At 38.3% G+C, this 144,179-nt stretch overlaps 1 protein-coding gene and 2 pseudogenes across 1 annotated transcript; all 3 read left to right on the top strand.

Annotated features, from left to right (window-relative positions):
• Nucleotides 1-23,218: 23,218 nt before the first annotated feature.
• LOC116637433 lies at nucleotides 23,219-24,819 on the top strand (annotated as a pseudogene).
• Nucleotides 24,820-66,710: 41,891 nt separating this feature from the next.
• Nucleotides 66,711-99,488, top strand: LOC116637367 (glycophorin-A-like). The gene is made up of 7 exons (XM_032412720.1): nucleotides 66,711-66,787; nucleotides 70,502-70,552; nucleotides 90,500-90,595; nucleotides 93,074-93,112; nucleotides 94,778-94,863; nucleotides 96,310-96,384; nucleotides 99,431-99,488. The coding sequence occupies exons 1-6, from the start codon at nucleotides 66,751-66,753 to the stop codon at nucleotides 96,367-96,369; spliced, it is 369 nt and encodes a 122-aa protein (XP_032268611.1). The 5' UTR covers nucleotides 66,711-66,750; the 3' UTR covers nucleotides 96,370-96,384; nucleotides 99,431-99,488.
• Nucleotides 99,489-118,792: 19,304 nt separating this feature from the next.
• LOC116637289 lies at nucleotides 118,793-119,764 on the top strand (annotated as a pseudogene).
• The last annotated feature ends 24,415 nt before the right edge of the window (nucleotides 119,765-144,179 follow it).

Below are 144,179 nucleotides of genomic sequence, written 5' to 3'. Positions count from 1 at the left end.
AAAAAATCTTTAAATTTAGAATTTTTACTTTATAAGATGTTTTTATGCATTATCTCTTGGAAATAAATGATTAATCCATGTTCATTAACATGGTATTATATAATATTTATTTATACATAAATAAATATAAAGCAATTTTTATATGCCAAACATTTATTATAATATCCTGATTTCCTCCAAGTTATATTATACTTCAATCAATTTACATTCATATCTTAGAAGTGTGCATGGAACTAAATTATTGTTTGTTAAATTTTTTGCCACAAAATATAAAGGCCTTTGATGTTTTTGTCTTTGTTTTTGTTTTTTTGGATGACCCCTAAGTCTCTGACTTAGGTACAATTTAGAGAGTTCAGGAGTGGTCTTTTGGTTTCAAGATGATATAAAGAACACAGTGCCATCTCCTTCCTTATAGAAAAGTCAAGATACGATAGGAAACATTTCTCAAGTGACTACAGAGTCACCTTAAAGAAAAAGGATAAATCTTAAAGAACTGGGAACATTGAGGAGACCATAGGCCAAGCCTCTACTACAGAATGGCAACATCAGGGGAAATTTGTCCAGAACATGGCAGAAGAAGAGTTAAAAAGAGGCTGAGGAGCAATTAAAAGGGGATGGGTTGGAGAACCACAGTGGTATCAGCCAAGCCATTTTGCCCTTAAGGGTACTGACACCCCCGTAGAGTGAGAAACTGCAACAGGAATATCTGTCTTCCAGTGGTCGAAGTGCATAAGGCAAGTTGCAGAGCAGTGGCCTGGCGGTTGATAACACTACAAAGGAACAGTTGCAGTTTAGCGCAGAAGAACACCCACAAAGCTCTTCATTATGCAGCATATCTCTCATCAGGTCCTCTCCTGCATCAAAAAATAGCAAAGAACCAAAGCTCTTGCAGGTAGTTTCTTTTACCACTCCTCCCAGAGAGGCTGGTTAAGGAGAAGGAGCTGCCTATGTAGCAGAAAACTTCAGTCACAAAGTTGAGGAGTCAAGAATAAACATATACTTTTCACTGATTTCAAGGAGAAAGCCATTTTTAATGTGTATGTGGTTTATCATTTATGACCAATACTGTAAAAGAAAGAAACAAACAGGAGAATTTACACCTCAGTTAATAGAGAATCCAAAATTGGACTTTAAATAAATATAAGTAATATTTTGGGGTAGGAAAAGGAAGATATTACCTTGATCCAAGAAGGAAGAATTAACAGTTACAAAAGTGAAAATGTAATTGTTAAATTTGTAATTTAAAAACATGACAGACCAGATGAATAGCATCATGGATGTATCTGAATAACAAATTGCCAACTAGAATATCAAGCTGAAGAAGAAAAATAAATCAAGAAGCAATGATAATCAAATAAATTATTTGAACTAAGTGTTGTCTAAATAAGAATTGATAGCATAAAAAGGGAAAACCAACGGGGTTTGAAAAAGGGAGTAGGAAATAAAAGAAAATGGTAAACATGTTAGGAATGTTTAATTTATTGTCTCATGGTTATGGAGGCCAGAAGTCCATAATCAAAGTGGCCTGTAGGGCCATGCTTCCCTTGAAATCTGCAGGGAGAATCTTTTCTTGCCTCTTCCTAACTTCTGATGGTTGGCCAACAATCATTGGAATTCTTTGACTTGCAGCTGCAGGGCTTTAATTTTTTCCTGTTGTCACACAGAGCCTCATGTGTCTGTTTCCTCTTCTTACAAGGATATCAGTTACAGCTTGGATTAAAGGCTCTCTCTACTCCAATGTGATCTCATCTTAAGTGTTTACACCTGCAATGGCCCTATTTCCAAATAAGGTACTGTAGTTAGGAGTTCAACACATCTTGTTGGGGGACACAATTTAATCCATAACATACATATACCATGTTCATGGAATAGAAGAGTCAATATTGTTCAGATCAATTTTCCCTAAATTGATCTATAGATCTAATGCAATTCCAATAAAAATCAAAGTAGCTTTTTTTTTTAAAAAAAAGAAAGTAACAACTTGAATCTAATACAGAAATGCAAAGGAACTAGAATTTACAAACAATATTGAAAAAGAATAGTCAGAAGACCTATACTGCATGGTTTCTAGACCTAGGATAAAGCTGCAGTAATCAAGACAGTATGGTTTTGGTGAAAGGGCAAACAAGTAGATCAATAGAACAGAATACAGAACACAGTATTTATTTATTTATCCAATAAATACTGGGTGAAATTATTTTTGACAAGGCTACCAAAGCAAGTCAATGAAAAAAGGTAAATTTCAACAAATGGTACTGGAACACCTGGATATTTATGTGGAAAAGTAACTTTATGCTTTCCTCATACCATACACAAAATGAAGGTAAATTTCAACAAATGGTACTGGAACACCTGGATATTTACATGGAAAAGTAACTTTATCCTTTCCTCATACCATACACAAAATTAATTCTAAAAGGATCACAAACTTAAATGTAAGAGCTAGAACTGTAATGACCTTGGGAATCAGTGAAAATTTCTTTAAAAAAATACAGAAAGCACTACATATACAAGATATTACTTTCATGGCATTGGGAATCAGTGAAAACTTCCTAAAAAAATACAGAAAACACTAAATATACAAGATAAAATTGTTAAATTTAAGTTCATCAAAATTTAAAACTTTTGGTTATTAAAAGAAACCACAAAAACCACTGAGTGGGAGAAAATATTTACAACACATGTCTGACAGAAGACTTGTAGCCAGAACATATAAAGAACTAAACTTGACAATAAAAAGGCAGAAAAAAACAAACACATTTTTTTTTTAAAATGGGATAAAACAAAGTATTTTATTTATTTATTTTTTTAATTTATTTTTTATTTGAGTATAGTTGACACACAACATTACATTACTTTCAGGTACACAACATAGTGGTTCTACAAGTTTAAACATTATGCTATGCTTACCACAGGTGTAGCTAACATCTGTCACCATACAGCACTATTACAATGTCATTGGCCTTATTCCTTATGCTGTGCCTTTTATTCCCATGACTTATTCATTCCATAACTGGAAGTCTGTATATCTGCCATTTCCCTTCACTCATAATACAGTCTTTTTTAAAAAGCAAAAAAAGGCAAAAGAAGAGACACTAACAAAAAAGATGCACAAATATCTAATAAGTGTGTGAAAATGGGATCAACATCATTACTTGTCAGAAAACTAAATGCAAATGACAAGATAGCATTTTACATCAAGTAATAGCAAGTTGAGAAAGACTGGCAATACTAAATTTTACTGAATATGCAGACCATCTGGAACTCTTACATGTTGCTGGTTTGGGGGTAAAATGTTAAAACTGCTTTGTAAAACTCTTTGCCAGTTTCTTGAGCAGTGAAACATACATCTATCCTATGCCCCAGCATTCTACTCCTAGCTGTTTATCAAGAAAAATGAAGGGGTGCTTGGTGGCTCAGTCAGTTAAGCGTCTACCTTCAGCTCAGGTCATGATCTCGGGGTCCTGGGATCGAGCTCCGCATTGGGCTCCCTGCTCAGTGAGGAGCCTGCTTCTCCCTCTCCCTCTGCCTCTACCCCCAGGTGTGCTCTCATTCTTTCTCAAATAAATAAATAAAATCTTTAAAAAAAAGAAAGAAAAATGAAAACATATGTTCATAGAAAACCTTCTAAATAAATTTTCATAACTGCTTTATTCATAACTGAAAAACTGTATGCTCAGGTGTCTATCAACAGGAGAATTAATAAACTGTGGAATGTTCATATTATGGAATATTACTTAGCAACAAAAGGAATGAACTACTGAGTATTCAATTAATATTAAATCTCAAAACACAAAATACTGAGTAAAAGAAGCCAGGCACAAGAAATATATGTGGTGTATGATTCTGTTTATATGAAGTTCTAAAATAAGTAATAGAGAACAATTGATGATGATAAAAACCAGAACCATGGTTGCTTCTGCAAGGGAGATTGACTGAGGGGGGCACAATGGAACTTTCTGAAATGATAGAACCATTCTATATCTTGATAGGATATAAGTTACCTTTGTACGTGTCAAATTTCATCCAACTCTTTATGTAAGTTCTGTATACTTCACTGTAGGTAAATTATACCTTAGTTTAAAAAAAAATAAAGTAGGGCTAGAAAAAGTAACATAAAAGAATTCTGATATTAAGAAAGATCATTGGTGACCTTAGGCAGAATAGTTTCTGGAACACATTAACAAAGCATTCTTTACTAGACTGTGGCTTAAGTGAAAGCAATACAAAGAGCTCTGAGATAACAGGATGGATATTGTTCAAATGCTGATGGGCAGGAGAGAAGATAAGGAGATTCTTTGGCATGAGATCTTACCAAATTTGTCAAACAGCATCACGGTATGGAAATGAAAGAGGGTGACATTCCCTCCAAAATTAACTACGTGCTGAACAATTTTGATCTGGAGGAGAATTTATCGGCAGCAGAAGCTTCATGATGGTCACCATCACCATCATAGCAGTTCTTATAATCTCAGGGTCAATCTTACATGTCTTGAGTACGTCTGGGTTTTTCAAAGTCCAGCCTCCAGGAACAACAGGATTTCTCTGAACAAATGGGATCGTAACTCCAACCGAGGACTTCAGAGAAAACCTACCCTGACAGCAATCCCACAGTGTGGTCTGGCACTCTTGGTAGGCAGGTAAAATAAGCACTTAGGTACTTCAAGTCTTGGTTCATTCATCTGTTTGTTCACTTATTCAACAAGCAATCATGTGCCAGGCACTCTGTCTGGATGCAGCAATAAATGAGTATCTAGGAACATGTTATTCAGAAGAAGAGCAACGTAGCTGGTTTGCAAACTGTGAGCCAAGGACTGGTGATCTCTGTAGGCCTAGAGAAGAGTAGAGGTTGGGTCTGAAGGGAATGAGATGAAATACATGCATTGAAATGAATTCCAGGAGTTTATGAAAGAAGTAGCTTTCCCTTCTATTTGTTTTCCTTTCTTGTCTCCATCAATTCCCAGATCCTATCACCAGTCGGAGTCAGCATTATCCACCACTGCCCGTTCCACCGACAACTAACGTTACATTATGATACGACTCAGTCTTGGAGCTCTGATGGGAGCCTTGGGGTGCAGATTTAGGTTAGATATTCTGATAGAGAAGAGGACTGCTACGGGGCAGGACTCACGCACTGAGAAGTGGGGTAAGGAGAGAAAATTATGATAACAACAGGTAGTAGCTTGAGATTTTCCCTTTCCTCCCCTTCTCCTTTTCTACAGTTATTTCCCGTACAATTCCATTACTTCCCCCAAGCTTTCTAGGGTGAAGCACAACAGGAGCAAGAACTGGACAAAAAGGAGCAGGAGTCTGAGTCTGGGGCAGAAACGTGAGAGTAACATTAGTGGGGCCAGCTCTGGCCATGGGCCTATATCATGGGCAGGGCTAGCAGTCATCAACAGGGTTGGTGGCAGGATTGATAGGCCAAGAGAAAGGCATGAGGTAAAGGAGTGGCAGATAGAAAAGAGGTGTCCCAGAAGACACCACTGGGATACCATTGGAAAAGTGAGCCCTTACCTGGGGTATGGACATGACAGTATATACATGTGTATGGCATGTTTGTGCATGGTGATTCTAACATAATGTTCATAAGATGGGGTATTCTTGTACAGGCAGGCAGCAATGAAGGTTTTGATTATTTTTGCTTTTCTCTTTTTACACAAAATAGAACAGCTCTCACAGTCTGATTGGCATTAGATCACATAGCTTGGACATGGCTTGATAGCTTTTAAAATCAGTCTATTTCTTTTGGGCTTAAGACTAAGCCAATTTTAATGGTTGAGGTTTCATATTCAATAGAGTTTTACCTAAAACTATTTGCAAATAATTTTTTAACTTAATGAAAATATAGTTTCCAAGTGTTTTTTAAACTTATGCAAGCTCTCTCTCTCTTTTTCCCTCCCTCCCTCTCTCCCCTTCTGTCTCCCCTTCCCCTCATAACTCCTTTCTTTACCATCTGTAAACAACAATAATTACACATATATATGTTAATGGACAACAGAGAGAAGGATCCATATTTTTTTAACTCTATAGGAAAAATCTTACAATTATTCAGTCATCTTTTCATAAATTTGTTCTTAATTTACATTGTGTACAAATCTGTGTCTATCTATCATGATCTATCATGATCAGAATTCGTACCTACCACCATATTGTGAGTTTCCTGGGGGCAGGAACTCTGCCTTCATCCTCAAATTCATCCCTCTATGAACAGCACCTCACCCATTCTTGAGTGGTATTCCTGAAATGGACAATGCAAGATTTGCAAGGGAAGATATATTCAAAAGAAGAAAAGAATGGTATCTGTAGCCACTAGGGAAATGATGCAGATCAAAATGATGATGAGATATCACTAATATACCCCTAGCTCTCAGGCAATTCTCATGCTGCATAAATTCTGAGATTTTTATCCTCAAGGTGAAAGTGAGTGGGTAGGTGGACATTTGGCCACCTCTTTCCCCTTCTCTTCTTCCTTATTCTTTCTCTTCTTCCTCTTCCTCTTTCTTCTCTTCCCCGCCTTCCTTTTTCTCCCCCTCCTCATTCTTAGCATAATTATTTATTACCATCATTATCTTTACCAGAGGAATGAGAGGGTGGGGATTTTTCTACAACAGGCTAATTTACCTATGAGCCAAAGATTCAAAAAGAACTATAAAAAGTGGTATTATCTAGGTCTCTCCCTTTACCCTAATTAGGGATGAAAAGTTGCTGTATTACATGCTCCCAAAAGAGAATACCATTTCTATAATTAGGGATGCTGCCTCCTGTGAGCTGCCATGGTGGAAGAATCATTTTATACAAAGTCTTGGAGAAAATCTCTCGCCTGGTGAAGAAGTTCCACATTAGATATGTGAATCCAGTAAATGTATCTGTCAGCAAGAAGAGCAGTAAGAATTCTGTTTACATGTATTTTTATGTGCAGTCATTTTCAAAAATTAAGTTTTGCGCCCTAAGTATATTGTCCTAATACATGAATATTTCACAATCTGGAATATTTTCCAAATATTTTCGATTGGTGATACCCCTTTTTTTTAACATTGTAAAACCCATCTTCATTCTTCTCTGAGTGACCCAGGTTATAAACTTCAACAGTATTCAGGGTAGTTCTACTACATTTTTAAGTTTAATGTTTTATACTTTTTAATGGTTAAAATGTACCCTTGGTCTTGACAGGGAAAAAGTAATAAAAATATGAAACAGTTGAACTCAGGGAGGAAAAGTGCATCTCTTCTAAATGCGCAGGAGTTCCCTAAGTCAAGTTCAAAATTGCTCATTATTATATGCTTTGTCCATAAGAATATGATTTATCTATTGTGTTCAGTTCTCTTAGAAACCTTGTGCATTAGAGGAAACTTTTCAAAATCACTTTGGGAGAGATTCCTTTTGCTTTAAAATAATATCTTCAGGGACGCCTGGGTGGCTCAGATGGTTAAGCATCTGCCTTCGGCTCAGGTCATGATCCCAGGGTCCTGGGATCGAGCCCCACATCAGGCTCTGTGCTCAGCAGGGAGCCTGCTTCTCCCTCTCCCTCTGCCTGCCTGTCTGCCTACTTGTGATCTCTCTCTCTCTCTGTCAAGTAAATAAAATCTTTAAAAATAAAATAAAATAATATCTTCATAGGTTTAAAACCTATTGGGTTAGAGAATATTAGTTTAGAGACATTTGTTTTATTTTAAAATTACATCTGGACATCTTGTAACTTTGACATATTTATTGACGGCCTCCTATGTGCTCCACAAAATATATTCAGTGAATGAATGATATTTTTTAGATAATTAAAAACACCTGCATATATTGAATGCCAGGCACTTGACATAAAATAACTCTTTATCATTACATCCTAACATTCTATTTATTCCCATTTTACAGACAGAAATACTGACAGTCAAAGAAGTTAAACAACTTGCCCAAGCTCCCATACCCAGGGTGTGAAGCAACTGGGTCTCAGGCTCAGGTCTGCACGACCCCAAAGACTTAATCCAAATTCGTCCAACCGCAAAGCCTGTGTGTTTTAGGGATTGTCTGATTTTGTGATTACTCTCAATCCTTGTATGCTATGATTTTACTAAGCCCAGGGCGTATTTTTAATTTGTGGGGGTTTTTTTCTAATAAATTCCTGACATCAGCTTGTTGTCTTTGACTTGCCTCTTTCTCTAAAATATCAAGTAATTGAAAATAATCAGTTAATTAAATGTTCCAGACTCATTAATCCACTTTTTAAGCATACTAAATAATAAAATAATTCACATGGGCTGGGGGTAGGGAGTGGGGAAAAGCGGAAACAAATAAAATTTGTTTAAAGACCAATTGCTTTTATTTCAACTCAGCGATGTTGGATTTTAAACCACAATATAGCTTTTTTGTCTGTTTAGGTGTTTCCTGGTTAGTTTTTTTTTTTTTCAAAATTTTTATTCTATTGTTTTTTGTTTTATTTTGTTTTATGTTTTTTGTTTTATAAAACATAGGATTCATTAGTTCTTCCAGAGGTAGGCTTTTGCCATAATACCATGTGAAAATAATTTACTTACTGTTATTTTTTAAATTGGTTTTATGTCTGTTCAGGCCTTTAGATTGTAAGGTTTAGGAGATCTAAAAAAGTTACTTATTTTTGCATGAAGGATGAATTCTTGCAATAGGAAAAAGAATGTATCGCATTGGGATAAGGAATATAGGAAAGACAGACGTTCTGGGGAAAACTCAGACTGAATCAGTAAGCTGCTCCAAGATGATGAACAACTCCAAATTGGTGTCACCAAATCAGGTTGTTCCTGGCTGAGGCCATTTAACATTTCTTTTTAACTAGAAAAGTCTAGTAATCCCAAACAATATGTCTCAATAGATCTATGAATGTCACCAGTTTCATAATTAAAAAAAAAAAAACAACAATGTGTTCTGGTGTTCATTTCTTTTTTTACTATCTGTGTTTATGTCTCATTAGGCCATACAGGAAATCCGCTACTTGTTTATATTGCTGTGCCTTGGGAAAAGACAAAGAGACAACATTTTTCTCTAAAGCTATTTCACATTTTTCAGCCTCTTATTATAACTCCCCCAAAATTATCTTTGCGAAGATTTTTTAAAAGTTCTGTCACTTCAAAAGAGTTGTCATTGACTCAATTTGAATCTCTTGTTAAAAATTGAATGGAAGGAACCGGACCCATATTGGAGAGCTTCACTTAATTTTGTAATCATTTTGGAAAATATTTTCCCTCTACACTTTATTCAGGAGAAAACCTACAGCTGGATCTCAGCAGAAATAAAGGAAAACCAAGAACAAATACTTTTGTGATTAATTAGATGCTTATTAAGCATCTTTCATCTAAGACATTGCCCTTCTTTTTCTGTTGTGCAGACTTCTCTTCTTTTCTCACTGCTTGAAAACTGCCACTTCCTGTCTCCTCCCTAATTTGCCTCTACTTGGCTGTAGTCATGTTAGCCTTTCACCAAACATAATACACAGCCATATTCAGCACATGTATCCGTGTTTTCATGGGTTTCAGCATTTGCGCATTTTTTTTTCAATTTTTCTTTATTTACTTTTGCATTTGACCCCCTTTACTGTATTTTAAACTTGGTGAAGAGAGAAACTTTGTCTTTTCTCGACCTTAAAAACTTGTCTATATATGGTATTCTCTTCATCCATTACTGATTGATTAAAAAAGAAAGAAAAATACTCCATATTCCTCAATTAACAGAAGTCAAGCAAGGAAAAGAACACCCACCTTATCACAAAAGACTTTATAGTCACCTTTAATCACTTGATCAAATCTTTATTTTTTATCATGTTCGAGAAGTGTTAGGGTAGTCTTTCAAGTGAGAAGTTGTATTAACTATCATAGGCCCATGTCATTTAGAGCAAATATAAAATTAAAATATAGAATTACATTAGAAATCCATAAAAATTCTAATTTCACACACACACACACACACACACACACACACACACACACAATGTGTAGTCAGTCATGGGAGCTTATGTAATATAAATCCTGCTAAAACTTAGCCAGTTTGTTCATTTCAAGATGGATAATGTGTTAGCAATATAATAGAGGGATTTTGTGCCACATAAACCAAAAATTCAGAATGCAAACCATTGCACCCACAAGATAGGTTTGTTTTATCTGAGCTTGGAAGAAAAGGACCTATGAAAACAAACCAATTTGCTTCCAATCCAAATTATCAACTGGAGATATTCTTCAACAAATACCAGAAACAGATGTGAATGCCTTTTCTCCATGACTGCAAGCCAGTAAATGATTTCTTGCCATTTTATCCCTTTATGATAAAACCTCAACCTCCCATCCACACCAGGAGAGAGGAAAACCCCAGAAGAAACATAATACTATTTGGCTCAATTTTTTTCATCTTCCCTGTAGATACTGGATGAGTTACCAGGTCTCCCAACTGTGGATTCTATACTGACAGTGTTTTTAAGATATTTCCTCATGAGAACATATTTTCTTCAATTTGCAAAACAAACTTGCTTTCTGAGTTTTGGAGAGATGACATTAAGCATCTTTCCACTTTTAAAAGGGAGGGGGGCTCCTGTAGGAATGAGTTGAAGTTTCAAAATGACTGAATTTTCTTTTGTGAATGATTTATTGTTCTGGAGTTTGTATTTTCCAAGAGAAGCTAGTGTACTAGCTTTTGAACCTTTGGAAGCATGAGTTCAAATTTGGCCCATAGTAGGCAACGAGCAACAACGTTTGGCCTGGTCTCAAACTATTCTCCGGGTTTCTACATCATCATACCCCACGCACAACTCAACACCATTAACACAACTGAAAACATCTGCTGGACAAAGATCCCAGATTTGGGAAGAAAGGATAGCCAAATACTTTTAATACCTCACTATTAGAAAACCAAAACTTACCACTGATGCTCAAAAGCAAAGTCAGGAAACTATTTGAGATTCACAAAGATTACGGGACCCTAGCCAAGGGGTTCTAGAATTATTTATACAAATCTGGATTTTTTTTTATGGTACCATTCACTTATGCTTACAACTATTTGCCCACTTGGGTGGGCCCTCTCTGAAGCTAAATTTGTGGAGCCGTACCTCTTCAAAAAGCACATAGGTGGTAGGTTTCAAACTGGTGCAAAATGTCTTAGGCCCTTATGAACATGGACACAACCACAGATGTTCTGGAATGTGGAAAAGAGTTGTGTTTGAAAACACCAGAGGATAGAATGATCATAGTTTAAAACTACATGAAATCATTCTCAACAACTTTCTTGTCTTGTTTTTAGAACCCTTTTCCTCCACATTCCCCATCCTTAAAAAAAAAGACAGAAAAAGATGAAAATCTTTGGGCACTTAAATATCAAATCTAAAGTTATTTCCTGAGAGAGTATATTTTTGAAGTTTGACATTTGCCTTAAGTATGCAGTCAATTATCATATGGCAGACTATGAGGGCACCTCAACTCTCAGCTAAGCTGCTCATAATTATGCCCATTTTACAGACTATTTCACTTTATATTGTCTTAAAATCCTATAACAGATATATATTCTAGTTTATGTGAAAGAAAACAATGGTCATTTTTCCCAGGAAAATGTTCTTACATGAATGCATAAGAACAAGGGTACATGGATGTATGTTTAGGACCAAGGGTAAAGTAGAAAAGAGGAGAGTTCAAACTTGTCAAGCAGTTTCACCTGAAGGAATATACCAGAAACCCCTGTGTCAGGACATTAAAGTTATGGGCTGTTGTGTTTGAGAAACAAGCTGTGAGCAGAGGTGCAGAGGTCAGAGTGGGAAATGGTGGAAAGATGCCTCATACTACACCTGTGTACCCCATTCCTCCTGGTTGGGGTAACTGCAGAGTCCGACAGCCATACCTTCTTTTTCACAGACACAATTCAGTCAGGAATCTGATCGGGAGCACAGAGCAAAAGTCATGCTGTATCAACATCCGTCCCTTGGTGCAAACAAAGTAGGGAGAAACAGAGATAATGGAGGAACTGCGGCAAGTCAGCCCATCATCAAAGGGCCTCTGGACAAATTCCCACAGCTCCTCAGCAAGCCCGTGGATGACACTGAGCCAGGCCCCAAATTGTCTGCTGCTGAGTCTTGGGATGCCAAAAGAAGGGCAAAGCAGTCAGGTGATCACAGACTATAATCGAATAGTGGGCACATCCTGGCATCTTGGCAAAACTCTAATCATAAAATCCAAGGAATTTTAGAGCCAAGGGGATAGAAATTACCTATTCTTATCTTCTAACTTTTTCCTCTAGGACACACAGTGGAGAAGGGACAAAACCAGCTGCAGAATCTGGTCCCCAGCTCCCAGTTCAGTGCTATTTCCCCTGCGTTATGGTGCTTGTGTGATTTAGTGGATACTGAATGGGTCAAGCCACTGGCAGGCCTGGCAAAGCCAATGGCTAGTGCAGGGTTGGCCTGACATAGCTCTGGGCCTTGAAGTTTCAAGTAAATGAAAGGCCCACAGCCCTAAATGTGTCATCTGCTTATTTCGGTTTCCTTTGTGTGGTGTTGGAATGTGCCTGATTTCCATAGCTTTAGGGAGCTGATAAAAACTATAGTTTAAAAAAGAAAAATATAGGGGCGCCTGGGTGGCTCAGTCATTAAGCGTCTGCCTTCAGCTCGCGTCATGAACCCAGGGTCCTGGGATCGAGCCCCACGTCGGGCTCCCTGCTCCGCGGGAAGTCTGCTTCTCCCTCTCCCACTCCCCCTGCTTGCGTTCCCTCTCTCGCTATGTCTCTCTCTGTCAAATAAATAAATAAAATCTTTAAAAAAAAGAAAAAAGAAAAAAAATATATAGTGAAAGCTGAGTAAAGAAAAAGCCATTTTACAAAAATGGCTTCTCAAAAATTAATTTGCCAATTATGAGTTTTCTAAATAATCTTTACAGACTTTCAGTTGGGCCTGAGTCAGCTTCAGACAGTTTTCAGCTCCTTGTTATAAAGTAATGATGTCATGTAACATTTCTCTGAGTACTCTATAATAATTCCTATTTACTCCACACTGGTGGTCAGGGCAACAACCAGTAGATGTATACCCCCCAAGATGCAAGAAAAGTGAAAAGAAAGAAATGTAAGAAAATAGTTTTGCAAAAAGCTAAATTTTCCCTGATTGCCAGCATCTTAACTCCCAGACAGCAAAATGTTGTTTCATCTAAGAAATGTAGAAAATAGTAGATAGTAGACTTGTTTTTAATGTTACATTTGGCAAAATTGAGTACTAATATTTCCATTTATTAGTAATTCCACTTACCTGATCTTCCATTTCCTTATTAATAATTTCCTTGTCAATCTCATAGAGGTGTTGTGAGGTTCAATTAAAATAATGAACATAAGAATAATGTAAATGAATTTAAGTTTTTAATATATGGTTGTCTATTATCGTTATGGCAACCAATTAATTGTGTACTATTAGGGGAAGGCAGAACGATAGAAATGTTCTAGTTGAGATGAATAGAAATATATTCTAGAATAGATTTAATTCCATTGGTAAGATAAATGCTGTTGGAATTTTTAATGGGGGGGGGCATTTCAGTTAAAGTTCATCTGGAAAAGCTTCATGGAGGCTATGCAATCTGGGAATGTTTTGGCTTTGTCTCTAGAGGGAAGAGGGGGGTATGCTTCTCCATTGAGCAGAAACTCAAGTGTAACGACAAAGAGATAGAAATAAGCAAACTTACTCCGAAGAACGGTGAGGGACTGCCCAGCTGAAGGAGGAAATTTAATATCAGGAGAAGTGGGAGATAAATTTCAATACATTAGGTGAAACCAATTGCTGATGGGCAATGAAAGCCAAACTCAGGCATTGGCATTCACCCTGAAGAACATGAGTCATTGACAATTCCTCTGTCGGAGGGGAAAGGAGAGGCAAACGGAAGTGATGCTTATGCACATAATTATCACATAGGACATAAGGGCGGTCTCCTACAACATGAGTGTAAGTGAGGAAACCGTGGAGGTCTCCTGGGGTCTCACCTTTAGGAGACTGGATGAGAAACATATACAGCAAAAGTGTGAAGAGGAAGCAGATCTAAGAATTAACAGACTCGGGAATATAAAGGGAGGAGAGAACTTCAAAAAGAGCTTAAAACTATAGTTTAATGTGTGAGGATTTTTTAGAAGGTCACTAGAACTCCCATAGCTTTCTCAATATATGAATTCTCTGTCATACACAAGTCAAACTAACCAACTCTTAATATTCAACAATTTCTGTGTATTTGGCAATAAATGTATTCTCCAAAATACCATGTATTTACTCAGGTGAACAAACACAAAAACATTGCTAGTATCTTTCTCTCCAAAAGAATATTTAGAAAAGATACATAAATGAAAGACTAAATTGTAATTATCCCAAGTCTTTTCATCTCATTTAATCCTTTTTGTTTCAAGTAATGAGAAATAGCATGTACACTGGCAGAAACACTAAGTTGGGAAGCAGAAGACCTGAATTCCTGCCTTAATTCTACACTAAGTAGCTGAGAGGGAATATCATTTAATCTTTCCATGTTAGTTTCCTCCTTTTTAAAATTATGAGGTTAAAATATGTTAATCTCTAAGGTTTATTTTTAAATTATGGGGTTAAACAAGTTAACCTCCAAGATTTTTTTTTCAGCCCTAACATGTCCCGACTATAATTTCTTAGTCCTGTGACACTGTAGTGAGTTTTTGACTTCCTGGTTGAGGCTGTCATAGATAAAAGTATTTTGGGAAAAAAGAAATGAAGCAGTCTATAAAACTTTGAAAAATGGGGACTTTTTTTTTAGTTTTGTATAAAGCTGTTTTTACAGATTGGTTTCAACATTATTCAGGAGTTGAAACCAATGGAATTCACTCTGCTAAATAAAATAAAATGCTAAATCTCATTTGAATCTGTGGAGACAGATGATAAAGGGAAGAAAGAATATTTGAAATGAAATAAAGTACAGTTTGTAAAACCTAATCATTACAAGAGTTCTTGCTGCCACAAATTCTGTTTACAGAATATTTTCCATTAGGGATATATACATATAAGCATGTGTATACACACATATATACACACAAATGTGCAGAAACTGAACAGAGTCAAAGTGTGTGTGTGTGTGTGTGAGAGAGAGTGTGTGATATGTGTGTATCACAGAAAATAAAGTCGAGCAGAGTACCTTTCATTCCCGGAGATATGAAGCCTATCAAACTTCTGGATAAAGAGAGAATTATGTTCACTAAAGGTTTCATTTTACTCAGAAAAATAAAGTCAGTTGTTTGCATATTGAAGGTATCAGAGTTTGGGGGTCCAATTTCAAACTGATGGTTTACCTTGTTTTTAAAGAGAACTTAATATATTTCCCAAATTTAGACTCTTAAGAACGTTTTGAATGCTTCTTAGCCCGTGGGAAATTGTTCCAGGAGTATGACCTAATCAAAAGATGAGAGATTATAGTTGGTAATAAACTAAATTAGAAGATGTGTTTCTGTTATTATTTGTTTGGCTGTTGTGGTAGTTAATTAAAGAAAGACAGAGCACCTTGAAATGCTTAACCTGGAGCCATAGTTTGTGGGAGCTAAAAAAAAAAAAAGTTAAATATCTAAATAAATTTATCACATTACTTTCATGACATTGGATGCCGTGAAACTTAAACTTGGGCTGTGCAACTTACACAGGTGAATTCGATTGGATTTAGAGGAAATGGCTGCAGGCATCTGTGAGAAATATAGAAAAACAGATTTTTTTTTTTTTTTTAGCGGAAGTCTTGCATTCTTCAGCTCTGGCACGGTGAGTGCCAAAGGTCATAGATGTTCCAGGCTACTGATGACCCCCCGTGATCCCGGCTGTGGGTTGGACCTAGGGCCCTCAGTAGGTCAGACGCAGCCTCAAACAAACCTATCTACCCATCCCAATGTGCAGAACAAATATTATCATTCTCTATGTTCTATCCACAGAGGATTGGGAAGTATGGGTTTAGCCTCTACTTGAGAAATACACAGGACACCCTACAGGCCCATGTTCAGAAGATAAGCATAAATTATCATAGTCAAATAAACATTTGTTCTACCTCTTTCTTAACACCTGAACATCTATTGGCATCAGGTAAATGTACATTTGGATTAGCTCCGAGGTCCCCACAGACACTAAGTGTCACCTAGTAATGGGACCAGCTGCTTTCATCACTTCACAGTACAGAAACAATAAACCCATCTCCCGAATGCCTTTTGCAAATCTACACAAAGACAGCACATTGAGCAGGGTCTTGCAGCATCGAGCATAAAGTCTCCTATGAAATAGGAGTTGAGATGTACACGAAATCTTGCCTCATGTGCCACACGTGCTCCCGGAAAGCCATGACTCAGAATCCATGCCTGCTTGCTCTTTGTGAGGGCCTCACACCTCAGTCAGCTAATTGGAACTCTGATAGGGACTTGTTGGAGTAGCAGCTAGAAGGGTGAAGATCTGAGTTGTTTTCTAGTTGCGAGCTAGTATTCTGAGCATGTAGAACACTTATTAATAATGATTACATTACAAGAGCACATTTTCCATTTCTACATCAGAAAGATTTATGAAGCTGTGTGGTCATGCCTCGTAACTGATGTTTCCAATACAGAATAATCTAATTTCCTAATGCAAATCACACTGATGTGACCTAGAGACATTTCTGTTGTGTCACAACAGCATTTAATTTGAACTGAAATTAGCCAGAATTACACCATGTTCCTGGCAAACAGTCTGATCCAAAAATATCACCATAGTAACATGTGTATTCTATCAACAAGTCCCCTTTCATAATGTTTAAGGTCTCATTCTATCAATAATTCTGAAATGCATGAAAAAAATCATCTTGGAACACCAACCTGTTGCTAGAAGGTATCTGTAACTCAATTTAAATGACATATAGGGTTTTTAAAAAATGTATTTCCCTTTACTTAAAGAAACATTTAAGTGCTCATTAGGCCAGATCAACTTTGCAGATGTAGTGAGAGCTTCCAGAGATGTTTTATATGACCAAGTGCTGAAATTCATTTTCTTTTTACTGTTTCTTTCATCACCTTCTAAGAAATTATATGTTCATTCCAAGGAGTTAGGTCTCAACTGACCATGGAAAGGTAATTTTTAAAAGTTTGCTTCTTTAAGCTAAGAGAAATCATAGAGGAAACACCGAAAGTTCATATTCTCAAAGAGGCTTTAGTTTCCACTTCAGCAATTGAAAGAGAAATCCCTTTTGATTATATATCTATGAAACCGTTAGAAACGGCCCTTCATAGGTTTAAGGCAGTTCCTTTCCACCCTTCATCAGCTAGGTTTGTTAAATGTTGATAGACGTAGCAATTTGGACAGGGACGTATCTGAAAAATGGTAATTAAATTTATTTCAGTGTCCCAGGTTGATGTGTATGTGGTTAGAGAAGGGAACTAGGGGTGAAGAGATGAGGGAGCAGATAGAAAAAGAGAGAGGGGAAAACATTTCAATGCCATTGATTGCAACCAATAAGCATTGTATAACAACTGAATTTTAAAGAAAAGAAAAGCTTTTTCTTCTGATTTTCCTGAAAAAAAAAAAAAAAGGAGTAAGAGTTATATAATGCCAAACACCAGTGCTTGTGCGTGAAAGATAAATAATGATGCTAGAGGACAGGAGAGCATTTCAAAAAAAGTTTCAAACATAATTTCAAGAAACTGGGAAAGGAACGGTTGCAAATTACCTTGGTAAAGGTTTGAAAGGCTCTCATCTGCAATAGTGGCCTATCGTGTGCAGATCATGTGTGAACACTTCAGTTTTTCTGTGTATAATAAGCTTCAGCTTGATACCATTAAAAATGAAAAAATGATTGTTTTGTATAAAAAAGATTGCATTTGATTAATCATGCTCAGGGGGCAGCATAGGAACAATGAACTTTTCAAGGATGTTGGCTTTATCTTTATGTTTTGTCACTGTCAGGAGATTAATGATCTAGAAAGCAAAGCAGTACGTGTAAAGTCATTTGTTTTTCAGTTTGACTTGAACTCCTTGACTGTATTGCAACTCTATGTTGGCATTTTCACTTATAACAACATACTTTGTGAGCTCAATGGCCTCATTTGAAATAACTTTTTGTTTGTTTCTCTCTGTGTTTGTTATCTTTCTGGTTGCTTGTATCTCATTCCATTAAGTTCATAGCAATGAGGACAGTGACCCATATTTTATTTCCTTTAGTAGAATTATTTTTTATTCTATGATAAACAGTCATTCATAACTTGTGGGAAATTTTGACATAGAGAGACAGGACCGTTTTTTGTTTAAACTATGACAACAGAAAGACTTTCTTGGGTATAATGTTTAATTAATAACTATGCTGTACTAAGTATTATGCACATCAGTGGGTAGACATGTATGAGCAAAACAGACATGGTCCCTCCCCACTGAGACAGATGCCAGATAAATGCACAGCAACACTTCTAATGATAAATATCAGTGTCATAAACAGGGGTGGGGCTCAAGGATAAAAGGATGGGACATAAGTGGGGATCTAGGAAATCGCCTAACCCTTAATCCAATCATTGAAGATGAGTCAAAGGTAGTCAGAGAAAGACAGTGGGTGCAATGGTAGCTGGGGAGGGGGAGATAGGGATGTGTACCGTAAAGACTTAGAGGAGAGCAGTGAGAGATGAGGTCAAAGAGAGGGGCAGGAGTCAGAACCAGAAGGGCCCTGCAGGCATTGATAAGAGGTTTGAATTTTATTCTAAGAGGGGCATGGCATTATTGGGGAATAGCGAGAGTGACATCATGTGATATGTTTTCAAAAAACTCACACTGGCTATCCTGAAAAATGGATTAGAAAGAAGCTTGAGTAAAGACAAGAAACCCAGCAAGAAGACTTCAGTCCAAGCAAGATATTAGGGTGACCTTGATTGGAGACATGGCAGTGAAGATAGGGTGAGGTCAAATTATTTGAAATATATTTTGAGGTAAATCAACAGGATTTGATGAGACAATGAATCTTGGAAGAAAGAAGATCAAAGATTACCCTGAGATTGCTTGCAGTGGGAGGCAGCCTCCATGATGGCCAGTGATTTTCCCTACCTCCTGGTATCCACACTCTTGTGGGATTCCCTCCCATGTTGTAAGGGTCGGTCTGTGTGATCAGTAGAATAAAGCAGAAATGATGGCATGTGGCTTCCAAGGCAAGGTCATAAAAGACATTGTAGTTTCTGCCTTTTCTCAGATCTCCTGATTTAGTAGAAGCAGCCCCATGAAGAGGCCCATGTAGCAAGAAACTGAGGCTTCTTGCCAACAGCCATCAAGGGATTAAGGCTTCTTGCTAAAACCCATGTGAGGGGAATAGCTCAGGAGGGAGTCTTCCCGGTCTAGTAGAATCTTCAAATGACTGTAGCCCCAGCCAATATCTTAACTGCAGTTTCATGACAGACCCAGAACCAGCCAGTTGAGCCACTTCTGCACTCTTTACCAACAGAAACCGTGAGATAACAAATTGTTTTTCTAAACCACTAAATTTTGTGGTAATTGGTTACACAGAAAAAGGTAAATAATGAATTTGTTTAAGTAATGGGTGCTACTATTTACTAAGCTGCTAAAGACCAGGAAAGGAATAGATTTGTAGGGAAAGATGAAGAGTTTTACACATGTGGAACTGTGTATGCCTTGAAATAGTCTATAGTTAATGCTATGTAGAGAACAGAATAAATGAATACGGAATTCAGAAATGTCATCTGAGCGAATGATATAAGTGTGGGAATAATAAGCTTATAGATGATAATTATTACCATAAGAATAGATGTGATCACCTAGGAAGAGTAAGACTTATTAAAAAAGTGTAGATTCCGGGGCGCCTGGGTGGCTCAGTTGGTTAAAAAAGTGTAGATTCCAGGAACCCCAATATTCAGATGTCTGTATATTTGCACCTCTTTTGTACCACTTTAGTCCATTTGACCTCCCTCTTATTCTGGCCACTGTCATGGTGGACTGGTTCCATGTGCTCTTCCATAATCCTTCCATGGGTACAAACGGATAAGGCCTCTCATCAGCCCACACTGGAGTGTCTCTGCTGTGCTGCCGAAGGAGACTCTCAGGAATCCTTCAGTACTCACGCAAGTTCACTCGGGAAGTCAACAGTTCCAAGTGTACTCTGGAAGTCCCTCCGATGGGAGATCAAGAGATAATAGACAAATGCTTCCCCTTTTTGTCCCCCAGTAGACAGTTCTGAGATGCATTTCATGAGGCTCCTCAAAAGTTCCTGTAGGATTTCTGACTAATTTCCCAAAGTGGTAGACAACTCACTTTTGAATTGGTCCTCCTTCTTTATCTATTGTCCTCTCCTGTCTCTCAATCTTGCTTCCTGGGATCGCTGCCCAAATGAATTATCTGCCTGCAAGCTTGTATCTCCTTTCTGGGAAACCCAGTCTGGTCTGGGAGAAAAGGACCAGCTGAGCCAGTTCAGGAGATGTTAAAGAAGAGGTCCAAATGGCAGAGGAAAACCAGAAGATGAGTGCCATGAGGTATCAGCTGTATTGAATGGCACTTGGAGGACTAGTCCAATGAAGACAATTGCACAACACTTTATTTTCCTCAAATGTTCACATCATCTGGCCTTTGTGGCAGTCTCATGAGGTAGGTAAGATACATGTTATTTTTCTCAAGGTCCGGGTGAGATGAAAAGCTCAGTAATGTATCTAAGCTCCTGTGTTAAGGGCCCACATGTTCTGTCTCTAGGACGTTTACTTCACAAACCATTGCTTATACCATTGTTGCCGGAAACCAACTTCACTGAGTATTGAGTAAACTCCATCATTTATAAGAATTTAATTGCAGACACATGTTGGCAATCTATAAATAGTTCAAATTCTAGAAGTTCTCTGAGAAATTTTATATTGTAGAAAATTGGAGACTGTTTTAAAGGACTTAATTCTGACAAAATAATCATAAGGTGTTATAAACTGCAACTATTTTACAGCTACTAAAAAGTCCCCTATAAAAATTGTAGGAAAGCAAAAGGAAACACTTTTCAGATTCTTACTGAAGACTGAGGCACATCGACCTGAGATTTACTTCAATACTCCATTATTTGAGAAAATCTTTAAGCTAAGTAAATGAGGGGCTAATTTGAAAATTTGGACTATAGTTGCTCACATAATTGTTGGGATTTGAGGATGCACAGTAAAAGATACCCCTTTTCCCTGTCTGAGTTCTGATCAATTGCCTAAATTCTGAATATTTGAAAGAGCAGTTAGAGATGAAAACACCAACTTTATGTAATAGCTAGATTAGAGGACATGGCTTAGATATGCAGCCCTGGGGTTTTTTTTTTGCCATTCAAAACTCCCACCACCCTGAATGATGGGTCTTGTGAAAATATGTTAACACAATATCCAGAATTGCTACATTGGATTGTTTAGGTAGGGGAGAAAAGAGGAAATCCCCTGTATGTACAGGCTTTTAATCGATTTGCCTTCCCCATGAAGAAATGTTGGCTAATACACCAATCAGAGGGAGGAATGGCCAAGGAAGAACAGTGTGTAAGGGGTGAGGCTAGGAACCAGGCATGCTACTCTATTGAGTAGCATTCCTTCCAGACTAACTTAATGACATCTAAGTATCCCAAGCTGGTCCTGGTCACCTAGAGCTCCATCTTGCAGTGAGAGGATTGGGTTAGAAGGGAACATGGGGCAGGATAGAGGTAAGGTGGCATGAAAAATACTATCTAGCCTCTAAGGGAAGTACAATTTGGATGCACACAATTGCAGATGTAGAAACACATACAAGATGATCTGGAAGCCTCCTGGGAAGTACATATTTCATCTCCTACCAGCTGGCTAACCAGCAAGCCGAGTGTCCCAGGCTTTGCTTCCTTCATGTCAATAAACATTGCCTGAACATGCTTACATCCAATACTTTTCGATACCACAAAACACATCAGCTTTAAAAAAACTATGTTTGTAAAGCTCATCTTTCAGGCAATCATTTCTGATATTCCAAAACAGGCACTGATTTAATCCCTGCTCAACTTTTGATTTTCAGTACAAGAACTTTTGTTTTTTAAAAAGAAGTTAAGTCTTTTACCTGATTCTGGAACCTACAGTGTTCCTTGCAACAAATGCAGTGTAAAATTACCATAAAAGGGGGTTAGAGATAAATACAAATACCTGAGAAATATTGGAACAAATAGTTGAAATGAAGAAAATCATGGGAAAAAATCCAGTCTTCACTTTTTATAGTTAACAGTAAAGCCCATGATGAGTGAAGATAGTGTTGTTTTATCCATGCAATAAAACACAAGCAAGCAAAATATTTCTTCCCATAGAATTTACAGGGTTGTCCCTTAAATATCATGAGCAAAATTTCAATATAATAATGATGGTCATCTTTGAGGCTAATAACATATTCAAGCTCCCCAAATTACCAATAATATTTAGTATATGCATCATAGTTTTACCTTTCCTTTCTCTGGCTACATTCCAAGACAACTGATGTAGATTGTGAAGATGATTTTAGTTAAAAGACTAGAAGGAAATACATACTTGGATGCCTAAAGGCGATCGACGAAAAATGGCAGGATAAATCTCTAAACCAGTAAAAATTGTGATTATTGTTGAGAATCTATTCCTGGGACTTTTTCCTGCCTTTTGAATTTCAGTACTCTGAAATATAATCCGTGTATCTCAAGTCTGCTATAGCTCATCGATGAAAGAAAGGATTTCATAAATCTGTGTTAATTAACTACATTGTATTGAAACAAAAAACTTTCCATACACGTAAACACCCAAAGAGTTGTTTTTTAACTAGTGGTGGTTGAGGTGTGCTGCTCTCACTGCGCCTTTATATCCATTTTTATCCCCCCCCTTTTTTTCTCATCAGGGTTACACCCTGACAGCTGTTTTCTTGTGAGTATCTGACAGAGAAAAGCTATGCCTGTTGGGGTCTTACAATTGCTAGATAGTCTAATTAATAATCAGGAGTCAATAATGATGAGCAAGATTGTTTTATTTACAGCAGTTTGAAGAATACTTTGTGTATAAACTAAGCAATTCTTTCTGAATGTTTTATCTGACAGCTTGCATGCAATTTCAATGCAGGGTCCTACAGAGTGTTTAGTGACTGAGGACCAGCTGAAGACCTAGCTCTATCCTTCGTAGTTGGCATGCCCTGGGATCAAGAGAGGATGTAGGTAGCACCGTCTTTGGGGTGATCTGTGGTGGACGTTTTGAGGGCAGCTGTCCCACAGCCTGCACGCCCCAGACTGCCTCCTGTGGAAGCCTGAACCGGCTGACTTTCTCCCTTTGTCTCATAACCATGTCCACCAACGAGAATGCTAATTCACCAGCTGCCCGCCTTAACAGATTCAAGAACAAGGGGAAAGACAGTACAGAAATGAGGCGGCGCCAAATAGAAGTTAATGTGGAGCTGAGGAAAGCTAAGAAGGATGACCAGATGCTGAAAAGGAGAAACGTAAGCTCGTTTCCTGATGATGCTACCTCTCCACTACAGGAAAACCACAACAACCAAGGCACTACATTGGTCTGTTGATGACATTGTCAAAGGCATAAATAGCAACAATTTGGAAAGCCAGCTCCAGGCTACTCAAGCTGCTAGGAAACTGCTTTCTAGGAAGAAACAGCCCCCCATAGAAACATAATCCGGGCTGGTTTGATTCCAAAATTTGTGTCCTTCTTGGGCAGAACTGATTGTAGTCCCATTCAGTTTGAATCTGCTTGGGCTCTCACTAACATTGCTTCTGGGACGTCAGAACAGACCAAGGCTGTGGTAGATGGAGGTGCTATCCCAGCATTCATTTCTCTGTTGGCATCTTCCCAAGCCCACATCAGTGAACAAGCTGTATGGGCTCTAGGAAACATTGCAGGTGATGGTTCAGTTTTTCGAGACTTGGTTATCAAGTATGGTGCAGTTGACCCACTATTGGCTCTCCTTGCAGTTCCTGATATGTCATCTTTAGCATGTGGTTACTTACGTAACCTTACTTGGACACTTTCAAACCTTTGTCGCAACAAGAATCCTGCACCCCCATTAGATGCTGTTGAGCAGATTCTTCCTACCTTAGTTTGTCTCCTGCGTCATGATGATCCAGAAGTATTGGCAGATACCTGCTGGGCCATTGCCTACCTTACTGATGGTCCAAATGAACAGATTGAAATGGATGTGAAAACAGGAGTTGTGCTCCAGCTTGTGAAGCTTCTAGGAGCTACTGAATTGCCCATTGTGACTCCTGCGCTAAGAGCCATAGGAAATATTGTCACTGGGACAGATGAACAGACTCAGGTTGTAATAGATGCAGGAGCACTTGCTGTTTTTCCCAGCCTCCTAATGAATCCCAAAACTAATATTCAGAAGGAAGCTACGTGGACAATGTCAAACATCACAGCTGGTCGCCAGGACCAGATACAGCAAGTTGTGAATCATGGATTAGTCCCATTCCTTGTTGATGTTCTCTCTAAGGCAGATTTTAAGACACAAAAGGAAGCTGTGTGAGCTGTGACCAACTATACAAGTGGTGGGACAGTTGAACAGAGTGTATACCTCATTCATTGTGGTATAATAGAACCATTGATGAACCTCTTAACTGCAAAAGACCCAAAATTATTCTGGTTATTCTGGATGCCATTTCAAACATCTTTCAGGCTGCTGAGAAACTAGGTGAAACTGAGAAACTTAGTGTAATGATTGAAGAATGTGGATGTTTGGGCAAAATTGAAGCTCTACAAAACCATGAAAATGAGTCTGTGTACAAAGCTTCATTAAACTTGATTGAGAAGTATTTCTCTGTAGAGGAAGAGAAAGATCAGAATGTTGTGCCAGAAACTACCTCTGAAGGCTATACGTTCCAAGTTCAGGACGGCACTCCCGGGACTTTTAACTTTTAGATTGTACAGCTGAGGCAGAAAGTTGTTTGTTGGGTACTCTGTTTGGTAGAAGTTTGTCTTACTGTTTTTCTACTAAGAACTCTTTTTAAATGTGTTTTGTTGTTGTAGCACTTTTTACAACGAAACTCTACTTGATCAGTTCCAAACTGTACCACCTGTATGAAGCTCCTCCTCTCAGTGGGTTTCTTATTTCTATGTGGAATCTCCTCTCTTGCAGTGTCCTGTAAATAGAGATTAAATTCCACTCTTAAAAAAAAAGAGAGAGAGAGAGAGGATGTAGGTAACAGTACTCTGCGTTGTGTGGGCTTGCAATTCCTGCTTTCCAAAAATCGACTTATCCTTTATTTTCTCAGCATGCATGTACAAGATTCCAATCTGAGCTCTAGTAATAAGGTAATATTTTTTACCTTGCTCTGGTTTCAAGTCAATCAAGAACTCTATTCATTCTTACTACATTTGGCTTAGTTCTGAAGGAGATTGGAAAACCCTTTCCAACATAACCCCTCACTTTAAAAAAATCTACAATCCAGTTTGGGGGAAAAGACCCTTATATGTAAACAGAATCACTGTACTTTTGTATATATTTTATTGATATTAGTACTAATTGCTTAAAGTTATTGAGCAGTTTTTATGGACTCTGTGCTAAGTGCTCTATATACTGTACCTTATTTAATCTTCATACTGACCTCTGAGATAGGTTTCATGATTATCCCCATTTTATAGGTGAGCAACCAAGACTTGTAAGAACAAATCTGCTTAAAGTAATTCCACTAATAAACACAAAGCAAAGGCCAGAACTTAGCATCTCTGACTCCTCTGCCCATACTCAAGAGACCGGCAGGAGCAAGACAGAAGGTGCTGAAAGAAAGAAGAGACTTCAAGTCCAATACTCAAAGTCAAAACCCATTGTTTGGCTAGAAAAGGCAAGGCCAGGACCAGACCAATGTAAAGTGGGTCACTGTGATGAGCTGTTTTGGTTAAAAAGATAACTCTTGAGGAGGCAGGACTGAGCCTGTCAGGGGGTCAGTTGGCCCTTGAAAGTGTGGAAAGGAGGGAGAGAGAGGCCAGAGGCAGGCAGGGTCTGACACACCAAAACTATCTTCTCAGGATCCCTAGGGTTTGGCCAGTGCTATCCTGACTGAGTATCTCATGAGAACCTAGTAAGCTGGGTGTTCACTCAACCAATGAAATAGAGGGTTGTCATAATCCTAGATGGCAACCACTTAAGATCATGACTATATCCAACTTTACAGGTTTTTCAAGACAGAAGATAGGCTTTTCCAGGCCCGGGTAAAGTGGACCATTTTCATAAATTGTTCTGGAGGAAATTGCAATGGAGAATCATAGGGCTGTGAGCCAGTTTCTTCTTTCTTTATCATCACTGACCTGAGTACCTCAAACACTTGCTTACTCTCTCTTACACAGTGTTAGAGGCACCCCCAAAAGGTGTAAATGTCTTTTATGTTGCAGAATATTCTCTTATCTCTAAACTTTCCTTTAGAAAGCTATAGCTGGCTTTGCAAAGGAACATTCCCATCACTCTGAGGTTTGCACTTATTATACAATGCAAAATGAGTGAGATCATTTAGACTAATGCATTTAATCCACTAATCCCAGTAATGCTCCTCTGAGCATGTTCAGGGTTTGAGAAGATATTTGTTCATTGCAAGGGATTATTCCTTATGTCCTGTGCTTATTTGTAGACTGTGCTTCAGAGATGCCAAGGCAGGTGGGGTTCATGGGGTAAGCCTACTACAATGCGAGAGATCCCTGGTAGGAGCTCCAGAGTCAAAGATGCTTATCTATGGGTGGTGCTGACAGTGGAAGCCCTTTCATTAGACGCAGCCAGATTTACTGCCAAATTCTGGAAAGCACTAGAGGAGAGAGGGAGAGAGAGAGACCCAGCCTAAGGAGTCATGGGGTATGCAAGCCATTCCTAGCCTACTGACTCAGTATTTGACTGGGGACAAGTGGCTTAACTGTACTCAGACTCTTCAACCTTAAAGTCAGAAGAAAATAGCAATTGATATGTTTCAGTGCCTTAGGCATCCCATCTAATAAGCTAGATTTTCCCACCTAGAGAAGTGAAGTGACTTGTTCAAGGTCAAGAGTTCTTTAATGCCCAAGATTCCTGTCTTACAGCCCACTGCCCTGTTTCCTGTACTGTCACCATGGCACTGCTGCCAGCCTTTGTTGAGGGAAATGTTTTGAAGCAGTGGAAGTTTGATTTTGCTGATTTCAGAATTTTAGAGTTATAGACCAATGTTTCGTTTTAAGGCAAATGTTAAAAATATATAAATAAGGAGGAGGAGGAAGATGGTGAAGGAGTAGGAGACCTAAATTTCATTTGGTCCCAGGAATTCAGCTAGATAGGGATCAAACCATTCTGAACACCTAGGAACTCAACAGGAGATTGAAGAAAAGAATAACAGCACCTCTCTGGACAGAAAAGCGACCACATTCTGGAAGAGTCATATTCTATCCCTTCATTGTAGTTAAACTTATTTTTGGTATATATATAAGTTGTTCTCTCTTTAAAATTTTGGGATACAGTTTCTTCTAACGACCAAAATATACCCTAAATCTCTAGTGTATGGCTTTGTTCTAGTCTCCTGCCTGATCACATTCCCTCCCCCCCCTTTTTTTTAATTTCTCTTCTTTCTTTTTTCAACCAACTTCTTATTTTATCAATTCCTTTTATAAAATCTTTTATAATTTTCATCTTTACAGTCATATTCCATCCCTTCATCATATTTACCCTTATTTTTGTACATATATAAGTTCTTCTTTCTTTTTTTTTTTTTAAGATTTTATTTATTTATTTGAGAGAGAGAGAATGAGAGAGATCAATGAGAGTGGGGAGGGTCAGAGGGAGAAGCAGACTCCCCACCGAGCAGGGAGCCCGATGTGGGACTCAATCCAGGGACTCCAGGATCATGACCTGAGCCGAAGGCAGTCGCTTAACCAACTGAGCCACCCAGGCGCCCTAAGTTCTTTCTTTAAAATTTTGAGAGGCAGTTTCTTCTAACAGACCAAAATACACCCAAAATCTGGTGTGTGGAACTGATCAATTCACCAGCCTGATCATATTTGATCATATTCTTTTTTTCTTTTTCTTTTTCTTTTTTCTTTTTTCTTTCTTTCCCTTTCTTTTCCCCTGGTTTCAGGTCTCTTCTGATTTGTTTAGTGTATATTTTTCTGGGGTTGTTGTTACCCTGTTAACATTTTGTTCTCTCATTCATCTATTCTCCTCTGGACAAAATGACAAGATGGAAAAACTCACCCCCCCAAAAAAGAAGGAGAGACAGTACTGACTGCCAAGGACCTAATCAATATGGACATTAGTAAGATGTTGGAACTAGAGTTCAGAATGACGATTATAAAGATACTAGCTGGGCTTGAAAAAAGCATGGAAGATACTAGAGAAAACCTTTCTGGAGAAATAAAAGGACTAAAATCTAACCAATTTGAAATCAAAAAGGCTATTAAAGAGGTGCAATCAAAAATGGAGGCTCTAACTGCTAGGATAAATGAGGCAGAAGAGAGAATTAGTGATATAGAAGACCAAATGATGGAAAATAAAGAAGCTGAGAAAAAGAGAGATAAACAACTACTGGATCACCAGGGCAGAATTCGAGAGATAAATGATACCATAAGACGAAACAATTTTAGAATAATTGGGATGCCAGAAGAAGAAGAGGGAAGACAGAGAGGGGCAGAAGGTATATTGGAGCAATTTTAGCAGAGAACTTCTGTAAATTGCGGAAGGGAACAGGCATCAAAATCCAGGAGGCATAGAGAACCCCCCTCAAAATCAATAAAAATAGGTTAACACCCCAACATCTAATAGTAAAACTTACGAGTCTCAGAGACAAAGAGAAAATCCTGAAAGCAGCTCGGGACAAGAGGTCTGTAACCTACAATGGTAGAAACATTAGATTGGCAGCAGACCTATCCACAGAGATCTGGCAGGCCAGAAAGGACTGGCAGGATATATTCAGAACACTAAATGAGAAAAATATGCAGTCAAGAATACTATATCCAGCTAGGCTGTCATTGAAAATAGGAGAGATAAAAAGCTTCCAGGACAAACAAAAACTAAAGGAATTTGCAAACACGAAACCAGCCCTACAAGAAATATTGAAAGGGGTCCTCTAAGCAAAGAGAGAGCCTAAAGCAACATAGACCAGAAAGGAACACAGACAATATACAGTAACAGTCACCTTACAGGCAATACAATGGCACTAAATTCCTATCTTTCAATAGTTACCCTGAATGTAAATGGGCTAAATGCCCCAATCAAAAGACACAGGCTATCAGATTGGATAAAAAAACAAGACCCATCGATATGCTGTCTGCAAGAGACTCATTTTAGACCCAAAGACACCCCCAGATTGAAAGTGAGGGGGTGGAAAACCATTTACCATGCTAATGGACACCAAAAGAAAGCTGGGGTGGCAATCCTTATATCAGACAAATTAGATTTTAAACCAAAGACTGTAATAAGAGATGAAGAAGGACACTATATCCTACTTAAAGGGTCTATCCAACAAGAAGATCTAACACTTGTAAATACCTATGCCCCTAACATGGGAGCAGCCAATTACATAAGCCAATTAATAACAAAATCAAAGAAACACATCAACAACAATACAATACTAGTAGGAGACTTTAACACCCTCCTCACTGAAATGGACGGATCATATAAGCAAAAGATCAACAAGGAAATAAAGACTTTAAATGACACGCTGGACCAAATGGACTTCACAGATCTATTCAGAACATTCCATCCCAAAGCAACAGAATACACATTCTTCTCTAGCACCCATGGAACATTCTCCAGAATAGATCACATCCTAGGTCACAAATCAGGTCTCAACTGGTACCAAAAGATTGGGATCATTCCCTGCATATTTTCAGACCACAATGCTTTGAAACTAGAACTCAATCACAAGAGGAAAGTCAGAAAAGACTTGAATACATGGAGGCTAAAGAGCATCCTACTAAAGAATGAATGGGTCAACCACGAAATTAAAGAAGAATTTTAAAAATTCATGGAAACAAATGAAAATGAAAACACAACTGTTCAAAATCTTTGGGGTGCAGCAAAGGCGTTCCTAAGAGGAAAGTATATAGCAATACAAGCCTTTCTCAAGAAACAAGAAAGGTCTCAAATACACTACCTAACCCTACACCTAAAGGAGCTGGAGAAAGAACAGCCAATAAGGCCTAAACCCAGCAGGAGAAGAGAAATAATAAAGATCAGAGCAGAAATCAATGAAATAGAAACCAAAAGAACATTAGAACAGATCAATGAAACTAAGAGCTGATGTATAAACTACCAAAACTGAATCAGGAAGAAATAGAAAACCTGAACAGACCCATAACCACTAAGGAAATTGAAGCAGTAATCAAAAATCTCCCAACAAACAAGAGCCCAGCACCAGATGGCTTCCCAGGGAAATTCTACCAAACATTTAAAGAAGAATTAATACCTATTCTTCTGAAACTGTTCCAAAAAATAGAAATGGAAGGAAAACTTCCAAACTCATTTTATGAGGCCAGCATTACCTTGATCCCAAAACCAGACAAAGACCCCATCAAAAAGGAGAATTACAGACCAATATCCCTGATGAACATGGATGCAAAAATTCTCACCAAAATACTAGCCAATAGAATCCAACAGTACATTAAAAAGATTATTCACCACGACCAAGTGGGATTTATTCCTGGGCTGCAAGGTTAGTTCAACATCTGCAAATCAATCAATATGATACAATACATTAATAAAAGAAAGAACAAGAACCATATGATCCCCTCAATAGATGCAGAAAATGCATTTGACAAAGTACAGCATCCTTTCTTGATTAAAACTCTTCACAGTGTAGGGATAGAGGGTATATACCTCAATATCATAAAAGCCATCTATGAAAAACACACAGCAAATATCGTTCTCAATGGGGAAAAACTGAGAGCTTTCCCCCTAAGGTCAGGAACACGGCAGGGATGTCCACTATCACCACAGCTATTCAACATAGTACTAGAAGTCCTAGCCACAGCAATCAGACAACAAAAAGAAATAAAAGGCATCTGAATCGGCAAAGAAGTCAAACTCTCACTCTTTGCAGATGATATGATACTTTATGTGGAAAACCCAAAAGACTCCACCCCAAAACTGCTAGAACTCATACAGAAATTCGGTAAAGTGGCAGGATATAAAATCAATGCACAGAAATCAGTTGTATTTATAGACACCAACAACAAGACAGAAGAAAGAGAAATTAAGGAGTTGATTCCGTTTACAATTGCACCAAAAACCATAAGATACATAGGAATAAATCTAACCAAAAAGCCAAAGAATCTGTACTCAGAAAACTATAAAATACTCATGAAAGAAATTGAGGAAGACACAAAGAAATGGAAAAATGTTCCATGCTCATGGATTAGAAGAACAAATATTGTGAAGATGTCAATGTTACCTAGAGCAATCTACACATTCAGTGCAATCCCTATCAAAATACCATCAACTTTTTCAAAGAAATGGAAAAAATAATCCTAAAATTTGTATGGAACCAGAAAAGACCCCGAATAGCCAGAGGAATGTTGAAAAAGAAAAGAAAAACTGGCGGCATCACTATTCCAGACTTCAAGCTCTATTACAAAGCTGTCATCATCAAGACAGTATGGTACTGGCACAAAAACAGACACATCGATCAATGGAACAGAATAGAGAGCCCAGAAATGGACTCTCAACTCTGGTCAACTAATCTTCGACAAAGCAGGAAAGAATATCCAATGGAAAAAAGACAGTCTTTTCAACAAATGGTGTTGGGAAAATTGGACAGCCACATGCAGAAGAATGAAACTGGACCATTTCCTGACACCACACACAAAAATAGACTCCAAATGGATGAAAGACCTAAATGTGATACAGGAGTCCATCAAAATCCTAGAGGAGAACACAGGCAGCAACCTCTTCGACCTCAGCCACAGCAACTTCTTCCTAGAAACATCGCCAAAGGCAAGGGAAGCAAGGGCAAAAATGAACTATTGGGACTTCATCAAGATAAAAAGCTTTTGCACAGCAAAGGAAACAGTCAACAAAACCAAAAGACACCCGACAGAATGGGAGAAGATATTTGCAAATGACATATCAGATACAAGGGCTAGTATCCAAAATCTATAAAGAACTTATCAAACTCTACACCCAAAGAACAAATAATCCAATCAAGAAATGGGCAGAAGACATGAACAGACATTTTTCCAAAGAAGACATCCAAATGGCCAACAGACACATGAAAAAGTGCTCAACATCACTCGGCATCAGGGAAATCCAAATCAAAACCTCAATGAGATACCACCTCACACCAGTCAGAATGGCTAAAATTAACAAGTCAGGAAACGACAGATGTTGGCGAGGATGGGTAGAAAGGGGAACCCTCATATACTGTTGGTGGGAATGCAAGCTGGTGCAGCCGCTCTGGAAAACAGTATGGAGGTTCCTTAAGAAGTTGAAAATAGAGCTGCCATATGACCAGCAATTGCACTACTGGGTATTTACCCCAAAGATACAAATGTAGGGACCCAAAGGGGTATGTGCATCCTAATGTTTATAGCACCAGTGTCCACAATAGCCAAACTATGGAAAGAGCCAAGATGTCCACCAACAGATGAATGGATAAAGAAGATGTGGTATATATAATCAATGGAATATTATGCAGCCATCAAAAAACCCCCGAAATCTTGCCATTTGCAACGACGTGGATGGAACTAGAGGGTATTACGCTAAGCGAAATAAGTCAATCAGAGAAAGACATGTATCATATGATCTCACTGATATGAGGAATTCTTAATCTCAGGAAACAAACTGAGGGTTGCTGGAGTGGTAGGGGTTGGGAGGGGTGGGGTGGCTGGGTGACAGACACTGGGGAGGGTATGTGCTATGGTGAATGCTGTGAATTGTGCAAGACTGTTGAATCACAGATCTGTACCTCTGAAACAAATAATACATTATATGTTAAAAAAAAAAAAGATAGTAGGAAGGGAAAAAGGAAGGGGGGGAAATTGGAGGGGGAGATGAACCATGAGAGACTATGGACTCTGAGAAACAAACTGAGGGTTCTAGAGAAGAGGGGGGTTGGGGGATGGGTTAGCCGGGTGATGGGTATTAAGGAGGGCACATATTGAATGGAGCACTGGGTGTTATACGCAAACAATGAATCATGGAACACTACATCAAAATAAATAAATAAATAAATAAATAAATAAATAATAAATAAATAAATAGAAAGGAAAAAATATATATATAAATAAGCTGTTTCCGGCTTGCAAGTAAGCTTTGTAAACTTGAATTTCAGTCTTTAGAAGTTGACTTGGGCTGGATTTTATGCAAACTCTTGTTCTAACTCTAAAGAAAAATGGTTTCCAAATGTTAATCTCCTGACACTCGTGCTTCACGCTGGCCAAAAGGTCCTGGGATTTCAAAGATCCCTTCAGCTCTGAAGCAGAGAACAGTGCCTTAAATATAAAAAGCTCACATTAGGTTCTCAAAGACCATTTGTCCATTTATCTATAAATCACTTTGTAAGTCAAGGTTGTCTTGATAGGTTTAGACATGTAGCTATCAGTGTATTTCCATCAAGTAGGAGTATGAATCTATCTTTTATATCCTTAAAACCAACTACACTTTTCTGTTCTTTGCTGGTATAGGATCTGGCAGGCATCATTTTCCAAGAGTCTGGTATCGTCTACATTAATGATCTGTAGAGGAAGTTTACTCCTCCTCTTGGTAATTTCCACAAGCTTGGGGGGGCAACTTCTTGTCCACTTTGCTGTGTAAACTGACTGCCTTGCCTCTGACTTGATATAGAATCCGATCAGTAGCACTCTCAACACACTTAGTCTTTCAGTCCTCAAAACAATGCCTGCCCACTTCTTCAGTTAATATTAGGCTCACAGGCACTTGCCATTGATACCAATCCTTTGGCTACAGGCTTCAAAATTTCCATCTTTTTCTCTGTAGTGAATATGATCAGTTGCTTCTTCCTTCATACAGAATCTTAACTGTCCCTCAGTAATCACCTCTATATCTTCCAGGAAGCTGATTTCTTGCCTCACCCCTGTCACCCCAGTTTAAAGAATGGGACTGAATAATATATTTAAACTTTCCAATTGATATGACTGATTCAGAAATAGGGGTGGACATAAAGCACAGAAGTATGAGCCAAGTAACTATATTATAGGGTAGCTCAAAACTCAAGTTGAACATCTGCATGACTATTAGCAGCATCTACACTGATCAATATTAACTTAACATCATCTTTCTCTAGAGAAGCTTTTGATTGAAAGGTCCTAAGAAGAGGCTGCTATATACAGTTCTTAGCCAGTCTGTGAGATTTCATGGGGAATTCAAAGGATTTTTTTTACCCTCAGGTAACTCACTTTGCTCAAATAGGTTTATATCTCTTATCTGTGGGGTAAAGAAGATGAAAAGTAAACGATTTGATGGTATGTGGTGTGAGGTTAGCAGGAGGAATTGTACTATAGATTCTGATATACCTTAAAGGGTAGGGGGTCCTATATCTTAAAATTGCTGGCATATTCCCAGATATTGTGTCCATTAGATTGAAGAAGATGCAAAAACGTTAATTGTAGAAAACAAAATAATAAGGAGAGAAAGAGAGAAAAAAACTGTATTTTTACAGCAAAATTATTAGTAGTAAAATTATCAGAGAAGAGCAATAGTATTTTTGTTTATTTGTTTTGCTTTGTTGCATGTTTGCTGGAATAGCTTTTAAATGTTAAATATATGGAATAAAAAATAAATATATAGAATAAAATATGATAATACTAAGTGGTCCTCTCCTCCCTACTTCACACACAGTATTTCCCTCATCCCTTTGGTCCTTCACCCCTTCAAGTAGTTAAGTTTATCTGTAGATATTTTTTATATGAGGGAAGGAATGTGACAACAAAAGGCAGTGTTCTTTCTGCCTCTTTCTGGCTTTGAGTTTCAAAACACTCAAGAGCTCAATGAATGGAAAGGACTCATGGTGTGGATAAAATATTTTAGATAAGACTTCATGAGTCAGAGCAGATATTCCTCATCCTTTATTTCCCACCCCACCCTGGGCCTCAGACTAATGACAAACAAAATCCTCGGGTTGAAAGGAGAAATGAACATCAGAGATAAGCTATGAGACAAGTAGGATGGTTTTAAAACATGGCTCCAAAATTCTTTGACATGCTCCTCCTATTGAGAGGTAGGGGTCTAGGTCCCCTTGCCTTGAATCTGCTTGGGCTTTTGATTTCTACAACCAAGAGAGTATGGCAGAAGTAACTAGTGTGACTTCTAAGGGTGGGCCATAAAAGGTAATGCAGCTTCTACCTTATTTTCTAGAACAAGGGCTCTTGGTGCCAGAAACTGCCATGTAAGAATCATGGCTCCCCTGAGGCCACCATGCTCTGAAGAAGCCAAGCAACATAGAGAGGTCATAGTCGGAGCTCCAGTCAGCAGTCCTTGTCTTCAAGCTCTCCCCACCCAGGCTCCAGACGAGTGAGTGAATGCATCCTCAGATGATTCCAGCCCACAGCATTGAGTGTCCCCAGCTAAGGACAAGACATCGCAGAGCAGAGCCGGCATACCTGCTGTGCCCTGTCTAAATTCTCAACCTATCAAATTCTATGAGATAATAAGAAGTTATTTAAGCTGCTAAATTTTAAGTTGATTTATTATGAAGCAATAGTAGCTGGAACAGAGATTGTTTCTCTATTTCTCATGAAAGATAAACCTCTCAGATGTGTCTATAGAATCTGGGAGCAAAAGAGACTTGTGTGCATCTCTAGGGTACAGCCCCAGGAAGACAAGTCTCCAGTGAAGAAACACTGCCGTATGTCCAGGCATAAAAGGCCAGAGATAGGCTCACAGAGTTGCCCTGGTCTCTGTGGCACAGAGGGACCTCTATCTATCCCCAAATAGCATGGAGGTAAGAGAGAGAACTGCTAGATCTTTCAGAGCCTGAGGATGTGCCCTAGAGGGGCCTGGGTACCTTTGTTAGCCCTGCAAAGCCTATACACAATTCTGAAGTAAAGAGGTAGCCCTTAAGTGACTGATCAATATTTTGTCACCCTGTAGAAAAGAGGTGTAAGACAGAAATTATGTTGAATTATTGTAAAATTAAGACAATAATCTTTCTTATACTCTCAAGTGTGTGTACTGAGATACATTCTCTCTCCTTGTGCCTGTGGTATCACCTTATTGTTCCACCAAAATTCTACTTCAGGTTCACTTCCAATGTCACCAACTGCTTGACCACCAATATTATGAGTACCCTGATCAAGTATATTCAATGATCCAACATTGTCAATTTATTCCTAACTCCTTGGCATAAACTTTTATCACCACCTGGCCCTACTTACACATGCAGCCCATTTCATAATACTGTCTACTAAAACCTCAGTACCATTAAACCCTTCTGAACTTCCATAGGCCATATTCTTTCTGACTTCCATGCTTTTTTGTGTACTATTACTCTCCCTTTCTAGACTGTCCTTCCTTCTTTTCCACAACCAGATCATGTACGCCTAATAATCCTAACAAAATCCTCTCATCTATCAACACCCAGCACCAAAATTACCTTATTTGTGTAAGCTGTGCCATTACACCCAGGCTAAGCAGAGTTAGCCATTCCCTTTTTTATTTTATTTTATTTTTTATTTTTTATTTTGTAAAGATTATTTATTTATTTTATTTGAGAGAGAGCACGCACACAGAGTGAGTGAGAACACAAGTTGGGGGGAAAGGCAGAGAGAGGGAGAGGGAGAAGCAGACTCACTGCTGAGCAGGCAGCCCAGTGTGGGACTCTATCCCAGGACCCTGAGATCATGACCTGAGCAGAAGGTAGATGCTTAACCGACTGAGCCACCCAGGCACCCCTGCCATTCCCTTTTTTAGTGCCCCTGTAGCATTTTTTTTCATGCTTTGGTTCTAACACTCCTCATAAGAGTATTGTAATTATTTATATCCCTCTCTCTTAGAATTCTGAGCTTCATAAGAGCAATGTCTTCATCAAGTGTGTTGTAGCGATTGCTAAGCTACTATCCCCCAGGGAATCACACCTCTCCATATCCATCATCTTGTGTGGTTCATCCACATTGACTCTAAGCTTGGCTATAGGATTTATTTGGGGCAATGGAACACTGCTAAATGTGATTCATGCAGAGGCTTTAAAGATGCTTAGAAAGTGAAGCTTGCCTTTCCTTTCAAAGACATCCAGGCTGCCCCCCACCACTCCATTAACATAACATAAAAAAAAAAAAAAAAGACATCCAGGCTAGCGTGCTCGAAACATGGCTCAGCAAACAGCCAGTACCAACCACCAGACTCATGAGAGAGGCCCTTTGGTACTGGCCAGCTTCCACCTGACTTGCAAACTGACCATGAACCCATGAGCGATCCTAGCAGTGCCTTGAGGAGACAGATGGGCCATCCCAGCTGACCCTTTTCAAATTGCTAACACAGAGAATGTTTTTGTCCTAAGCCACTAAATTTGGAGGGGGGTTGTTATATAGCAAACCTTATAGTTGACTAACTGCTCTAATAAGCAGTTAGAACATCTTAGTGGCCTAATGCGATGAAACTTATTTCTTGTTTAATCACATTGCAATGTCGATTGACAGGAACAGGAAGCATCTCTGTACTACACAGCCATACAGGAACCCAGGCTCCTGTGTTCTTGTGATTCCTCTCTCTCTATTCCAGGTCCTTTGAGTCCTCTTCATTTACATGGCAGATAGAAAGAGAGAGAGGTGAGAATCACACATGGGTTTTATTTATGGGGAAGGTCTAAAACAGGCACATGATACTTCCACTGGCATTCTGTTGGCATGAACATGGTAGAGGAGACTGGAAAATGCAGTCTAGCTGTGTGCCCCCAAAGAAGAGGAGAACACAAATACTGGTAAGGATGAATGGTTACTGCCACAGGCAGAAATGTTTTATTCTACTTTGTGTGTTCCTCAGCCTAACACAACACCTGGCTAATAATAAATACTTCATAAATACTTATGGAATGAAAGAATGAAATATTCAGTGATGCTGTAGTGCCTTATTTAGGATAAGATCTGAGAATTATGCATGAAGGAACATCTGTCTCATCCAGGCTCCTAAATCTTTGAAGCACTGACTTTATGATCGAGCACTCACTAATTTAAAAAACAAGCCAAGAAATAGATATTGATGTTGTTCTGTAGCTGGGTTCCTAATACTGAGATGATGATATAATAGTATTTTCTTGTCCTGGAGCTTGTAAGGATATCAAATCTAAAAAAACACATTGAAAGTATATTTAAAGTTAAGTCTCTGATTCCCCAAGTCTGTGTGTGTGTGTGTGTGTGTGTGTGCGCGCGCGCGCATGTGTGCATATAACATTAGTATACTATTTAATCAAGCTACCAGTAACTTAAGCACTTTTAATGAAATATGTTACAAGTAATACAGTTAGAAAATTCATGCAATCTAATTTTCACTACAATGTATGATCCCACATAAGTACAATGAATTGAAAAGCCAAAAGGTCTTTAGTTCTAGTCTTCATTCTGTTATTATGTCTTAAGTTCCTTTAGTTTCTTACTAGCTATAAATTCTAGAATTCTTTAAATCTTCCTTATAAAGTATATGTTGGAGGTGTCCTTCATTTCTCTCTACCCACAAGTGAAAACAAATATAGACCAAGCTTCTTTATTCAAACTCTACAGAACAGTCTCTTTCTTGTTTTATTTTACTTGATAAATGAGAATAGGAGTAAACAAACTGTAAGGTGTAATCTCTGAACACCAAGCATTCAGGTAAAGAAGATGACATGGGTTCCAGGCAGCATTTAACAGAGAGTCAGGGTTCAGCCATGGGGTAGGACATGAGGGGTAACTGGTAACCTTCCTTTTCTCCTTAATATCATCTTCGATGTTTGTTCATTATGATTGATTAATACACTTTAAGGCATGATCTTTCCAAGCATTCTATTTCGAAATACACACAAGATGGTTTGAGTTAACTATTATTATGTTGGCCTGACAGGGCATTTTTAGATTATCAAGTCCACTAGTAAGAGCTTTAGAGAAAGGGATGGCAAACAGGAAAGTTTTAGTGAGGAAGAGTGGTGAATGTCTGCCTGCCAAGTCGGGGCCCTGAAGGGCCACCAGAGAGCAGAAGGAAGATGCTGGGCACCAGACGATGGTGCCAGAAGCCCCATGCTCTTGGCTATGCCATCCCCCAGAGGAAATTAACAATAAGAACCATCGCAGCAAGTAGAAAGACCACACAGATCACAGGTAACCTAATTGGGCAAGTGGAAGGCAGAATAGGGAAGCGATGCTCTTGGTTGTGAAGAAGGCACTGTGGAATAGAGACCAGAAAAGAAACAAAGAGTGGAACAAGGATGAGTGGGAGTGGCTAAACTTAGTCATTGATTCACTTGTTTATTAGTGCATATCCCAAACTTTTTTCTTCAATATTGCCCTTCAGCTGTTGTCAGGTATACTCTCTCAGGTTAATTTCAGCCCATACCTATGACATTAACTTGTCAGTTCAGCGGGAGGAAAGTAACCCAGGTAATTCAAAGGAAAGAATAATGTACAGCGTGGATATGCAGTTTGTATAAAGTTTTTACCTTTGATGGGTTACTTTGATGCTGTTAGGGACAGTGATAACCCAGTCCTGGAAACATCTGATATTAGGAACTGTTTTGATAATACTGGTATCACTCTGAAATTAGAGCCCATCCCTCATTTCCTCCCTATTCCATTCCTTTTCAAAAGAACTCTACAGAACAGATTAATGGTACATTGTTCTTCTATAATTCTCTGGTTACTCTCAGAGAGTCAGGGTAAATTGGAAGAGAAGAAATGCAAACCAGCTTGAGGCAGCACTGCCCAATTTGATCAAAATGAAATGCAACCATCGTGGGTTCGAGTTTGGTGGTCCAAAACATTGGAATGTTTCAAAGACATCTAAAATGCAATGCCAGTGTTGTTTTATTTGGTTTGGGGTTTGCTATCCCTTTATGTTAAACAGGAGTTTGGAAAAATTGCACAAAAGACTCACTGTCTATTTTCATGGATGCCTACATACTAAGTAGCCAGTGTTACTGATAAAGGAAAACATCAAATAGATGTGGACAAAGTCTCCACTCACCTACCTCATGAGCTTAGAGGAGGCTGAGGACAAATCACATCTGATCTTTACTTAGCACACTTCTTCACAGTAGCAATCCTGTCTGAGGAACTAGATTCTGACTCTTCGAACTGCACTTAAAACAGATACTCACCTGGATCCTCCTACAGCGGCCCCACGAATACCTGTGTTGAGTCCTCTGTGCATCAGGGTGGCTCTCCTCGAGGCTGGACCAAGGGATGAATTGAACACTATCCAGATCTCCTTAAGGAAGATACAGGTACTACCAGCTCTCTCTGAACCCTGGAAAAATACTACACTATAAACCAATTTTGGAGGAGGGGAAGTTAAGTTCAGAATACAGAACGGCAAATTATATACCTTTGTGATTCACCAAAACATATTCTTCCAATATACTCATTTAAAATGTTTTATTTTGTTTGTTTAGCCCAGATAGCAAAATACAATCTTGTCAGTCAAGACTGACTTCAAACTGCCTGCGCCCGTTAGAAACGTTTCATTAATAACATGTGTTTACCATTGAGAGAAGTAGACTTCGTGTGCTAAGATTTTGTTTGTCAGTCATTCATTGGAACCCCACTGTTAATAGCATACAATGGTTTGTGGTTATGCCACAATTTAACCCAGGTTTAAAAATACAAACTAGAGCCCCGGTGGTCTAGCAGGAACAGGGAATGAGTGAAGGTATTGGCTCAACCTGCTTTGTGGGCTGGTGGCTTGGAATGCTTTACAAACTAATCAAATTTATTGACTATGATCCTGAGGAAAAAAAATATCACATGCCGGGGTGTGCATCCTGGTTTGCCTGCAGTTTGGTGAGGTTCTGAAAGTCTGAAGGGGGAAACAAGGCAACTATTTGGCATTCCTTTCCCCAAAGACAAATTAGAAACAGATATCACAAAATAGGAGATTCTTTTTTCAACAGTCTAATAAGAAAAAGAGATTTTCTTTTCGAGTTTTAATTCCACTGTATGTGGAGGATAAGTAAACAGAGTTAATATTGCACTAGGCTGAATGGGCAGCAAAAATTCTATTAATTCAGTAGTTTGAACAGCAAGTGTTCTAAATGCAACACATGAAAGAGTCGAGTTTGCCTGTAATATCAGATTACCTTCGTCGGGCCGACTGAAAGTTAGCTAGGATTAAACCCCACTAAGTACAGATGCACTCAATGCAGATATATCATCAGAGAGATCTGTGTGCAGAATGTTCGTTTAGAGCACAATGAAACATAGTTGTCTCAGCTATGGATAGAAAATGTCCTCGTATTTAATAAACCACCTCAGTTCTATGGAAGTGAGCTGAACAATAAGTAGTTGCTCTAAGATGTTTATGAAATCTCATAGTCTTGGAAATAACACCATGATCCTAAACATTTGTGAAATCTTATATCATATGTGCTTAAAACCAATTTTCCAGTTGCTTACAGTGCATGCTTTAAAAAATATTTGTATTTCAAAATAAAACAAGATCACATTTAGAGAAAATGTAACCCATAAAAAAATTGCGTTAGCCTGTCCTTAAGTTATCTCTTTACACATTCCTAGAGGAGAGATTTGATACTTTAAAATTTTTTAATGGTTTGAGGATTTTTTTTTTCCTTTCTTTTCATCATTATTTTTTAAGGAAAAGAACATACCTAGAGAGAAAAGTTTACTACTAGAAGAGCCATCTTCCAAGTTGTGAGTACTTAGAAAATGAAGACTAAGAGACAACATCTGTTAAATGTGCACTTTACGTTTTCAAAAGTTAAAGCTGACATTCACTTCGTCCACAAGTATAAATTGTGTGTGTGTCCTATGCGTGGCAATATGTCAAGGACAACGAAGGACATAAAGATGAATAAAACTGGATCTACCTCTGAGGAGCTGGTGTTTTGGCAAAGTACACAAACACCCAGTGGTTCTTAAATCCTTCAGTATCTGAAAGAGTAGGGTTTTGATCTCATTTTTACTTATATATGATTATTGGAGGTATTTCCTGTGACACTTTTGTTTATTTTTACCAGGACTTTGTGTATAACAAAATTTTCCTGTAATTGGTTTGATGGAAATATAAAAAGGGCACAAATGGTATTTAGTGTAAATGGCCCTTTCTCCAGGGAATGGGGGTAGGCAGCACACATAGACAGTAAACCTGAGGCTTGCCGAGTGATCCTTGATATCCAGAATGAAGGAAACAATTCTAGAAACTATGTCCTCTGCTTAAACTCTGACCAGACCGTAATACGGTCGGCTTTAATTCTAAATTCTAGCTGGTCCACTATAAAACAGCATTTTGAGGTTGTAAAATGTTTAATAATATGACAAGAATTTATTTTGTGTTATGAGGAAAATAATCATTTCACCAAATCGCTTAACAGCCAGGATTTTTTTTTTAAATATGCCTTATTTACAAGATTTCACATAGTAAATTCCATTTTTCCAGGGAATATGTCCATTAATTTATGTTATTGAATAGAGAGCTATAATTTGCCTTGTTTATTTGTTTTTTCCAACATGAATCTTATGTTGGATTTGAACCAATTTTAGATATTAAAATAATGCTATAATACTATTTAATGTACTGATTTTCCTTAATTAAAAATATCACTGATTACAGAATCTTCCAACTCGGGTCCTAAGAAGAGTCTTAGAGGTAAATTTTGGACTTAAAATGGTACCTTTCCCTGCCATCCTCACTGTGCTGTCAAAAATTGAAATTGATTTTCTGATTTATTATTTTCTAAAGGCTGACACTTTCCTGAAGGAGCTGTGGCTAGTATCAAGTTGACAGTGAAAACTATACAGTACCCTTACTGTTAACAATCATCTTTGCTAAGATTTTCACTGTTTAAATCTTCAGATTGGAATCCTTGGATAGTAGTATGATTTCAAAAACTTCCCCTTTATTCTCATGACCCCTACGAATAGCTACTGCTTTTCCAACATAATGATTGAAAAGAGCAAGTTGCAGAAAGATATCAAGTGACTTTCGGGACTTTGATACACAGCCTAATAGTGCTGTGAATCCTAACCCCAATTCTATGTATGGAATCAAACTGCCTCTTTTCCAGGCTTAGTATAGTATCATTCTTGCTTTATAGTTTTGTCTAATTAAAATTAAGAACTTCTGTTCATCAAAAGATAACATTAAGAGACTAAGAAGGCAACTCACAGAGTGGATAAAGATATTTACAATATATCTATCACAAAGGACTATTATTTAGAGCATATAAAGAACTCCTACAAATCAATGAGAAAAATGCAGACAACTTAATCGAGAAACGGGCTAAAAGACTTAAAGAGGTACTTCATAAAAGAGGATATCCAAATGGCCAATAAATATATGGAAAAATCCTCAAGTTCATTAGTTGTCAAGAAAACGGTGATTCAACCACAATGTAATGCCATTAAACACCCACCAGACTGGCTAAAACAATAAAGGTAAAAAATTCCAAGTATTGGCAAAGATATGAAGCCATTTGAATCTTTATCCACTGCTGGTAGTAGTGAGAAGTGGTATACCTACTTTGAAAAACTGTTTAGTGGTATTGGCTAATTCTTTTAGGAATATATATATATATTTTCAACAAAATATATATGTATATATATTCAACAAAAATACATACTTGGATTTACCAAAAGATTTAACTGGAATGTTCATAGCAGCACTATTCATAATATCTCCAAACCAAACTGTATACTATCCAGATGTCTATCGGCAGTAGAGTGTACAAATAAATTGTGGCATCTTTACTCAATGGAATTTTATACAGCAGTGAGAATGAATGGTCTGCAAGTATATGCAACAATAGGGTAAATCTTGCAAAAAAGTATTCGGCGAAAGAAGTCAGACAAAAAAAGAGTACCTACTGTATGATTCCATTTGTATAGATTACAGAAAGGCAAAACTAAGCTATGCTGTTAGAAGTCAGGATAGTGGTTAATCTTATGACTGGAAAGGAACGTCTGAGAGGTTCCACAGTGTTGGTTCTGTTGGCTTGTTTTTTATCTAGGTTCTAATTTCAGAAGTCTTTTCAGTTTGTGAAAAATTCATCAAGAATACACTTAAGATAAATACACATTTCAATATATGTATTTTATATCAATAAGAAGTTTTTAAAAATAGCTTTGTCTCTTCAGTTTACATTGCTTAGGAAAAGAGTTGTGATATATCTTCTGTAGTAATCAAAGTAATCATCATGAAAGATGAGCCTACTAGCTGACAAAATTAAACATATGGACTCCCAGTTCATTTCCTTTTTAAACATCTTCCTTCCTTCCTTCCTTCCTTCCTTCCTTCCTTCCTTCCTTCCTTTTATTTATTTACCTAGTAAAAGAACTACATTAAACAAATTTTGTCTAATTCTGGGAAGGAATATTGTGCCAACTTACCCACCTAGATTAGTATAATATTAAGTCATTCATAGACTAGCTGCCCTTTCAAACCAGGGAGGAAGTGAAGGTTAATGCTTGCGGTGAGGTATATGACAAAGAAGAAACAGAGCTGGTATGAATATTTTCTGCCTGTCTCTACAACTTTATAAGGAGACAAGGAGAACATCCCTGTCCCATAAAAAAGCCCTTAATACATTAACACAGGGAATCTACCAAATTAATGCTTTCTTTCTCAATGGACCTACTTAATCTGCACGAAGATGAGTAATAATTTGTTTTACTGAAAGGCAAGCCATGAATATTAGAAAATTAATAGACTTCTTTTCAAGGTTTATAAACAGAAGTAGCAGCAAAACAAATTAGGTAGAGCACCTACTACACTATCTTTGTTTACCTGACAACTGGGGTCCTGGGGGTATCCCAAACAGCTGAGTCCAGTGACCTCAACCACATTTCAGCGAAAGGCATTCATACATCCTTAATCCAGGAAAGTGCAAGACATAACATCAAGACAAGAGTCGGTTTGGCCTGATTAGAGAATTCCAACTACCTATAAAATCTTTATCCACAAATTCTTCTCATTTAACTCTTTTTTGGATAAACAGGGACCTGTCTGTATATATATATATATATATATATATAAAAGCAAAAGAGTTGTATTGATTGCTTTTATGAGATTACATTGAAAATTATAAAAATACGAAGTATCTCTGACATTTCCTCTAGTCCAAAATACCTGCAAAACTATTTCAAAATTTCCACAAAATCCTTGTCACCTAAAATTTTACTGAGCTATTTCTAAATATAGGTAACAGATATTTAAGCAAACCCTAAATTTGCAGTGACTTAATCTAATGGAAGTTTATTTGCAATTATTTGAATTGTCGGTGTTACCCCTAAGCATAGCAAGTGATTTTTCTCCACATGGTGAGTCAGAGACCCAGGCTCCTTCCATATTTTGGGTCTACCACACCTGGGATCTTACTACCATCATCTGCACTGAATTGGAGGAAAGGAAAAAATGTAGAAAGCATACTTGCTACTTAAAAAGCGAACTCTGAAACAACTTCCTTTCTTACTCCATCATTGAAAACTAATTGTGTGGCTGCCTCAAGATGCAAGGAGAAGGTTTGGGAAATTGTAGCCTTGCTGAGCAGCACCTCTGAGCCATGTGCCTCAGTGTGGAAGGAGAAATGTGGATTCTGCTCAACATGCGACCATCTGTGGCTAGACAGTTGAAGACAATTTTCTTCGCCTCCATTGGTAGTAAACTTTACAACTAAACAAGGTGATGAGTAAATTGAGGCTTGACATTTCAGTTTAATAATGGAAGGGGAAGTGGACTAGGGAAGGGTAGGAGTTAGAATTGGAGATTTGAGGCTGATCATGACTTTTTCCCTCTGCTTATGAAATATTCATAGCAACACACTCATTGATTCATTGACCAAACAAGTACATATAGAACACCTCTTAAATTTTAGACTTAGGCTCTATAGATACAGCAATGAACAAAACAAATTGCCTGACTCCATAAGGCATACATACATTTTAGTGTAAGAGTCAAAAAATAAGCAAATAAACAGATACATAATATCACATAGAGACGAGTGCTGTGAAGAAAAGGAGTGAGGGAAAGGTGATTGCAAATAACAGAAGTCATATATTCAATGGTGAGGTCAAGGAAGATCTCTCTAGGGAGGTGACAGTTGAGTGGAGAATAGAATGAAGTGTAGGAGTGACTCATTAGGATACCTGGGAGAAAAGTAAGGTCCTCAGGCAAAAGCAAGCCTTACCTTTCCAAAGAAGGGCAGAGTAGCTGATTCCATCTTGGCAGTGCTAGACTGGCCAATTCATGCAATTGATACAGGGCTGCTGAGGAAAGAAGCATTGGGGAGTGGAAAGAGATAGGACTTTCCAGAAAAGTCATGGAAAAAGACATGATTCAAAACTGAAGTCTGCCACTCACAGCTGGTATTAGTTTTAGGAAATCATTAACATATTTGACCTCTGATTTTCTCATTTGCAAAATGAGGAGACCTCTTTCTTTGAATGGTTATGAGGTTTACATGAGGTAATATACATAAATCACTACTGTTACATAGTACATTGCAAACATTCAATAAATATTAATTGCTCCTCCTTTATACCTAGTCCTGGGGATGGTAAATGGGAAATGATCTCTTTCCTTTTTCCATTCCTCCTCAAACTGTGCAACTTTCATGCCTTGTCTATCTCATGAGTTCTGACATCTTTTTCTGATCTCAGAGAACTGGCTTTGCTTCACAATGATGATGATGAAGAGGAGAGAGTGACCAGTCATTCTAAAAGGAGATGGACATTGATAGAGTCATCCACCCATCAGTGGTCCCTTCCTTAATCATTTATGCCATGTTTATACATTCAAGGATTTGGTTGGGAGAAGCCAGAAGTTCATGGCTATGCAGCACAGTTTGAAGGTCAAAGTTCTAAGTAGGCTTCTTCCCTATTTTATTCTGTCTGTGCTCATTATTCATTCATTTAGTTTAAGCTCTGGGGCAAGTTGCTGTCTTTTGGAAAACTGTCGAGGAAAGATGAGATCAGTTGTTTTGTTGGGTTTTTTTTCTTCTCAGACTCACCTTTATGGATTCTCCATCTGCCTTGTGACTTGACCATGGCCAAGACATTTCTGCATTCCTTGGTATACCAATTTGGTTTGGTTTAGCACAAATACATATTTAAAAGCCCTACTGAACTTCCATTGGAACAGGTCTGTATTAGCCCACAAACTAATTCTGAATTACTTTGTGTGCATTGCTTTACGTGTCATTTTAAGAGTACAGTCCTCATTCTTTCAGAATGTATTTATCATCACAGTGTATACATGTACTTCTGAATTTGTCACTTGACAGTAATATCCTCAAAGCATGCCTCCCTCTCTAGTAAGTCCTTGGCTCCCTGGGAAAAAACTCAATGCTTCCCATCTTCAGAGAAGCACCTAGTCACTCTCAGGAGTGCAAAACACCACAGGTTATTAAATATTTACTTACATGCACTTGTATTCACCTACACCCAAGAGTCCTGGTTGTAATTCCCTTTTCAGAGAGGTGGTGGCTTTATCACATGAATATCACTTTGAGAACAATTTACAGAGCTCTTTTGACTAGAGTTTATGGTCACTCATTTATTTTGCCTGCTTGGAGTCAAATCAGGTCTTCCTTTTTCCTTGGTCCTACCTGTCCTATCTCCAGGTAATTTCATTTTTTAAAACACTCACCCATTGAAACACCAAATTGCAATCTCAGGACCTCAGTGAGACAAACAGAATATCCAACAGTGTCATTGTAATTTGGATTTTGAAAATTTGAAAGAGTGCTAGAACATCTCTGGCCTCTGTAATAGCAAGAGCTCATTCTCATAAAAAAGTGAAGCTGTTTCCTAGACAACAGGTTATGCTCTCATAGCCTGGAAAACCCTGCCCAGCTGCCTTCCTCTCTCTCGCCCTGACAGCTCCCTTCAAGTTTTGCTGCTTCTCTCAGCATCTTGCTTCAAGTAAATCCTGCAAAGATGCTTTCAGGAACATCTGCACTCTCTCATGCGGGAACACAAGCAGAGCGGATATCCTGCAGAAGGAAATACCAGTAAACATTAAAACACCAGGAAAGACATTTGTTGGGGTATCTGCAGACACTTCTCAGGACTAAATAAGTCCCTAAATATGCCCTACTTCATGTAGCTGGCTATTGAAACTCTGTAAATGCTGCAGAAAACTTCTGTATTGCTTTTTATATCTCCAAATGCCAACCTCTGATGTGTTGGGGCAGGGCCTAGATTTCATGGTGCAAATAAAAAATAAACATTTGCACCAACTTTTCTTTCCAAAAACACCTTTAGAGTCCTCATGAATCTTGGACTGTAGTACAGTTGACTAAGAAAGCACTGTGCTTTGTACTTACAAGGTATTTAATAAATATCTGCTAAAATCAATGAATTTTAGAAATAGAAGTTTCCTTAGAAACTGTCTAGCCTAGGCACATAGTACCTTTGATAAAGTGGGCCACCCAAATCTTAATAGTCAGCAACCACGAAGCCTAGTTATTACATTCGAATTTCTACAAAATACTCCAGGAAATATATGGAGCTGTTCAAAAAGAACTCAAAGTATAATCTCTTGCTCTTAAGCTTAACTAATTGAACTAAAATTAGAATACTTTAGTATATTTTTTGGTAAATGACTTGAGTTTTACTGGAACATCTTTGAATCAATGTAAAAAATAATATTAAAAGCTACAATATATTTTCTGAGTTTTTGGCATTTGTAAAGAATATAATGAATGAAATACGTGCTAATTATAAAAATTGTGTGAAATATCAAAGACTATAAAGAGGACAATAAAAGTAGTCCTGCAGCAGAGACATAAATTGTTAATATTCCCATATCTTCACATTGTCTTCTTTCTCGGAATTTTTTAAAATAATTGAGGTCTCTTTATATTCTTTATTTTGCTTAGTTAATATTTTAGCATCAGTACTGTCCTACTGTGAGAGTCAGTCTCCAGTATCCCTCAATGATCTCTACCTACTGGTATTCACATTTTTGTATAGCTGCCTCTCATATTGTACTAAGGTTGGTCTGTGTGATCAATAGCATATGACAGAAGTGACAGATTAGGTTAGATATGATTTCAGCTTTCATACTGATTGTGATCAAGTGTTCTTTCCCTCTCTTGCTCTCTTTCTCTCCAACCCCCCGCACACCCCCCCCTCCAGGGAAGCTGCTGCCATATTGTGAGCACTTTTATGACAGAGCCCACTGAAGCCTCTAGCCAACAGCCAAAAAGCCTCAAATATGTGCATGAGCTTGGAAATGGCTTCTCCAGCTCCAGTCAAGCCTTAAGAAGACTACAAGCTTGGCCAAGAGCCCAACTTAAATCTTGAGCCAGAACCACCAGATAAGCCACTTCTGGATTCCTAGTCCTGAGAAACTGGATGAGATAATACATGTTTGTTGTTTTAAGATAATAATATGTTTTGATGTAATTGTTGTATAGCAAGAGAAAACTAATTTTTAGTGGTTGCCTAAGATTCTTACAGATTTATCATGATTTATTTTACGACCCTATTATTGGATTTTCAGGTTGATCTCGATTTTCTTGCACCTTTATGATTGCAGTATGTATCTTTTTACACATTATCTATATCTGTGATTAGTTTCTCAGAACAGACTCTTAGAGGTAAAATTATTAAATAAAAATATTAATACTTTCAAGGCTTTTGATATTTATATATTGCTCTCCAAATTTATTGCACTAGTGAAGAGCCCCATCAATTTAAATTTTGACTCACAAAAGGCAGGTCTGTGACATGAATGAACTGTATCTGTTACAGCACGAAATGTTCTTGATGTACATCGCTCTCTACTTGATTGCTTTTTATTTTAAGTGCTATTCCGGAGAATTAGATCTTAATATCCATTTGCTTATTGGTTATATCTGATGATTCAACCATCCAATGCAAACACATTAGCTTTTCCTCCATCCTTGTTCTCTTTCTCTTTCTGTTTTTGTTTTTGTTTTTTTTTTTTTTGGCCCTCATTCCAGGGAATAGCTCCCCCACCCTCACAGTCTGCCAATCCAGAAACCCAAGAGTCATCTTAGGACTCTTCCATCTCACCCCTCCCATGCACTCTACCTCTTATCCTTAATGGGTACATTCCTTTCCCCTTTCCAGCCCCACTGCTACTGCCTTAGTGCAAATCTTGTTCAATCTCCCAGATTGTCTCCTTGTCTTGATTTTTTAATCTTCTCTTACCCATGGCTCTCTGTTGCCATAATGGATTTGTTACTCTTGGAAACACTAATGATAATTTGATTTTATTCAGCTGTAATCACTTACTTATATCTTCTACTTCTATGACCGTATTGCTATACACTGTAATGCTAATATTTTTTGAACAAAGACTATAACTGTTTTCATGAGAAAACAAACAAACACGTGGACAAATTATACCCACCCATGGTGGCAAATCATGGCTCTCAGTGACCATGTCAATGAACCATCCAAGAGGATTTGGGTATTGCAGATGCAAATCTTGGCAGTGTCAGGAGAAAAACCTGCCCCGAGGTAAAATCATTCCTTCTTCTACCCCTCTCAGAACATTCACTCTAGTTGGGATTTTGTTTGGCCTTCCCTTAGGAAATCCCCTCACCCCTCCAGGTGGATTTCCCGACAGACTTGGCACAGGCTGCAGGACTAGAGGCAAACTCAGGCAGCTCCAGAGTAAAATGTAGACAATGAGGAATAAAAACAGAGTGAAGATGATGCATCATTTGCCCCATGTCTTTCAACAGTTACCTACTTTGGAGCATTTTGGTATTCAGAGGAAAAAAGATGGTAGTTGTTCCAAATAATAAAGTTAATTCTTTGCTAATTATTATAAAATTTTTCTTGAGAAAAAAAATGGATGCCCTCTTAAATCTGTCTTTGGATTATCTGGTAAAATTCCCATATCACTTGTGGGCCATCAATTTTGTCAGCTGAAGTAACCAAAAAGAACTAAAAGTAGATCAAGTGCAAGTTTGAATGTATTTTATAGATATTTACAGGAATATAGCATTTTTAATGTAGTTCCTCTAGCTGACCAGTATATAATAAAATAAAATATATTTTTAAATGATGCCTTATTTTAGCCAAAGCTAAAAATAAACAGTATGTTTTAAGTTCTCTGGGCACAAACACGATTTCCACAGTTCAAGGGATGCATCTCCTAAGTTGAGGCTGTTTCTACTTAGTCTAATGTCACTATTATTTGAAGAGACATTGAAAGAACATATTAGAATATGATTCTCATTTTGTTTGGTTCTCGTTATCTAAGCAGTCATTTTTCACTCTCAGTTAAAATTAGCACAGAACATTCTTCAGGACAGCCCCTGCATTCCTAACATATTTCCACAAAGGGCCCTTGGTTGGAGGCCCCTATCCTCATGATGGGAGGATTTTTGTGAGTATTTTATTAATAATATTATTCATCGTCATAGCTACTTGTTATTTGCTGGACATGGCGCTAAATTTTTTACATACACTTTCTCATTTAATCTGCAAGCCAGTGCTGCAATATATCATTATTATCTCCATCTTCTAGAGGAAGAAACTGAAGCTTGTAGTTTGAGCCAGTTGACCAAAGTCACAAAGTAAGGGGCAGGAACAGGCTAGTTTAACACCAAAGCAGGTTCTCTCAGCCTTGATACTGTTTTTGTGACTCATTGCCTAGTAATTCCATATCAGATTAACTTATGACCTTGATTTTTCTAAGATATCTTCTGAGACTTTGAACAAGTCACTGTACATTAGGACCTTGATTTATGAAGAAACATCCCCACAGAGAATTAACCTGGATTTAACGAATTCCAATCGCTTCCTGCTCAGAGGAGAGAAACCTGTATATAGTTTGTGCTCTAGTGACTTAGACCCTCAGTTTCTATTTCTAATGTCTCTTCAGGGGTACGCAATAATATTTCTCCAAGGGCACCAAATTCTCCGGGTCTAATCCTCGAGTGGCATCAGCTTTTGCCAGGATGGACTTAGGACTTAGTCCGCGCAATTTAAATGTTTCCTATACATGTGGGAACTTCCCGAAGAGCCTCCTGCTCCTCGAAAGTATACTTTCAGCCTTTTCCAGGCCTGTTTAGTGATATGTATTTACTTGTAGGTATCAAATGGATGTTTCTTTCAAAATAAACTGCATTTTAAAATGGTTTTCCATTCTTTAAAGTAATTAGGAGCACAGGACACATTCAGTCATCCACAGGGTAGATTGTCCCACTGTTCCTGTTTTCCTTCTTCTCTTTCTTTGGCCCTCCCCACCCCCACCCTATGCATTTTCTTACTTATCTTTGGAGCATTTTGGTGTTCGGAAGGAAGATGATAGTTATTCCAAATAATAGAGTTAGTTCTTTGTGACATAATTTATGATTTTTATTGGGCAGAAATGTAGACTCTCTAAAATTTGGTTTTGGATTATCTGTTAGAATTCCGATGTCAGCTCCAGGCCATATATTTATTGCCTGAAGTTGTCCAAAACAACAAAGGGCCTGTCACATTCAGCTTAAAAATAACATTAATAATGACTGATATTTGATTAGCATTTTGTAGGTTACAAAGCTCTTCTGCAAATATTAAGTTATTTAACCCTACAACTTTCTGTGGGAGGAAACAAATTTTTATTAAACATTTACTACAAGCTAGACATTATGTTAGTGCTTTACATTTAGATTCTCCTTGTCTTCAAAACAGTCTTCCAAGATATGTATTACTTCCAGTTTACAGAAGATAAATTGGTATTGAAAGAAGTCAAATAACTTGTCTAGTATCACAGAGCTTTAGGATTCAAGCTGAGAGTACTGAGACCCAAAATCCAGTTCCTGGCCCTATGCTGTTTCCAACATCCCAGCCTACTAAGGTGGTTCCCAGTGTCATCCCAAAGAACACAGTGGAAGCCATGGGAGCCTGAGCATCTACCATATATCTCATTCTATAGCAACAATTTTCATCTAGGAGAATGAGTAGAGAGGCTCACGCATTTTTATCTGCATCACCATTATATCTCTAAATTCCCTTCTTTAAAGTTTCTTCCCTAAACTTCCTAATTATAGACAAGTGAATAAATTCCTTTCTGGTTTTCTTCCAGATGTCCATGGGAAGGTAAAGAGCTGATATGGGAATGAGGCCTCTTGTCTCCAGATAAATGACGAGTTTATTCCACTCCAAAATGTTTCTCAAGCCCATGAGTAATTCAGTTATACCAAGTTCTTATGTGTATCACTGTTCACAATGCATGTCGGATAACCATACCAGGTTTGTATTTTGACAGGGTCAGACTTACCCAAAAGAGCATTTAGCTCTTCCAGATGGCCAAGATGGTAACTCACACTCTTTGCTACCTGCTGGAATAGCACCAAAATAGTAACATCAACTACCCCTAGGACACTGCTAATGACCCGGGATAACAGAAACGTGCTGGTTCTCTTTAAAAGAGGAAAGTTCCACTTTGCAGATTTAGACAAAGGAGAATGACTAGGTGAGTGAGGTATCACAGAAGAGAAAACAGTACCTGGGTGGGCTAAATTTCAATATCTCTCAAAAAAGAAATTTTCTCTCTTAATACCTGCTAAGACAAATTTTATAAACAATACGTAACTGATTCTACTTTTGTGCCAAATGATAACTTCACACATACACACACACACACACACACACACACACACGGATGTATGTATAATCATGTGATTGTATATAGGTGCTTTATTATTAAATAAAATTACCTTTATCATAATAAGAAAAAATAGTCCCATAAATCTGAAGCATAATAAGAACAAAGTAAAATTAATGACTGTTTGAGATATGGGTCTGAATCGCTTTATAAATACAAATGCAAACCTAGGTGTCTAGTAGACTTTAGAATACATAGTCTGTGAAATTCCATAAAGTGGCCAGCTTTCAGATATAAGATCTGCAATATTAGAATTCCTCTATAAATATTTCCTTTAAGTTAACAGCTATTTCTTGGTAATGGTTTTTAGGACATCATTAACTATTATCCATAGTTTTGCATTTAACTAAACTTTTCACTCGAATCCTACGAGAGGTTCCCAAAAACATGTTTTCCAATGTGTCTCTGAAGATACAGCAGAAAATGTGACTTTTATTTACAGCTTAATAAATAATGCAATAATGTGAAGTGTTTTAAGTACAGCGATGTGCTACTTTAAACAAAATGGTAAAAATATATAACTGACTGTGTCTAGTTGTTTTCACTTCTTTTAAGGTTTAGATTTCCCTTGCCTGCCTGTCTAATTTAACTTAAAAAAAAAAAAAAAAAACTTATGGAAAGTGGGAACCTTGGATACTTCAAAGTTAACCAAGATCAAAGGCAAACGAAGTCCACTGAACAAGGAACAAGCCTGAATGCAAAATGTATCACGTTAATACTGGCTTGAATTCTCTAGTTCATGGTTGTACCGAAGCCTTAACCCGGAATTTGTCAGGTATCTGAGCACTGGGAGTTCTTAGAGAAAAGAATGGTTTGCTTAGTTTCTCTGGGAGGCTGATTCAAACATAGACTCATCAACATGACCAGGTAACTATCTTATCTATTGGTAACTGAAACACTGACAATGTGAGAGGCTTCTCACCTACTGCATTTCTGTCCACTGTTTGTAACTCCTGACAAACATACACCTTCCACACACTGCATCTTGTTTAATTACAGAAACCTCATTTTCAAATATGAATTACCAGGGCACGCTAAGAATATTGAAATCAGTTGTTGTATCTTCGGCTGCTTGATGCCCCCTTTGGAATGAGACCGTTTCTTTGAATGTTTGCGAAATTCCAATCTAACTTTTAAATCTTCCCCGGTTTTCCATAATTTTAGGGTCTGGGGATTTGGGCTTATGTTGAATTCAAAAAATGCAGAATTATTAACATGCGAAAAGGTAGTGTGGTCTGTAATTCAAAAGATGCAATGGGTGTTCTTGAGTGTTCTGCTTCATTGAAGCCCTCCTCCACCACACATGTTACCAGTAAAGGTACAACGTTTTTCCTTGAAATGGTCCATGCTGTTTCGTTTGAAACGCTGTGTGCTGCCGCTGGCGTTCTGTGGTTCTGTCTCAACAACATTGCTCAGAACTCACATTCAGCAGGTATCAGCCAATAGGCCCTTTAGTATCAGAGGAGGAAATAAATCACATTCTACAGAAACACCCATCTGTTTTGAATAGTCCCATAGATAGATCACTCTCTGTTTCAGGGAATATTTAATGTTAGAAAAAACTAGTCCAAACAGTTTACTCTCCTTAAGACTAAGCAGCAAGAGGTCTTCCAGTAAATGCTTCAAAAACTGCATAGCAGGAGAGGCCAGAAACATCCCTCTGTGACTCAAAATAAAAATGGAAAAAAAAATTACTACTAATCTTTATGACTTTGGTGACCTCTAGTGATCAAAACAGAGAACAAGGTTTTTTTTTTTCTTTCTTCTAGAAAAGAGGGATCTTCCAAAATCAGAAATTATATATTTGTTTTGTAGTTTTTCTAGCCGTTCTTTAAATAAATTAACTGTAACTAATTTGTCTTATTAGTAAACAGCAGTGTATTCTCATAGTAGAATTCTCATAGTACAATAAGCAAAAGGGGGGAAATCCCATTATTTAAGAGCATATTCTTTTTGGTCCCGTTTCTGTGCATTTACATACAGGTTCCCAGCAACATACAAAGGAAGTAATTCTCCACAAAGGATCATACAGGACATTTATTTTGCGACTTATATTTTTAACAGTATATTGTGACTATCTTTCCATGCCATTAAATATCCTCCTATGACTTTTTTTACTGCCCATTTATTATTTCATAATTATTTATTTAAACATGTCTCTAATATTGGCTATTTAGGTTGTTTTCCATTTTTTTCCCTCCTATCCTTGAAGTTAATTCTTTGAACTCTACCAGCATTATAGCATCAAAATAAAGTCTCAGAAACGACATTTCTGATTCAAAAAATATGCAACACGGCATGGTTTTCAATACATATTGTCAAATTGCCAGGAAATTCTAAGAAACGGTCCCCTAGACGCGAGTGATGTGTCATCCACAGGGAACATATGGTAAACTGGGAACTCTCTGGCGGTCTACGTGCAGAGCTACCACACAAGATTCCTTGAAGGGCTTGTGGCTGAAGAGGGAACCAAGAGTAACCCAAAATGCTGTATGTGAGCTGCATAATAGCTCTTGTTCATTAATGCAAGCTTACGTCGCTTGAGAAAAGGAATATGCCTTGAGTTTTCAGGTTCTGAGGTATTCTGTTTTGTAAACACATACAGACCTATGGTTCCCATGGCAGCGAAAACCCCTAATCTCATGTAAGGTGTTTACATACTAGCTATCAACTAAAGGCTATGTATGGAAAGCTGTTGCTAAAGGCTTAATTTTTTTGAATGGTTTTTGCATTCACAGGGTAGATACACAGTTCTTTTTTTTTTTTTTTCCCCCTCTTTGTACGATATATAATGCCCAGGTAAAGTTTGCAATATGAGGGAAAGCAGGGAGAAGAGAAATTCTGGACATCTGTTTTCGCAATTATCCAAGTAAGGGTAGCACATTCTGCAATACCTTCTGAATGTATAAATTGAATTTCCTGGCTATACTGCTTTATGAGTTTACACTGTCAAAGAGATGCACTGTATCCAGCAACCACTCTACACACGCCCTCTCCCTCCCAGGAGGATGTATTAGAATCTCGCAGGACTGTGCCATTTTTAAAAACCACGTTCGTATACTCTTTGTTTCTCGAGGCCAATTACAGAAAGTGAAAATCAATAAAATCTCCTGGTTGATTAACACTGAGGAAGGATGGGAGGGATGAGTGGCATGACCCAAAAAGATTGATAGCCACCGCCTCGGACCAACATGTATAAACTGGTCTTTGCCGTAGAAGCATCATCTGGTTCAGCTGAAGGACGTGTAACAAGGTCTAACCAACTTACCCTGCTTTCAAGCCATGCTCTCAAGGTGCCGCTGACCTCCCAACAGCTACAACAAGCCATGCCGGCTTTCTCCCAAGATTGAATAACAAAAGCAGAAGCACCACCTCCACACACGTTGGGGCCTCCTGGGCTGGAAGAACCAGCTCAAGCATTGTTCTTTGTTTGAGTCCCTCTACTCAAAATACCATGCGGAATATACATAGTTACCTCCTCGACCCCGCTCACCCAAGGCAAAGACTCTAGAGAGAGCCAAAGTAATTGTTCTTTACTGAATGGTACATGTCATCAAAGTGAGACATTTATTTTGTACTTTAACGTTCTCCCCAGGTGAGCAATGATGTCAATTAGGTGTCTCATTGACAGTCTTGTGCCTTTTTAAGGAATAACTTTTAAGTTATTTCCAGGTCCTAATTTTTTATTAGCTATGGCATTTTGCAGAATCATTATCATCTATAATATTTAAACAGGGAAATCCCTAAATCGCTATGGAAGCTACTGCAGGACCCCACTACTGCGACCTTGTTTTCTTTCTTATGACATCGTATTTTCTTGCATATTCTTTTAAACTATATCGAGCATCAGTCACAATGTTTGTATTGAAGGTATTAGAAACATTACCATATGACTCATTTATTAAATCCTACCAGCTAATAGAACGTGAGTCAAGTAACATAGTAATTAACTGTGTGTTTGAAAATGACTTCTTCTATCATTTCTTGTTCCAAGAGCTTTTGTCCTATAAAGATAGACATCAAAATTTTCCAGTAATTTCTTCTCCTTCCCTCCTATGTCCAGGAGCTGAGCAGAATGTCTGAATAAAAAGGAAGGCGGCCTTCTGTACTGTCACATTCTATGAGGGAAAAAAACAGCCCTGGCTCTTCGGCTGAACCACATAAATGAGAAACAGATTTGTGCAATGTGAGTTCGCTCCAAGCCACAGAAGGCCAACACCATCCTTTGACATATTTTTAAGGCTAAAGGGTAACTGAACCCCTTCTACACTAGACAGATAGTAAAAAAAAAAAAAAAAAAAAAAAAAAAAAGGAAGAAAGAAAGAAAAAGAAAAAAAGAAAAAAATCAGCAGGGTTTGTCTGGAAGAGACAGTGCAGGCTCGCATCTCACTTACAGGAGTGTCAAGGCAGGACTAAGGGGCATATATGGATTGTGCTCCACACCGCACGTGATTAGCCATGCATACAAGGGCCCTCCAGGCATCGGAAGCCAGGTGATCTGCAGTGACTTGAGGGAGCTCGGTCACCGCAGTCTTCGCTCCCGTTGTGGGCACTGGTGAAGCTACGGCCCTTGGTCCCTGGCCAGTTCAGCTCAGCCTCAGCTTTGCCTCATTCTGGTAATGATTCCTTAATGAGGCACATCAACACTTGTCCTCATTAAGATTCTCTCGGTTACAGGTATTCCAAATCCACTTCAAAATAGCTTCCTAGAATGGGCAAATTTATCGCAAGGACCCTGGGCTACCTCACAGACTCCAGGCATCAGAGAGGGTGGGAGGACTGGCTGTTCAGTGGAACTCAGGATGTTTTTGTTGATGTTCACCTGAGCACGCCATCATTAATAGAGCTTAACCTCTAACTTCCACTCTTCTGTGTTTCTCAATAAAATATTCTCCAGGGGCGCCTGGGTGGCTCAGTCGTTAAGCGGCTGCCTTCGGCTCAGGTCATGATCCCAGGGTCCTGGGATCGAGCCCCGCATCGGGCTCCCTGCTCCGCGGGAAGCCTGCTTCTCCCTCTCCCACTCCCCCTGCTTGTGTCCCCTCTCTCGCTGTGTCTCTCTCTGTCAAATAAATAAAATCTTAAAAAAAAAAAAAATTCTCCAGAGGGGACTCGGATGGTCAGATCAGGTGTCCATGTGTGAGCTAATCAGCTATGGTCAAAATTAATAGTCACATAATAAAATATATGTCATCTTTGGGCCCACCTCTGAAGGACAGAAAGGTATCCCGAGAAAAGGGGTGAATTCTGGGCAAAAAAAAAATGTGTTTTATAAGGTTTCAGCTGGATGTTACAGAAAACTGGAACTTATTTGAGACAGTATGGCATAGGCCACCTCCATGTCTCCAGTTCCGGAGGGGAAGGCTTAGCGACATTCTGGGACCTGTCCATTCAGCCTAAAGACAGTACAAACTTCCCCTTGTCTCCTGTCCGGTATTAGCTCCCTTCTCTCCGTGTATAGGCTGACAACTCCACACCTCTGTCTCAGTCCAGATTCCTCTTCTGAGTGCCAAATTGAACCATCCATTTCCTACTTGACCTCTCCACTGGGATCTTCTAGAGAAACTCCAAACTCAACATATCCAAATGAAACTCATGATCATCCTTCACAAACCTGGTTTGCCTACAGAATCCCCTATCTCTGTAAGTGGGACCACACTTTACCCAGTCATGCATGCTGGAAAGTTCAGAAGCAATGTGTGGCCTGCCTCTCATTCCCCTTATCCAGTTAAACACAAGACCATTCAATATTGAGTTCTAAATAGTTGAATAGTTAGTTCAACTAACTCCTCAACAGCTCCCTTATTCAAACACCTGGCTTTTCTGTTCTTCAATTTCTGCTAAGGCCTTCTTACTCTTCTTGTCAGCAGAGTTAGCTCCCTAGCAGCTGTTCTCCATCCGTGGACAGTATGACCCTGAGCTGCTGCATAGTCTTCCATGGCTTACCAATTGTCCATGCTATGAAACTCCAAATCCTAACCCCAGATCTCCCTGACCACAGTCTCCAGCCATATCTCTTGCCATTCTCACCTCTTACTCTCTATTCCCCAGCCATAATGGGTCAGGTTCACTCCTCTGAACAGCATGCACCTGTCTCAGGACACAGAGAAGTCTCTATTCAAAGCCTCTTCACCTACCCCTGCATGCAACTTGGGAACGATGTCCTAATTTTAGTATTTGATCTGTCCCTGTCCTTCCAGACCATGCTAACTGACCTTTCATTGTATGGTCTAGTACAACAGGAGGGAATACAGTTTACAGAATATAAACTCGGGCCTTGGTGACAGACTGCTTGGATTCAAAACCTGACTCTACCACATGCTAGGGGAATGGTAGTTAATTCATAGATTCATGGATGAGGATTAATATATTACTCACAAGAAGTAATTAGTACAATGCCTGATCCTTGGTTAGTGTTCAATAGCTTTTCATTAATGTCATGGATTTGTCAGACAAAGCCAACAGAGGAACAGTGTAATAGGTATCCTATCGTTTTATAACCTGAAAATAAAAGCACTTTTTTGGGTTTGGCTGGCTCTGAGAGCCTACAGAACCTCACGTATATTTATTACTACAGCAAGCCCCATAGTTTCTGTCCTCTGACTCCAAGAGTGCAGCCAAGAAAGACAAAATACAAGGAATATTGGGATGAATAATCCCAGACTTTTATAAAATACCACTAGTTTCTCTGGGTTAGTTTTTAAGTTTTAAATATTTTTTTAAATTTATTTATTTGACAGAGAGAGAGACAGGAGAGAGGGAACACAAGCAGGGGGAGTGGGAGAGGGAGAAGCAGGCTTCCCACAGAGCAGGGAGCCCAATGTGGGGCTCGATCCCAGGACCCTGGGATCATGACCCGAGCCAGAGGCAGACGCTTAATGACTGAGCCACCCAGGCACCCCAGTTTTTAAGTTTTTAAAACATTGGAAGTCTAGCACTAAAAATGACTCTTGGCTATTTGCTCACTGACATTTGAAATACGTGATCCAACTACTCCTCCAAATTCGGCGTACTGGGGAAAAAGGTGAGAACATCATCAGGAACATCCTGCTGTTGGCATCATAATCCTCTGCAGATATGAGAGGTAACAGGGAGTTACATAGCCACATAGAGGGAATCTTTTCTTTCCCTGGGGGGATTCGCCTATCTGTTGATTTCTTCCATGGGAACATTAGTAGGTTGAAAGCAGAAAGACACTATAGGAAGGAAAACTGTCAGACCTTTTGGTGGTTAATCAGGGCTGGCATAACAGATTGGGAACTAGAGGAGCCCCACCACAAAGCCTGTTTCTCCCATAGGACACTTGCTGAATTCTAGAATGGCACAGTAGTCTGGGAGCTAAATTGGAAAAACAGAACAAACTCCTGCCAGAGGGCAGAGCCTCCAACAAACCATAGTGAATCTCTTCCTCAGGACATCGTCATTAAACTTATATGGATGGGAAGCTAGAAAGCTAAGGTCAATGTCCTACAGAAAAAACAAAAATGTATTAGGCATGCAAAGAGGTAGGAAAATATACTGCAAAATTATTATTTTTAAAAGCAAAAGCTGATGGCTGTACAACAATGTGAATGCATTTAAGTATGCCATTCAAATGTAAGCCTAAAAATTGTTAAAATGATAAATTTTATGTTACACGTATTTTGCCATAATAATTAATAACTAAGATAAAAGCTGAACTACCGCTGTCCCAATTCTAGAGTCAGCAGACAAGAACGTTAGAATAATTATGATTAGTTATGTTCAAGAAATCAAAGTAAAAGGTACATAGAATAAATGAAACAGGTAGAATTTTAACTGTGAATTGGGGCCTATAAAAAGAATCAAATGCGCATTCTGAATTAAAAATGCAATATCAGAATCAAAGAACTCATGCTATAGGTTATTTTTTAAAAGATTTTATTTATTTATTTCAGAGAGAGGGAGAGAAACCACAAGTGGGGAGAAGAGCAGAGGGGGCGGGAGAGAGAGAATCCCAAGCAGACTCCCCGCTGAGCATGGAGCTGGTTGTGGGGCTCGATCTCACAACCCCGAGACCATGACCTGAGCCAAAATCAAGAGTCAGATGCTCAACTGACTGAGCCACCCAGGCACCTCTCATGATATAGATTTAACAGCAGACTAGACATAGCAGATGACAGGATTATTAAAGTTCATCAGATAATATCCAAACTAAAGCACAGTAAGAAAAAAAGCAAAGGAAAAAATATGTAAAATGAGTAATAGTTAAAAAATCTAATGTATATGTATCCAAAATCCCAGAGGGGAAAGTGAGAGGCAATATTTGAAAATATTTGAAGGGATACGCAAACAATGAATCATGGAACGCTACATCAAAAACTAATGATGTAATGTATGGTGATTAACATAATAAAATAAATAAATAAATAAGTAAGTAAGTAAATAAAAAAGAAAATACTTGAAGGGATAATGGTCAAGTTCCAAAACTGTTAAAAATATCAATTCACAAATTTAAGAAGCTCAGATTCCCCTTTCCCCAATTACACGCAGACATATCATAACCACAGTCCTAAAAATCTAAGACAAAGGGAAAATCTTCAAAGCAGCCAGAAGACAAAAGCACACATTACCCTCAATGAAGGAACGTTAAGTTGGGAATAGATGATCTTTTCAATAAAGGGTGAGGAGTCAGTTGGATAATCACAGTGATAGAAAAAAAAGGTCTCCTCAGCAACCTGACCGAATCTCTTGGACTTTATGTTAAGCAGGGAAAAATCCAGACAGGAAAGAGTTCATAATATGTCATTTGATTTATATGAAGTTCGAGAATTGACAAAACCCATCAATGGTGTTAAAAGTCAGAGTCGTGTCTACCTCAGTGCAGCAGGATAGAGAGTGGGAAGGAGAAAGAGAGAAATCACTGGGAATGTTCTATATCCTCATCTGAGAGGTGGTTTCACATACACATACATGTGTATGTATGTATGTGTGTGTATATATAACTGACCCATCCAATTGCACACTTAAAATTTGTGTATGCTACATCTCAATAAAAAAATAAGAAATTACTATATATTTGTCTTTTATCTTTTGCTGATACACTTCCCCCAGTATTTCTTTATGTAGAGAACGAGGGCCAAATTCATTTACCCAAAGGTAAAGGGCAGAGTGAATTGACATCCTAGACATTGAAAAGCGCAAATGTGCACATTGTGTGTGTATAAAATAAGAAGGATAACACAGGTATCCCTCGCTTTTTGAAAGTTCGTGTTGCACCACTCTGCTTTAACGAAGGACCTACATTAAACCTGTTTCCAGTAATCAAAAGAAATCCGAAGAGGATTTTCGCTTTTAGGGAAAAAAGACGAGAAGTGAAAATAGCGTTCAGTGTGTGTTTGGCGGCTGACAGCTGTGGCGGCAGCACAAACCCGAGCTGCGAGAGCGCCCCCAAGCGCCTTCCCTGGGAACTACACTCAGCCTCTCAGCGTCAAGCCGTCACAGCCTCGAGCTTGTCTGTGAGCACCTGTGCTTTATCTCCATTTATTTTGTGCCTCCTTTAGTAAGATGTGTCCTAAGGTATCAGAAAAGCCGAAGAGGGGTTTTTTTTGGGGGGGGGGGTCTGAAAACGCTCGGATATGTTTCTATATAAATTAACAGTAATCACTTCTTTGCTTTATGCCATTTGGCTTATGAAAAGTTGCACGAGAAAGTTCTACCTTTGGGTAGCAGGGGAAACCTGTATCTGTTCTGCCTCTGTAATAGGGTTATTTTCGAGCATCAGATTTGTCAAATTTGTGTTTATTTTAATTTTGAAATGCTAAGATAACAAAAGAAGGTCAAGGCAAAGCAGGCTGCAGCTTCCTAAGGCGAAGCCGCTGTATCAGCTTCCCACATCTCCCCTCCTCTTCGGTTCTCTGCGCAAAGCAGCCGCAGTGGACTTCTCCACGGGCGGATCAGGCTAGCATGCAACCATCTGGAGGCATAGTCTGATCTTGAAACAGTTGGGACATTAGTAATTGGCAAAAAGGGACACTTCCCCATGGGGAAACAAGTTGGAACTAGGTTGGTAGATCCAAATTGACTTTCCTCCTCTGCCACATTGTAATTCATCCTTCTTATGGACTAGTGACAATCAAGAAAAAACAGCCCAAAGACATACAGTACCACGAAATTGAGATAAGGTTTCTATGTTTGATGAAATGTCTCAAAAGTACTTGTTTTACTTTAGGCATAGACCCAAAATTCTCAAAAGGTATATAAATTTGTCTGACATATGTGCACGATGTATCTCACAGGTGGGGTTTTATGGTGACCTGGAATATGTGTTTCAGTAAGAATATAAAGAAGTTTGGGGAAATGCGTGGAAGGGAGAAGTGAAATCTGATGTACATTTTTTTTCTGCTGCACTGTCAGGTCTCACATTTTTCCTTCCATTATGCAGACGTGCCACTAGAGGTCACTGCGCAGTTCTACTTCCACGCACCCCGTGTGTAACGCGGGGGCTCACCTCCAGATTCTACACTGAGAACCCTACAGGGTTTGCCTGTCCTTCATCAGGCCAGGTACGGTCAACATGTCTGCCTGAAGGAAACTACAGAGCCATACTTGACCCAAAGTCAATTCCTGCTCCCCACCTTAGTAAGAGCTAACTAGCCCTTCCCGGTAACCAAGAGCAAAGCATCCATTTCTTTCCTGTGGCCTGATGTTCTTTCCTGTGGCGGCTGCCTATGTGGTCTGGTGGCCAGCAATGACGACAATTTACTGACTGCCCCTCAGCCTCGGTAGGGTATTCTGCCAGATGCTGGAGGTAGAACAAGGGAGACAAGACTTACCAATACAACAAAATAATCATGCAGGAAAACAAATGAACTAGCTTAAGTGTTTCAGGAGTTCCAAGAATGGTTAATGAAGTGATTCGCCAGGAAAGCAGGAGGTCACATTAAGAAGAGTCTTCTCAGAGGCCAATCAGTCCAGGCTGAAGACGGTATAGATCTTAGACTGATTTTCCTTTTTTCCTTCTGCCTTAGCGAGAGACTTCCATGCAGCAGGTTAAGTAAACTGAAACTACGATATGACATGGGAGATGGGTAGATAGATAGCTAGACCCACCTCTGCTCCCCAACATCGCCTAAGAGAAATTGCTTTCCTCTGCAGTGCAATATTCATTTGTCGTTCATTGATTTGACAAATATTTATTGTCAACTGTGCCCCAAGCCCTCAGTGATAAGATAGCCCCAGGCAGGGCACGCACACTTAGAATTTGTAGTCCAGTGAGGACACAAAGATGCAATATGCAGGGCAATAGGATAAGCCCTATGATAAGAGAAGAACATGGTACAGTACAAGTACAGAACAGGAGCCCCTGATGAAGACTTAGGAAGTCAGGGAAGGCTTCCTGGAGGAAGTACTCTTAAATTGAGATCTTAAGCAGAATAGAAGTCGATCATGTAAGAAGAGAGTAAGTGTATTCCAGGCAGAGGTAACAAACACAGAAGAAAAAGAAAAAACAAAACAGGATTTTATTTTTGTATATACAGTTTTGAATCTTGCCATTTTCCATTTTTACCTTGAGTCTCCATATCTACTGTTTTTGAAAACACGATTTGATTTGATTTTTTGAAAACGTGATTTTAATAGCTGCCTAGTAATCCAGTGTGAGGATAGTGACTATTTACTTATTTTCAAAGGGAAATTGCATTTTTAAGGCTCGTGCTAATTGTTCTCACCTTAAAAATATGAAATCATGTGAAATAATCTTATTGCTCATATTAATATCCAAAATAAATCTCCTTTATTCGACTGTCTGCTAAAAACAATTTCTGCAACCCAACCTGATACCCAGCCATAGCAAATACTAAATTTAAGTGAGCTATTGGTTTCCTAAATATTGATTACTTTTAACTATGTGTAAATTTTGCTATAATTGCTTTGCATGAATTGGCAGGACCTTCAGAGGGGCTCTAGGATTCTGAGGCTTTATCGTTCTTGCACTGTCCCTCAGAGTCCCCCTCTATGTCCCTCAGTCTTAGTCCCCCTTCAAGCTTGCATCTCAGTGCCCACTGTGCCCCTCAGAGCCCCCTGTCTGGGATGTTAGCTGACATTTATCTCCATCTTTTCCCCAGTAAAAGATTTTTTTTCTCTCTGTGGCTCCATTTCCTGAAGGTGCAAACCATTAGTTTCATAAATAGTTTTTTAAATCACGTTTTGGGTAAAAATATACATATAATTTATTTGACAAATTCCTGACTTAGCAAGTCGATTTTCTGGGGCAAGCAGGAAAGATACTCACGGCTCTAACAGGAAGATTTAAGTAGAATACCCAAATCGCCTTCTTTTGAGCTGTTTCAATCTAATTCTTATTGTTTCGTTTTCTGCCTCCCTTTAAAATGGACCTTCCTCAGATGGCCATACCCGTGACTTTAACCTGCTTTCCAACAAGGTTTTGGGGTCATCTGCTTTTGTTTTTGCGTGTTTGCATGATTGTCCTGGTACGCACTTGTGCTTGCTTAGTGAGGCATATTGTGGAGAGGAACGACACCCTGACTGCCGCCATGTGGGCTCTAGCTGTTGCATTGAAACTCTGGTTTGAACTGAAATTTTCTTGTGTCTCATGTATTCTCAGATCACTGTGTGACTTGTCATGAGTGTGAGAGTTCTTTCAAACCTCAGAGCAGTCAATGGCAATGTAAGTTCTCCAATACATTCAGTTCACATGTAAGAAGTCACTTTCATCTGGGCCCACAAGGATCTCTACATGAAACCTGAGAAGGTCTCCAGCTCCCTAAGAGCGACCCCAGCCTGGCTCAGGACCCCCGCCTCAGGCCTTCAAGGCCCAGCTGGGCAGCTCCTGAAGACCACTGCCTTGCAATGCCCACTTAATTTATGCCAAGTAAATTTGACATGTAGCAGTCAGTTCCCTGCAGTGAAGATTTTACTTAACACTTTAATAATGCCAGTTAAGCAGCTATCCATGCATCTTTACTGACAGATGTTTGACAAATTTGCGTAATTTAAAATGCCTCCCAGGCCTATCAACTGGTGCCTCAAAAAGGTGTGTCTGAAAGATAAGAGCACCCGGGTGGGAGCCACAGTCCACCACACCAGTCCATCTTTGGTGGTTTCCCAGCACTGACTATTGAGAGCCAGCTCATGATCTCAGGATGTACGAAAAAATAGTAATTATATTACTACTCTCAGGTAAGTGGATTTTTTTAGCATGATGCTGTTATATTGGATATTAAATTTTATAGATTAAAATATAAACTGCCTGCTCTAAGTTCTATCTTACTTAAACGAATGAATGAATAGTATCTCAGATGGTGGGTGGATTTTTATTGGAACTGGGCTGGTAAGGCGGACGGAATTGGATTAAGGTGCTCAGGGGCTCAGTAGTTGTGGCTGGATCACAATTTTCCAGTATGAGAAGCATGCTTCAGTTCTAAGCCCAGCTACAGTGAAAAGAATTGTATCAAATATTATAAGAACTATCTCCATGTGAATAAATTTGTTGCCTTCTTTGTGTTTAACTTCTAAATTAAAGAGTCACTAATGAAGGTGGATATCCGGTCCTTAGTTTTCAAAAAAGTTTTCTGAAAAAATTCTAATTTCCTCCTTCTCCCACCAAAAGAGTACAAGCTACAGCATGAACTCTGAATTCATGGAGGAGTTGTTTCCCTCTCTGTGGTCTGTTACTGAGGTACGATGGAGGAAAAAGAAAAATTGGCTTAGGTATTATGTGGTTTGGGGAGAAATCAAAATGTCAAAATCAATTCATTAAGATAAAGAAATAACATGGAGTATTATTTATTTTTATTTATTTTATGATTTTTAAAGATTTTATTTATTTATTTGAAAGAGAGACAGAGATAGTGGGAGAGAGAACGGGAGGGGAGGAGAGAGAGAAGCAGGATCCCCACTGAGCAGGGAGCCTGACACAGGGCTCGATCCCAGGACCCTGGGATCTGATCCACACAGGCGCCCCTATTTTTTTATTTTGAGAGAGAGAGAGAGCAGGGAGGGGCAGAGGGAGAGGGAGAGAGAATCCCAAGCATGCTCCATGCTCAGCGCTGAGCCCAATGCGAGGCTCGATTTCACGACCCTGAGATCATAATATGGACTATTATCAAGTTGTAAAAAATTAGCAATATTTTTGGCCTCTTCCTGAGAGTGGTATGGTTAATGTCTTCTCAAATGCAGCGTTTATGTGTTAGAAATACTAGTGCCCAGCACAGAGATAAGAAGCAGGCAGTTACCTGAAATGTATTTAGCCCCCAGACATTACTCTGACTCAAATTGGAGCACAGATCAAGCATCTACTGGGCACTCTGTAGGAGACAGGGAAGGGATCCAGCATTTTATAACATATATTAGGGGATAAAATAGTGTAATGGTTAACAGAACTAGGCTCAAACCTGCTTCCACGTCGGAAAGGCTGGGGAATATTAAGGCAACGTATCCTCTCTTGGCCTCTGTGTCTTCATCTTTAAAATGTGTACAATGTTGGTACCTGCCTCCCAGGAATGAAATAAGGACTAAACAAAGTAATAGTAAATTAATAAATAATTTAGCTATGATAGTAATTGTTGACTAGGGAGCAAACCTGTGTATGTGATGATGATTTCTGAGAAGTCAGAATACGGGAAAATTACAGGAAAACAGAACACTAACAAAACTGCTCTAATTTTTTTCAAGTAGCAAAGTACAAAGACAGTTTGAAGAAGAGAAAACAAGGGGAGGGGCTGTGGTATAATATTTAAATATATTCCAGTACTTGTAGGGCTATTACACAGAAGAGAGAAAAGGTGTTCTTTGTGTTGTTCAGAGGGGGAAGGGGGCCTCCTCAATCCAGCTAGATGCATTACCCACTTTTTTTTTTTTTTTTGCGGTGGGGGTGGTGTGGGATATTTGGAAAAGGTTTCTGGAAAATAAATAAATTCTTCATATCTACACCTGCTCAAGCAATAGCGTACTAAGGCCTTCCGTGAAAACTTCATGAGAGATCAAGGCCACGTGACTCCAAAGGCCGCCTGGCCCTCAGTGCCAATGCTGCTACCATCTTGGCCTTTTGTGAAACCCTCTGAAGAAATTCTGTGGACATGACTACTTTATAGAATAATGGAAAGGTGTCTGAGCAGGGTCCTGCCCCCACCCCCCACCCCTCAGCAGTTGAAGTGGAGAATCTGGAAAGTGTGAGGCTGGTTAAACATCTTTGGCTAGAGAGAAAAAAAAAGAAGATCATTTTTCTTTCCCTAGAAATCTTAAGGGTAAAACCAATATTTCTAATTCTAAATTTATCAGATGTCATCCTCTAAATAGAGAGTAAGTTCTCTTGAGATTATTTGATTCCTGGTCCCAGAATTCATGTGCTCTTTCGGCACTTACATGCCAGGGGCTGGACACTGAGGCCACAGCAGTAAGATCGGTGAGCTCCTGGGGAGGATCCACTCGGGGTGGGTGGGGGCAGACAGTGGGAGGGAACACGAACATTAAACCGAATAAGTAAACTAGTAACGTAAGAACAGTGGTAAATAACACAAAGAAAATTAAACCGGGAAAGGTGATGAACATAACGCAGCAGGCTGATTTACAAAAGGGTAGCAGGAAATTTTTCTCTGAGTAAGTAACATTTATGCTGAGAAGTGAACCACGAAAAAAGCCAGCTTGAGAAATCTTGGGGCAAGGCATTGAAGGTAAAGGGAAGAGCAAGGGCAGAAGCTCTGACACAGGAGAAAACTTAGTGTGTTCAAAGCTTTTCTTTGAAAATCTGATTCAGACGCTAAGAAGGAATTTGAGAATAGAGTATTGCAACACTCTGACCAGCAAATGATGTCATAAACCACGACCCTCTTAAGATTTCCTGATTTTACTTTAAAATTTGTGCAAAATTTGTATTCTAGGCCACAATATACCGATTTAATTGGAAGATCCAAAGGCACAGGTATTATGGCTGTTTTTTTCATTAGTGTATCTCCAGAATCGAGCACAGCTCTTCACATGTAGTAGGATATCGGTTGAATCAACAAGGAAGCAAGTAAAGGGAGAGAGGTGGGAGAAGAAAAGAAGGAATATTTGTTTTCGGTTCTTTAGACAAAATGAGAGTTCCGTGTAGATAAACCCTGATACCCTGAGCATCTTACTACATACATCTGTAGGTATATCAGTTTGAAAAGCACATGCTTAGAATGACTAAGTGAAGAAACAAGGCATCTCCTTTTTCTTCGGTGATCCAAGAGAGTCTTTCTGCCCATGTAGAAGTTATAAGAAAGCGTTCCAAGCTGGGTTTCGGGGACCACTTTAATTTCTTCAAAGTAAAACCTGTGTCTTTACTTACGCATCCCACACATTGCTAGACGCAAAGTAAGCACTCAATAAATAGTAGCTGCAGAAATGACAAATGACCAAAATTTTGCTGCAGACTAATTTAACTGTGGAGAATCTATCCATCCTCAGTTTCCTTGTGTCTATTGAATAAAACACGGAATAAATAGTACCTAAAATTCCTTCCATCTCTAAACTTCAGTGACTTCTCAAAGCTCAGCCTGAGATAAACTGTAGTGTAGTTCCCAAACCTATGAATCTCATTAGCTTGGAGTGAAATTGGGTTTTTAGAAAGAAACGGACACCCGCAATGAATGCCTGGGGAAGGATCCCTAAGAGAGGGGAAAGAAGAGATGGTACCTGGAAACTGACAGACACTCGGGGTTCCTGTGTGGCATAGTTGGTTAGGTGTCCAACTCTTGGTTTTGGCTTATTTATTTATAACCCTGACATATTAATTTTAAATTGGGAAGCCAGACTTAACCCTCTTTTGATGAATTTTTTTTTACTTTGGTTTCTAGAGGATTATTGAATACACCTATGAACCAATTTAGGAGGCACATTTTAAGTGATTTCCCCAATTTGTCTTTATAGGTTATATTTCTACTCAAGATGTCTCTGAAACCACAGCTCATGAATTACCAAGTAAGTTACCGACAAAAGCAGACGGGTAATAGATTTCCAGCCATTATCATCATTTCTGCATATTTAATAAGTATCTATCTGTGTGGTCTTCTGTGATACATGACCTAGATGGAAACTAAAGCAACAGTCCTGAGAAGAAACATCCCAGGGTTATCTCCGGGTGTTGGGATTGTAGGTGACTTTTTTTTCTTGTTTTTTGATGCTTTTTAAATTTTCTGCAAGGAGAATCAATAAAATGTAATTAGGAAAATTTAAAAAAAAATTAAAAGCAAACTGAACAAATCTCTGTTTTCTGAGAGGCCTCTATCAGGAAGCAATGCTGATAAATATTAACAGGAAAACCAAGATCCTGGTAGATGCATTTCATTGTGGTTATTACTACTCAAATAAACTTGGTTACAATGTCTGGTGAAACTGATTTCAGGGATCTGGTAGAGAAAAAAAAGCAAGAATTGTTGGTGAACAGATGAGATAAACCATCATTAATAATTTTCCCATTTTCCATTTTTATAGGGTTTGTTTCTGTTATGATACACAACTCATACACATCTGTTATGATGCATAACTCTGTTATGATACACAGCCCCAAGCTGCCCACTGCCACATTCTAGCAGCTAAGAGTATCAGAAAAGTGGCAGCATATAGAACCTTAGGATGCTTTATTCACTGAGACACTTCTATCACATCATGGGAGTCAGGGAGTGTTCTGGCCCATGCCTGTCTCAGATAAGTAAGCGACTCTAAAAACGTCATAAGCCCTAAATCATAAAACATTGTACATTCCTCTCTCCGTTCCCAAGCATGATACCAGCCCACAAAGCAAAGGTGTAAGAGGAGAGGTCTCAGGACCAAATTTAAGGGGGCACCAAAACCTTAAGTCATCAAGATAAATACTTTCATGAAATATTTTTTAAAACTCAAGATTAATTCAAAAAATCAATGATGAATAAAATATCATAATTTAAAATACAGCCAGGATCCCTCCGAGTCAGATCTGGGGGTGAGGTGAGTGAGGGCAGGCAGAGCAGAGCCAGCTGAGACCCTGGCTTCTGGTGGGCAGTTCCTGGAGAAGAAACATCTTCATCCACCCAGCAACCAAGGCTCTGAGAACTGCAGCCGGCATTCAGTCTTCTGGAAAGCTCTCTTTCTGTTCACCCCTACTTCTAGGGAGTAGCATTTTGGGGGCCCCAACTTAAAATTCGCAGCGTTTGTTGTAGCTTCTTGTCCTCAGTGGGCCCTGAGCCCCTAGCTCTGTGAGACCATTAAAATCTCTCACAAGTTTCACAGCCTCTCAGGCCTCACTTGCAAATAGACAAATGTCTTCAGAGGAGAGCTGCTGGCCAACGTCAAGCTCACCCATCTGCACCTGCCCTCCACCTCCAGAGCCTGCTGTCCTGGTCAGCTCTGATGCCCTCCCTAGATGCTTTCCATCTGCTCAGCTCTTCTGCTTCCCATGGACAGGAGGCTTGGTCTGCAACAAGCTGGTGTCCTTGACCGGAAGCCAGAAGTTTTTGTCTATTCCTCCAGATGAGTTTCAGAATCATTTGGGAAAGTTATCCCTTATGCAACATAAAAGTATTCCCATGTTATTTGGTTAGTACAGAATGAATGATGGAATTAAAAGAGTAAATTAGCTCATAGCAAATAAAAAATTTTGTAATAGTAAATCTCTGAATTGGGAATATATCGTGTTTTTCTACTGAGTCCTCTCTTACATCCTCCGAAGAGTTGAAAAAAATTCTGAAAGAAACTTCGGATAAATTTATGTGTTTCCTCTTTGAAGAGGTATTTTACATGTTCTGTTATTGTCTTAATTAAAACATGTTTCTGGGGCACTTGGGTGGCTTAGTCGGTTAAGCATCTGCCTTCGGCTCAGGTCATGATCTCAGGGTCCTGGGATCGAGTCCCACATCGGGCTCCCTGCTCAGCTGGGAGCCTGCTTCTCCCTCTGTCCCTCCCGATCCTCATGCTCTCTCACGCGTGCTCTCTCTCTCTCAAATAAATGAAAATGAAATCTTTAAAAAAAATGTTTCATTGTATTTTCAAATTGTTTATTGATAGCCTAACATGAATTTATTACTTTGTATATGTTCGTTTTGTAAGTGACATCACTAACCTTTTTTTTTGTTGTTAAGATAGTTGATTCTCTTCAATTTTCAAAATTAGGCAACTGTATTCCCTATAAAAAGAAATTTTGTTTCTTCACTTGAAATAAATACATATAGCTGCTCCTTTCCTATCGTATTGCATTTATTAGAACTTCTCAATGTTATATATGTTAATGTTCTATAATGGTCATGATAGTAGTCATCCTTGTCTTGAGGCTGTCTATAATATGCATGTCACACCATTAATTATGATGTCTGTTGCTTTCAGTAAATTATCCTTATCATGTTAAGAAATTTCCCGCTAACCTTAAATGAAGAGATTTAATCAAGAAAAGATCTAAAATTCTATAAAATACCTTTTATGAATCATAGTTGAAACTTTGAAAGTTGACTTCCATATCTCAATGGTATAATAATAAATTTCCTGACAGTTATCATGAGAGAGAAAATATCTATTATACTAAGTATAACAGGAATATTTTTTAAACATTTGTTTGCTTTTCTTTAAGAATGTCTGTTCATCTTATTAGTTTCTGTTTTTTCACTGTATTTTTATTCTTCAATATGTTGAAGCGATGAATTATATCAATGGATATTATCATATTGCCCTATGCTTCCCATCCTAGTATCAGTTCCTTGGCTTTTGTATTCTTTTAATATTGTGCTGCATTTAATATTTGTTTTAGGATTATTTTACCTATATTTGTTATATATCAATTTTTTCTGCAATTCATTTGTGTGCACACATGCACTTGCTATCAAAAAGGTAAATGAATTTTTGCCTTTTTATTCAAAAATAATTTATTAATCACTATGTGCCAGTTTTAAAGATATTTTGAAGAAGAGTCATCTCTTCCAATTATAGTAGAAGGATTTTTTTACAAGAATAGGCAAAAAATATATTTTCTTCATGTGTACACGAATATGGTAAATTATATTATCCCATTTCTTTTCTCTAAATTTTTATTTTGAAAAATTCCAAGCACATGGAAAAACTCAAAGAAGACTAGCAGAAATATTCATATATTATCTTTCTTGATTCAATAATTGTGAATAATTGACCATATTTGCTTTATCTGTCTATAAGTGTATAAACATACATATACTTTTGTCGTGTCATTTGAACGTAAGTTACAGACATTATGACACTTCACCCATAATCATTTTCACATTCATCTCCTAAGAAAAAGGACATTCTCCTAAATAATCACATTATTTCAAATTTAACAATATTAATAGTAATACCATAATATAATTTTTATATTCACATTTTTCCAATTGTCCCTTGAATGTCTTTCATAGCTGTTTTTATTTAAAATCAAATTTTAACCTACATTCGTTCATTGAATTTGGTTGCTGCATCTATTTTAGTTTAGAATAATTACCCAACTTTTTTTTTAATGTCATTGATTTTTTTGAAGGCTCCAAAAGAGTTGTTTTGTTTGATTGGCCTAATTATTTCCTCATTGAACGTATCTCTTGAGGGAAATTTTTGACAGTGTTCCTTTTTTATGGCTATTTATTTCTCAGGCTTTTTTTCATTAGATGCTCAATCATATATATTTTTCCAAGACACTTTTTATTTTATTTTATTTTACTTTATTTTATCTTTTCATTTTTTATTTAAATTCAATTAACATATAATGTATTATTAGTTTCAGAGGTAGAGGTCAGTGATTCATCAGTCTTATATAACACCCAGTGCTCATTACATCATGTGCCCTCCTTAATGTCCATCACTCAGTTACTCCATCCTTCCATCACTCCCCCTTCCAGCAACCCTCAGTTTGTTTCCTATGCTTAAGAATCTCTTATGGTTTGTCTCCCACTCTGATTTCATCTTGTTTTATTTTTTTCCTCTCTTCCCCTATGATCTTGTTTTGTTTCTTAAATTCCACATATCAGCGAGATCGTGTGATAATTGTCTTTCTCTGATTGGCTTATTTCGCTTAGCATAACACCCTCTAGTTCCATACAAACATCATTGCAAATGACAAGATTTCATTTTTTGATGGCTGAGTAATATTCCACTGTGTGTGTGTGTGTATATATATATATATATATATATATATACCACATCTTCTTTGTTAATTCATCTGTGGATGGACATCTGGGCCCTTTCCATAGTTTGGCTATTGTGGACATTGCTGCTATAAACATTGGGGTGAGTGTGCCCCTTCGGATCACTACATTTGTATCTGGGGTAAATATCCAGTAGTGCAATTGCTGGGTCATAGGGTAGCTCTGTTTTCAATTTTTTGAGGAAACTCCATACTGTTTTCCATACTGTTTTCCTGAGTGGCTTGCATTCCCACCAACAGTGTAAGAGGGTTCCCCTTTCTCCAAATCCTCGCCAACATCTGTCGTTTCCTGAGTGGTTAATTTTAATCATTCTGACTGGTGTGAGGAAGTATCTCATTGTGGTTTTTTTTTTTTTCTTTTTTTTTTATTTTATTATGTTATGTTAATCACCATACATTACATCATTAGTTTTTGATGTAATGTTCCATGATTCATTGTTTGCATATAACACCCAGTGTTCCATTCAATACGTGCCCTCTTTAATACCCATCACCAGGCTAACCCATCCCTCCACCTCCCTCCCCTCTAGAACCCTCAGTTTGTTTCTCAGAGTCCATAGTCTCTCATGGTTCGTCTCCCCCCTCTGATTTCCCCCCCTTCATTTTTCCCTTCCTACTATCTTCTTCTTTTTTTTAACATATAATGTATTATTTGTTTCAGAGGTACAGGTCTGTGATTCAACAGTCTTACACAATTCACAGCACTCACCATAGCACATACCCTCCCCAATGTCTATTACCCAGCCACCCCATCCTTCCCACCCCCCACCACTCCAGCAACCCTCAGTTTGTCTCCTGAGATTAAGAATTCCTCGTATCAGTGAGATCATATGATACATGTCTTTCTCTGATTGACTTATTTTGCTCAGCATAATACCCTCCAGTTCCATCCACGTCATTGCAAATGGCAAGATTTCATTCCTTTTGATGGCTGCATAATATTCCATTGTATATATATACCACTTCTTTTACCCATTCATCTGTCGATGGACATCTTGGCTCTTTCCATAGTTTGGCTATTGTGGACATTGCTGCTATAAACATCGGGGTGCATGTGCCCCTTCAGATCACTACATTTGTATCTTTGGGGTAGATATCCAGTAGTGCAATTGCTGGGTCGTATCTCATTATGGTTTTGATTTGTATTTCTATGATGCCAGGTGACATTGAGCATGTTTTCATGTGTCTGTTGGCCATTTGGATGTCTTCTTTGGAGAAATGTCTGTTTATGTCTTCTGCCCATTTCTTGATTGGATTATTATTTGTTCTTTGGGTGTTGAATTTGATAAGTATGTTTTATTTTAATTAATGGTTTTTAATTAAAAATGTTATCTGTGAATTTTATGCATCTTTTCTCATTCCTAAAATTACATATTTGTGTTTTATGTTCTCAATGTGTCTTGGTTGAAACTTGTAATGGTTTATTTTATTAATTCTTCAAAAAATATTTTGACATATTAATCAATTTCAGTATTTTATACTTAGTCATTTTTGCTCTTATCTTTATTGACTCCTTCCTTAATTTCTGTAAGCTTTATTTTGCTATTCTTTTGCTCATTTTATTTATTATCATTTTTTGTTTAATAATGATCAGTTGAGATTGTGTGTTTTGTGAGTTTACTTTTGGCCATTATGACTAAACTTTGGTTAAGAGGTGTTCTTGCTTCAATTTCAAAATAGTCAATAATTCCTGCATTAATACTTTACTTTGTTGCAGTTGGTTACTTCCTTAAATTTTATTATTTCCTTCACTTTTTTCCCATATAAATTTCTCATTTTATTGTATTGTGGTCAGACACTATGCCCTATATAATTTCCACTTTGGGATTTTGGTTGAGTTTCTTTGTAACCCAAATTATTACATGTAAGCACTAGAAAGGAAGATGTCATCTTTATTTTTATTGTACAAAGTTCTATAAATTGTTATTTAATCATCTTTGGCATATCCATCTCTAGATTGGTATAGTATAGGTTAGGTTCTGCATACAGTTAGATTCCAAAGAATAATACCAGTATTCATATAGCATTTATTTAGTGCCAAGCACTACTCTCAGTCAGGTACATATATTTAATTTTTTTATTGTAGAGACATACATGTAACAAATTTCACCATTTTAACTATTTTTACATATGCAACTTGGTGGTATTTAGTATATTCACAATGTTGTACACCCATAGCTACTATCTAGTTTCAGAACATTTTTATAACCCTAAAAGGAAATACCAGATACATTAAATTCTCATTTCCCCTCCCACCAGCCTTGCTAACCATTAATTTGCTTTCTGTCTCTATCAGTTTTCCCATTCTGAATATTTCATATGAATGTAATTATACAATACATGGCCTTTTATGTCTGGCTTCATTCACTTAGCATAATGTTTTCAAGTTTCATCCATGTTGTATTTATTCCATTGCATGGATATACCACATTTTATCTATTCATTCATCAGTTGATGAGCGTTGGGTCATTTCTACTTGTTTGGCTTTTGTAAATAGTGTTGCTATAAAGATTTTAGTACAAGTTTTTTTTTTACACCTCTTTTTGATTCTCTTTTGAGTTGACCTAGGAGTAGAAATTTGGGGTCATATGGTATTTTATATATAACTTATTGAGGAGATGCCATACTTTTCCCACAGAAGCTGAACTACTCTACAGTCCCTCCGGGAGTGTATGAGAGCTCCAGTCTCTCCACATCTCCAGCCACATTTGTTATTTTCTAGTAGGTGTGTGAAGTTGTATCTCATTGTGGTTTTGATCTGCATTTCCTTAGTGACTGATGGTATTAAGCATATTTTCATGTGCTTGTTGGCCATTTGTATATCTTCTTGGAGAAATGTCTACCTGAGTTCTTTGCCCATCTTTAAATTGGGTTGTTTGTGTTTTTGTTACATTATAACAGTTCTTTATGTATTCTGGATACTAGACCCTTAGCAGACAGATGATTTGCAAATATTTTCTCCCACCCTGTGGCTCTTCTTTTTACTCTCTTGAGAGCATCCTTTGATACACGAAAGTTTTTGATTTTGATGAAGTCCAATTTATCTATTTTTAAAAATTTTGTTACATATATTTTGGCATTATATCTTTTTTTAAAGCTTTTATTTATTTATTTGACAGAGAGAGAGAGCACAAGCAAGGGGGGCAGCAGGCAGGGGAACAAGGAGAAGCAGGCTTCCTGCTGAGCAGGGAGCCCCATGCGGGGCTCGATCCCAGGACCCTGGGATCATGACCTGAGCCAAAGGCAGACGCTTAACCGACTGAGCCACCCAGGTGCCCGTTGGCATCATATCTTAAAAAGAAAACCACTGACTGCAAATCCAAGGTCATAGAGGCTTACTCCATGTTTCCAACTAAGGGTTTTATAGTTTTAACTCTTATATTTATGTCTTTGGTCCGTGTTTTGATTTGATATTTTTAGATGGTGTGAGATAAGAATCCAACTTCATTCTTTTGCATTAGGATACTAGTTGTCCCAGCACAATTTGTTGACGAGACTATTGTTTCACCATTTAATGGTCTGGCACCCTTGTTGAAAATCAGTTGGTATGTGTATGGGATTACTTCCATACTCTCAATTCTCTTCCATTGATTCTTTGAGCAGCAGCACACTGTTTTGATTACTGTTGCTTTGTACTAAGTTTTGAAATTTTGAAGTGTAAGTCTTCCACCTCTGTTCCTTTTCAAGATTAGTTTGGTTATTTGTGGTTCCTAAAAATTCCATATTTAAGACTGGCTTTTCTATTTGTGCAAAACTTAGACATATTTTAACTCATTTAACTCAATCAAATAACCTGTAAGATAGAGACAATTATTATCCCCATTTCACAAAAGATGAAACAAAGGTACAGAGTGATTAGCCACACTGCCCAAGGTCTCAGCTAGTAGTTAGGGAAATTAGTTTGAACACATGCACACTGGCTCTAGAATCTGTGCACTTATTCAATACATTAAATTGCCTGATTTCTCTCTTACAGAGTGATGTTCCAGGCTTGGCTCTTCCTTACTCTTGCAACATTGTCGCTCAGTGCTCTGCTCATGCTTTCTCTAACGCAGAGACTGTAATCAAGGCTGATGGTTTGTCTTCTCCTTCTGGTGCAGTTAGTGAGCCCAAATTGTGTGACTATGATGTTAGCCTTTTGTTCCTTTTAATCTGGGCTAGATAGACTTTTTATCTCGGGATCTCCCTTTGATGATTCCCACTTATTTCTCAGGCATGATTATATTTAAAAATCAAATGAAATAAAGTAATCCCAAAGTACAAAACCTGAGAATAGTACATGGGTTGAAGGCAACTGGCAAGAGGAATTGTGGCAGTGAAATTGATTCCTGCTAGGAGAAACACTGCACAAATATGCCTCTTGGAGTCCTCCCTGAACTATTCTGTCGGGTGCAGATCCCAAAAGCATCTTGTCAGGCAATTCAGCAATGTCACTTCGAAATGAGGGTATAGAAGGCAGCAACACATGATAAAGTTTATTCTCACTGACTTATTACTCCATAAAAGTAAACATCAATCACTGTGATTGCAAGCCAGATGTTTTTCAAGTCCTGTCAGTGTTTATTGTTTTGCTTCATCAATCTATCACAGTTGGAGAAAACTGTTAAAATTGTTCCACTGCTATTGTAATTCTGTCAATTTCTTCTTTTGCTTGGTATTTCTTGTTGCTATGTTCTGGGGATATAATGGTCCATATTTACCTAAGAATCATTGTGCAATATACCCTTTAACAATATCACTTAATCCTCCGTGTCTTTTTAAATGTCTTTGCCTTTAATTCTACTTTATCTATTTTTAAAATTTTGATTCCTATTTTTATTTATCTTAATTTGTCTAATATACCTTTGCACTTATTCTTTACACATTTTGCATTCTTCTGTTTTATTTGTGTTCCTTGTGATCTAGCATACATTTGTTGGGGTCCTTTATTCCTGTCTTTTGACTCAGTCTAAAGGTCTTTGTATTTTAATGTGCAAATTTCATTTATATGCATTTATGGATTCACAACTGACATTTAGTATCTTTTGTTATCTTTATTCCATATTTTCTTTTTTTAATGATTTATTTCTGATGTTTTGACATATCTGTGATGGTCAGTTTGCCTTTATCCTCTTACGTGTTTTGAAGGTATATAGCCTCTTTGTAATTATCCTGTTGGCTAACTTTATGTTTTTAAAGAATTCTCTCTCAGAACCCCAAAGTCGTTTTAAAGGGGCACAGTACACATAGAAACTCCAACTGCTTTTATGGGCCCTATAAAAGCTGGGTAAGATTGTTCTAGGATGGAGCCAACTAGCCAACAGCTCATAGGTGCCTTGAATGGATCTCACTTGTGTCATGGGCTGTTGATTCCCTCAGCCCCTCTGGAGGCCAGGTTTTCAGATAGGGATAGCAAGGTATCTCAACCTCAAGACGCATTCAAATGTGATTAAGACGTAGTGAATGTACGCTGCAACTCACTCTACACAAATACATAAACCTATATGAAACAAAATTCCACAAAATAATAACTGTCCTTATTATGTGATGCACTCTCTTCTATTTTATACAATTTAATATTTTAATGCAGTAGTAACGACGCAGTGAATTGATTTCAAGGCCAATTACTATAGGAATTCACTATCCTGACTACATGTTGGAGGAGCTCTCCCTAAAAAATAGTGATGATTGACTTCCATAGCCAGAGATTCTACATACCTTAACAGAAGCACCAGCACACTACAGCCCGGGAGCCAAATCCAGTCTACCACCTGGTTTCGTACAACCTTCAAGTTAACAATGGTTTTTACCTTTTAAGTGTTTTAAAAAACCAGAAGAAGAAGAATATTTTGTGACATGTGAATATTACATAAAATTAAAATGTTAGTGTCCATAAACAATTAGTGGAACAAAGCCATACTTTTTTACTTATGCTTTGGCTTACGTACTGTCTATGGCTGGTTTTGCACTGCAATGACAAAGTTGTAACAGAAACCAACCATGTGACCCACAAAGCCTAAAATATTTATTCTTTGTCCCTTTACAGAACGTCTGCCAACTCCTCCACAAGGGATCTCATTTTACAATTTGAAAACTCAGTTTTAGACTGAGGATTTCCCAACTAAGTTCTTGTGGAATTCCTTGGAGCTGCTCCCAGGGGCCACAGACACAGGGTGTGAGGCTCCTGGCCCACTACTCACGTTTCCATCCGAACCATTCCACTATGTTCATATTCCAGTATGTTCACACACTGAGGAACTTACCTTTGGAAAACGCATAAAGTTAAATCAGATGTGGGGGAGAGGGACTTTTCTAAGACAAAACCACAAGAAATGCCATCGTTTAATATGACAAATGGTGAATGTTATTATTTCTCAAGCAACTCAGGCTAATATCCAATTGTTTTCTGAATTTGCTCAGGCTCTAGATAAGGGTGATGTAAGAACCTTAGGAAATACAAGAATAGATCTCAAAACCCAGGAAAATGAAGTTTCTACGTGTGAATTTAGTCTGGAGCAACGGCTCTCACTGCTGGCAACACACTGGAATCTCAGGCCTGAGTACCCCAGATGATTCCAATATGCAGTCAGGATTGAGAATACTGATCTAGTTTCTATTATTGCTGTTTGTCGTTGTTCAACCGGTGGCAGAAAGTATCAGTGGTGTGAGAACTTTGGGATAAAATTTTCACTTTTAGAATTTTTCACATCCTGCCTAACTTCTTTAAGCTCAAACCTAATGTGTGCAGGGAGTTCAGCTACCAAAATGTCAATGTCTTAAATAAAGCTGGCACACCTAAAGTATGTGAAATCCTCTCTGGTTCTGAGGATTTGGAGTAGGCAGTAGTAACTGGATTGGAAGAAGCTTGGCTCAAAAAAGTGAAATTTCAGCTAACAAGTTGTTACTAACCAGTAACATCTGTCTTTCCATAACGTGGCTACATCCATTCTATGCACCCTACACTTCCATGGTAGAGGTACACCCCTGCCATCTCAGGTTATGCACAAGGTGAATTATTATTTTTGTATCTTTTCAGTTAGCCCTGATTTGCCATAAGTGAAGGCTTGCTTGAGAGTTGTTGCATAAATTTGTTGAGAATTTAATGTCTGGAAGCTACTTACTTGCTGCTCTCATTCTTTTTATTCTGCGTAGATCATGGTAGACCTTCAGAGACAATTCTGCAGTCAACTAGATCTAAATTCAAAACCCAGCTCTGCCATTTATCAACTGAATATCTTAGGCAAGTTAGGCAATGTTTCTGATCTTTATTTTTCTCTACAAATAATGATTAATATATAATATTATGCACTCAGGTAATTGTCTTGAAGATGGCAGGAGAGGATACCCAGAATGTAGTGAATAGGCAACGTGTTAAATACGAATATTATTATCTCAGCCATATAAATGTCCATGATTTGGGACTAGTGAAGTTCCTCAGGCGATATCTGTTCCATTACTCTCATATTAGAAGCAAGAAACTTTCACCCAGATAAATTCAGTGACCTATTCAGATCCTCAACCAGTTAGTGGCAAAGCCAGGACTAGAACTCTGACCTCCTTTCTCACTGGGATAGTGGAGATAAATACCCCTTGCTTTCTTTCTGTCTGGGCTGAAGAAAGTGCAGTGGCTGAGATAATAGGCTGATTTTTCTCTCTATCCCTGCTGCCTCAACAATGATTTGGGACGATGAGGATGGCCAGCGGCTGGACAGTCCAGAATCAAGCTATCACGTTCAAGGTTCCTCGAGGGAAGCTGTTGTCATCCTAGTCCACAATGAGGACTCAATGAGGAGCTGTTATTCCATCAAGTTAAGGAAGGCAGAAGTCTGACCACTTGGCTGCATGGGCGCTGCCAGAGCATGCCACTCTGTAGATAAGCAGAAACTGGGCCATTGCATTGGACACCTCGCTCATGAAATTCACCAGTTAACAGGCTGCTCCTTTCTTTAAGAGCTCTTGACCAGACAGTTCAAACAAAATATTGAGGGCTATTCAAAACACTAGGCTCAAATGTCATCACATTCTTTAAGAAGCTCAATTTTTCTAAATTGTAATTGGCTATTTTGGCTTCCTAAAATCCTTCCAGAAAAGAAAAATCAATGACAACAGATAGGATGGACATCTGACTATATTATTACAAACTCGACCCGGATTGAGTTTGTCAATCCTGTGGTTCAAGAGCAAAACTGAATATTTCCTTTAAAATACTGCTTCACAGCAATAGTGTCCTCCAAACATCTTTTTGGAGCAGGCAAGATCCCCATTTATATATTCATTCTGTATAAAACAAGAGGGTATGGCCAAAGAGACACTGAGTTGGAAGTGAGGAGATGTGAGTTCTTTTCTCTGTCTGATCACAAATTAGCTGTGTAAAACTTCCACAGATAAATTTATCAATCAATTTTCATGGTCATCACAATGTCAAAAAAAACCAAAAAAACAAAAAGACAAAAAACTATAGCACTTAGAAAAGTTAGTTTTCTGACTTGGAAACTACTTAAGGCATTTCATATGTAGGGTGTGTTCTTGTAAGAGTTTGCTTTTGCGAGATAAGACTTCTATCAACTGCAAGTCAGGAGGGAACCAAACCCAAACCAGCAGCTGCAAGAGCTGGCCTTATCACATCGAGACAGGAGCTCACTACTGGAAGTTTGCGCATTAAGCAAGATTATAGGTAGGGTATTTGTCCAACATTGCACTTTATTATTATTCTTTCTTATAACATTTCATGTTAGAAATGTCAACTGTTTGGGAAAGCCGTGTGATTTGGTGGGTAGAGCATAGAAGAGAGTGTCAGGAGACTGGACCTCTATTCCCCATTGTATCCCTAACGTGTCGTGGGCCCACAAGTCGCCCCACCTTTTTGGTGCACTGGGAACAGTGACAGGGGCCTTCTCATGTTCCCTGCCTCAACACATGGACGTCTCAGGCTGGTAGAGTTTTAGTGAGCAACTGTGAGGTCAGAGCACTGAGGATAAGAGACAAAAGAGGTTAATGTTCGGGAAAAATTCAGATACTATGTGTGAGATGATACAATCATGAAAATTTGGAATCTTTAATATTCTGGATGGTATATATTCATTCATTCCTTACACCCTTCCCAAACCTAAAATTATGGGATTCAGTTCCAGTTCCTGTAATGTACTTTGTAAGAAGTACCATAGCAAATGCCATTTCAGTGTCTGGCGACTGAAACAAAATTTTAAACAAGAAGTTTGAGGCCTTGCTGCAGCTACTCTTGTATTTTCTTTTGCACTAATTTGCCACTTGAACTTTAAACTCTTGTCAGTCTGAGAGGTTTACCAGCCTTGGCCTGCTGGCTACCCCCTGGTCTCCACATGAATGCACATTGCAACTCTTCTGTCTTCGCATTTTAGCTCACATTATTTCTTGACCTGAATTCCCCTCTTCCACATTTCTACCTAAAATTCTTCCCATCCTTCAAGGTTCAGACGGTGAGTCATTGTAAGTAGACATGGGGTAAGAACTTCAGAGTACACATTTCAGAGCAACTAAGGAAATGTGCAGTGTTGGGTAGCCAGAGGCCGACACATCTTCTGTAATGCCTCAAGCTATATATGTTTCTCCTAGAGAACTGGAATTTTTCGGGTATAGTCTGGATGTGTTCTTCCTAGAAGAAGTGAACAGATTTTAAAAAAATGACCCTCATGTCAATATTACTAGAACAGAAAACGGTTTCTCTTCGTAGCTATAGCAAGAAGATACTGAGGGCTAAGAGATATAATGTAATTAGTACAAGAAATTGGTGTGAAAAAATCAAAATGAAGAATATATGACTATTTTAAAACTCCTAGCCCTTAGGACCCCAGAATCGCAAGGAATTTGTCTTTTTGTGTGTGTTCAATGCACCCTGATGTTCACCAACTAATACGCTAAATATCTAAGAAATCTTGCTGGCAAGATTTCAACCAGGCACAGACTTAGAAATGGAAATATTATTGGAAATCAGCAGAATTAGGTCTTGGTTCTGTTCCTTACCAGCTGTGTTAAACTGACCTTATCAGTTAATTTTTATGATATCAAATTTCTTATCTGTAAAGTAAGGAAGTTGGATTAGATGTTCCAAGAGACTTTGTAATCTAAAGTATAAAAGTACATTCTGAATTAAAGAGGACAATATTTAAATTGACCTTTAATTTGCGATCGATGCAATCGGATTTGTTGAAAGCTCATTTAGCTACAGAAATCTAGGGGGGAAAAAAAGAGAGAGATGTTTCTCATAACCCTGTCCCTAAGAGGTGTAGGCAAACCATGTATGCTGTTTAATGGTTACAAATTTGCTTGGATGCTTTTGACCTAGTCAACCCAACTGAAGATTCTATTGTAAAAAGCCCTGCTTAAAATCCCCTTATTCACAGAAATTTTGCACCTTTGTGTAACTGCATATGTCCACAGATGTCCGTTAGCTGATTAGGGCCCAAGGAATGTGGGAGAACCACACACACTTGAGGGCTATTGCTGCCAAATGTAAGCATCAAAACATTCCTGGTGGTTGTTAGGGGTACGTGTTGTGGGATTTTAGTTTCCTTACCTTGAATTTTGAAAGTAGCTTAAGCACGTGAGAATGTACAAAGAGATACTTCTTTCATTTCTCCTAGATGACATTTTTCAACCAGAGCCTAGTATATTTAATTTGAAGTGATTGATAAAATTCTTCAAATTGTCCCATGTGAATCTATCTTAGAATAACCAGGAAGTTCTTTAAAATTTAACTAAGTGCTAGAAAATAGAAAAGCTTATGTGAGTGAGCAAAATTATTGATCCTTCAAGCTGACATTTTTTTGTAAACTGTGCATTTCAGTAAGAAATACTGCTGAGCAAGCATGGGTATTAACTACTACTGAAGTACAAGATTTTTTTTTTCCTGAAAATGGAAGGAAGACTATGACAAAGATCCTTTTATAGATCAGTTCCAGATATTTGATTGTTGAGGAAATGATGTTTAAAAACATTTTTTATCAAGTTGCTCTTAGGGCATTTATTTACTGTATTTATTTACTTACTGTGTTGGTGACTTTAGGTGACTATAATAAGAAATTGCATCAAAGCAGCTAAATCTGGAGAACTAAAGCAGGCATTTCTAAGAACATAAATGGAAAATTTCAACCTCAAATCAATTTGACCACCAATCAGTTTTTATGTAGTAGAATGCAACATTCTCAGTTGGGACTTGAATCAGGTATATGTAATTTTTGGAAATTACCTCAAGGACTTTTTTTCTCTAAACAATATGTTGCCTTCAATGTTAGATATTCCTGAGTTCTGACTACAGTTTAGAACCTTGGTCTTCAGCCTCTACTTCTTCCGAACAAAATTTCCACTAAATGCTCATTTCCTCTGAGAAATAGCTGTTGGAGAAGAAAGACATCTATTTGCTAGAGACTGAAAATGGTTTTGATAAAGTTCAAAACTTACTTTAATGAGGTCTGTCTCCCTAAGCATCTTCTCATTTCAATACCAAAAAAAAAAAAGGGTTATATATACTTTGCTTATTCATTTGTTTAAAATTCAAAGCACTAAAGTACCTGTTTTAAGAGATGTTAGATCCGATTGTTGGGTCTTTGCCATATTTTTTTTTACAACATGCTGTCATTTTCAATGCCAGTAAGCCCTCAGACTATAGGTCTTCTCCGCCAAAAGCAAGGCCAAGTAGTGATAAGGACCCTCTGTGAGGAGGGATGGCTGGTTACAAAGGGCCTGCTTATCTTGGCCACTACTGAACACGAGGCAGAGTCCTCTTGGGATGAGTTCTGGGCAAGCTCTTTTCCCCCACATCCTCCAACCTACTATTCACAGTGATCTCCCCGAAATGAAAATTTGGCCTCAAGCCCTTTATTGTCTCTCCACTGTTTTAAGGATACAGTCCGTATTCCCTACCAGGGCCAGCAACACGCGGTGCCCCTGCGCTCTGCTAACCTCTTCATCTGTTTCCCTTGTTTGCTCGCGGCATTCTTCTGTTCCCATGTTGCACTGTAACCCCGAAGATGCTTGCAGATCCCTCAGCAATGTGTCAAACTCCAGGGCACGGCTGGCACTGCTGACTCAGTACCTAAATATCCGCACAGGCGAAATCCGAGAGTTCTTGCAAAATGAGTTCCAAAAACACCTCCCCGAGTTCTTTCCACCTCCTCCTCCTCCCCATAGAATTGACCACAGCCTCCTTCGTGCCACACTTCACCACCACCTAAAACACATTATGAGATTTAGATCAAATCGTTGTGTCTCTTTACTAGGCTGGAATTTCCTTGATGGGAAGACCATGAGTTAGTTAGTTAGTTAGTTATTGTATTCTTTGTACATAGCACAAAGTAGGCGTGCTAAAACAATTTTGTGAACTAATGAATAAATGAATGAATACCCAAGGTTCCCAGGAACCACTGGGGCCCTTGGAAGACATATCTGGATTACAAACAGTCAATCATAAGATTTCATTGAGCCTTTACCACACCATGCCAAGCCCTGGGACTTGGTGGAGTTTGTGGTCCAAGTAGGGGAGATAAGAAAGGATCTTCAAAAGGAAATGGTATTGAACTGAGACCTGAAAGGCAGACAGCTAGGCCAGATGGGGGTGGGAAGGGATACATCAGGCAGAGGGAAGAGGAGGCACAAAGGTATGGGCATGGTTAAGAGTATGGTGCATTTGAGGAATCAAAATGTGTCTGGCATGGCTGGAGCCTGGAGAGAGAAGGTTGAGGGGCAAGCAATGAGATGGGGAGACAGGTGGGGGGCTGGGTCATGCAGGGTCTTATAGGTGTTCACAAAGAGGAGAGGGCACCCACCCATAGACTGAGCACCTCCCTCTCTGACCCCTGCAAATCCCCCCTCAGGCGGTCCTTGATGTCCTGCGGAAGAGTTAGGAAGCCTGGAGTAGGGCATATTTGTGTTCACAGTCAAAACTCCTCAACGGCTTTGGTTAAATTTTTAACATTTTAACTCTTTTAACTCTTAAAAACTTTGGTGTGGATTGTTTTGTTTTTCAGTTTTAGATTTTTTTTGGTCTTAAAAGTATGTGCTTGTTATTGAAATGTTGAAAATATTTTGTTGGTCTTCTGTGAATGCATGTTTTTCAAATATGCTTGTCCTCATTCTGTGGATGCCACTTTGCCATACGGCTTGTTTAATTCACTGTTATGTTCATTTTAGATGCAATCTGCAAACTCACCTGGTTGTTTCTCTATAAGAAATTAGCTAAAAATTTATAACTATTAGTATTTCACTGAATACCTATTATGAGCAAAACACTGTTCTAATGCTGAGGGGATTCAAAATGAGCTAGCCCTGGGAACTAGCAGCCCTGGAAACAAGTTTTAGGTCTCAAAAGAACCCATTTGGTGTCCTAAAGTGATTATAAATGTATGCCCTACCTGTAAATAATTATGCTGAACTGAAAGGTGTAAAGGAGATGTAACATTAACTAAGAGATATAGATAATTTTAGTTCATTAGTTATCCTTTTTTATATTTTTATGTAGTTTCATTGATTCTTAATAAAAATATTCCTTTCCATAATTTTGATTTCAATGTATACTGAAACTTAAAATTCCTATCATCAGGTATTGCTATCATCAGGTATTTCTTCTTACATTATCTTTTAAATCATCACACTTGAGTGTCGAAGATGAACTTAGAGGTGTGCCTGGGTGACTCAGTTGTTAAGTGTCTGCTTTCGGCTCAGGTCATGATCCCAGGATCCTGGGATCAAGTCCCGCATCGGGCTCCCTGCTCGGCGGGAAGCCTACTTCTCCCTCTCCCAGTCCTTCCTGCTTATGTCCTCTCTCTCTTTCTGTCAAATAAATAAATAAAATCTTAAAAAAAAAAAAAGATTAACTTAGAGATATATGTTATTTACCATGCTATTTAGCTCATTTGTGTAGCAATTGTTTAAATACATGTGATGAATCAGGTGGTAGAACCAAGTCGAGGAACAAGATGAAAATTGAATTTATAAAAGAGGAGAAAACATTGCAGACAGTTAAGGGACGATGAACCCTGCCTGCACAATTTGGGGGTAAGGATTCATTGGCAGCTGGTAGAAAGAGGCAGGTCTTAGTACTTGGTCCTTGAATAGACTGACCAGAAATGTCAAAGACATTTTTCAATTCTGTGTGGATTCTCCAGGAAACCTTGAGCATTTAGTCGAGGAGCCAAGGTGACAGTCTCTCTGGGGAATGTCTGCAGGTGCCCTTCCACCCCATCTTCATCATACCTGGGCACCATTTCCCTCACTAGAGTGTCTCAAAGCGACGAGCAGAGATAAATGCATGGAGTTTAGTATGCTGATGGTTATCTAAGAGTGTTTTATAACTCTCAGAAGCATAAAAATAACATAAATGCTCAAAGTCAGAGATTGATAATTAAACTATGATACATTCATACAATGGAATACTATATAGCCATTAAACATCTTGTCATAGAAGATTATTCAACAACATAGGGTACATGTCTGTAGTATATATATTTTAAACACTATTTACATATTTATACATACTTAAACACAATGATCCTATATTTAGATGCAATAGCTAAATTTCAGATGGCTATACACCAAAATGTTTAAAGTGTCCTTCTCTGGGTGGTTTGATAATAGATGACTTTTATATTGTTTTTGGTGCTTTCTTATATTTCCCAACTTTTCTTCATTGAATCTAGATTACTTTTTTAAAAAAAGATCTTACTATTTATTTGAGAGAGAAAGAGAGATCAAGAGACCATGAGCAAGGGGAGGGGGGAAGGGGTAAAGAGGGAGAAACAGACTCCCTGCTGAGCAGGGAGCCCAACGCAGGCTTGATTCCAGGACCCTGGGATCATGACCTGAGCAAAGGCAGATACTTAACCGACTGAGCCGTCCAGACAACCCTAGATTACTTTTGTAAAAAAAAAATCCCATTTAATTTATAAAAACCTTATATAATAATTTATAAATTTTATATTTATAAAATTTTAAAATATAAGTATAATTATTTAATTATAAAAATCAATTTATAATATTTAATGAGATTTTAAAAGGATATGTGAGAATACATACCTTGTATTCATGTCTGTGTGCTTATATGTTTTTATTCTAAAGAATAACCTAGAATTCATTGCATCACTTGGTTATGTGGGTCCTCAGCCAGTAATCTTAGACTGGAGCCAGCATTTCCTACAATTCTATTAAAATTCTGAAATGCTACTTTAGAAAGAGACAAAAGAAGTATGGGTGGGGAACCTTAGAATTGAATTGGCCCTCTATCAAGCCAGAAGAAAATTGAATTTAGTCATGTCTTGGTTTTAATTTTTACCAGCGAAGTAGAATTGTACCAAGGAGGTAGAGACAGGAAGGCATGGGGCAGAACTTTCATCCTATGTCGTCATCATGAGCCTCTCCCTTTCTTTAACATCGACAATTTCCCAACGTTATGGAAAATGCCATGCAAAAGCAGCTTCCAGTCTCTCTTCCCTTTATAAGAATGTTAAAAATTATAACCAACATGTATGTCATGCTCATTATGTGCCAAGTACTCTACTAATGTGGGTGTGTACACGTACACACATGCACAAAACTACTTTAGTCCTTACAATGACATTTTGAGGCAGATTTTATCATTTTACACATGAGGAAATGAAGATATACTTTCCTCATCTGTAAGCCCCTGCTATGTAGAAATTCTGGAGCTGCCACAGGGAGGGACGTGGGATAAATTTGCATTTTATGATATGCTCTAGAGTCCACTCAGTGACCTCATTGCTGATCTTTTTCTCAATTTCTGTTTTCTACAGGTTTAGTTTCCACAGAGAAATCATCACTCACCACTCCTGGTGCAGGACAAGACACTTTGGCTACTACACACCAACAACTCCCAGACAGGGGACAAAGTTTGTTCATTTTTTAAATTTTTTGTAATTCAAGTATAGTTAATATACAGTATGGTATTAGTTTCAGGTGTACAATAATATGATCACAGGAGATGTACTCTTAATGCCCTTCAATTATTTCACTATTGGTAGAAATGCAAGCTGGTGCAGCCACTGTGAAAAACAGTATGGCGTTTCCTACAAAAACTAAAAATAGAAATACCATATGACCCAATAGTTCCACTACTGAATATTTACCAGGAGAAAATGAAAACACTAATTGGAAAATATATATGCATCCCTACGTTTACTGCAGCATTATTTACAGTAGCCAAGATACGGAAACTGCCCAAGTGTCCATCCATAGATGCATGGATTAGGAAGATGTGGTACATATCACAATGGAATGTTACTCAGCTATAAAAAGGAATGAAATCTTGCCATTTGCAACAACATGGATGGATCTACAGGGTATAATGCTAAGTGAAATAAGTCAGAGAAAAACAAATACCGTATGGTTTCGCTCCTACGTGGAATTTAAGAAACAAACAAAGAAAAAAGAGAGAAACAAAAAAAACAGGGTTTGTTCATGTTTTAAAATAGTTGCTTTGGACTTCATTGTTATGATGCAATTCTATTCAACTGGACCCATCACTGTGGCAAAACTGTGACCGACACTGAGAAACAGCGCCAAGTAGACGCAATCCCTACTCCAGAGGAATTCTCACTTCTGGAATATCACGCAGAAATAATACTGTGGGCTAAAGAAATTAAAACAATCTAGCAGAGCGCATAAGTGCTGACTGTGACCATGAAATGGTGGGCCAGATGGAAGGGACCCATCGTGCAGTGGTGAGGAGGGCTGGGGTCAAACCATGCAGGGTCAGCTGTCCCACCTGCTGACCCTGAGTGAGGTCCCCAGGGGGTTTCTGTCCCCTTCATTTTCAAATGGGCCCATAGTTCTCATCTTACAATATTTCTCTAGAGATCAAATAAGAAATTGCTTCACCCTGAGCCTGACATATCGTAACTGCCTAGTAAATGAGAACTCTTAAGCCACGCTGGGCATGAGAGAAGGGCGGTCAGGTCTTATTCGCTGTCCCTGGCTATTTTTCTCAGAAAAAGATGACTTCACAAGAGCTGGCTGAAAGTAGAAAGGGAAATTATCTCTTGTAGGTGGGGTTTAGGCAGGATACTCCAGATTTTTTTTAAAAAGGCTCAGCAAATACTTAGAGTAGCTGCAGGATCATTACCTAATAGAAACACGGAGAAAATGCACTGGGATAAATGGAAGCAGCAGATTTTAAGAACAGAGACCAGGGGAGGAAAATTAGGCTAAGGCTGGGAACTAATTATTAGGCTTCTAGGTTCCATGAAACAATCTAATTTTCAAAGTGACTTCAATGTGAAGCCAACAGGATGGTGTCTAACCGGAAAGCATTTAAAGGTCAAATATAGACACCCAGTGCTACGTGCCCTGAATCCTAGAAATAATGGCTAGCATGGTGGGGCATTGTAAGTGTTTTCATGCATTACCTAATTTCATCCTCACAGGAAGCCAAAGAGATAGGTATTACAATCTTCCTTTGCCTAAGAAATTACTAAAGCACAGAGCAATTAAGGAACTTGTCCAAGGCCACATAACTAGTAAGAGAGATTCTGTGACTGAAACCCCACCTGCTTTGTTCCAGAGCTCATACACTAACCACAACTATCAACTGCCATGAAGAAAGAGAAGACAAGCCCCCATTAACCTTTAAACATAACCTCTAAAGAATGACCCAATATAACCAAGTCCCTGACTACATGATACCATACGGTAACATATGTTATTTGTAATAACTAAATTCAAGAAAACTGTAAGGCTGTAGTAGTCTTACTACTTCATGACATAAAATAGCACTGGTGACTGCAGAGAAAGAAACATAATCAGGTGAACGCTAGTGGTGCCTTCAGGTGCATTGAGGCAACAAACCAGAAACTTCTGCAGATGGGGAATCCAGTGCAACAGTGGTCAAAAGCTCAGATGAGACACAATAAGGATTTGGATTCAGATGGCGGCTGTGGTGTAAAGCTAGAAAGTTGGTACCAACATGACCTCTCTCGGGTTTGGACTGAAGTTTACGTGGGGTGATGGCTCATTGGGTCGCCCTTCTTCTCCGCAATTTTACATATATTTTTAAATGCACTGCTTCTTGTACAAGTCAATAAGTGGTTCTTCCAGTACTTTCTCATACCCTTTCCTTCATTTAAGGAGATGGTTTGCTAAAGTCTGACCCATGAATACCTGTTGGGTAGTTGAAAGTAGATAGTGGAATTACTAATGTTAAAATTGACACATTGCCTCAGAAGTTTTACTAGCTAACTATTTAAAATTGAACAATAGCTTCCCAAACACAGTTAATAAAAAGAAACTCACTAAGTAATGTAATTCCAAAATGGAACTTTAAAGATACACCCTATGTATTCTGACTTTATTTTGAAATTTTGTGTTTTTAGGAGCAAGGCAACAAATTGACCACACTTTCTCTGAACCAGGTATGTTAATACTTGACATAGAATCACAATAATTTCATCTTAAATGACACATTGCTAGTTCCAAATGCCTAAGAAAATAAGAAGCATCAATTTTTATCTTTTTAATTTCTTTAAGGATTTTATTTATTTGTTTGAGAAAGAGAGAGAGTGGGGAGGAGCAGATGGGGAGGGAGAGGAAGAACGAAAAAATCTCAAGCAGACTCCATGTTAACCACAGAGCCCAATGTGGGGCTCCATCTGATGACCCCGAGATCATGACCTGAACCAGAACCAAGAGTCAGAGGCCTAACTGACTGAGCCACCGAGGCATCCCAAGAAGTATCAGGTTTTAAAACAGAAGAGGGTATATTATTAACTTTCATGACACGAAATTGTAAAGGCAAAGAAAATATGTTCTTTTTAAAATTAAAATATGCATTTCTTATTTTCTTAAATATTTTGGAACTAGCAGTACATAATTTGATAATTTTTCTTTTAATTTAGATTTTTTAGCTTTCTAACCAACCATGGGTACTTGAGAGAAGTCTCGTAGAAGCTTATAAAACAATTGAACTTCCTTGTTTCCTACTTGTAAAGAAAGCAAGGAGCTTAAAATCATCTGATTACTTGGCACATATCAGGAATAAATATAGACCATTTATATCTCAAGCCTGATTTGTTTGGGGCCCTATGCTACCACTTTAGGGTTATCCTCCCAACCCTCTCTGACTGGAGGACTGCCATCCCCACTTCTTAGGTGCTGCTGTGGATCTGGCTCTGGTTGATTTATGTGCTCATTTACTATTCCGCCTTTCTAAGCCTCCCTTCACACTTGGCCTACGTCCATTCTTCACATAAGAAAAATGGATTGTAGAATCGAGTCACTAGCTCATGAGTTAAAGCTACATGGACAGGAAGGCTGGGCAATACCAGTGACAGGAAAAACTACTTTTACTTTTTAAAAAATCAATAATAAGTCTTTTAAATATAAATTAACCAAATAAATATGCCATTTTACTTGTATGTCTTGCCTTCAGTTCTATTTACTTCATTTGAAAGCACAACAAATATGGATGAATAGGCAAGACTACCTCTAACTTAAATTTTGTTTCATTCTCAACATGTAAAAGATTTGAGAAATATTTTTAGTATATTTCCAGTGTAGTGTATTTTGTATATTACATTAGAATTATATTAATTGGTGTACACATTTTATATCATATTAGTGTATATTATATTGAGTTTATTTCCTCCAAAACTGCTGATTCAATGATCTGCCCAATACCCTTTTGTACATCAAGACATTATTTTCTCTCATAACTTTGAAACTATGAGTTTGTGGTTTTTTCCATATCGAGGTAGAATGTCCACATGGCTCTTCTCCATAATTATGCTTGTGGGGTCCTGTAAAGAACAATGGGAGTGAGTTGGAACTCTGAAGCCTTGGTTGTCATTAGATGTGTGACCTTGGACAAAGATGTTAGTGCTCAAAGTTCCAGTCTCCCACATGGTTACTGTGAAAAACCTAATTTTTTAAAATATATAATATACATAAAAGCATATTAATGGATTTTCTATAGAAAGGCAAAGTGATATTACTCTGATTTTATCTGTTTTATTTTTTAGTTGATATGAGGTAGCTTATCTCATACTTTTGTAATTTTCTGTTCTCTTTTTCTCCCATAGCGATAATAGGGATTATTTACGCAGTAATGCTTGGTATCATTATAACTATCCTCTCATTTGCCTTCTGTATTGGCCAACTGACAAAGGTGAGAATTCAGTTTTTAATTTTGCTGTAAGTGCTGGTGTGAACAACTCTATTCCTCTGAGTTCAGTTAAACTCAAAGAGAAACAAAACTGCATAAAACTCCCATCTTTTTCAACTGGACACATAAAAGTCACTGGGTTATTCTAGTGGAATGTTTTTTGTTTTTTTGTTTTTTTTGCATTTGCGCTATAAAGGAACCCGAAATATAAAACTCTTCCCCATTTTCCAATGAAAGATTTTCCAAAGTTTTTGTCTCACTTAATTTAATATAGTTTGATGGTTATAGATGAAACAATCAAATTTCTAAATATAGTATGTACTTTAACTTGTGTGCAAAATATTTAAAATAACATGATATATTTACATATGTTTAAAATTTTTACTGTTTTTTAGTCTCATATTTCCTGATACAAATTTTTCAAACCCCACCCATGTGTTTTCCATGTGTTTAGTGATTTTTTTCATCACTAAAGCTAACTTTAAATCCGTATGACACAGCATTCCAAAGCACATAACCTTTACTATAACTTTATATCTAAGATGTTTAAGATACAACATTTGTGTGTGTGTTCTGATGCCATAATTAGAATGTAATCCTAGATCATTAAGTATCTGGTCACCAAAGAATGGTACAGTTGAGTTCTCGTTCATCCTCTGTTCTTGATCTCTCTTTGTGATCTCCACACTATAACCACTATATATATTCTTTTAAAAAGGCTTATTTAGAGGGGTAACAACTTTGCAATGACAGGGGTATAACAACAACTTCTAGTAGGTGACTTCTATAATGATCTAAACCTATGATTGATTATCATCACTCCATGTAAATGTATCTTCTCTAAAGAATACTTCTTAATAAAAGTCATTGAGAGTGCTTGTTGTGATATGAGGGATGTTGTAAAGACTTGAATGTAAGGTGATGAGTTCTCTGGTCCACTGTATAAACACTGGGGGAAAATCATCTCCTTGTGATTGAGCGGATATGTCAAAATGAGTTGTCGTCTCTCTTGGCTGATGATCTAAAATCTAGAAAAGTCAATAAGATACTTAGTTGGCAAAATTCAGAGAAAATCTTCTATTTGTATATAGAAAAACTGGGTCATGATCAATAGGCTAAGAGACCTTACCTCTCTTTTTTTTTAACCCTTTCCATTTTAGCTTTTCATTACAACAGGGAAATATGAAAGTCAATGTCTGGGGTTAATTCACCTATGGAAATATCAAATACTATTTCAAAAGATAAATACAAGTTGAAATCAAAGTTTGTAAATATCTATGAAATTGTGAATTTTTCTGAAAGTAACTTCTACAAAGCACATCTTAATCAAAAGAAAACGAACGTTAGCCAAAACACACAAAAAAAGTTTTGAACTTGAGGCATTTTTCTTTATAAGGTCTTAAGTTTCTAAAATTGTGGCATTAATATTTGTCTGGTTTTTATCCATAGAAAAGTTCATTTCCTGTCCAATCTTCATCCCCAGAAGATGCAGACTCTGAAGTTTTGTAGAAACAAGGAATCCAGGTTGGTGCTAATATTCTTAATGCCTTTTGCCTTTTTTGGAGGGAAATAAATTAGTTACTTCTTTCTGAGTTGGGAGGGGTATGCCCAATTAGGATTCATTTATATTCTATTTCATCAATGCTACCTCTGTAAGATTTTTTTTTTATGTGAACATTTGTCTTCAGCATAGTGAAATTATCCCTTAGGCAGAAAGAGTCTTTTAAAAAAAAAAGTAAAACAAATACTATAAGTAAAAGCAAAAGTTAAGTTCTTTTGTATACTTCGTATTTTCCAAACTGCAAAGTTGTGTATAGGAGACCCTACAGTGGATATAGTTTAATAACCCCTGATCTACAGCCAGACCTGAATTTGAATCTATGCTCCAACACTTACTAGCTGTGTAACTGTGAGCAAGCTCCTACTATGGAGATAATGATAGTTAATGTGGAGATAATTTAATATGGACATAATGATAATGTTGACCTCATGGAGTTTCATTAAATGAGCTACAACAAGTAAAGCATTTAGAACAGTTCTTGGCCATAGTAAGTGCTCATGCCTGTTAGCTCTAATAAGTAATGCAGGCTCCACACCCAAATGACCTCCTCTGCACAACTGGCCAGTCATTGGGTCCCCTGTTTTCATTTCCACCTGCGTGTGTTAAGTAGATATACAACACATGGAAAGCTGCAGGTGAATTTTGTTCACAAAGAACAGTATTAGCCTACAGAGTGGTTTTTAAAAAGAGCATTCATTGCCAACTTAAAAAAATAGGAGATTTTTATGTTAAAAAACACCCAAATATTAGTACTCCCTTAGAGAAAGAAATGTAAACTCTAATAACTCTGGAGCCTCTGTACCAGCATGAGAGGAATTCCTAAGAGCTGAGTAGTGGTTGCTGCCTCAGCTATTGGCTTAAATACCAAGCCAATTTCATTTATTTCATTCATTATGGCCCCTTGTATAACCTCGATAATTGAGCATATAGTTCCTATTAGATGTCACCTGAAGCATAAGCCCAAGTGATATCTATCTCGGGAGATGTCCACCAAGAACGAATCTCTAGGATGGGCTCTAAGGCTCAAGTAAAAAGGACCTAACTCCGCCTACAAAATTGACTAGGGTTTTTCCATAATTACAAAAAAAATCATGACAGGGGCGCCTGGGTGGCTCAATCAGTTGAGCATCTGACTCTTGGTTTCGGCTCAGGTCACGATCAGGGTCTTGGGATCCAACCCTGCCTGTGCTCTGCACTCAGAGGGAAGCGTTTTGGAGATCCTCTCTCTCCCTCTTCCTCTGCCCTCCCCCGGCTCTCTTTCTCTCTCTCTCAAATAAATAAATAAAATCTTTTTTAAAAATCATGATAGAACTGAAGACCTGTACATTTTTGGATTCTAGTTTTAACCTGGGACTAAGCACTTATCTTCAAAGGACTTGCTGGGTTTCCTAGACTTTGGAGTGAGGAAAGAAAGTTTTAAAGATTCACTCCAGCTACATAACCTATAGGCAGGACTTGCCTCATCAAGTTATCTTGTGGATTGTTCTTGAAGCTTAATCATGATTGTTACATAATTACTTAATCCCAGGAAGGTCATGCTCTGTAGAGTAAATGGCATATACAAAGTTCTCAGGGAAAAAGGTTAGTAAAACCCAATCTGCTGATACTTAACAAAGTTTGGAGTCATGTGCCAGATTCAGTTCATTTACTAAAGGCTACCTTGTTATAGGACTTGCAGGTGGAACTAATACGTGTTTTTTTATCTACATTATGCATTATTTCAAAAAAATATGTTTTGATGCTATTTCTAAAATGGAGCGCTTACCACCCCAAGCCATGAACATTACCTAGGGCAAGACAAGGCAGTTACGGGCAGAAGGACATGACAAAAGGCATGGGAGAAGACAGATTATGCTGTCCCCAGGGAATTATGTCCATTTCTATATTAGCAAGATGAATGCTTTTGTTCCCAGTTCATGCCTCAAATATGTGGAAAGACGGGAAAGTCAGATGAACCAAATTTCAGGCTTCTTTTCATTTCCCCATATTTGTGCACATGAAGTTATTAAATGTGTCTTAGGAAGTTAGTGAAATGGTTTATAAAATCCGATCCCACCTCACAGGAAATATTGGGAAATATATAAAGTATTTAAAAATGCTCTAGTCCTATTTTTGTAGCATACTGCTGAAAAGAAATGTGCAAGTCAAAGACAGTAAGAGACAGAGGGACCGTGTCATCTCAACAAGAACTGGAAATGTTAGGGTATGAATTACTTTAATGCCCTTGAACTTGCGCATAGTTTATACCTGATAGGAAGTGAGAATAGGTGGATCTGAGTTAGCTGTCCATCGTGGTGGCCGTGGGTGATTCCAATAACGCATTTCTCACAGGAAAATGTTTGGGATACACAGTTCCTGTGATACCCAAATGGAAGAAAACTGTGGAAAACACTCCATTTTCACAAGAGCAAAAGCTCTTCTCATCCCTTTAGTGTACTCTCCAGGAGTAACATAAATCCAACTTTCTAGCTAGGAAACGTTGAGGGTCAGATCTGATGAAAGAGACAAACCCAGCACCCTTTTCCCACGTGCTGGTATCAGAGAGGAATTTAGCAGTGAGGTGCTGTACAAACTGCTCCTTGCTAATGTCCAAGGAACAAAATTATTCCCAAGGAAGATTATAGATGAGGGAATTTGCCTGAGGTTCAGAGACATATATGTAATTCAACTCACTGATCAGTTGCTGCCTTCTCACTATATTCAGCCCCCATACAATTTCTGTATTAGCTTCTCATCTCTGTAGAACTTAGGAGCAGAGTAATTATGTTTGTGCCTTATCTAAGGCTTTTAGAATAGATTTTCTAAGAAATTCTTTCTTTACATATTATTCTCTAATAATGCTAATCTGAAAGAAAATTCCTTTCATTTCCTAATAATTATATTCAAGGACAACTCTGTAAGAATGTAGAATTCTAAAGTGTATTCTATGTATTAATTTCCTATTGTGCTTAAATAGAACTATGTCTCATACTAGTGCTTTTTTTTTCCCCCTCTATAATCCTTCCACAGAAAAGTAATTCATGAGAATCTGCTCCTCAAGCCAAATTTTGGAAGAAGTCAAAGACACAAGACTTCAGTCAAAAGAAAAATGAATGTGTGAATTATATACTCCAATATATTGTACACCTTCCTAAGCAGTACAACTTCAGGATGAAAATTTCATCATGATGAGTCCAGTGACTCAATGATGGAAGATGTCTCTACTCATTAACATTTCAAAATGAAGAACAATTATTTCCTTTCATGCTTGCTTTTGTGTGTTAGCATTATTTTTATAATCAATTGATTTAGAATTCTGATCCCCAAACTCCAGTTGGCTTCACCTGCAGTTCTTTATGACTTATTCTATTTTATTGTAGTTCAATGATTGTGCTGTCAAATGAAAGGCTTGTAACGTCTGGATGGTATCTAAGTTCTCATTCCAAACTTCTGAGACTTGTCATTGTTTTAAATATATTAAGGGGACCTGAGATCCTAACATTTCCTTCCACTGCAAGATAGGGTATGACACTGATGATGATGATAGTTCAGTCACACTCACAAAGCTTGTGCTTGGAGATGACTTACGTATATGCATGCGTAAACACATACGTTATAGATAACATAGATACAGATGTATAAAATGACACATTCATCCTCTAATGCATAAATCAACACAAAAGGGTTTTCCCACTTTAAGAAGTGAGATGTCATACATGTATGAATGACCTATTTAAAAGAATTTTTCTGACGGTCGAGTGTTAACTCTTTCAGGGCACTGACTGATGCATTGTGGTCCACTGGCAGAGTTATTTATGTAAGAGGTCATGGTGTCCTGACAAAGAAAAGAATTAATGACTTTTCCTTGCAAACTTAATAACTCTCTAAATGCAGTATAATGAAACTTAATAACTCTATAAATGCAATAAGACGTGCAAACTTGACAAGCAGGTGAATATTTTAATAGGTTGTTCTATATTCTCAATTGAATTCTTTAATCCATCCAGCCCTATTTTATCCTTAATAAAGCTTTGAAAATTAGCCTAAATAATCCAAAAGAAATTTCTAGATATGAGACGAAGGCTTTGTAACCATACAGCTATCACTCATTTATAGTAAAACTTAAAAAGCAATATAAAAACAGAGAAGTACTCTCCTGTGATAGTCTATTTCCAAATTACTAAAAATCCATGTGGCTTTCCATTGTGTGATAATTAAGTAAATAATATTGTGTACATATTTGGGCCCGGCAACTTAAATTTTTTAAAATAAATTACAAAATCTAAATCTTAACCTACTTGTTTGTTCTGAGAGTGTTCTTGTGTTAAATTGACTATTTAACTGAAAATAAGAATAGCTGAATGGAGCACTGGGTGTTATACGCAAACAATGAATCATGGAACACTACATCAAAAACTAATGATGTAATGTATGTATGTTTTATTATAATGTATGTTTTATTATAACATAATAAAGAATAGTACATTTCTGTTATTACATATTTTTTAAAGTAGTTTAGCAGTATTATTGGGTTAATTTAATCAAGTGAATTACTCAAGCACCAAGGCAATTTTAAATGTATTTTTTCAATAAAAATAAAATGTTGAGCCAAGAGAGAACAAGAGACTAAGCTTGTCTCTAAAGTAATTTACAAATCAAAGGCAATAGACCAGAGTGGCTGTCCCTTCTCAACAAGAGCAAGAGAATTCAGAGAATAATTAAAGTATGAATTACATTAACCTCCTGGAACTTTTCCAGTTAATTTCTCTGTACTTCTACCTGTGGACTTTTCACATTTGAACTTAATGTTTGTAGGAAGAAATTACCCTTATGGTCTTTATAGTTTTATAATTAAGTCAGCCTAAGACTATAGTAAAGAAATCACACCTTGGAGGCCAACATGAATGGTTCATGTTGAATTTCTTAAAATTGAGACCAGAGTCAGGGGTGGGAGTGAAGCTGTTTAGAAAATTTGATCCTTCAGGCCTCGGTGTGTGTTTGTGTAAGTGTGAGCAGAGGGTCTACATGAAGGGAAATGAATGGAGAAAGGTGAGGAACTTGTGAAGGAAGAACATGGGGAGCCAAGGAATGACATGGTGGAAGGGGTATCTTAGTATATTAATATGCAGTAATAGATCAAGAGCCTTCTTGTTTATTCTAAGTATTTGTCTTATCAAATGCAGCACATTTCTCATAAGAAACTCCTAAGAGCCAAATGTCATCCAAGCAAAAATCAACACAAAATTCTACCCAGTATCACGCACAGGCTTATCCCTGCGTCAGTGGGTATCTATGTAATGAGCGTCTTTCGCCCTCAGCTCTGTTCAGCTGGAGTACGTGTGCTGGCGACTGACCGATAACTCAGTTTCAGCTTCTAGATGGAAACATGGAGTCTGAATCCTCACAGCATGTGTGCATCTTGTGCTGTATTTACTATGATCTGAATTCTATCCCCTACTTAACTGTGAGTCCTTGGGAGCAGGGGCTTTAATTCATTTTTGTGGCTCCTGTGAGGCTTCACAAAACATGCTCTTTTCTTAATATTTAAAATGGCATTACTCATAGTGCTATAAAGGCTTCATCTGGCACGGTATGGAAAGAGAATCAATTTTGGATCCAGAGTTCAAACACTTGCTTGTTTATTCACATAACTTCAGTTTCCTTATCTGCAATGTGAGGGTGAGACTAACTGCCTTGCAAAAATGCCTCGACATTGGTGTGAAATGAGGTATGGAGGGCATGCCCAGCACCCAGGAGGTGCTCAGTAAATGGCAGCTCTGATTAACATCACCTGTGACAAACTCTTCCTTCCTCGCCACCAGCAAAGCAGCATAGAGTTCTATAGCCAATCCACTTTACATGCCCCGTGGAAATATTGAGCCTTTGAAGGCTGTTCCCTCATTTCTTTCTGCCATCTCATTTTTTGCTGTGCAAAATAGAAAAACCAGTTTTTCTTATCTTTTGTCGCTGGAACATGACAATATGCGCTTTCACTGATTAGATGTACAAAACGAAATCAGTTGCCTTTTAAGATTTCGGTTGTCATTAGTAGCTTTAAAATGTTACTTGAGATTAAATTGAAAAAGTAGGTTTGTTTTGAAGACAATAAGTTTAGAAAAATTGGATCTCAGTGATAAAAGGAGGTAACCTACTAATTTTCATCATTTTTAAAACATCCAACACACTCACTCACTCACTGTAGGGTTTTGTAACTGGAAAAAAAAAAAAGCCTTCCCCTCTCGTAGTACATCTGACTTGCTTTCTTTCCTTTCTTAGAGAATTAGTTGGAATGCATACGGAGAGTCAGAGTGTTAAGGAAAAACATTCTTGCCATTTGTGCTTAACAGCTAATAATGGAACCAACCTACAAATTAAATATTGTGTAACTCTCAAGTGTCATAGTGTATATAATTTACCAGAAAAAATTTCCTCAAAGTAAGAAATCACTATTTTTTAGATATTAAACAACTATTAAACTGACAGAAGCATAGCCATTCTTTTTGGAATCACTGATTCTACTGACTTTTGAACCCAGGAAGTTTTGATCATGTTGACACATTCTCTTCGCAACTAATGAAGCGCTGAACACTACAACAAAAATTTATGATGTACTACATGTTGGCTAACTGAACATAAAAAAAAAAGACAGATTTTCTTCAAAAAGAGCATTCTCTTTTCTAATTCTGGGTGCTTTCTGGATTCATAAACCTTCCTAAACTGTCTCTTCTCCTTACATGACCTGGTTGTAATTATAACAATGATTTGTTTCATTTTGCTATCTACATAAATGAGAACATTGGCAGTATATGTCTTAGATTTTAAGGTCTTAGCAGAAACAAGCTTGATTTTTTTTTCTTTTTTATTACCATAGCACCATAGTACAATTAAGCATTCAAGAAATATTTTAGCATTTAAATTTATTTTAAACACAAACTTCATGGTTAATGATATGTTAACATTTATTGAGCATTTACCATGTGCCAAACATTGTTTTAAATGCTTAGTGTGATCTTCAGAAAACCCTTGAGATAGGTACAAGTTTATTCTTGAAAATGTAGAAAACAGTATGTTTACTGCTAACTAAAAAAAAAAAAATACAGGTGCATAAATTATTAAGTTCAGAAAACAATATGAAGCAATATCCAATAGTTTCTTTTTTCTTGTTGTTAAGAGGCACTAATTTAAAATGAAGTGGTACCAACATTGCAAGATCCTGTTGAATATCTCGAAGCTAGAGCTTTATGTTAAAACTGAACACCAGCAACATCTTGGTATCGCACCATTGTCCATATCTCATGAAACACGTTTGTGGGTGTGCTTGAAATGTGCTGTGACTCGGCAAAAATCATCCTTGAAAGTTGAAGGATAAATGTTTCAAAGAACGTGCAAAACAGAAAAATTCATCAATAAAATAACTTGGTCTGTACGTTTTAAAAGGAATCTGATCCTTTTTTTTTTAACGTGCTGCCGTCTTAAAAGCTATTTTTTTCATAGTAAGACATATATGAGTTTGGTGCAGTGTTAGGAGTAGGTATGTATATGATCTTCCATGAGCTCAAAAAATTTTACATCATTTAAATCTTGTTTGAAAGAATCAGGCTACTTCTTCCTCTTAGAAACCCAAGGAAGCAATAGCAGAGGGCCGGCCCAGCAATAGGAGGCAGAAAATCATGCATCCTTTTCCCCCTCACACTAAGTCTGCTAGAGGATAGGGTTTATTCCCAGATATCTGATAGCCACCCCATTCAGCAGCGGCCATGGTTCCCACAGGGGCTTATAAAGAAAACCCAAAAGGAAAGCAAAAGAAGCTGTCATCTCTCTCACCTGGACCATTGGAGCAAAAGGTATAGGAGTTATGTTGTCCATTTCCATGGACATAGAACAGTTCTTTTTCACTTCTAAAGCTAAATACAATCCTCTATGTAATGATAACCATGTCATAATTTTTTTAAATCTTTAATAATTTGTTTTGATCTCCTCACCTCAGAGTTTTACAAAGCTTCCAATATATGTGAGTCCAAGTTCCCAGCATTCTCCCCTTATTCTTGTTTAATACAGCTATAGAGCATGACCTCTCGTATCATGTGATTTACTCTTCTCTTATTTCCAGCATGTACCACGAGAGTCTCGAGGGCAGTACAGAGGATCTTCACATCAGAGCTCCACCACTGTGCTCAGAATAGAGCCCACCACAATGATACATTATTACATATACGTCTAGTAACTCTTCTTGAAATCAAAACTAGGATAGACCAAGGAGAGCCTGGGTGGCTTAGTTGGTTAAGCATCTGACTCTTGATTTCGGCTCAGGTCATGATCTCAGGGTCGTGAGATTGAGCCCTGTGTCAGACACATGCTGAGTGTGTATCCTGCTTAAGATTCTCTCTCTCTCTCTCTCCCCAAGCCCCTCCCCTGTGCACGTGCACGCTCTCTGTCTCTCTCTCCCTCTAAAAAAAAAAAAAAAAAAATTGAAAAAAACTAGGACAGACCAAGAGTTCATGTTTTTTTCTTTTTTCTCAAATATTCTGTAGACACACTTGGAAATGAGAATAGTACTGTGTTTCCTGGTAGTTTGAAAAGGTGTCTTAAAGTGACCAATACTGATTTTTTGATTTATAAGAATGGCTTTTCCCACAATTCCTCTACTAGGATTGGAAAATGGACTTGAATCCTAACTCTTTCATCTGGTTGCTGACCACTTAGATAGCCCTCTTCCTGTGAGAGATACTTCTCTGTATCCTCAGGACCTGATGTGGTCGTGATTTCAAACCTAATCAGGCTGTTTGCCACCCTCCATTTGAGTCTGAGTATTGTCACTGCCTGAAATTACTGCTACATTATCTCACCCAGTAGACTGCATGTGTTTTTAATTAGAGCAGTTTAAGAACCAAAATATAATGATGCTAACACATAAGAAGTTTATTTTTTTGTTCAGGTAATGGTACAGAAATATTCCAGGTCAGTGGAGAATAGAGATTATCCTTCACATAGTCATTCATGGATCTAAGCTGATGGCATCTTTGCCATTGCCAAAACATGGTTTCCAAAGTTTCTCTGGACATCACCATTCCAGAAGAGGGAAATAATAAGTAGGAGCACTACATGGGAGGTTTAATCCATCCCTCCCATAAATCAACAACCGAAAGGAGGGGGGTGGAGAATGGCCATTTCTCGACTCACATTCTATTAACTAGTATTCAGTCACACCACCACACTTAACTGCAAGGGAGTCTGGGAAAACTCAAGCCCTGTGCCCAGAATAAAGGTAGAATGGATTTTACCAGACAGTTGGAAGTCTCTGCCAGAACCCATGCCTCTGGTCACGACATACTCATGCATGCCCTTATTCCCACATGTATATCACACTCTCCTCTTCTCCCCTCTGTTATAGCATGTAGCTCAAAGCCCAGGACCTCTTGGTGATGTATGGTTTTCTCATTAGACAATCAATAAACTAAGAAGACAAGTTTTCTGCCCACTGCTATACCCAATACACAATGGTGGACCTAGGATATCTGTAATAAAAATTACCATCCAAAAAAGATGGTACACACATCAGTCATTGGTCCATGGCACAGAGAGAACCTGATGGGCAAACATTGCGAAGGCTCCTCCGCAGGCTGTGGAAGTGTCTGTTGTTCTCTATGGCAATGCACTTTGCCCTTGGCTTTGCACTTTGTAAGTTCTTCCTGGTCATTAAATTCCATGGCCATATTTGAAATGAGTGTTGAGCCCTGCTTATGAGCTATACAAATTTGGTAACACATTTTCTAATGGTGCTAGGGTTGTTTTATAGAGAAATAGGCAAAAGTTTTTTCAAGCCAGGCTCACACTTACTTTGGCAACACAAATCCCTTAGAAAATTAAGTGACTTCTGGTCAATTTGCTTTCAGTCAGCTCCATTTGCGGGTAACTACATCCAAAGTTATTTCTGAGACAAAATTTTAAATCTCTTCATTTCATTGTGTACTTGCATTAATCCTTGCCTCTAACTTAATGACAGCTTCTTTGAGGCAGCTTAAATAATGGGCTATAATGAAAAGCAATACTCTTGATGTGATCTCAGCCCTAGGGCTGAGTTCTTTTGGTTAATGAGAAACATTGATAAGTCTTTTTCAGTCTTATCTGTCCTGTTTTAGGCCCAGAAGCATTTGCTTTCCCCAACACTCTGAGATTCTTAATTTATTCTTGAAAATCAGCCAATTATTTCCTAAACTCATTTTTTGTTATACTATTGTTAAAAGCTGTAACAATTGGGGCGCCTGGGTGGCTCAGTCATTAAGCATCTGCCTTCAGCTCAGGTCATGATCCCACTGTCCTGGGATGGAGCCCCGCATCGGGCTCCCCGCTCAGCAGGAAGCCCACTTCTCCCTTTCCCACTCCCCCTGTTTGTGTTCCCTCTCTTGCCATCTCTCTCTCTGTCAAATGAATAAATAAAAAATCTTAAAAAATAAAAAAAAATTTAAAAAAAGCTGTAACAATTAACAAACACTAAAACTTAGGTTTTTCTAACCATTTCTCCTAAACTACAGATGCAGAAGGCACATAGCATCCCATCCAAGTTACTGTAGACAGCGCTCACCAAATAACTTACATCAACATAGCATGAATAGTCCACTTTCCTGAAGTATTATTTCATTCTTTGTCTCCTGACACCCAGATACTAAACCAATGCCATTTACTTCAGGGTTTTGCTATGGTAGCATCCTTATTTCTGTATTAGACAGGCTAAATGCTATCACAAGTAAGGCCAAAGTTTTAGGGCTCAGCACAATTAAAGTTGGTAGTTTTGCTCATCTAACTGTCCAGTGTGAATCTAAGAAGGGACTGGAAGTGATTTCTTCTCCATACAGTCATTCAGGGTTCTAGGCTTATAGTTCCTCTTGGTCTGCAAAGTCATTTTCCCAATCACCTCTCAGGGGGAAAGGACGGGGGACACTCACATGAGGTTTTCTGGGCCAGACTGGCAAATGGGATAAATGGTAACCTTCACTCCTATGCCATTGGCCAGAGTTAGTTGCATGACCACAACTAAAGGTCGTGGAAGGTACGACTTGTTTTAGCCACTATCTTCAGTAAGACGTTACACAGGGGGAGTGGTAGTGGCATTCTTCTTCCTCTTTTTCTAAAGGGAATATGTCTGAACTGGTGTGTCCATTAAGAATAATGTTTCCTGTAAGTTTTTCGTCTGTAACCATTATAGTTTAAGAAAGCTCGGGGGCACCTGGGCGGCTCAGTTGGTTGAGCGACTGCCTTCAGCTCAGGTCATGATCCTGGAGTCCCAGGATCGAGTCCCACATCAGGCTCCCTGCTCGGCAGGGAGTCTGCTTCTCCCTCTGACCCTCCTCCCTCTCATGCTCTCTCTCTATCATTCTCTCTCTCTCAATAAATAAATAAAAATCTTAAAAAAAAAAAAACAAACTATATTAAAGAAAGCTCTTTCCTAGTTGCTAGGGGATATTTTTTTTTTCATCATAAGCAGTTATTGAATCCTATCAAATGCTTTTTCTTTCCTGCAGTTATGGAGAACTGGTAAATTTAAATCTTTCTTACTCTTGTAATTATTGAGTACAACTGCACCTGATTTCAAGCCCAGGTTTTTCCACTACAAAAAGATTTGTCAACTACTCTTTAGAAGCTTCTGTGCAACATGGACATGAAATTATGCATAGAAATGATTGTAATAAAGGAGAAATCATGATGCACATCACCAGTGAAGTACCACAAGTATTCCAGGAACTGAGATGAAGGAGAAAGATCATGTTCAGCTGCAGGTTTCAAGAAAGACTGAAGGGGTTGGAGATGGGAAGTAGACCCCCAGAGTCAGAAAAATATGAAGCCTAGAAGTAGGAGTCAAGTTTGGGAGAGCAGGCTGGAGGTATATCATAAGGTACACCTGTTGAACCCTAATGCAAATCTCACCTCTCTAGGTCAAGTCAAAATAGACTTTTCATTCAAGATGGTACAATGAACATATGAGTATATATTTTCTCTTTTCTAAGCCTCCATCTATTAATTGTAAAGGATAAGAAACAAAATTGAAAGAACAGAAGAAAGAATAACAACAACAGATGAATATTTCAGTAAAGATCTGGAAAACTGAAAACAAATGAAAGAGGTAACTGATGAATTAGAAAGGATTTGTGCAATAGAATTCCCCCCCCCAAAAAAAACAAATAAGCTACCTAGAGAATAATGAGACTGCCTGAGTGAGTGTTTATTTCTAGGATCTGAAATGAGTAGTTGGGAGAGGCTGGGACAAAGAATGGTTGCCAAATACATAGTGGTTAAAAACACAGTTCTTATGGCCAGGACACATAGGTTAGAATCCAAGCTCTACCATGTACTAGTTGTGAGGCCTCGAATATGCTATTTAACTTCTCTGTGCCTCATTACTCTTATTTGCAAAATAGGGTTGATAATCACAGTAGTACCTTCTCAAAGGGTGGTAGTGAGCAGTGAATAAGTTCATATATACAACATTTAGAATAGTGCCTAGTGCAATGTTAGTGATCAATTAATGTCAGCTATTGTGATTTTTATTATAATCTCAGGAAAAAGCACTTGTTAAAGAAATGTACATGTATTACCTTGATGATCTGTTCCTTTCAGTCCATTTTTAAGATTTTAAGCCCAGTAGGATAAATGTGAAGGAATGAAGGTGTGAACAAAGCCAAGAGCAGAGAACTTGCAGAAGCAGAAGGGAGACTTCAGCCTGCATGCTCACTGCATGGCGGTCCAAACACAAATGAAATAACATGTGAGGGATGGCAAAGGAATGTCCAGAAAAATTGAAATTTAGCCAATATCCCAGGTGCCTGGCTGCTGAAACGGCACTGTGATTAAAAACAAAGCACAAGAGCAAGTTTATTATTCTGTGAGCTCCTTGAAGGCAGGGACTGAGTGTATTCCAAATCTTTGTCTCTAAGGCAGGGTTTTTGAAAGGCTTCCATTGGTATGAAGTGATCTCAATTATAATTCACCTGCCTGGAGTTCGGAGCCTTCTCTCAACAGTAAAGAGAAGGACAGGCATAGGGTAGGAACACACAGAGGAGGGCCCGACTCCCAAATGATCTCTGGAGAGTTCCTGTCATCTCAAGGACAGGGCAGATCCTGAGTCAGAAATCTCTAAGGGGCTGCATGATGCCCTCATGCCAGTGACACAAAGTTAAAACCAAAGGGTCTTGTGTCACATGTAGTTCTCCCCCTCCCCATCCCTTACACCAGACATACCATGACAGCCTTGCCCTGGGGGTGAGGGTAAGGGATATCTGAGGCTTCATTTCTCCCTGTCCTAAAAGACAGGGTATGGCAGGGCCCTGGCCATGTGTCACATGCCTTCCCTTGATGGACAGCAAGAAGACAGTCACAAAGCTGTGTTGCTCAGCATCAGCATTGGAATAAACGTGTACCGTGAACTCCCAAAACGACTGCTTTGAATGTCTAAATTCCGGTGTATTTTGGAAATCTCAGGACATGACTTAACAGTCACATTATGCTGACATCTGTTACATTTAATGACAAGGAATGGGGTTTGTTGCATGTTTGAAAGATTACAAATGGATCTTGTAGTAAGAGCTCATCGTGTGTGTGTGTGTGTGTTTGTGTGTGTGTGTGTTTAGGGATTATATTTATAGTGAATTTTAGTTTTTTTTTCTTTTTTACATTTGCCTAACTTCCAAATTTTTTATAATAAGCCTGTATTACATCTTCAAAGAAAAAGTAAATAAAAATCATTAACTTTTTTTTAAAATTTAAATTTAAGTAGCCAACATATAGTACATTATTAGTTTTAATGTAATGTTCGATGATTCATTAGTTGCATATAACACCCAGTACTCATCACCACACATGCCCTCCTTAATGCCCACACCCTGTTATTCCATCCCCCACCCCTCTCCCTTTCTGCAACCCTCAGTTTTTTCCCGGAGTCAAGAGTCTCTCATGGTTTGTCTCCCTCTCTGATTTCTTCCCAGTTTTTCCTCCCTTCCCCTATTGTCCTCTGCACTATTCCTTATATTTCACATATGAGTGAAACCATACGATAATTGTCTTTCTCTGACTGACTTATTTCACTTAGCATAATCCCCTCCAGTTCCATCCATGTCGATGCAAATGGTGGGCATTCATCCTTTCTGATGGCTGAGTAATATTCCATTGTATATAGGAACCACATCTTCTTTATCCATTCATCTGTTGAAGGACATCTTGGTTCCTTCCACAGTTTCTCAAAGTTAAAAAAAAAATCATGACCAGACAGTTGCTATACCACATTTCCCTAATGTATAGAATGTATTATTCTACCTGGGGATTTACTTATAAATGATAAAAACAGTCCTCCAGATCTGAGTTCCTGCACTGTGTTGCTTGCATGCCCAACACATTCTAGTGACTGTTTAGTTGTGGTTTATAGAGAACTGTGGCTATCAGTTCAAATTAGAGACAAAAATTTCAGTCCTGCAGTGGATATCCAAAAAGTTCTTCAGTATAGATGGCAAGTGGGATAAATGGTAATAGAATTTGGGAATAGAATCTGAGATGATCAACAGGAGCTGAGTCGTTTCTATTTTTTTGAGGTTGGCCTTGAAATTATCTGCCCCTTCAAGTCATTCTTAGAATTGATCTTATGCTCAAGCCAGTCATTTTGCAATGAAGAACATACAATTTCTCAAACTTCCCTCTTTCCAAGTTCTATGACTAGAGTTCAACCTGAGTTCACATTATCAATTGATGAACATCACTCAGTGAAGCTTATTAACTGGGATTGTTGTCTCAGTTTGGGTCTCTTCCAGATGGTTTTGCCAAATGCCGTCAGTGCATCGTATATTAGAAGAACATGTTATTTCAATCTCTACTTAAGTCACTCAGAGGATGTCCTTGACCCTTCTCATGGCTCTTTTCTCATGTGGGTAGTGTTATTTGTAATAAGATGTGCTCTGAGGAAAGCTAATAGAGTAATTTTTAGACTATTTATCAACTGAAGTTGAGTAATTATTTCCAATATTGCCAACCATGTGAAAATAATTTCCATTCTCAGATGAAAGATAATATTAAATCAAAAGCAATCAGTTTAATGTAAGTCTTACTTAACCTAAATCAATTAAATTCTTTCTAGGCCTACTAAAGCACAAAAGTGCTGAACATTTTAATTTTCTCAGATCAAAGTAACTCCATCCCTGAGCATTTTGAAATGAAGAAAAGGGAGCACTGAAAAGTGACCAGCATCATTTATTCTTACTACAAAGAAGAGATGAGATTGTTGGGAACACAGTGAGAGCCCACATGTTATTTCTCTACCTCTTCTTCTTTCCTACTCTCCCTCTACCACAAAGCAATCAGAGGAATTTTTGTAAAAACTTAAGACACAAATTAAAATATAAATATCTACTTCCCCGATTTAAAAATCTCCAATGAGCTTCCCATTGCACCAGAGCAAAATCACCACTCTTCAGCATGCTCTTCTGGATCTCATCTGTCCTTATGCCCAATCTTCTCTCCCTGCCCCACACCTTCTCCATATCTCTCCTTATTCATAGGCTCCAGCCACTGACCTTTTCTCTTGACACTCCAATACCCTATGCTTCTTTCTTTCTTGTTCTCACTTATTCTCATATCTTTGCTTGGTTACCTCCTTCATATCATTCCTGTCTCACACCTTCAAAGAAGATTATTGATGGTTTTACTTTTTGTCTGCTTTGTTTATTACTATATCCCCAAAGCTGGGAATAGTGAGTGGACAGAAAAAAATAAAATTTTGTTGAATGAAATAGGTCTCCCCTGCCTACCCAAGGCAAAGCAGCTTTCTGTCTCCTTCCTCCATTAAATTCTATCTCATTTTTTCCCTTTATTTTCTTCATAGCAACCAGTTTCTAGGACTGTCCTCTTTATTTACATAACTGGTTATTGGCAAGTCCCAATTCGTAGGGTAAAAAAACATTCAATCTTTTATTCACTTAGCTATATGGAATATGCGTTTCCTATTACTTCCAGACATCTGAGAGAGATAAAACTTTCTAGTCTCTTTTGTTATTAAAACTATTTCAATTTCAATATGCTAATCTCACATCCAATTCAAAGCTCTGTGGCTACCCTTTCCCTTCTAGCTTTAGCTTCCTGAGGGTTAGAAGTGAAGAACAAAAAACAGGGAAGGGGCATCATTGTACTTAACTGTTCCAGGTTGTGGTTCTCTGCTTGATGGTTGTAGCTGCTGACCTGGCTTACACAAACCCCACCAATGGACTCTGGGAGTCAGAGTCCAATGCTGGATCTCTCAAAGATATGGGGGAATCTCAGAAGGCCTTGACATCACATGGGGATTCACACCAGCTCTGCCTCTTCCATTCTTGCTCAACTCACATCCCCAAATTCTTATACCAAGGCTCTTACTCCTAGTGCCCCCTTGCTTAGGGGGCCATCCTTTAGTGTGAGATACCAGCAAGATAATTCTTTGGCTACTTTCCACTTGATTCATTGGATATCCTGGCATCTGTACACGCCAAATGGATGGTGTTCAACTTCTCAAATACTGCCCTTCTCTAAACCCTGTTGTCCCACTCCAATTGTCTTTCCTCTACTCATGTAGAAATAGGGACACATTGGCAAAATGCTGCCCAAAGAGCCTTCCAACAATAAGCAAAATGCTAGTCTCTCCCATCTTCTTGTAGGCATCCAAATCTTTATAAGCTTTTCTTTCAGAGTTTCCCTTTCCCTTCCCCACTTAAATTCTGGGAATGGAGAACACCCTTCTTTCTTCCTCCATACATTCCCTACCAGATCACTGACAAGGAACCCTCAGTGAGTTTCTTCCCTCCACATGGCTCACCTTGTATGGACCCGGCCCATGGAAAGTCTGGTTCTGTAAAGTCTAAAAAACCCCTGTGAGGTGGTTTGGCCCCAGCAGTGAGCAATAGCTCAGTGGTTCTTAGAATGAGGTGGTTCTCAGTCTTTCTTGTTTTGTCGTGGATGCCAATTATGAAAGGATAGGAAAATCTCACAACATCTTATAACATTGGCTTACTACTTTATCATAAACCACCCACAGTCCCACAGACACCAGGATGTAAGTTTCCTGAGAGCAATGACTGTGTGGGTCTCTATGTGCCTAGACAAGTAAGTAGAAGAGAGACATCATTCAATAAATAGGTTGTGGAATGACTGACAGGGAAGTTTCAATCACTTTCTTAGGATGTATAAAATTTGCTAGAGCAGTGAGCAGATCCCATCTTCTAAAAATATTTAACACTCTCAATGTTGTTTTTTCAAGACAACTAACTTGTTCAAAACACATTCTACCTTGCAGCCACTCTGATAAGAGATGCCAGCTTACTCCTTGAGCCAAGTTTTACCGAGTCTCTTTTATGCTCAGAGCCCATCTTTCACAATGAAAACTTCTCACACAACTGATTTGTCATAGAAATGTGTGTTTTCTGCATAGATGGCTGATCTTTCTAGACCCTTGTGGATTTAACCCACCCTACAACTTAAAAAGTGAACAAAGCATGCTTTTCCTTTGCAGAATCACTTACCTCACCTATTGTGCCCAGCTTTGCTGTGAACACACCGTTCTGCCCCAGTTCAAAGAAAGCTTCATTTTGACTCTACTTTAGTTATCCATCCTACTCCATCTATTCACATGCTAGTTTCATCATGGTTTAGTTTAATGACTTGTTTTTTAACCTTCCCTCCCTGTGCTTAACCACACCAGGCCACTCTCTATCCTGTGTTTAAATAGCCTGTTTCAGTTGTCTCCCAAGTCAACAGCTTTGAAATCAGAGACTGATTCACCATTGTACCCATAGCACCTCATGTAGTAAGGGACATACATTGAGCACTTATAGATACTCACTGTGTAACTGAATGAATAAATGGATTGGTTTATTAATACTCTAGTAAAATCTTATGAAAGACATTTACATCAGCTTCTAAAAGTAAAGCTTGCAATTACATGGTGAAAAATGATATTGTTGTTTTCGTTATTATTATTACTGTCCATGATAGAGTGTGAGTAGAAAAGCAATAGATGAGCATAGAAATTACATTGAGAAAAATCTAAAAATGAAGGTCAAAATTATCTTCCCTAGGAATCCTCTTCTGCCAGATGTCTAGTTTGTTTTTCTTTCATGTCCTTCAAATGTACTCTCAAAAAAGTTTCAGTAGAGGCTTCCCTGATCATCTTTTATAAAATGAGCAATCCCTTGCTTCCCACCTTGAACATGCACACCCTGTAACAAATACAGTGCTGCTGGCTGAGAACTGCTATTAGCCCTCTCTGGGAATTGCCCAGGGTGGAAGAAAGCCACCTCACAAGGCCACACCCCCTTCCCAGGGGACAGCTTGCAACCACTCTCTGGTCATTGCAGGAGCATAAAGACCTGGCACTCCTTTGCCCCAACTCAACACTACTCTAAAGGCCCGTCCCAGCTTCCCAGAGGGTTGGCAGAGGCCTAGTTGTGTCTACTTTATAGCCCAAGTTCTCCCTCCACGCAATCCTGCTTCATACCCTTCTCTGACAAGTGTTTGATCCTTTCAGTAAACTTTCTGCATTTAATCTCCATCCAAGGTTCTGCTTCCTGGACACCTGACCTGTAGCATTCCTTCCTTATTCCGCTTCATTGTTCTTCAGCACTTCTTACACTTACTGCTCTATCATATGTCCATTACTGTCCTATTAGATATTCACTTTCTACAGTATTATGGACCATGCCTCCCCCCTCGTTAAATTGTAAGCTCCATTTCAGCAGATACTCTGTTTTATTTGCTGCTGTGACCACAAGACTTGGAATACCATAAGCAATAGATTTCAGTGGTAAATATTGAATGAATGAAAATTGGAATTTGCAAAACTATATCCTGATTACACTGCCATTGCTCAAAAGTTTTCTAAACCTCAAATTTCACTGTCTGCCAGAAATCTAAAGTACCTACAGTGGCATACATTAATTAAGATCAGAGCAGAAATGAAGAATGTGCAAACGGTATACCCTAGCATAATTAGGACTGCAGCATCAAGAGTTAACATTTCCAGACAATGACTTCTGTTATATTTCTCTAATTTGTGTAACTTTGTTTATAATAGGCATCTTCAGAATAATGATAGCTAGCATTTACATAGAGTGCTATGGGTCACAAAGCACTGCACATATTATTTCATTTGGTTTGATACTGACAAAAATCATGCAAAGCACATTGAATTGTGATGTCACTTTTACTGATGAGAAGACTAAGTCTCTGAGAGCTTAAATGACTTTTTCAATGACACAACTGGTACCTGAGTCAAATCTGGGTCCACAGACTCCAAATCCACTGCCCTTTCTCTCAGGACACCACCCCAATAAGTCCCTAGAGAGTCACTCTACAAAACTAAATTTGTGCTGTAATGCCTGTCAGAATAGCAAAATGTGAACACCTCAGCCACCCATTTTTTTAAAGATTTATTTATTTGAGAGAGAAAAAGAGAGAGAGAGCAAGGGGAGGAGCAGAGGGAGAGAGAGAGAGAGAGAGAATCTCAAGAAGACTCTGCACCAAGCCTGGAGCCCAATGCAGGGCTCGATCTCACAACCCATGAGATCATGACCTGAGCTGAAACCACGAGCTGGACACTTGACCAACTGAGCCACCCAGGCACCCCCTTAGCCACCCATTTAAAAAACACCCTACCTGCAGCTTATTTAAAATAATTTTTTTTAAGATTTTATTTATTTATTTATTTATTTGACAGAGAGAGACATAAGGAGAGAGGGAACACAAGCAGGGGGAGTGAGAGGGGGAGAAACAGGCTTCCCGCTGAGCAAGGAGCCCGACGTGGGGCTCTGATCCCAGGACCCTGGGATCATGACCTGAGCCGAAGGCAGACGCTTAACGACTGAGCCACCCAGGTGCCCCTTAATTAACTCTTTTTTTTTTTTTTTAAAGATTTTTATTTATTTATTTGACAGAGAGAGAGAGAGAGCACAAGCAGGGGAGTGGCAGGCAGAGGCAGAAGGAGAAGCAGGCTCCCCACAGAGCAGGGGAAGCCCAATGTGGGACTCGATCCCAGGACCCTGGGATCATGACCTGAGCTGAAGGCAGTCGCTTTACCAACTGAGCCACCCAGGCGCCCCCCTTAATTAACTCTTGACTGTATATTTACTTCAGCAACATTTTGTGGAAATTCTGAATAGTGTGTTTGTTTCATTTTTTATATCTGTATTTGTGAATTAATGCCATAGATCTTCTGGACAAAAGACACATCCTATTTGTTACTTCTTATATCTCTAGACATTCATTTACAATTCTTTGCCTTTCTATGGAAGAAGATATGTATAGTTGACCCTTGAACAGCACAGATATAAACTGTGTGGGTCCACTTATACATGGACTCTTTACAGTACAGGACAGTAAATGTATTTTTTCTTCTTTATGATTTTCTTAATAATATTCTCTTTTCTCTAGCTTACTTTATGGTACAAATACAACATATAATACATATAATGGACAAAATATATGTTAATCGACTGTTTATGTTATCAGTAAGGCTTCTAGTCAACACTATGTTATTAGTAGTTAAGTTTTTGGAAAATCAAAAGTCATATGTGGATTTTCAACCACATGGTGGGTCAGTGCCCCTAACCCTTATGTTGCTCAAGGGTCAACTGTATTTTACCCATCTGTAAAATTGACTTGCTTTTGATTGATAGTGACTTTTATTCTCTTTTGCATATTTCAAAGATAGAAATATAAATAAATGCATATAGTGGTGCCTGGCTGGCTCAGTTGGTGGAGTGTGTGAGACTCTTGATCTCGGGGTTGTAAGTTTGAGTCCCTTGTTGGGTGTAGAAATTACTTTAAATATATAAAATCTTTTAAAAAATTCATATAAGTAAAAAAAAAAGAAAATTACATATAGCATCTCCACAAAGAGATGACATTATCATATTAATATTTTTGTATATATCCTTCTAATACTATACATATGATACTATATATGATATGTATATCATATAATACTTATTATTTTATTAATTTATTTTTCCTAAATTTTTTCTGATGATACAGAAATGTTGTCTTCTCATTTGAACATCTATAAATCAATTAGGATTTAAAAGACATTTTAAGTTTGTAGATAAGTTCTTACCAACACTAACACATACAATTAATATGATTATCTACAGCAAATAAGTAAATAATGACCTGAAACTTACACACTAAAAATAAAAGGAAAACATATATGTAGAAAATCCAAAAGAATGGACTAAAATATTCCTGGAACTAATAAGCAATTAGAGTAAGGATGCAGGGTACAAATTTAATATACAAAAGTCAATTGCTGGGCACCTGGGTGGCTCAGAAGGTTAAGCTTCTGCCTTTGGCTCAGGTCATGATCCCAGGGACCTGGGATCGAGTCCTGCATCGGGCTCCTTGCTCAGCAGGGAGCCTGCTTCTCCCTCTGCCTCTCTCTCTCTCTATCTCTTATGAATAAATAAATAAATAAAATCTTTAAAAAAACCCCAAAAAACAAAAGTCAATTGCTTTCCTATATACCAGCAATGAACAAGTAGAACTTGAAATTAAAAACACAATACCATTTACATTAGCACCTAAGAAAATTAAATATTTAGGTGGATATCTAACAAAATATGTATAAGATCTATATAAGAAAAACTACAAAACTCTGATGAATGAAAATTAGGAACTAAATAAATAGAAAAATATCCCAAATTTATGGATAAGAAGACACTATATTGTCAAGATGTCAGTTCTTCCTAACTTGATCTGAAGATTCAATGCAATCCTAATAAAGGTTTCAGCAAGTTATTTTGTGAATATTGACAAGCTGATTCTAAAGTTCGTATGGAGAGGCAAAAGACCCAGAATAGCCAACACAATATTGAAGGAGAAGAAAAGGTTGGAGGACTGACAATACCAGATTTCAGGATTTATTATAAAGCTATAGTAGACAATACAGAGTAGTTTTGGTGAAAGAATAGACACATAGATCAATGGTACTGAATAGAGAGCCTAGAAATAGACCCACATAAATATAGTCAACTAATCTTTGGCAAAAGAGCCAATGATGGAGAAAAAATAGGCTTTTCAACAAATAGTGCTCAAACAACTGGACATACACATGAAAAACAAAAATGAATCTAGATATAGAACTTACACTTTTCACAAAAATTAACTCAAAATAAATCATATATATATATATAATGCAAATCTGTGAAATTTCTAGAAAACTTAAATGAGCTTGGGTATGGCAATAATTTTGTAGGTACAACACCACAGGCATAATCCATGAAAAAAATAATTGATAAGCTGGACTTCACTAAAATTAAAAATATCTGCTCTGGAGGAGCTGTTCGGGGGCGCCACCAAGAGCTGCCACATCCAAGACCAGGAGCTGCTGCCATCACAGCCATGGTGTCAGTAAGTAGCACTATGGACAGCTCCCATGAGGCCATGATGCACAATGCCCAGATGGACTACTATAGCACCTGCCTAGCAACCTGCTCATCAGACAGGTCTGTTATAATCTCCAGTGTGCTCAGTGGAGGGCAGATCCTCATCACCAACCTCAGGGGTCATGAGGGTCCTGTGTGGCAAGCAGCCTGGGCCCACTCCATGTATAGGAACATCCTGGCATCCTGCTCCTATGATCAGAAAGTCATTATCTAGAAAGTGGGGAAGAGCACCTCAAGGAAGATGCACAGGCACATAGGCCACAAATCCTCAATAAACTCTGTGCTGGGCCCCCCATGCCTACAGCCTAATCCTGGCCTGTGGGAACTCAGATGGGGTCATCTCCCTGGTGATGTACACTGGAGAAGTCCAGCAGGAAGTGATGAAGATCAACGATGCTCCCATTAGTGGCTGCAATGCCATCAGTTGGGCCCCTCCTACTGTACCTAGAAGCCTCATAGACTAGCCATTGGGGCAGAAACCCAACTACTTCAAGAAGTTCACATCAAGTGTCTGTGACAACCTCATCAAGCTGTGGAAGGAGGAGGAGGACAGCCAGTAGAAGGAGGAACAGAAGCTAGAAGTGCACAGTGACTGGGTTTGAGATGTGGCCTGGGCCCTCTCCATTGGCCTTCCCGCCAGCACCACTGTCAGCTGCCCAGTGTGAGGACAGGCGTGTGTTCATTTGGACATGTGATGACAACTCAGGCAATGCGTGGTCACCCAAACTGCTGCACAAGTTCAATGATATTTTGTCGCATGTGAGCTAGTCCACCACAGCCAACATCCTGGCTGTCTCAGGTGGAGACAATAAGGTGACCCTGTGGAAGGAGTCCATCCACGGGCAGTGGGTGTGCGTCAGTGATGTCAACAAGGGCCGGGGTCCCGTCTGCTTCTGTCACAGAGGGCCAACAGAACAAACGGTAACAAGACAGGTGAGGCCCAGCTCCCCACCTGCTGGCTCCAGGACTGCTTCTTCCTGGACCAGCTGACCAAACAGCTGGGAGGAACAGCTCCAAGATTACTTTTCCAGGAGTAGTTACAAATGCAACCAGATTGATTATCTGTGTAACATGATTTGATACGGTTTGTAATCATGCTGAAAGCATTCATATTAGGAGGGAAAAGCTATAAATGATCTTCAAATCTATTGTTTCAAAATATTTTTGGCCATTTTTATGTACCTTTTGGGTTCAGGCATTATTTGGGGGTTTTGTTTCTAAAATAGTTAAATAAACTCATATTGCTTCTCTGGAAAAGACAATGTTGAGAGAATGAGAAGACACATCACAGACTAGGAGAAAATATTTGCAAAAGATTCATCTGATAAAAGATTGTTATCCAAAATATATAAAGGAACTCCTAAAACTCAAAAATAAGGAAACAAATAGCCCAACTAAAAAATGGGCCAAACATCTTACCAGCATCAAAGAAGATAAACATATGGCAAATAAGCACATGGTAAGATGCTCTGCATCATATGTCATCAAGGAAATGCAAATTAAAGCAACAATGACATACCACTACACACCTATCAGAATTGCCAAAATCCAGAATGCTAACAACACCCATTGCTGGCAAGCATGTAGAACAATAGGAACTCTTATTTATTGCTGGTAGAAATGCAAAAAGATACAACCATTTCAGAAGATAGTTTAGCAGTTTCTTATAAAACGCTAAACATAGTCTTACTATATGATCCAGCAATCACACTGCTTGGTATTTACCCAAAGGTGTTGAAACTTATATCTACGCAAGAAACCTGCACATGGATGTTTATAGTAGTTTTATTCATAACTGCCAAAACTTGGAGGCAACCAAGATGTCTTTCACTAGGTGAAAGGATAAAGAACTGCGGTATATCCAGGCAACGGAATATTATTTGGCACTAAAATCAAATGTGCTATCCAGTCATGAAAAGGCACAGAGGAACCTTAAATGTATATTACTAAGTGAAAGAAGCCAATCTGAAAATTCTACATACTGTATAATTCCAATAATATGGACACTCTGGAAAAAGCAAACTATGGAGGCAGTAAAAAGAAAAGTGGTTGCCAGGGTTGAGTAAGGAGAGATGAATAGGTGGGGCACAGAGCATTTTTAGGGTATGAAACTACTTTGTATGATACTATAATGATGGTTACATTCGTCCAAACCTATGGAATGTGCCCCACCAAGAGTGAATCCTAAGGTAGACTCTGGACTTTGGAGGATTATGATACATCGGTGTAGGTTCATCCATTGTAACAAAGGTCCCACTCTGCAGGAGATATTGATAAAGGACAAGGCTATGCATGTGTGGGGGCAGAGAAAATCTCTATACTTCCCTTTCATTTAATTTTTTAAGAAACCAAAAATGAAAAAAAAAAAAAAAAAAGTCTAAATCAGTAAATGGAAAGGAAAATATGCCTTTGGGTTTTTTTGCATACCTGATTTCTATTAACCAGTATACCCACTAAGCATACAAGAGAATATCCAAGCATCTGTACCTTGTGATGGCCTGTCTTAGTCTGTTCAGGCTGCCATAACAATATGTCACAGACTGCATGTTTTAAACAAGAGAAATTTATTTTCTCAGGGTTTTGAAAGCTGGGAAGTTCAAGATCAAGGTCCGATGGGGTTCAGCTTCTAGTGAGAGCTCACTGGCTTATAGATAGTTGCCTTCTTTCTGTGTCCCCATATGGTAAAAACAGAAATCAAGTTCTCTGGTATCTCTTCTTATAAGGACACTAATCCTCTTAGATCAAGATCCCACCTTTATGACCTCATTTAAACTTAATTACTTCCATAAAGACCCTATCTCCAAATACAGTCACATAGGGAGTTATAGCTGCAACATATAAATTTGGGAGCGAACACATTCAGCCCATAACATGGCCCAACCCTAAAAAAAGAATGGATCTAAATAATATGCTCTCAAGGAAAGATTTTGGGGGGCAACTGAATATACAGCAGTTAGTGCCCCCAAATCCTCTCTAGGCAAGGCATGCCACTATCCAGATAGTAGCTAAGGTATTCTACAAGTCAATTCATTGCTACTACTTAAGTATCACTTAAGTCTCTGTTTCCTTATCTGAAAATAGGAATAATATTTACCTTGAAGGACTAGAGTAAAGATTAAACAAAATTGTGAATGGGACTGCCAACCATAGAATTGCTACATAAACTCAATAAATGTCAGGAGAAATAAAAGAATAACAAACTGTTTCAGATCACCTCAATAGCTTCTAGATTAGCTAAAGTTCATGAAGGTATGCTCCAGAGTTTTAACCCAGCACCGAGGAAAAATCTGACTTTACTCCACAAGCCATGAACATATACTAAATACTCGCTTACTCTCTGCCAGGTTCTGTGCCGGATACAGGGTTTTCTATAGCATATTAGCCTAGGTAATATATATTCTTAGGTGGAAATGATCAGATTTAAGGTGTTTAGTTACAGCTAACATATAATTAAACAAGCACATCAGAGGGCAGGGTCTACTGGTAACAGTCTTTGGGGGCCTTGGAGCTATATGTCACTTTTTCTAAGAAGTGAGTCACTCTTTTTCATGGTTATTAAACCCAACAATGATGACCACACCTCCTGAGCACACCTCAGTACTAGAGCTCATTGGCTTTCAGAGTCCTCTGGCTCCTCAAGGAGGAGGACCTGTGGTAACAGTGATGAGACTTGAAAACCCCCTTTATCACACCAACAACGTCACAAAAAATGGCGGCTTTCCATGGAGTGCCTTCCTGGGTAACGGACCCTGAGTTAGGTTCACCACTAATATTACCCCATTTATGTCTCACAAACTCTGTGAGGTTGGTACATTCATTATTCGATGGGGGAAAGAAGTAGCTTCAAAAGTGACCTGGCCATATAAAAATATAAGGGGCTGAGCAAAGTTTCAAGCCACAGTCTGTCTAACTCTAAAGTCCATACATGAGTCTACCACAGGCTGGTGGATGAGGGGCAAATTAAAATCAAGGAAGACTGACAATTCAGAATTCTGAATTGCTGGCAAAGGCATCTTTCATTTAACTTTCAGTAAAGGCTGAGAACTGAGATGTAACATACAATCCAACTTTGTATCAGAGTTCTGACAGGAATGACAAAAAACAACTATTACAGGCCAAATGTGAAAGAAAATGAAAATGATTGACTTTTCAGAGCTATTTATTTTCACCCAGAGATAGAACTGATATTAAACTCTTACTTATATCGGGTAAGGGATCATACATATTGTCAAGCTCTGAATCTGATTATTACCATGGCACTGAGCAATGCACTTCAGTGTAAACAGAATAATTCTGAGCTTCATTAAAAAAAAAAATTTTTTTAAAAACTACCTGTGGAGGAGAAATCGTAACTTTCCTTTGGTCTCTTTTTTTCCTGATTGGTGAACATTTTTGCATTTTTCAAAGACATCGAAGTAAATTCTACAAGGCTTAACTTGTCCACACGACTTTTGTTATATCTTTTAGTGCTGCAGGACAAAGCATATCTCCTTTGCTGTGGTTTGGGTCAAGCTTGAAACACTGGACTTAAAAAGAAGGCAGAATTGTGCTGTATACTGAAAATAGTCCATATTTTTCTCTCGGGAATATAAAAGTTTTAGAGGTGAAAAATAATTGAGAGAAAGGGGTAAAGGAAAAATACTTTTTTTTTTTTTTGGATCATATGTAAACATCTATAAGCAAATTCTCTCCTGAAACATCAGTAATAAAGTAAATTAGTAGGCTAGCAGCCCCATCTTCCCCCCTTATACAGAGTCTATTAACTGCTCCTTCTTTTCCATTAAGCTTCCCCAAGGTGGTACACCATGAAGAAAATTGTTTGGAAAACCAGATAGCTTTATAAGTACTCTTCACATGTCCTTCTGCCACCAAAATTTAAAATAGATCTCTTTACCTACGCTGGCCCCAGCCGAAGTAATGAATAGCACCCTTCCTCCTGGTGGCTTTCACAGACTTCTACAGCTTTTTTACCCAAGAAGTCATAATGCATCTGCTTGAAAGAAATATATTCAGCTATCTCAAAGGCACACCTTCCAGAAAAGGCCCCTAAAATTGATTGTTTAAGATAAAATTTATTAAATGTTTTAAGACATGTTCTCCCAGACATATCCTACACCAATTTACTTGTATTACTGATATTTTAGGATAGGACCTGTTTTTAGATGTTTACATATGATCAAAAAAGCTTTTACATTCCCAAGAGGAAAACGTGGACTATCTTCAGTACCTAGCAAAATTCTCTTCATCTTAATATCTTTTAGGTCTCAGGTTAATGCATACATGAAACCATAGATTTGTTCACGTATTTTAAGAAAGTGTATAGGCTAAAAGAAACAAAACAAAGTGAGGATGTAGGACTAAACGGGACAGAGTGAATTGTATGCATAGGTATAGATGCCACTCACAGGAGGGGATGTAGCCAAACCCATATCCATGCCCTTCTCCCATGACTGCTTCCGGTTGTGTCCATTCTCTACTCAGAATAACACAAGTCAGCATATGTCATTGACACAAGTGTGTGCCAGGGCATATTCCTAAGGCCAGCTAGAAAAGGGGATCTGGACTTAACTCTCTTTGTTCAGCATAGTTAGAGACCTGAGTCCCTCTACCTACCACTTTTCATCTATTTTTTTGAAACTTCAGGGTTTTTCTTGTTTTTGTTTTTGTTTTTTTAAGATTTTTGTCAGAGAAAGAGCACAGGCAGGGGCACTGGCAGGCAGAGGGAGAAGCAGGCTCCCTGCTCAGCAGGCGGGGCTCGATCCCAGGACCCTGGGACCATGACGTGAGCGGAAGGCAGACGCTTAAGGACTGAGCCACCCAGGCGTCCTGAAACTTCAGTTTTGTGAGCAACTAAATCTTGGCTTGGATTAATGTTTCTGCAATCTTTAACATACCTGGTTCCCAGTTTAAGGGCAACCTGATTGGATTGCATGCCATAAACCTAATTCTTAAAGACTTAAACTTTCTTTAATTAGACTTTCGAAAGCTAAGGAGACCCAGAGATAATTACTTTTAAAATCTTTATAACTCTACTCATATCCATGTGCAAATAGATGCTCTGTTATCAAGAAATGACTAAATTAAAGCCCAGTAGGTGTCAACCTATGTTTTGAGCAGGGAAAGGAAAGCTCCATAGTGATTAGCTTGAGTGACAAGCTGTCTAATTTATCTCTGCTGAGTGAAATTTATTCATTTGCCAGGAATAACAGTAACACAAAAATAAAAGCGATGCAAGTGCCAAGTGATTTAGCATGGTAATGGAATTACATCAGGCTGCTGTGTGGGGTCTGGGTTTTAGTACAAGGGTAGGAAATCAATTTCTATTATCTAGATGATCGTGCCTTTTCTTTATATGTCTTATACTACCAATTTGAAACACTCTGGTCTTCTTTACTATTTTTCCCTAAGAAAAGCCAATTAGAGGGTCGATGCTTTTACTTTTACATATGTAGTCTGTCAGTGTACAGAAATTGAGTCTTGTCTTCCAGAAACACAGAGATAACATAAAATGCTAAAGTTCTCCTGTGTTGTAGAATTACCTTAAATATTTGATTGATAAGGATTCAAACTGTAAGTCAGACTACAAAGATTCTACTATCAGCCAATATTCTAAACAGAAATTGCAAAATATGTGGGGATGGAGATAAAAAAAAACAAAACAGAAGAATAGGGGCCCAGTTTATAAAAGAACAGTGATTGGCTAAACCCTGTTTTTATGTCCTTCATATTCTAAGACTTTCAGTGCTTTTGTGGGTGGGTTATGACATAGAAATGGGTTCTTTAAGGAAAGCAGCTCTATGAATCACACATCCCTTTAAAAGGCAATAAAAGCTTGGTGTATGAGTGACACCAATTAAAAATAATAATAATTCTCACTTTTTATTCTAACGGACCTCCTACTGACCCATGCTCCCACCTGTCCCCATCCCATAAAAGGACAATCCATCAAGAGGTCTTATGTACGTATGGGATACTTTATTTCTTGTAATTCTATTTTGTCTTATAAAGATTTATGTAGAAGCACTTGTGAAAATAGAATATAGAATTTGCACAGCTCTAAGTATTAGAGGCTTGGGGATATGATCTTTCTAATTTTGAACTTCAGAAATGTGGCAACAAAACTTTGCTTGCAAGAACAGATAAGGTCCAACAGATCACAGGTCAAGTCAAGTGAGAAAAAAACATTAGATGATTACTATGCCTGTGTTCCTTATCCTGGAGAAATAAATCTGAGATTTGGTTCCTCTTGGCGTCATGAAACTCAACTGCAGAAATCCATCTTTTTCTTTTTACCCTTTTATGGTTTATAGAAAAAATGCCCTCATCGGCAAGAAATTTCTAGTGCCAGGGTTCTGGAACTCACAACCCCTGCTATTCTCACATTTCAGCATGCCACTTCGTCAGGCTTCACCTGGAAGGCAGTTTCTAGAGATAGCAATACATGTGTATTTTCCAGCTAACCCAGGGATCACCTCCAGTTGTGGCGGACAGCAAAAATGAGAAAAGTACCTTCTTGCATTTTACTATCATGGTGATGAAAAATGTTACTTTTAAAGCAAGAAACTAAATTGGAAAATTTACTGAGGTCCTAAAGAGTGAAATAAAGGTCATAGAAATAGATGCCATGTTGCAGTCAAGTAAAGTGGGTTGTAGTACCTGGAATAGGACAAAACTAAAGTAATATTGTAAATTAGTCCAATTAATCCTACGCTCTGGGTAAGAAATTCTGTAAGGATGAAGCTGAGAATATCTTTCTCAAAATCCATTTGCCTCATAGTAAGATTGTTCAAGTTTTATAGAAAATCCAAAGAATTGGTCTGATTTAGGGAAAACTCAGAGGAAGTTAAGAACCTTGACAGAGGGGCGCCTGGGTGGCTCAGTCAGTTAAGTGTCTGCCTTCTGCTCAGGTCATGATCCCAGGGTCCTGGGATCGAGTGCTGCATCCGGCTCCCTGCTCAGCGGGGAGCCTGCTTCTCCCTCTGCTCCTCTTCCCCACTCATGTTCTCTCTCTCTCTCTCAAATAAATAAATAAATAAATAAATAAATAAAATCTTTGAAAAAGATGTTGACAGAAAATCATTCGACCAGTAAGTCTGGTGTTAAAATTTAAGAATGTGCCCTGAGATTTTGCTACAATTAGAGTCTATCCAACTGTCTGGAAACAAACAAATAAATAAATAGGAATTTGTTAAGTTCTGGAACACCCATAAAATGAAATACTCTGCAACTGTTAAAGATTATCTCAGAGAAATATATTTATTATAAAAGAAAAATTCAAGATGAAAGTAGAAAATGTCACATAGGTGTTTTATGGGCCATTTTGGATATGTCCACTTTGATTTAGGGGATATTTCACAGCCCTAAACCAAGTCCTGTTAATTTCATTTTTGAAAAAGAAAGAAAAAAAAATCAATCTTTGTGCTACAGAAGCTTTTCCTCATCCCCAGCACTAGCCACCTCTTAGTCTCCAGAGTAGGTGAGGTGTCAACAGAGGTGAGCCTAGGAGCTAAGTGACAGAATCTGCAAAGGTAAAGATAGGATGACAAAGACAGGAGGTTTAAAATGCCCAGAGCATCAAAATGGATGTGTGTGTAAAAGAGGTAACAATTTGCATGTATTTGATCATATTTGCAAAAGTGACTTTGTAAATATCAAGGGTGGGTGAGATGGTGGGGAAGCATATCTATCAAGCATCGATGAGCAAAGAGGAGAAGGTTTTAGGGAAGTAGTACCAAGTAGTACTTGGTAGTAGTACAGTTGAAAATACTCTCCTCTATGAACTAACAGTTCAAATTTTAGATAGCTATGCTTAACAAATAAAACCAAAACACTCAGGTAGATACCTATGTTTAAAAAAAAAAGCACCCAGGATTTTATAAACAAAAAAACTTCATTTCAGTCTTTTTTTATTTCAAAAACTTGGGGGCGCCTGGGTGGCTCAGTTGTTAAGTGTTTGCCTTCTGCTCGGGTCATGATCCCAGGGTCCTGGGATCGAGCCCCACATCGGGCTCCCTGCTCAGTGGGAAGTCTGCTTCTCCCTCTCCCGCTCCCCCTGCTTGTGCTCTCTCTCTCACTCTCATTCTGTCAAATAAATAAAATCTTTAAAAAAAACTTGGAAATGTTTAACAAGAAATAAATAAAATGTACATTTTTATAATAGAATTTTATGTGCAATTAAGAGAAGTAAAATAGATTTATGTTATAGATGTATCACGTGGAAAATGTATCACTGAGTGGACAACACCAACAATGAAAGATACATATATATTGTTATATATAATATTATAATATATAATACTAGATATTACATATATAGTATTGGATTAGGAAAAAAAAAGTTTTTCCCTCCCTCCTGTGTCTTTCTTTCCTGTGTGTCTCCTTTACTCTCTCTCACCACCATACTCACAACAATCTGACACCAGATGTGTGGAGGTTTTTCCCCACACCAAACAATTCTCGGTGACACCAGCTGTGTGTCTTACAATTTAACTCCAGCTAACACTATCTACCTCAAGATAGTGTCAGATGCCTGGGGTTAAGGACCCTGTCCAGGCTTGAGGAGTAGGCCCCCAGGTTATGCATGACTTCTGTCCTATTTGGCTAAAATTTTCAGGTTCCCAAGGCCCCCTCCTCAGGTTTGATTAATCTGCAAGAGTGGCTCACAAACTCAGGGAAATACTTACTTGTATTTACCAGTTTATTAAAGGATATGATAAAGGATACAGATGAACAGCCAGATGAAGAGACACATGGGGTAAGGTCTGGGAGGGTCCTGAGTGCAGGAACTTCTGTCTCCGTGAGTTGGGGTGCATCACCCTACCGGTGTGGATGTGTTTGCCAACCTGGAAGCTCTCTGAACCACACTCTATTGGGATTTTATGGAGCTTTATCACGTAGGCATCCACATTAACTCCATTTTCAGCTCTGCTCCCTTCTCAAGAGAATGGGAGCAGGGACTGAAAATTCCAGGCTTCTAATCATGGCTTGGTCTTTCTGCTGACCAGCCCTCATCCAGAAGCCCTCCAGGAGTCCACCCAGAGTCACCTCATTAGAACAAAAGACATTTCCATTGCCCAAAAAATTACAAAGTTTTCATGTGCCAGAAATGGGAGTCAAAGACTATCTTTTAGAACAAAAGATGATCCTAGTGCTCTTACCACTTAGGATGTTACAGGGGTTTTAGGAGTTCTGTGCCAGGTACTGGGGGCAAAGTCATATATATATATACACACGTACACATACGTGCGTGTGCACATAAACACATATACACATTCTATTATCTCAAAATTACAAACAACAGTTTCACAAAACAACAGAGTTTCAAAGCACAGATTTTACAAAGCAAGGCTTTTTCTGTATTCCAAACTATATAGAGTAACATCTCCCAATTTGTAAGACCCTCCCCCTTTGAAGCCAGAGTCCTCTTTCCATTTCTACCATCTTCTCCTCCAAGAATTCCAGAGGAGGGCGCCTGGGTGGCTCAGTTGGTTAAGCGACTGCCTTCAGCTCAGGTCATGATCCTGGAGTCCCTGGATCGAGTCCCGCATCGGGCTCCCTGCTCGGCGGGGAGTCTGCTTCTCCCTCTGACCCTCCTCCCTCTCATGCTCTCTGTCTCTCATTCTCTCTCTCAAATAAATAAATAAAATCTTTAAAAAAAAAAAAAAAAAAAAGAATTCCAGAGGATATCTGAGATACTAGGCATATCTCAGTCAGCCTAAGTTCCAGAAGGTCTTATCAAATCTAATATTGGTTTCCTTTTGTTAGAGAGCAGTCACATTACTAGAATTTGGCTTTTGTTTTTGTTTAAAATAACACCGATTTATCAGATTCGTCTATTGTTTCTTTTTTTCCTCAAGAGGGGAAAAAGAGTCATGACCATATTTCTTACCTAAGTACTAGTTTAAGATGAAATGAAGAATCAATGCATCAAAGATTTCTTTGCAGGGGTAAGGGCAGGGGAGTTGTGTAGAAATTGAAGAATGTATAATCACATTTTGACACAAACTTATGAATCCAGAATCAATACGTTTAAATAGAGCCAGACCATTAGTTTCATTTGGAAGCGTGGGCTGAACTACATGACTTGGATGAAATTCAGTGTTATATTTTGGCTCTAAAGCCACCTAATATAAACAACAGTTTCACTAAAGCAACAGAATATCAAACCACATAATTTCACAAAGCCAAGTCTTTTTCTGTGTCCAAAATGTTTTTTGTGTTAGTCTCAACATTTCCTACATTTCTACAGAGAAATTAAAATTAGAAATGACATAAAATTATTCAATATTACTTGCAATCAAGCCCCATTTTGCCGGCACTTGAAAATTGAGTGTGTAGCTATTTAGGAAGATGAGTTCCATTGATGTTGATGTTTTGCTATGATGAGCTTTGCTCAGTGGCCCAGCACATTGTTCTTTATCACCAGACCTAATCTATCTACATTTCCTTCCTAGCCAAAACTTCATATATATAATAACTCTTATTTATTCAACTGTCTGTGGGGTGGCTGACTCATATCATCAATTTGGTAGGCAACTGGCTCTTATTTTCTTCCTTCCCTGAGGTCCCTCTATGCTTCCCTCAGTAAGATTAGAACAACTTCCATTTCCTGGGAACTGAAAAATAAGAGAGTATCAGAATTATTTCTCTAGAAAGGAAATGTTTTACCTCCCCCCCCAAGAGTGAGACTTCCCAATTTATAGGACCCTCCCTTCAGAGACAGAGTAAGTCCTCCCCATTTCCAGAATTTCAGAAGAATTTGGAGGTGTTGGATAGTGAATCTGACCCACAGTGAGCACTCAGATACACATCAGGGTTCTGGCTAAACTAGTCACCCAAGATTGCGCTAGTTGAGCATTCTTTTAGAATAGTTCTGATTGGGTTAAATATATTTTGTAATGTTTTAAAGAAAATGAGATGCTATTTTTGGAATCCTACCTGTTTATAACTTGGTCACTAGGGCACTACCTATAATTTTATCATTGATTATAACTAACTACAATTACCAGGAATAGTAAAGCTGGATGATATATAGGAAAAGCACAGGATTAGGAAATTTGGGTTCTCACACCATTCCTACAAGTTATTTGCTGGGTTTCCTTAATTAATTATCTTAACCTCTCTGTGCCTCCACACCTTCTTTGGCAAATGGGGAATGATGAAAACTATCCCACCTACTACACACAGTTCTTGTGATGATTAAATGAGATTAAAAAAATTCCAAAATTAGTTGAGAACTATGAAGCACTGTGCATACTCAACAACAAATTACTTCGAATGACCTGAGAGACATAATCTATCAAAAATTTAAGCCAACAAGGAAAAACACACTACCAAGAAGCAGCTGCGTATTTCTAATTTACAATATTATATTTATTATTTAAAAATGTTTTTCTACATGGACTGGATATGTAAAAGGAAAAATTGTTTCTTCATCAGTCATATCTTTCCTTTGGTGAAAACCACTCGGATCCCTCCCGATTCGCCTTTGTGCCCTCTCTCTCCCACACCCTCCAGAGCCAAGCCTCCAAGTCCTCAATTCATCTCCTCGCCTCATACGCACTGGTAATCTCCACTGAGTCAGGCCTTTTTTTTTTTTTGCTCCAAGTGGCTGGGGAGAAAAAGAATTAATTGATTTATATATGTAAAACGTTCAGAAGTAACTCTAACTCGAGGCACGTTGCATTCCGGAGATCACAGGATCCCATCCGGACTCTGTTGCCTCCATCAAAGGGCTCAGCCTTCCTTTTTTCAGTCACAAGCCCTACACAGGCGAAGGCAGGAAGGTCACCAGCCACTCCGGCCTGACGTCCACCGGTAAGCAACCTGGATGGAAACAGTACATCTCTCCCAACAGTTTCGAGAGAAGTCCAGTGCTGACTTTCTTTGGGCTGAGTTGGGTCCCCCATCTCTTGCAGAGCTGAGCTCGGACCTGAGAGATGGAACACACTCATTGGCCAGCCTGGATCACATGCCTGCCACACCCACCCACCGCCCTTCAAATATGAGCCCCCCTTCCTCCCCGGGCCGCGGTCTGTCCCAGCCCAAATTACACAGCCTGAGCGTGTAGAGGAAGTGGCTTTCCCTGTAATAATAATGACAGAATGATCAGAGGAAGAAAGAAAAATAGAGGCTGGTCAAGCAAAACATACGTCCATTATACCGTCCTAACCTAGGCTGTCATAATCTACTTTCCCCCTCTAGGTTGAATAAAACTGACCTGAGTTAGTCTTTGTAATATTAATTTTAAGTGAATGTTTAAACTTTTTGGTATTTTTTAATTTAAAAAAATATTCATTCCTAAATTTTTAAACATTAAAAGAATTAAAAGAAGCTACAGATACATATTACCCTAAAAGTTCTCTAACCAGGCTGCTTCCGTTGCTACAAAACAAAACGTCCTGGTTGCATCATTTGCTTGTGCTTACTGTTCTCAGGTTCCCAGTCAATTCCTCCCTCAGGGCTCTATAACCCTAATGCGAGTTCATTTTTTTTTAAATGTGCACAAATCAGAGTTTACATCTGTGACCAAATTTATGCAAAAAATCCAGACACTTTCCTTTTAAAATGTACAGACACTATGCGGGTTAAACTGACCCCATCTGTTTTTTCACTGTTTTGCTGCCTCTTTTTGATGCAGACTTGTTTCTCCTCATATTTATGTCTGCTTGCTTCTAAAATACTGTGCATTTGAACAAGTGCATCCAAGTTGTGCTCAAATGAGCTCCTCTTTATTTACTCGCTATATGTTGGACATCTTTTATTCCCTATCTTACAACCCTTAGACTTATCCTTCAGCAATTGCTAACCAGCTGCAAACATCTATCATCTGACAATCCCTCACCTCAGCTGGACCCCCTTTCTCTTGCTTTCTTCCCCTGTATTTCTCTACTTCCTCAACATAGGATGACCACAAGAATGTGCTCAGCCGTTCAGGCCTATGTGAAAACCTGGAGGTGTGAGAATTTAATCCCCTTTGGGTCAACCTTGGACCCATGATGGCAAGAGCCAGTAGATAAATACTCCCTGCGTGCATAGGGCAGGCAGTTCTGAGGGGCATTTAACATAGCTCCTCAGAGGGACCTCAGCAGAGCTGAACCCCAGTTGCCTACACCAATAAATCAGTTTAGCATTCAAGTAAACCTTCAATTTGCTTTCTTTCTCTCCCTAGTTAACTATTCTGAGTGTCCCCTCTCCAGTTTTCTGGGACTACCCCGCCCTCCAAATAATTTAACTGCCCCGAATCCCAACTCAGTGCTTTAAATTTGGGAGCTACGGGAGTATCCAAGCTAAGACATTCTATGTTTACCTGTGATGAAGTTGCCGGTTGTAGACTATTCCTCATGCCAAGAACAATTTGGCTAAAATTCTAAAAGAAAAAGAATTACTTGTTTGAAGGCACTGGAAAGCTTCCAAGGCAGTCAGAACTTGAGGTATCAAGCCCAGTGAGAAAGAAAATGCAGAAAGATAAGACGAGTTCTGAATATCACTTACCCCTCAGGGCTTTGCTAATTCTAGATGTCAGTTGAGAGATTAAGAATCCTTATCCGCTGCTAAAGAGCAGAAAATCTAAGTGAGTTTCTGGTAATTTTTCAAGGCTGGGTAGACCAAAATTAGAGTTTAATGCTGTCAAGGCAGCCAGGATCTGAGAGTTTAAGCCTAGAGGGAAGAGAGGTGCAAAAAAGTAAGAGTGATACTGAGCTGGGTTTTGTTTTTTGTTTTTTGTTTTTTTTGGTCAGGGCATTTTGTGAATTAAGCTGATGAGGGCAAGAAGCTAAGAAGCCAAGCATAAAGCCATTGAAAATCAGAGCAGATTAAAAAAAAATCTTTTAGTGTTGAGAAGATAAAATCGGAGGTTCTCATTTGAAACCTTTGGGATGCTATACCACTCAAGAAGGAGATTAAATTTTAAAAGACTGAAATCCAGCTTTTGATCTTCTAGGTTCACTTGATTATGGTGATTTGCCTCCAGTAGAGCTACCAAGCAGAGGATACAGAAAACTCTCTGGAAAGAGATAACACAATCCATATCATCTCCAATTTTTCATTTGCAATATCTGGTATTCAATAAAAATGTACCAGGTATACAAAACAAAACAAAACAACACAAAGCAACAACAACACAACAACAAATAGGAATGAGGGGAAAAAACAGATAACGGGAAAAGGCTCAGAGATGACCCAGATATTGGAATTAGCAATCATGGGCTTAATATAGCTACACTTAAAATGTCTAAGAAAATAGGCAAAGTGGGAAATTTCACCAAAAAAACTGGAATCTTTTAATAAGAGTCATATAGAAATTCTATGTGCAAAATACAGTAACAGAAATTAAGAAATCAATATATAGATTTAACAACAGATTGATTATAGCAGGATAAAGGATTACTCAATTATAATATTGTAAATTTAGACAATGTAGGTGGTGTTTTGTTATTGTAATTAATTGTAAGTTTTATTTTACATTACAGTCAGTAATTTTCTTTATTGGTGAGGGCAGGAAAAGTCTAAATGAGTTTACTAAAAAAAAAAAGGGTAGCAAAAAAATAATAGTTGGGAAGAAATATTTCTCTCAACAGCGACCATTTATACGGTTCAAATGAGTTGTGAGAACCTTCACTACATATCTGTACTTTCTTTTTTAGATTTATTTTTCTGTATGATGAAAAACCAAGGTAAAATTGAAACTTAGATCATAATAAGGCTAATAATTAGGTTACGATAATTATAAAGCTTATTATAATTAAAGGACTCTTAGTAATGGAGATAAAGAGTATGAGCACTATAAAGACCATAGAGTTGAAACTGCCCAAGGTTAAGAAATGTGCACAGACTGAATCTTGGTTTTGGTGCATAGTATAAATGTACAAAGTGAACTAAAGAAAGTCATAACTTGTACACAAAATTAGAGAATAAGAGTTAAGTTATATAGTATATTAATTTAGGTGCCCATCAGACAAGACTTCAAATGTAAGCAATTTATTTCTACAAAAATAAGTAGAAGAATACATGAGTAGAACTGGTCAAGGATAAAAGTTATGTTATCAAGCCAGCTACCACTGTGGGTGTTTAATATCTATGAGCTCTGAGAAATGGTATAAAATATGTGCCTACAGGTCATCCCACTAGAGGGGCAAGAGAGCTGGGGTATTCACACACCAACTCTTATCACTCATTGTTTGAGCGTGGCTCATGAGGGGATGGGGCTAATTTCCCAGAACTTCCAGCTTAGAGTTTGCATGCACAGAGCAGTGCTCTGCTCCTTAGGAGAAAGCCCTTGACAAAAAAGATGCAAATACTCTGAGCTGGTGTCACTGAGTCCCTGGAGCAGACTGCAGCAGTAAGGCCCAAGAACTAAGGGTGAGGCACTGTGAGCATCTGCTTCAGGCAGGGACTGAGCATGGTGAGTAATGTGGTAGGCTGATGGCACTAAGGGCCCAAATGTTCACCTCTTCTCGTATCTATGCCTTTTGCCAAGTGACTTTGCATTTCCTCTCATAACAATGAGGGGCCCACCTCCCTGCTTCTGGATCCTGAGGTTGGCCTTATCATCTGCTTTGGCCAATGGGATGACAGCTTTTACGTGCAGAGGCTTAAGAAAAGCATTTTTGCACTTCCCCTACCCCTCTGGCTCCTCTGACTTCGCCATGAGACCTACTTGGGCTAGCCTACTGAAGGATGAGACAAAGTAGGGCAGAGCCAGGTCATCCCAATCATCCCACATGAGGTCATACTGGATCAGCCAACTTGCAGCCAATCTCCAAGCATGTGAGACCAGAAGAACCAAATGGCCCACAGACTTATGCACTGAATGAATTCTTATTGTTTTAAACAACCACACTTTGTGGTTGTTTGTTAGGTACCATATTATCATGGCACTAGATAATTAGTATCTAGAAGGAGTGTGCTGCCATAGCATAAATCAAACATGTGGAATTGGTTTTGGACAAGGTAGAAGACAGAGGCTGGAAAACTGGCAAGGAAATTGCTAGAACAGACTAGAAACATGGTAGCTCATATTATATAGTCATGAAACATTGGGTGAAACTGTCATGTAAGGTAACTTGAAGGTATAAAATGTACCTTATGAATTTCTGGACTTCACCTCCAGGCAGAATGTTGAAAATATCAGCTGACTCGTATTAGTTGCATATAAGGTATACAAGAAGAAGAAGAACTTAGAAAAGAACACACACACAGTTTACAGGGAGAATTTTGTGGGAATCCTGAGAGGCCAAAACTTGCTAAGATGGAAACCAGAACTGTTTCTTATCCCTACTTTCTCAAGCCAGAAAAAGATTCTCAAATGAAGACATGGTCCCAAGATTAAGATAAAATCAAGGGTGTGGCCATCATACCTTTTATTAACACCTTTTAAAGAATGAAGCCAGGGCCCAGTAGGTGCTCTGAGCTGGTCAAAAGAACTTTGGGGAAAATTTGGGGTGTTGCTCCTCAGTAGAAAATACCCACAAAGTAGCAGTGGTTAAGTGTAGAGAGGCATAACTGCAATCTGACTATAGAGACTACTAACCCTGAATCAGTGTTGTGCTTTCTCTCCCCTCTCTTCCTCTTCCTCTCAGTCTTTAGCTCTAAGTTTTTCTCTGTCTAAAATTAGCAAATATCCCTAAGTCATGACTCTGAGAATTAATAAAAGGAAACCTCATTTAAAATGGAGTCAGGAGGCCAGAGGAGGGAGCTCTCATGCCTTTTCACTCATTAATAGCAGACCCAACAGGAAGAGATGGACCTTGCACAGGGACACTACTTTAATATCCCAGCAAGAGGAAGAAAGGTTTTCCTCCTTCCCTGGCAACAGGCCAGCCAATGAGAGACAGTCACAACTCAACCAATGAGAAGCCACCATACTCTGAACTCCCGGTTTACTCCAATGGACTTTGTGTTTATAATGGCCCCACCCAACTTCCCCTTTCTCTCTATAAAAGAGTGTTCCTTTCCTTTGTTCTGGGGACTTGCATATCGTGTTGTCATAGCTGGCTTATCCCAGATTGTAATTCTCCACTATTCCCAAATGAACCTGTTGTGCTGGTAAAATAACTCACAGTTTTCTTTTTAAGGTTAACACAACCTAGGGTCAGACTCAGGTAGGAATTAGCAATTTCATACCTTCTATCACATTGCATTTGCAAGATGGTTCCTTTTGGAACCAAACCCAAGATGTGTTGGCAGATTACTTATCATCTTAGCAGTTGGAGCCTTCAATGATGCTTCTTTGTCCTTTCAAATTAATATAAATAATTGTCTAACAGTTAACAAACCAACAACAGCAAGAGCAAGCTGCCCAGGGAATACAACCTAAGGAGATTGAAATAGTCAAGACATTCCAGAGTCAAGGGTGGGGAGTTGTTGAAAGAGAACTCTGGGACAATGCACTTGTCAGAAATGTGTCTTCGGAGGCTGAGGATAGAATCTGAGAAGTTTAGTTTGTTTATCACTCCCAACTTGAGTATTTATTCTGCACGCATTAACTAGCTCCAAGGCTTGCTGTTGGCCCTCTACACCATACAATGTTTTAATAATCAAATACCTTAATTTCCCAGGAGTAGCACCTGGTTTACAGTTACTGACAACACTATAGGTCAGAAAGACAGACACTGCTCTTTTGAACTTGACTTGAAAAACTCCTTTTTGATCTCTATAGCTAGAGGCAACAGAGTTAATAAGTTTCAAACACTACAATCTCCAGAGACTGTACCTTTTCTCTTTCTTATTTGGAAAAGCAAGTATGAAATAAAAATAAGTATAAAAATCTTACCATGGAAGTAGTTAAATTTCTAGCCCAAAATATTAAAAAATACTTAACAATATAATACTTAATAATAAAAAGCAAAAAACCACATTGGCTCACAAAAGGACCAAGCCCACGTCTTCTGACTCCCAATCCAGTGCTCCTTCTACTGCTGCCTCATTTGAGTGGATGTTTTACATACTATCAAGATTATTTCTATCCTAGATAATTCTAAAGTAATTTTCTTTAACACTGAGACTCTATAAATGGTTATTGAGAATAAAAACTTTTTTGGGGAAAAAAAAGGCGTGTTACAACCAGTATATATTATGATGTCATATTTGTTTTTTACATCTAATATAATTGACAATTGAACCAATTTTATTCCTATTAAGTTGAAGACACTTCCAGTTAATTGACCAAAAACAAGATTAAATCTCAACAGAAGGAAAGCCAATATTTCTTGATTATCTTTGAAGAATATAGGAATATATGAAGGAAAACAATGGCTTTTCACCAAATGTTTTAAATCAACCCATGTCGGGCTTGTAATTAAAAGGGGATCCTAAGTAGGAATCACTAAATAATATTTTGAAATTGAATGAGTGGGATTATGGTCTGACAAATTATTATTTAAGTTCATGTAACCTTTATCTCTAAAGTAGCCCTCCAAGGAACTAAGAAACCCTAGAATGCCTGGAATGAAAAGATTTTGAAAGGACTTCCAATGTTCAAGCAAAATCATACATAAACCAAGCTAGTGGTAAGGGTTGGCTTATTAATTTTGAGCAGGGATTATATTCAAAATATTTAACCACTTATATCACATGTACCAGTCAATCAGAATGAATACTGGCTGACGAAATGCAACACTGCCGGCCAGCTAAATACCAGCCCCAGTTTTAGGTAAAATTAATAGAATGACTTAAGCAGTAAGGGGCCATATTTTATTGTTTTTCCCCTAAACCTTTCATATAAATGCTTGAAAAGGTAGGAACCCATGTTCTTTAGCTACCATATTAAGAGATGTTCTAATATTGATGCTACAAACCAGTGGGGCATTTCTGACCTGAGGGCAAGTATTGCTTGGCCTGCACAGCATATGTTTAATGTGAATTAACTGATAATATCTTATAATAAATAGACTTCGCATAAAATGTTTTAGCTTCTCTTGAAATATCAAAAGTTCCGTAAGTAATGACCTCACAACCCCTCATGACAGCAAGACCCACCAATTGCTCCCTTCGGAAGGGACAAGCTCCCTGTGTGGACGCACTTGCCACCAGCCATGCTCTACACTCTAACATGTCATGCTTATGGACACTTGAGCTTGGAACCCGGGTAGAGCTCAATTAGTCAAACTACTGTGAACAGCCTCAAGCTTCCCATGCCTTTAAATCATCTAATTAGAGGCCCTCTGCCCTATGTGTCCTTCCACAAACCAATCAAACTGTTGGCATAAATGGAAACAGCTTCAAAGATAAAAAAGTGACTTGGAAAAGAATACAAAAAGTAAGAACAGGCTGTCTACAAAAAATCAGGGTACAAGACTATTTTATGATTTTACCCAAAAAAACACATAGTGTTTCCTGGGTCATTTCCTTACAATTTGTCACAATGCCCCTGTACAAGCAGTTATTATTCCAAACACAGTGCCCTAAATTGCAATTGGAATTGGATGTCAGATGAACAATTTCATGTCTCCTAAAATTTTGATTAAAAATTCAGACTTGTTTTATTTTGCTAATAAAGACCTTAGCTAGCTGTGGTTGGCTGAAGTGTTAGACACAAAACAATTAGTGTGCTTTGACTCTTCTTATGATTCAGAAACACTCATTTGTAAAATCCTCATTCTATAATCCAACCTAGCTTATTAGACAATAAGAGTATAAAACACTCCCAACTGTAAGTGTTTAATAATAGTGATTAATATTGATCAAAAAAGGTATAGAAGAAGGATGCAAAGCCCAGTCAGTATCTTGTCATGTCAAATAAAACTCACTTCCTTTTTTTTCCAATAGGGTCTCCAGATTGGTAGATCAGGGGAATGTGGCTACATAGTGTATCTACAAATAATAAGTGTTTACATAGACTATTTTAAAATTATATTATTTGGGTAAAGGAATAAGGGCTAAAGAAAATCACAATTAGGATGTTATCTTTTCCTTAAAACTGGCTTTTTCGCCAGGATTTTCTTTCTTGGTTTGCAGTATCATCATTCACCACCAGCTATCCAAGCTAGAAATCTCAACATCATCCCGATTCTTTTTTCTCCTTCACTCATGTTCAATACTCTGCCACTTCTAGAATCTAGTCCCCTCCTCAGCCTCATTGCTGCTTCTCTGGTAAAGCCCTCCTACTACTGTAACTTTCTGACTGATCATGCCCTGCAATCTAGCCCTACAGGCCACAAGATTGATTTTTTTTTTTTTAATAAAAGTAATTCCATGGCAATACTCTACATAATACCCATCAATGATTCCCCATCCCAAGCCGTCAGTGATCTTAGGCTGCAATAATGAAATTCAAGACCTAGGAGGTAGGCAGTGGGAATGCCAGTTTGTTCTTCATGGGCAGACCACACCCAGATGGGCAAACTAGAAAGAAACTGGAATCACCAAGATCCACACAACCTTTTCAGATGGATGTTTTGTATGGAAGTGAAAAATCTGTGGGTAAAGAGAATGATCTGTAAATAAATGTAGGACAGTTGTTAGGTTTGTTCTGCAAAGGCCCAAGAAGTGGAACTAGGATCCATATATATTAAAGAACCAAATTTCATCTGTTACAAACAACTTTTAATGCTCAGAATTAAACAAGACCCTGCAAAGGAAGTGATATATTTCCCATCATAGAAAGTATTCAAACAGACTAGATAATTTATATGCCTGATCAGAGCATTATAGAAACTGTCAAAGTCCCTAATAATTTAATTATGTGAACTTTAAAGTTCTTCAAATCCCAATATGCTATAATTAATTTTCCAAAATTAAAGATGCTCAGTAGTATTAACACTTCTAATATGAGATTTAATGAATAAAAATACTGCCAACAGGGACTCCTGAGTGGGTTAGTCAGTTAAGTGTCTGTCTTTGGCTCAGGTCATGATCCCAGGGTCTTGGGATCGAGTCCTGCATCAGGCTTTTTGCTCAGCGGAAGCCTGCTTCTCCCTCTGCCTGCCATTCCCCCTACTTGTGCTCTCTTTCTCTCCTTCTCTCTCTCTCTCTCTCTCTCTCTCTGATAAATAAATAAATAAATAAAATCTTAAAAAAAATACTGCCAACCAATGTCTTATTTATAATAACACAATTTCTCTTTCATCCCTTTTGGCCAACCACACCCACTTCCCAATTACCCATCTCATCAGTTTTATCAATCTTAACTGAAGTAAATAAGACCTCCTTGGTTTAGAAAAAAACTCAATGATATACACATTGACCACCCACCGATTCCTCACAGGAATCAGTGAGCAACTATAACCCTGGGAGTGCCAATCTCAAAGCATTTGCCACTCCGTGTTCTTCAGAGGTATCCCTGCACATTAACTACATAATATCACTTTTTAAAGATTCTAATTTTAAACTCAGGTCTAGCATTCCTGATGAAATAAAGAATCTCTATGAAGATTCTTAACTCTACCATCCAGACTCTATGACTCCCAGAGCCAGGAGAAGGGGGAAAAAAGTCCATGTAGGAAAAAAGAAACAAACAAAAAAACTCTAAAGGAATATTGCAAAGTAACTTATGTGGTCAAATTTTTATTATTTGCTGTGATCAGTTTTGTTATTTTTATGGTATAAAACAAGTTACTAGGACTAGAACTCTTCTCTAGGAAGAAATTAGATCATAAGTTGCTCATATGCCTTCTTTCAAGGAAAATTGGGAAAGGCTACATAAATATAACATAATTATGGCAAAGCGGATGGTATCATATTATTTTTCTGCTGCTATTCAAGCCTTTTTTTCTTGCCAAGTTCAGAGGAACTGAGTGTATATAAAGATTTAGCAAACTTTTCAACATTCCAGCCACTGCACAGGAAAGATGTTACCAGGAGCCATCTTGAAATTCATAACTATGGAGCTGGGAGTCAGGCTTCTCCCTTGGTGATCTCCTAAGCATCTAAAGGAAGCAGGCCTGGGTCAAGCTGAGGTTTCTGAAGCCCCGGGGGGGAAATTCACAAGATGGTGGTCAGCCTTCAGGACAAAGCTAAATGGCTCTGTTGCTCTCTCCCCTACGCATGCTATAGCATGCCAGTTCCTGTTCTAATGTGGTAACACTCTCAGAGGAAAATCCAGACATACAAATGCAGGAGGATAGACAGATCTAGGGAGCATGCAGTGAAAGAGAAACAGGAGTAGTAATTCAGAGCCTTGCATAGCTTGACCTTCAATGGCCATCACACCACATGTTCTAAGTGGGAGAATCTATGCCTGTTGTCAGTCTGGACTTTGACAGGGAAGGGGCTGAGGGAGGGGGCTTGATGAGCTTTCCAGACCCTTCAGTTTAGAAATTCAGAGAGAGGGAAATCTCTTCTCATTACACCTAACCGCAAATGTCAATAAATTATCCTCAATGTCTTTTCCAAAATATCCAATGATGTATGGACTCTAATGGAATTTTAATATCAGGTAAAATCAGAAAGGAAAGTTCAGATGATCATAAAGCATAAGAAATATGGTCCTTAATCCTTTCTCCACTCTTAGTTCTGTTAATCGGCTTCCCTTGAATCTTTGAGGCATAATAACTCTCATTTGCACCCCTTCTGGAAAGGCTAAGTATGTTTTGAAATTGTATGGCTCATTTCATGGTTATTCGAACAGCAATCACAATATTCTGTGGTTAACACAGCATAATGTTCACTGAAACTCTATCATAATTGTGCCAGCCAGCACTCTGGGAATATAATACCACTAAATAACTTCCCTGGCCACCCACGCAGAGAGCTCTCCCTTTCAGTGCAGAGGATAAGTTTGTTACCTCTCTCAGGGCCTCCGAAAGCAGTTATACACTGCAACCGAAAAAATACCTTTTGATCATATCATCTGGTTCTAAACATTGCTGACCTGAAGGAGTTCAAAAACATCAGTCTCCAAGCCACATTTTTCCCTTGTGGTAGGTTATCTCTAACGCCCCGCACAGTTTCCTTCTTGCTAATGAATCATTTTAAACAACTGTCCTTCCCATGGCTTGTTGCTGCCACACTTCTATGCCATCTATTTTTCCATTATAAATGGACTCTTGGGATTATTTAAAGCTAGTTTCAATTATAATATATTTTGAATAGGGTTTATGCATACACAGGATTAGAAGAATTCCATTTCTGTCTTGTTCTTCTTAACCACAGTAGTCATCCCGAACAGATGAAGGAGACGGAAGAGTGGGAAAGCAGAAGAAACATCCACAGTTTTCTTGAGCCCAGCTATCTACAGGTAAAGAGCTCCTGACTTTGATCCTCCATTAGGATGAGCTGCCTGACTCCATAATTCTTGCTCGCACTTTCTGCGTGTGACTTGATTCTGTAGTTTCTGGCCTCTTTAGGAAAAAGCAACACACAAAAGAAATCGTACCAGGCCCATAAGCCGGAGTTCTGTGCTCAAGGCACCACTGAAGGTTTTCCTTCAGAAACTGGCCTCAGAGGCTGGGGACCGCGTCTGCAGCATTCTTCACGTTCTCCCACTTCTTACCTCATTATAGACACAATCATTTCCGAACCTGGAATTTCCTTTTCATGTCTTTTTCGACTTCAATGCTCTGGTCTTTTTGCTTCTGTTCCAAACGGGAACCTAGTGGCATAAAAAATAAATAAATAAATTAATTAATTAATTTAATCTTAATTTAATTTAAAATTAAATCTTAAAAATTTAATAAATTTTTAAAAAATTAAAACTCATAAAAATAAAAAAGAAAGAAGTCACAAGTCACATCCATTAAGACTTCTAAAGCACCTCTATGTGCCAAGAATTCTAAAAAAGGTGTGAATATCTAAATGCCTGCCTCACTCACAAGAAGTCACAGGAGTAGCAAAACCAAGAATTGGGCTAATGAGTGAAATAGTGGGCAGTGGTTAGCCATTCTGGTCTCATCCATTGAAATTCTGAAGAACTCCACTGTGTCCTCTGTTATTGACATGGCATATATCTGTCCTAGACAGAATGTCACAGCTCCAGACAACTGGCCAGAGCTTTCTAAATTCTGAAAACTTATTATATATGTATAACTGTGACCAGATACTGTTTTTGAGATTCAACCAAGTTTCTTTCTCTCCCTTCCATTCAAGCAGATACACAGTCATGCATCTCTTACCTGAAAGGAGTAACCTAACAACCAAAAAAAGCAGAATTTATCCAGTTTCTCCAGCCTTTGGATTCCAAACACACAAGTTCCAGAGGAGGAAGGCTATGTGGTGTCAACAAAGTATCTTTAAGAGGCAAGAGGTCGAGGGGCGCCTGGGAGGCTCAGTCGTTAAGCGTCTGCCTTCGGCTCAGGTCATGATCCCAGGGTCCTGGGATCGAGCCCCACATCAGGCTCCCTGCTCGGCGGGAAGCCTGCTTCTCCCTCTTCCACTCCCCCTGCTTGTGTTCCCTCTCTTGCTGT

Source organism: Phoca vitulina, unplaced genomic scaffold (assembly GCF_004348235.1).
Source record: "Phoca vitulina isolate PV1807 unplaced genomic scaffold, GSC_HSeal_1.0 scaffold14, whole genome shotgun sequence".
Classification (NCBI taxonomy): Eukaryota; Metazoa; Chordata; class Mammalia; order Carnivora; family Phocidae; genus Phoca; species Phoca vitulina.
This window is presented reverse-complemented; position numbering and strand designations above follow the sequence as displayed.

Bases quoted from the DNA above. Each gene is read 5' to 3' on its own strand.
- LOC116637367 (XM_032412720.1), top strand. From the start codon at position 66,751: ATGTACGAAAAAATAGTAATTATATTACTACTCTCAG. The intron at 90,596-93,073 runs GTTTGTTCATTT...TTGTGTTTTTAG, and splicing joins ACTCCCAGACAGGGGACAAA to GAGCAAGGCAACAAATTGAC. The intron at 93,113-94,777 runs GTATGTTAATAC...TTTCTCCCATAG, and splicing joins CCACACTTTCTCTGAACCAG to CGATAATAGGGATTATTTAC.